Genomic DNA, 125,556 nt, shown 5'->3' on the forward strand with positions numbered 1-125,556 from the left:
AGCATAGTAAACTGTGTTTGCAGAACAGATATTTGTTTCTGCCTATTCATTATACCTTGTAAACTACGCACACTGCAGCGTACATTGACACATGCAAAAATGCAGGCTGCAGTTCTCCACAGAGATCTCTCTGCTTTAGGCTTTATGCACACGGCTGCAAGAGGGCACACAGCATGGATGGAGTGTAAATAGCTGGAGTAAGAAAGCCAAAGGTGCAGCATCCAGCCTCACATAGCAATGAATGTCTATAAACTGCTAAAGAAGGGTTTATGCCAGCACATGCGTAAACTCATACTTGCGCATGGGCACACAATCCTGGATGCAGAAAGTCATACAAAATACACAACACTAGACGCTGCTTTGACCTAGAAGTGTTGTTAGTGTGAACCGGAAGTTTTGCACCAGGTGACGGCGTTCCGCCGCCATCTTTTCTTGTCACCGCCCCACACCGTATCCACAGTGTGGATGTTTTTATTCACTGCTTGGAAATTCTTTTCTTTTGATTAAATAAATTTTTAAAAAAACGAACTACACCATTGGGAACCCCCTTGTTCTTTTGTCTTGCTTGGTTGACCTGGAGCCCAGGATCCAGAATCGCCCCTAACAAGAAGCGGCCAAAGTATCCATTCACCAGGAACCAACAACCAGTGGACACCACCAAATTACTTCTAGACCATCACCCTACATCCATACTAAGGCTTTATCTTAAGCCCTTTAAGGTAAGGGCAATGGGAGACCTGATATAGAGGGAAGGAGTTTATTTGACCATTATGTATTTTTTGGAAGTCTATCACGCAGCTGATTGAATACTTCATTGTCTAACTGGAAGCTAGAGGCCATCACCTATTACTTTATCACCATTGGACACTTTTTATTGTTTCTAATGATTGTACACAATTCACGTGACATATTAGTTAACACTTATTAATTATTATTCATTTATGTGTTTGCGCGAAATCCTACCTACAATATTTATTTTATGGTGATACAGTGAGCACTATTGATTTTACAGCATCACTTTCATGATTTTGCACACATTTGATTTTTTAGCACGTTTATATAGTAGCGCAGAGGTCCTATCACCTATTATTTCCATACAAAAGTTCACACCGATGCTTGTGTAAACTCGTGCATGAAAATGGGCATACATCTCTGGACATAAAAAGTTAAAAATTTTGCAACCTGGGTTTTATGCCAATGCACAAGCATGAGTTTATACAAGTGTCCACATTATGGCAACTTACAAGCATTCATTCCAATAGGAGTAGGAGATTGAATGTTGCACCTGTGCCCCTCATACACCAACTTTTTATACTCCAATCGAGCCCTCTTGCAACTGCATGCATTAAAGTATGCCCCCCCCGAATATTGAGCACCAGCCGCCACTGCCTCCCACTGACACCAACAATGGGGCATAATTCCTTCCATTGATGGAACATTGTTCCTCCCACTGACGCCAATGATGGGGCACTATTCCTCCCACTAACAGCAATGATGGGGCACTATTCCTCCCAATAACAGCAATGATGGGGCACTATTCCTCCCAATAACAGCACAAGGATGGGGCACTATTCCACCCAATAACAGCAATGATGGGGCACTATTCCTCCCACTAACAGCAATGATGGGGCACCCTTTCTTTTCAATGATACCAACAATGGGCATAATTCCTTCAACTGACAACAATAGGGCACTATTTCTTCTACTCACACCAAGGATGGGGCACTGCGCCTTCCACCGAAACCAACAATGGGGCACTATTTTTTCCACTGACACCAACGATGCAGCATTATTATTTTTTTCAAAGCAGCTGTATGGCCATAGTAAGGTTTAAAATAACACCCTGGACTGATTGGATGGTGATAATGAAGGCAGATTCGTAATGCTGTCAACATTTATATCAGTGCCCACATGGATGATGTGCAAAATACCACAACCAATCAGCCTTCAGGTAATTGCAGACAGATTGGTGAACAGGGATTTTTGGATTGGTTGCTGTAGATTATTGTATTTGGCACATTGATCTTGGCCTTATTAAACAAAGCCCTGTGTTGGTTAATCCAGGTGCCTTGGAATATAATTATTTGGAACATAAACTTTAACATCTCAATCTGTTTAATCTAATTTCCAAGACAGAACGTTGCAATAATTCGCTCTCTGTTTAATTGAAAATGTCATATCAGCAGAATTAAAATCCACCATTTTATAATTTGTGCGTGTCAGCCTGGAAGCAAAAGAAGTCTGCGTAAATTTTTTTCCATCAGACCTTTTCATCAATCCTTTGTGGCACTTATATTATTTGGTGTAAATAAAAACCAGGGGTTGTCATAAAAAAGCTAATAAAATTATATGGCTATTAATGCCAGCATCATAAAATATTCAGCATCGTGCATTTTATAACATGTGGGATGCTCAACAACTGTTTGTAAAAATAAATGCAGCCTACCTAAAAACAATATCCAGGAGAAAGACGGGAAGCCTTGAAGGTTTATTTAACAAGTTTTAGAAAGGCATGCATCATTTGAGAACCCGTAGACCCATCCATCAAACAGCTTCCATATTTCTGATGTTCTAAGCTGACTTGTTGGGATGGGCTGTTGTGTGCCATCATTGCTGTTGCCAATGCTTTATTAAACTCATTCACAGCAAAATGATGGAGCCCCTTTGAACCCCTCTTCCCACACCCACCCACCTATACTCCCTCTGCTGCTCTGCAGTCCTAACCCTGTGTAAACGCGCATGGGACAGTGTTGGGACTGGATTTGAAAGCTCAGGCATGAGCAATGCGTCATGGAAGCAGGTCATGTGCCCCCCATATCTCAAAGCACAGGTTATTTTATGGGGACTCCAAGTGTTTTTTTTTTACAGAGAATACTGTGCCAACACTGTGCGCCTGTTATGGATCTCATGCAGCAAGTGCTCATTCCCGTTCATGTAGTGCTCCTTCCCATTCAGCAAGTGCTCCTTCCCGTTCAGCAGGTGCTCCTTCCCGTTCAGCAGGTGCTCCTTCCCGTTCAGCAGGTGCTCCTTCCCGTTTAGCAGGTGCTCATTCCTGTTTAGAAGGTGCTCATTATCGTTCAGCAAGTGCTCATTCCCCTTCAGCAGATGCTCATTTTCGTTCAGCAGGTGCTCATTCCCATGCAGCAAGTGCTCATTCCGTGCAGCAAGTGCTCATACTTATGTGCATGTGTAGAGTAATGAGCATAGAAGCCCAAGACGAGCAAGACCTAGAATGCACGCGTACGGGCGAGCACGTGCGTGTACACGTAGGTGTGCGCATGCATCCACAGATTCTGGCACCCAGCAGCCTATTTAAACGAGAGTCTGCCTGGCTTCAGTGCTGGATTGTCTTCAGCTTTGGTTCCTGTGTACCTGATTCTAATCCATGTCTGCTAACCTTGTTCCTGGCCCAGCTACGTCTGACACCTCTCTTCGATCACCCTTGCCTGCTATATCTTCTTCTTGCTTATGTTACCGACCCCGGCTTGGATTTATGACCGTCTCCGCTTCCTAAATTTGGTAACCCACCGCCAGCTCGTTACCGACTTTACCTTTTCCTGACCTTGAAACTGATCTTGATTCTGCCGGGCTCCCGCTGAAAAAGGCTTGTGACCAGACTTCACACTAGAAGGACTCCTGTGTCTCTCCAAGCTACAGCTCACTCCTACAGCTTCCAGGCACCTGCGCCCTTCCACTGCCCTAGCAGTCCCTGTCTCCACTACCAGGGTTGCTTGGACGGGAATTGTGCAAGAGGCTACCCTCATCTTGGGCTCCACAGTCAGGTATGTGACAGAGCCTAGCGTTTGTATTCACATGAATGGGTTGTATGTTGGTGGTGGTACTGACTACCAGAAGTGACTGAGGTGATTATTTGTTTCTGGGCCATAATGCAAAGCATTAAAGAGGGGGAGTGGGGCCTATTATTGCTGCCCCCACCTGCAAGGTAATTGGCTTGGGGGTCTGGGCTTTAAAGACACTAAAAAGTCCCCATGTCTCCTGAAGACGTCTGGATGATGAAGCGCGTAGGGCATTCTGATCACGTACCCGTCACTTCTGCCTAGTGGAATGCACCCTGGCTCCAGAGGATCGCAGTGCAGCGGCAGTGTATTGCTATTGTTGGCAGATCATTCCTAGTGCCAGGTTACAGCATTTTTACATGTGAGTGGACATCTGTATCTTATATTTATATTATTTTAATAAGTGGTATCGCGGTATGTCGAATCCTGTCATTCCATTTTCCTTATGAACCGCATACACAGAGGGGGATTGTCAGTTTCAGTATGAGCCATCAGTACACCCAGGCCTAGTAGAGCCACCTTGGTATAAGCTCAGACCTCCATACCTGTGGGTGAGTGCGTACCCTGGTGGGGGATCATTCACGGTGTGGTCTTGTGAAGTGGAGGGTTGTATGCACACGGAGCAATTTATTTGAAGTACATATTTGTTGAGAGCATCTATATGCATCCAGAAACTGAGATTTATGTTTAGAGCACAATTGCACCTTATTATTGTATTTACAATTTAACTGGGAGCATATTTGTGTTATGAATTGTTTAGTTACAAATTTATAAGGTCTTATATATCCTCTTCAGAGTATTCATCATCGAGCAATTGAAGGCACTATTGCATTTTAATATTGTATTTACATATGACATTTGCATAGGGTGGAGCAGTATTGTTTTCATAAAAATTCACTAAAAAGTCTCCGTACATTTTTTTCTAAACTATTCCTATAAAAGATTAGTACATTGACAACACATTTTTAAATAACAAGCAATCACTACACTCCTCCATATTGAGGTTTTAACATGATGCAAAGACGTTTTAGACAATTGTGATCTTTCAACCTTGTGGCAACAGTTGGGGAACTGCCCATGTATACAATTGTGAACCAAATCTTTTTGCCCCACAGTTACCATCCTTCAGATTTTAGCGGGCCAGACTGTGCCCAGTGGGAGTAAACAATGCCCCATCTATGGTATTAGGGGCGGAGTAGTGGTCCATCATTAGTGTCGGTGGGAGGAATACCCCATTGTTGGTGTCAGTGGAAGGAATAGTGACCCATCAGTGGTTTTAGTGGGAGGAATAGTGCTCCATCGTTGGTCTCAGTGGGACGATTAATGCCTCAAAGGCTGGCAAAGGGCTTCATTCGGCCCCTGGGCCACAGTTTATAGACCCCTGGTCTAGATCACCAACTCCAGTGGAAAGGTTGAGAATCAAACATACAAGAGAAGTTGAGGAATTTGTATACCAATAAATCAGACAAATTTTATTTATTGACCCAAAAAGCAATATAGTTTCCTTTTTTTTTTAAATGGTGCCAAAACCAGGGATTTTTGCACAGCTGATTACTCAACAAGTAAAGCTTAAACTCCAAGTGGACCTTCACCCAAGAACTTTTTTCTTCTTAGCCCCCCCCCTCACAATTGGAAAATATTTCCTAATTTTTTAAAAGGTTTACAGCATGCATTAGTGCGACGCTCCCTTCTTTTAAATCACTTTCTTCTTTTGTGACACGGGCGAGAATAACGTAGGGTCACCCTGCTTCCTCCAGGGTTGTCCATGTCCCACATTCCAGGATGCAGTTTTACTGATGGGCACATACAATGGGGAAAATAATTATTTGGTCCCCTGCAGATTTTGTAAGTTTGCCCATTTACAAAGAAATGAAGGGCCTATAATATTTATCATATGGGTATTTTAAATGATAGAGACAGAATATCAACCTAAAAATCCAGAAAGAGCACATGATACAAATGTTATAAATTGAATTGCAGTTCAGTAAGTAAAATAAGTATTTTATCCCCAAGCAAAACATGACTAATGTCGCGTACACGCGATCAGAATTTTTGTCCGAAAAACCTTGGATGGTTTTTCCAACGGAATTCCGCTGAAGCTTGGCCCTTCAAACACACGGTCACACAAAAGTTCTCTGAACTTTCGACCGTCAAGAACGCGGTGACGTATAACACGTACAATGGCACTAGAAAAGGGAAGTTTCATACGAAGCGTGCCACCCTTTGGGCTTCTTCTGCTAATCTCGTGTTTATCTCGTGTTAGTAGAAATTTGGTGAGAGACGATTCGCGCTTTTTAGCCTTGTGCTTTTCCGATTGTTACTGCTCTTAAGGTTGTGCTTGTGGGTTCGTCTCTGTTCTTCAGTACGTGTAGTCAGTTTGCATCTGGGTTTCAGTGCGTATTATTAAAGTACGTATTTGTTTTACAGTGCGTTCTTGTCCGCTCGTTTCTGATTTTCAGCTCGCTCTTCTCAGGACTTTCTGTTTTTCAGTGCTTTCTGTTAGTTCGTTCTGACCAGCTGACCATTTTGAAGCCATGTTGCGGTTACGTACTCGTCGTACAGTTCATGCTATGCGGGGGCTTGGTGTTGGGGTTCTTGCTTTAACCCAAGCCCAGTCCATGAACAGGGTGGGGAGGAGTTCATGGACAAAGAATTGGTTACTCCAGCGTGACCAATTCTGTCACATGCCTTTGTTGCTGGAGATTCAGGAGAATAATCCTGATGATTTCAGGAATTTTCTCTGGATTATGGACCCCATTTTTTACCGTCTGTTGGCTTTGCTGTCCCCTTATATTACGAAGCAGCACACCTGCATGCGGCAAGCCATCACTCCTGAACACAGGCTAGTCACCATGTTGTGGTACTTGGTGACAGCGAGAAGTCTGCAGGACCTCAAGTTTTCCACAGGCATCTCCCCCCAGGCTCTGGGGATCATTATTCTAGAGACCTGTTCTGCCATCATTCAGGTCCTGCAGAAGGACTATATTAAGGTAAGTTTTCTCCTTTAACATCACATTCTATGTATTTAATGTTTGCTAATGTATTGTATTTCTTTCATTATTCCCTAATTACCATGAATGTAATATGCTGTGAATGTCCCCTTTGTCCTCATGCATGCTGTAAGCTTTTAATGCTCCTTTTTTGTCCTTCATGCATATTTGCCTTCACTAACCTCCCCAGCATGCTATCCTGGGCCCATACACACCTAGCCTAGTCACTTAACAATGTATCCATAGTAGTGCTTTACCCTAAATTCAGGCAGAGTGCCAGAGGCTTTTTTGGGGGGTCCCAAAGTCATCTAGAACCTACGTGCGTGTACACGTAGGTGTGCGCATGCATCCACAGATTCTGGCACCCAGCAGCCTATTTAAACGAGAGTCTGCCTGGCTTCAGTGCTGGATTGTCTTCAGCTTTGGTTCCTGTGTACCTGATTCTAATCCATGTCTGCTAACCTTGTTCCTGGCCCAGCTACGTCTGACACCTCTCTTCGATCACCCTTGCCTGCTATATCTTCTTCTTGCTTATGTTACCGACCCCGGCTTGGATTTTTGACCGTCTCCGCTTCCTAAATTTGGTAACCCACTGCCAGCTCGTTACTGACTTCTACCTTTTCCTGACCTTGAAACTGATCCTGATTCTGCCGGGCTCCCGCTGAAAAAGGCTTGTGACCTGACTTCACACTAGAAGGACTCCTGTGTCTCTCCAAGCTACAGCTCACTCCTACAGCTTCCAGGCACCTGCGCCCTTCCACTGCCCTAGCAGTCCCTGTCTCCACTACCAGGGTTGCTTGGACGGGAATTGTGCAAGAGGCCACCCTCATCATGTTGGGCTCCACAGTCGGGTATGTGACAGAGCCTAGCGTTTGTATTCACATGAATGGGTTGTGTGTTGGTGGTGGTACTGACTACCAGAAGTGACTGAGGTGATTATTTGTTTCTGGGCCATAATGCAAAGCATCATGGCCATGGCATGTGTACACCCCCATCTGGTTCCCTTTGCAGCTTAAAGAGGGGGAGTGGGGCCTATTATTGCTGCCCCCACCTGCAAGGTAATTGGCTTGGGGGTCTAGGGCATGGGCTTTAAAGACACTAAAAAGTTCCCATGTCTCCTGAAGACGTCTGGATGATAAAGCGCATAGGGCATTCTGATCACGTACCCGTCACTTCTGCCTAGTGGCATGCACCCTGGCTCCAGAGGATCGCAGTGCAGCGGCAGTGTATTGCTATTGTTGGCAGATCATTCCTAGTGCCAGGTTACAGCATTTTTACATGTGAGTGGACATCTGTATCTTTTTTTTAAATCAAAAAGGTTTTATTGAACTTTCACATATAGTCCAGCAATAATCACTCTTCATGTTGCATTTACAGTTACATCAGTAATATCAAGTAGGTTCACAGTCATGTATACAGTAATTATACCACCTGATTTGTCAATCTGTTGCAAATTTCCAAACATCCACAACACAGCTTTCCCTGTTTTGGCTATCACCACCCATGTTATTTTATGCTATGCATTCCATTTTGCTCCCCTTCATCTGGTTTAAAGAGATTGCAGGAGTCTAGACATCACCAACTCTCTTGGACTCAGTCCCGGTGTGTCCAGCCATTTTGACCAAATACGTTCAAACCTATTTGGGCATCCCCTGTGTTGGTATATTAGCTTTTCCCTGGTAAGGGTCTGTCCCATGTGTTCCACCCAGGAGCCCCTGGTGGGTGGCATTGTGGATTTCCACCCCATTAGGATAAGTTTCCTGGCCTGAAATAGAGCCCTGGAGAAAGCGACCCTATCCATCTCCTCCGGGATCTCCTCCTCCAGGACTCCCAGCAAGCAACCCTTAGGGTCAGTGGGAACCTTTGTCTGAAATACTCCGTTGAGCGTGTCTAGCACCCCATTCCAGTAACGGTGGAGCTTCGGGCAGCGCCATAGTAGGTGAATGAGGTCTCCGTCGTGCTGCTGACAGCGGGAGCATAGAGGGCTTGTCGCCCTGCCCATCTTGTGTAACTTCTTAGGGGTGTAATGTACTCTCAAAACTATGAACAATTGGGAGACCTTTTGTGCTATGTTAAGGGAGCAATTGGGTATAGCTTGAAGAGCCTCCTCCCACTGCTCATCTGTGATTTGGCCAAGGTCCCTCTCCCAGGCAGGAGCCGCCTTGCATGGGTAAGCCCGTAAGTGTCTTACCAGCAGCATCTGGTAGCATTGGGATATGATTCCTTTGGTTTCCTTACTAGACTGTAACACATGGAATATCGGAGTGGGTGACAATATCCACTCAACGGCAGTCCCCTGCGCGGCCACCGCGTGTCGCAGCTGAAGGTATGGGTAAAGCATATTATTCGGTAAGTTGGAATTGGCTTGTAGTTCTGTGAAAGGGAGCAGTTTACCGTTCCCGAATATTTGAGAGAGTAGTTTTACCCCGTACTTGCACCATCTAGACTTTTGGTTTAGTTTTCCCAGTTCACTATAGGAACGGTTGTCCCATATTGGACTGAAATCCGTGAACCCCTGCACCCCCTGGATTTGTCTAACTTTATTCCATATTTTCTGTACCAGTGACAGGGTTGGGGCCTTTTTGTTGGATTTCGCAAATAGCTGGGCCTCAAGACCCACAGGGATAGTTTCTGCTCCAGAGGCAATCAGCATCAACTGTGCTGCTGAGCCGCGTGGTTCTGGAGCCATGGAGCCAACCAACTGCTGCAACTGGGACGCTATGTAGTACAACCAGGGGTTGGGAACCGCCAACCCCCCGTTGTCCTTAGACTGCTGCAACTGTTCTAGTCTAATTCTGGGATGTTTATTGTTCCATAGCAGTTTACGAAAAAGGGTATTTACTATTCTAAAGATTTTTAGGGGGATTACCACCGGTGTATTGTGCAAGAAATATAATAATTGGGGCATAAGAATCATCTTAATTAAATTGGCTCTGCCTGCCAGGGACATTTTTAAGTTATTCCATGTGTTTATTTTATCACGAAAGCGTGAAAGCAGGGGGTATATGTTTATGGAACAGTAGTCTCCAATCCTGGGCGCTATTTGTATGCCCAGATATTTGAAACTAGTGACCAGAGGAATGGGGCAATGATCAGGAGGCGCAACCCCATGGTCCCCATCCAGCATCATCAGGGCTGACTTAGACCAGTTGATGGTTAGCCCTGAGTAGTGACCAAACAGTTTTATTATTGACATGGCCTCTGACAGTGAATTGCTCGGGTTTCCCAGAAAAAGTAACATGTCGTCTGCGTACAACATTATCTTTTCATGCAGTGTCCCGTACTGGAACCCTTGAATCCGGTCGCTGTCTCTTATAAGGGCTGCTAAGGGCTCTATCGCGATCGCAAAGAGCAGTGGGGACAGAGGACAACCTTGCCTCGTCCCCCTGCCCAGAGCAAAGGCATGCGAGACTCTATCTGACATTTGAATATTGGCCTGAGGGGACGCATACAGCAGCTTAACCCATGTTATGAACCGTTTCCCAAACCCAAATTTGTCTAATACTGCCCAGAGATATGTCCAGCTAACGCTGTCAAAAGCCTTGTTGGCGTCCAGGGATAGCAGCGCTCTCTGACCCATATTGTCTGCCTGCATTTGCATATTAAGGAAAAGTCTTCTCAAATTGGTGGCTGTGGACTTTTGGGGCATAAAGCCTGCCTGGTCCTGGTGTATAATGGAGGAGATGACCCCGTTGACCCGGAGCGCCAGGACCTTTGCAAGGATCTTCACATCACTCTGGAGCAATGAAATAGGTCTATAGAAGCTGGGGTCAACCGGATCCTTCCCCTGTTTAAGAAGTAAAATCACATTTGCCCTTGCCATAGAATCAGGAAGTCTGCCTGTGTCCAGGCAAGCGTTGATCACTTTTAATAGTTCGGGGAGTATCTGTTCTCCATACTGAGTGAATACCTCCATAGGGAGGCCATCCCCACCCGGTGCTTTACACGTGGGAAAAGAGCAGGCCGCCACCCGAAGCTACTCCAAGGTTATCGGGGCATCTAATTGTTTCTGTGCTGCTGCCGTCAACGAGGGCAGATCAATCGTAGACATATATTCTGCTAGTTCTGCATCCGAGTAAGCATCCCTCGGCCTATATAGGTCTTCATAGAAGGATGCCAGCTCGGATATGACGAGTTCCGGGGAATTGACTACTTTCCCATTGGCAGCCCGAATGGCCCCAATGGCTGGTGATTGCTGTTGTGATCGTGCAATTTTTGCCAGTAGGCGGCCCGTCTTCTCCCCCTCTTCATAAAATGCTAGCTTCGTGAAGAACCTTTTACGCTCTGCAGTGGAGGATCTCAGCCGGTCCAGGGAATCCTGGGCCGACATCCATGCCTCCCTGGTGGGGTCAGTGGGATCAGTTATATAGGCAATTTCTAGTTGCTTTACCAAGTCCCCAGCCTGTTCTAGCAGGACCGAGGAGTTGTGTTTAACCTGTTGTATTTCTTGGATGAAAATCCCTCTCAGATGTGCCTTAAAAGTTTCCCATTTCAAGTGAGCATCATGTAAATATCTGTGTGTTTTAAAGAAACCCTCAATCTGCGCTGCTATTCCCTCCTGCGAAACAAAGAGCTTTAACCAAAAGGCATTTAGCTTCCACGGGGCTTTGGGTAGGTTGCTGGGGGGTCTAGTAGTTAACCACAGAGATAGTGGGGAGTGGTCTGACACTCCTCGTGGAAAATATTCCACTTTGGTTATATTGCTTACCAGATTTGGGGTACCTATACATAAGTCAATACGTGACAGTGACCCGTGTGTCTTGGAAAAACAGGAAAATTGTTTGCATTCGGGGTTACGATTGCGCCATATATCTATCCATCCTACTTCTGCAAGTAAGCGACTGAGAGCGGTGCCCCGTCCACCCCCCGGAGGCTGTACAGGTGGATGCCTGTCCAGTTTAGGGTCTAGGTAACAATTGAAGTCACCCATTATTAATACCGGAATATCCGGTTTATTAGCTAAATAAGAAATTAACAATTGCAATACCTCTCTGGAGAATGGAGGGGGCACATATACAAAAGCTAGTATCAAGGTAATCGTATACAATTTACAGTGCAAGAATACAAATCTACCAGATATATCTACTAAGGAGTCTAGCTCCTGGTATACTAGGGCTTTGTGTATCAGTACACTTACTCCCCGCGAAAAAGCGGAGTAAGTGGAGTGATAGGCCTTGCCGACCCATGCATATTGCAAGAAACCAACTGTATCATCCCGCAGGTGGGTTTCCTGCAGGCCAATCACAGCCGGATGGAATTTCCGCAGTCCGGCTGAAATCATGGACCTTTTCAATGGATCGTTTACTCCCCGAACATTCCAGGTCACTATGGGTGTATCAGACATTGCAGAAGTTCAGTCCAGTTCTCATCTGTGTGGTGAGGTCTCATATTGTCCTGCAGCAGTTCCGGGAATCGCCAGTCAGCAGTGCTTGCATAAACTAAATTGACCAGCCGGCCATCTAGAGCACAGGGTTCGCTGGTGATGCAGTTTAGATATTGGAGATGCAACAAAATGGTACAGAGAAGCTGTATATTCAATTGGAAAGTAAGGTGAACCAGGTGGTGGGTCCAGTAAAAAAGAAAAAGAAAAAGGACTTGTGAGATACTCCCCGCTGGTTGTGCCACGCGGAGGGGTAGCAGATTGTGCGAGGCTCGATAGGCCCCAACCGTGCCAACAGGGCACAACATCTCAGGCCATAACAACAGTGGCAACACGTAAAGTTCAGTTGCGGAGTATATCCGCCAGCCACCCAAGTGGTTATTCGGCACTTGCAGTGAGCTCATAACATTGAAATTTCCTCGCTGGTGCTAAGTGAAAAAAGGAAAAAAAAGTCCTCTGTGTAAGGAGTAACAGTGACTGTGTAGTGTGGGCGCCCTTTATCTCTGAGACGAACTGACCAAGTAAAGTCATCCATCTTCATTGTCGCGTCTGCGTCGACGCAGGTCTTGCTCGTTTCGGTCCAGCCATTCAGCAGCATCTTGTGCGTTTTCAAAAAAGTGGTTTTGATCCCCAGCTGTAATTCGCAACTTGGCAGGGAACAACATTGCATATTTGAGCTGTAGGCGTTGCAGCCGTTTCTTGACATCCGCAAATTTAGATCTCCTGCGTTGCACTTCGGCTGAGAAGTCGGGGTAAAAGGAGATTCTGGTTCCGTTGAACTGCACGGCCCCTTTTTCTCTGGCTAGTCGTAGCACTACTTCACGGTCACGATAATTGAGGAGCCTGGCCAGCATCGCTCTAGGGGGATTTCCAGGAGGTAGAGGTCGTGGCGGCACTCGATGTGCCCGTTCCACCGCATATAGGGGAGAGAAGGCCTCTTTACCGAATATTTCCTGCAGCCACTCTTCAATGAACACTGTGGGGTCCCTGCCCTCCACCTTCTCCGGGAGCCCCACTATGCGAACGTTATTGCGTCTCAGGCGGTTCTCGATGTCGTCAGTCTTTTCAAAGGCCTGGTGTGCATGTTGTGCAGCCCCCCGCACATCTCTGGTTAAATGAGGCATCTGATCTTCCATGTCACTTACTCTCCCCTCCACTGCTGTGGTTCTCTCCCTAATTTTTTGAATGTCCTGGCGGAGGAGAGAGACGGTCTCCTTCAGTCCCCCAAATTTTTCCTTAAGGTCGTCCACTGAGGCAGTGCATCTGTGGACTGCATGCAGGATTTCACTGAGTGTAGGTTGGGGACTGTCTTCCACTTGTAAATCAAACAGGCCTGGCATAGGATCCGGAACAGAGTCCATAATGTTTGTGTCTTCTGGCCTTTCTGTGTCCTCCCTGCTTGTCTGCTCCACTGACACTGCTGGGGTCTGTGTGCTAGTCTGTGTGGAGTCTGCAGAGCCTGCCAGTTTCTGTGTGTAGTATAGCATGTCCCTGGGCTGGTCTTTGGCCTTAGGGGGTTTCTGTGACTTACCCCCTTGGTCTGCTTTCTTGTCCTGGCCTCGTGGCGTTCTCTGCGGCTGGGATGTCCAGGCGCCATCTTGGATGTCCTGAGCGGCCGAGGCCGCGGCTTCTCCGCGGTTTCCACGGGTCATCATACCCCCACACTGCAGCTGTATCTATGTCCTGGGGTGTCAGGGATGCTGTAGCTACCGAATGATGCGGTTTTTAGGCGCCGGGAACAGCGAGGAAAGGATCGTTAGGAGGATCAACAGCGGGAGCTCCGGTGAACAGGTCTGTTCACATGCCGCGCTAGGCCACGCCCCCGGACATCTGTATCTTATATTTATATTATTTTAATAAGTGGTATCGCGGTATGTCGAATCCTGTCATTCCATTTTCCTTATGAACCGCAAACACAGAGGGGGATTGTCAGTTTCAGTATGAGCCATCAGTACACCCAGGCCTAGTAGAGCCACCTTGGTATAAGCTCAGGCCTCCATACCTGTGGGTGAGTGCGTACCCTGGTGGGGGATCATTCACGGTGTGGTCTTGTGAAGTGGAGGGTTTTATGCACACGGAGCAATTTATTTGAAGTACATATTTGTTGAGAGAATCCAGAAACTGAGATTTATGTTTAGAGCACAATTGCACCTTATTATTGTATTTACAATTTAACTGGGAGCATATTTGTGTTATGAATTGTTTAGTTACAAATTTATAAGGTCTTATATATCCTCTTCAGAGTATTCATCATCGAGCAATTGAAGGCACTATTGCACTTTAATATTGTATTTACATATGACATTTTCATAGGGTAGCGCAGCATTGTTTTCATAAAAATTCACTAAAAAGTCTCCGTACATTTTTTTCTAAACTATTCCTATAAAAGATTAGTACATTGACAACACATTTTTAAATAACATGCAATCACTACACTCCTCCATATTGAGGTTTTAACATGATGCAAAGACGTTTTAGACAATTGTGATCTTTCAACCTTGTGGCAACAGTTGGGGAACTGCCCATGTATACAGTTGTGAACCAAATCTTTTTGCCCCACAGTTACCGTCCTTCAGATTTTAGCGGGCCAAACTGTGCCCAGTGGGAGTAAACAATGCCCCATCTATGGTATTAGGGGCGGAATAGTGGTCCATCATTAGTGTCGGTGGGAGGAATACCCCATTGTTGGTGTCAGTGGAAGGAATATTGACCCATCAGTGGTTTCAGTGGGAGGAATAGTGCTCCATCGTTGGTCTCAGTGGGACGATTAGTGCCTCAAAGGCTGGCAAAGGGCTTCATTCGGCCCCTGGGCCACAGTTTATAGACCCCTGGTCTAGATCACCAACTCCAGTGAAAAGGTTGAGCATCAAACATACAAGAGAAGTTGAGGAATTTGTATACCAATAAATCAGACAAATTTTATTTATTGACCCAAAAAGCAATATAGTTTCCTTTTTTTTTTAAATGGTGCCAAAACCAGGGATTTTTGCACAGCTGATTACTCAACAAGTAAAGCTTAAACTCCAAGTGGACCTTCACCCAAGAACTTTTTTCTTCTTAGCCCCCCCCCTCACAATTGGAAAATATTTCCTAATTTTTTAAAAGGTTTACAGCATGCATTAGTGCGACGCTCCCTTCTTTTAAATCACTTTCTTCTTTTGTGACTCGGGCGAGAATAACGTAGGGTCACCCTGCTTCCTCCAGGGTTGTCCATGTCCCACATTCCAGGATGCAGTTTTACTGATGGGCACATACAATGGGGAAAATAATTATTTGGTCTCCTGCAGATTTTGTAAGTTTGCCCATTTACAAAGAAATGAAGGGCCTATAATATTTATCATATGTGTATTTTAAATGATAGAGACAGAATATCAACCAAAAAATCCAGAAAGAGCACATGATACAAATGTTATAAATTGAATTGCAGTTCAGTAAGTAAAATAAGTATTTTATCCCCAAGCAAAACATGACTAATGTCGCGTACACGCGATCAGAATTTTTGTCCGAAAAACCTTGGATGGTTTTTCCGACGGAATTCCGCTAAAGCTTGGCCCTTCAAACACACGGTCACACAAAAGTTCTCTGAACTTTCGACCGTCAAGAACGCGGTGACGTATAACATGTATGACGGCACTAGAAAAGGGAAGTTTCATACGAAGCGTGCCACCCTTTGGGCTTCTTCTGCTAATCTCGTGTTTATCTCGTGTTAGTAGAATTTTGGTGAGAGAGGATTCGCGCTTTTTAGCCTTGTGCTTTTCCGATTGTTACTGCTCTTAAGGTTGTGCTTGTGGGTTCGTCTCTGTTCTTCAGTACGTGTAGTCAGTTTGCATCTGGGTTTCAGTGCGTATTATTAAAGTACGTATTTGTTTTACAGTGCGTTCTTGTCCGCTCGTTTCTGATTTTCAGCTCGCTCTTCTCAGTACTTTCTGTTTTTCAGTGCTTTCTGTTAGTTCGTTCTGACCAGCTGACCATTTTGAAGCCATGTTGCGGTTACGTACTCGTCGTACAGTTCATGCTATGCGGGGGCTTGGTGTTGGGGTTCTTGCTTTAACCTAAGCCCAGTCCATGAACAGGGTGGGGAGGAGTTCATGGACAAAGAATTGGTTACTCCAGCGTGACCAATTCTGTCACATGCCTTTGTTGCTGGAGGAGAATAATCCTGATGATTTCAGGAATTTTCTCTGGATTACGGACCCCGTTTTTCACCGTCTGTTGGCTTTGCTGTCCCCTTATATTACGAAGCAGCACACCTGCATGCGGCAAGCCATCACTCCTGAACACAGGCTAGTCACCATGTTGTGGTACTTGGTGACAGCGAGAAGTCTGCAGGACCTCAAGTTTTCCACAGGCATCTCCCCCCAAGCTCTGGGGATCATTATTCTAGAGACCTGTTCTGCCATCATTCAGGTCCTGCAGAAGGACTATATTAAGGTAAGTTTTCTCCTTTAACATCACATTCTATGTATTTAATGTTTGCTAATGTATTGTATTTCTTTCATTATTCCCTAATTACCATGAATGTAATATGCTGTGAATGTCCCCTTTGTCCTCATGCATGCTGTAAGCTTTTAATGCTCCTTTTTTGTCCTTCATGCATATTTGCCTTCACTAACCTCCCCAGCATGCTATCCTGGGCCCATACACACCTAGCCTAGTCACTTAACAATGTATCCATAGTAGTGCTTTACCCTAAATACCCCCTAAATTCAGGCAGAGTGCCAGAGGCTTTTTTGGGGGGGTCCCAAAGTCATCTAGAACCTACGTGCGTGTACACGTAGGTGTGCGCATGCATCCACAGATTCTGGCACCCAGCAGCCTATTTAAACGAGAGTCTGCCTGGCTTCAGTGCTGGATTGTCTTCAGCTTTGGTTCCTGTGTACCTGATTCTAATCCATGTCTGCTAACCTTGTTCCTGGCCCAGCTACGTCTGACACCTCTCTTCGATCACCCTTGCCTGCTATATCTACTTCTTGCTTATGTTACCGACCCCGGCTTGGATTTATGACCGTCTCCGCTTCCTAAATTTGGTAACCCACCGCCAGCTCGTTACCGACTTCTACCTTTTCCTGACCTTGAAACTGATCCTGATTCTGCCGGGCTCCCGCTGAAAAAGGCTTGTGACCTGACTTCACACTAGAAGGACTCCTGTGTCTCTCCAAGCTACAGCTCACTCCTACAGCTTCCAGGCACCTGCGCCCTTCCACTGCCCTAGCAGTCCCTGTCTCCACTACCAGGGTTGCTTGGACGGGAATTGTGCAAGAGGCCACCCTCATCATCTTGGGCTCCACAGTCGGGTATGTGACAGAGCCTAGCGTTTGTATTCACATGAATGGGTTGTGTGTTGGTGGTGGTACTGACTACCAGAAGTGACTGAGGTGATTATTTGTTTCTGGGCCATAATGCAAAGCATCATGGCCATGGCATGTGTACACCCCCATCTGGTTCCCTTTGCAGCTTAAAGAGGGGGAGTGGGGCCTATTATTGCTGCCCCCACCTGCAAGGTAATTGGCTTGGGGGTCTAGGGCATGGGCTTTAAAGACACTAAAAAGTTCCCATGTCTCCTGAAGACGTCTGGATGATAAAGCGCATAGGGCATTCTGATCACGTACCCGTCACTTCTGCCTAGTGGCATGCACCCTGGCTCCAGAGGATCGCAGTGCAGCGGCAGTGTATTGCTATTGTTGGCAGATCATTCCTAGTGCCAGGTTACAGCATTTTTACATGTGAGTGGACATCTGTATCTTATATTTATATTATTTTAATAAGTGGTATCGCGGTATGTCGAATCCTGTCATTCCATTTTCCTTATGAACCGCATACACAGAGGGGGATTGTCAGTTTCAGTATGAGCCATCAGTACACCCAGGCCTAGTAGAGCCACCTTGGTATAAGCTCAGGCCTCCATACCTGTGGGTGAGTGCGTACCCTGGTGGGGGATCATTCACGGTGTGGTCTTGTGAAGTGGAGGGTTTTATGCACACGGAGCAATTTATTTGAAGTACATATTTGTTGAGAGAATCCAGAAACTGAGATTTATGTTTAGAGCACAATTGCACCTTATTATTGTATTTACAATTTAACTGGGAGCATATTTGTGTTATGAATTGTTTAGTTACAAATTTATAAGGTCTTATATATCCTCTTCAGAGTATTCATCATGGAGCAATTGAAGGCACTATTGCACTTTAATATTGTATTTACATATGACATTTTCATAGGGTAGCGCAGCATTGTTTTCATAAAAATTCACTAAAAAGTCTCCGTACATTTTTTTCTAAACTATTCCTATAAAAGATTAGTACATTGACAACACATTTTTAAATAACATGCAATCACTACACTCCTCCATATTGAGGTTTTAACATGATGCAAAGACGTTTTAGACAATTGTGATCTTTCAACCTTGTGGCAACAGTTGGGGAACTGCCCATGTATACAGTTGTGAACCAAATCTTTTTGCCCCACAGTTACCGTCCTTCAGATTTTAGCGGGCCAAACTGTGCCCAGTGGGAGTAAACAATGCCCCATCTATGGTATTAGGGGCGGAATAGTGGTCCATCATTAGTGTCGGTGGGAGGAATACCCCATTGTTGGTGTCAGTGGAAGGAATATTGACCCATCAGTGGTTTCAGTGGGAGGAATAGTGCTCCATCGTTGGTCTCAGTGGGACGATTAGTGCCTCAAAGGCTGGCAAAGGGCTTCATTCGGCCCCTGGGCCACAGTTTATAGACCCCTGGTCTAGATCACCAACTCCAGTGAAAAGGTTGAGAATCAAACATACAAGAGAAGTTGAGGAATTTGTATACCAATAAATCAGACAAATTTTATTTATTGACCCAAAAAGCAATATAGTTTCCTTTTTTTTTTAAATGGTGCCAAAACCAGGGATTTTTGCACAGCTGATTACTCAACAAGTAAAGCTTAAACTCCAAGTGGACCTTCACCCAAGAACTTTTTTCTTCTTAGCCCCCCCCCTCACAATTGGAAAATATTTCCTAATTTTTTAAAAGGTTTACAGCATGCATTAGTGCGACGCTCCCTTCTTTTAAATCACTTTCTTCTTTTGTGACTCGGGCGAGAATAACGTAGGGTCACCCTGCTTCCTCCAGGGTTGTCCATGTCCCACATTCCAGGATGCAGTTTTACTGATGGGCACATACAATGGGGAAAATAATTATTTGGTCTCCTGCAGATTTTGTAAGTTTGCCCATTTACAAAGAAATGAAGGGCCTATAATATTTATCATATGTGTATTTTAAATGATAGAGACAGAATATCAACCAAAAAATCCAGAAAGAGCACATGATACAAATGTTATAAATTGAATTGCAGTTCAGTAAGTAAAATAAGTATTTTATCCCCAAGCAAAACATGACTAATGTCGCGTACACGCGATCAGAATTTTTGTCCGAAAAACCTAGGATGGTTTTTCCGACGGAATTCCGCTAAAGCTTGGCCCTTCAAACACATGGTCACACAAAAGTTCTCTGAACTTTCGACCGTCAAGAACGCGGTGACGTATAACATGTATGACGGCACTAGAAAAGGGAAGTTTCATACGAAGCGTGCCACCCTTTGGGCTTCTTCTGCTAATCTCGTGTTTATCTCGTGTTAGTAGAATTTTGGTGAGAGACGATTCGCGCTTTTTAGCCTTGTGCTTTTCCGATTGTTACTGCTCTTAAGGTTGTGCTTGTGGGTTCGTCTCTGTTCTTCAGTACGTGTAGTCAGTTTGCATCTGGTTTCAGTGCGTATTATTAAAGTACGTATTTGTTTTACAGTGCGTTCTTGTCCGCTCGTTTCTGATTTTCAGCTCGCTCTTCTCAGTACTTTCTGTTTTTCAGTGCTTTCTGTTAGTTCGTTCTGACCAGCTGACCATTTTGAAGCCATGTTGCGGTTACGTACTCGTCGTACAGTTCATGCTATGCGGGGGCTTGGTGTTGGGGTTCTTGCTTTAACCTAAGCCCAGTCCATGAACAGGGTGGGGAGGAGTTCATGGACAAAGAATTGGTTACTCCAGCGTGACCAATTCTGTCACATGCCTTTGTTGCTGGAGGAGAATAATCCTGATGATTTCAGGAATTTTCTCTGGATTACGGACCCCGTTTTTCACCGTCTGTTGGCTTTGCTGTCCCCTTATATTACGAAGCAGCACACCTGCATGCGGCAAGCCATCACTCCTGAACACAGGCTAGTCACCATGTTGTGGTACTTGGTGACAGCGAGAAGTCTGCAGGACCTCAAGTTTTCCACAGGCATCTCCCTCCAAGCTCTGGGGATCATTATTCTAGAGACCTGTTCTGCCATCATTCAGGTCCTGCAGAAGGACTATATTAAGGTAAGTTTTCTCCTTTAACATCACATTCTATGTATTTAATGTTTGCTAATGTATTGTATTTCTTTCATTATTCCCTAATTACCATGAATGTAATATGCTGTGAATGTCCCCTTTGTCCTCATGCATGCTGTAAGCTTTTAATGCTCCTTTTTTGTCCTTCATGCATATTTGCCTTCACTAACCTCCCCAGCATGCTATCCTGGGCCCATACACACCTAGCCTAGTCACTTAACAATGTATCCATAGTAGTGCTTTACCCTAAATACCCCCTAAATTCAGGCAGAGTGCCAGAGGCTTTTTTGGGGGGGTCCCAAAGTCATCTAGAACCTACGTGCGTGTACACGTAGGTGTGCGCATGCATCCACAGATTCTGGCACCCAGCAGCCTATTTAAACGAGAGTCTGCCTGGCTTCAGTGCTGGATTGTCTTCAGCTTTGGTTCCTGTGTACCTGATTCTAATCAATGTCTGCTAACCTTGTTCCTGGCCCAGCTACGTCTGACACCTCTCTTCGATCACCCTTGCCTGCTATATCTTCTTCTTGCTTATGTTACCGACCCCGGCTTGGATTTATGACCGTCTCCGCTTCCTAAATTTGGTAACCCACCGCCAGCTCGTTACCGACTTCTACCTTTTCCTGACCTTGAAACTGATCCTGATTCTGCCGGGCTCCCGCTGAAAAAGGCTTGTGACCAGACTTCACACTAGAAGGACTCCTGTGTCTCTCCAAGCTACAGCTCACTCCTACAGCTTCCAGGCACCTGCGCCCTTCCACTGCCCTAGCAGTCCCTGTCTCCACTACCAGGGTTGCTTGGACAGGAATTGTGCAAGAGGCTACCCTCATCATCTTGGGCTCCACAGTCGGGTATGTGACAGAGCCTAGCGTTTGTATTCACATGAATGGGTTGTGTGTTGGTGGTGGTACTGACTACCAGAAGTGACTGAGGTGATTATTTGTTTCTGGGCCATAATGCAAAGCATCATGGCCATGGCATGTGTACACCCCCATCTGGTTCCCTTTGCAGCTTAAAGAGGGGGAGTGGGGCCTATTATTGCTGCCCCCACCTGCAAGGTAATTGGCTTGGGGGTCTGGGGCATGGGCTTTAAAGACACTAAAAAGTTCCCATGTCTCCTGAAGACGTCTGGATGATAAAGCGCGTAGGGCATTCTGATCACGTACCCGTCACTTCTGCCTAGTGGCATGCACCTGGCTCCAGAGGATCGCAGTGCAGCGGCAGTGTATTGCTATTGTTGGCAGATCATTCCTAGTGCCAGGTTACAGCATTTTTACATGTGAGTGGACATCTGTATCTTATATTTATATTATTTTAATAAGTGGTATCGCGGTATGTCGAATCCTGTCATTCCATTTTCCTTATGAACCGCATACACAGAGGGGGATTGTCAGTTTCAGTATGAGCCATCAGTACACCCAGGCCTAGTAGAGCCACCTTGGTATAAGCTCAGACCTCCATACCTGTGGGTGAGTGCGTACCCTGGTGGGGGATCATTCACGGTGTGGTCTTGTGAAGTGGAGGGTTTTATGCACACGGAGCAATTTATTTGAAGTACATATTTGTTGAGAGCATCCAGAAACTGAGATTTATGTTTAGAGCACAATTGCACCTTATTATTGTATTTACAATTTAACTGGGAGCATATTTGTGTTATGAATTGTTTAGTTACAAATTTATAAGGTCTTATATATCCTCTTCAGAGTATTCATCATCGAGCAATTGAAGGCACTATTGCACTTTAATATTGTATTTACATATGACATTTTCATAGGGTAGCGCAGCATTGTTTTCATAAAAATTCACTAAAAAGTCTCCGTACATTTTTTTCTAAACTATTCCTATAAAAGATTAGTACATTGACAACACATTTTTAAATAACATGCAATCACTACACTCCTCCATATTGAGGTTTTAACATGATGCAAAGACGTTTTAGACAATTGTGATCTTTCAACCTTGTGGCAACAGTTGGGGAAGCTGCCCATGTATACAGTTGTGAACCAAATCTTTTTGCCCCACAGTTACCGTCCTTCAGATTTTAGCGGGCCAGACTGTGCCCAGTGGGAGTAAACAATGCCCCATCTATGGTATTAGGGGCGGAATAGTGGTCCAGCATTAGTGTCGGTGGGAGGAATACCCCATTGTTGGTGTCAGTGGAAGGAATAGTGACCCATCAGTGGTTTCAGTGGGAGGAATAGTGCTCCATCGTTGGTCTCAGTGGGACGATTAGTGCCTCAAAGGCTGGCAAAGGGCTTCATTCGGCCCCTGGGCCACAGTTTATAGACCCCTGGTCTAGATCACCAACTCCAGTGGAAAGGTTGAGAATCAAACATACAAGAGAAGTTGAGGAATTTGTATACCAATAAATCAGACAAATTTTATTTATTGACCCAAAAAGCAATATAGTTTCCTTTTTTTTTTAAATGGTGCCAAAACCAGGGATTTTTGCACAGCTGATTACTCAACAAGTAAAGCTTAAACTCCAAGTGGACCTTCACCCAAGAACTTTTTTCTTCTTAGCCCCCCCCCCTCACAATTGGAAAATATTTCCTAATTTTTTAAAAGGTTTACAGCATGCATTAGTGCGACGCTCCCTTCTTTTAAATCACTTTCTTCTTTTGTGACTCGGGCGAGAATAACGTAGGGTCACCCTGCTTCCTCCAGGGTTGTCCATGTCCCACATTCCAGGATGCAGTTTTACTGATGGGCACATACAACGGGGAAAATAATTATTTGGTCCCCTGCAGATTTTGTAAGTTTGCCCATTTACAAAGAAATGAAGGGCCTATAATATTTATCATATGGGTATTTTAAATGATAGAGACAGAATATCAACCAAAAAATCCAGAAAGAGCACATGATACAAATGTTATAAATTGAATTGCAGTTCAGTAAGTAAAATAAGTATTTTATCCCCAAGCAAAACATGACTAATGTCGCGTACACGCGATCAGAATTTTTGTCCGAAAAACCTTGGATGGTTTTTCCGACGGAATTCTGCTAAAGCTTGGCCCTTCAAACACACGGTCACACAAAAGTTCTCTGAACTTTCGACCGTCAAGAACGCGGTGACGTATAACACGTATGACGGCACTAGAAAAGGGAAGTTTCATACGAAGCGTGCCACCCTTTGGGCTTCTTCTGCTAATCTCATGTTTATCTCGTGTTAGTAGAATTTTGGTGAGAGACGATTCGCGCTTTTTAGCCTTGTGCTTTTCTGATTGTTACTGCTCTTAAGGTTGTGCTTGTGGGTTCGTCTCTGTTCTTCAGTATGTGTAGTCAGTTTGCATCTGGGTTTCAGTGCGTATTATTAAAGTACGTATTTGTTTTACAGTGCGTTCTTGTCCGCTCGTTTCTGATTTTCAGCTCGCTCTTCTCAGGACTTTCTGTTTTTCAGTGCTTTCTGTTAGTTCGTTCTGACCAGCTGACCATTTTGAAGCCATGTTGCGGTTACGTACTCGTCGTACAGTTCATGCTATTCGGGGGCTTGGTGTTGGGGTTCTTGCTTTAACCCAAGCCCAGTCCATGAACAGGGTGGGGAGGAGTTCATGGACAAAGAATTGGTTACTCCAGCGTGACCAATTCTGTCACATGCCTTTGTTGCTGGAGGAGAATAATCCTGATGATTTCAGGAATTTTCTCTGGATTACGGACCCCGTTTTTCACCATCTGTTGGCTTTGCTGTCCCCTTATATTACGAAGCAGCACACCTGCATGCGGCAAGCCATCACTCCTGAACACAGGCTAGTCACCATGTTGTGGTACTTGGTGACAGCGAGAAGTCTGCAGGACCTCAAGTTTTCCACAGGCATCTCCCCCCAGGCTCTGGGGATCATTATTCTAGAGACCTGTTCTGCCATCATTCAGGTCCTGCAGAAGGACTATATTAAGGTAAGTTTTCTCCTTTAACATCACATTCTATGTATTTAATGTTTGCTAATGTATTGTATTTCTTTCATTATTCCCTAATTACCATAAATGTAATATGCTGTGAATGTCCCCTTTGTCCTCATGCATGCTGTAAGCTTTTAATGCTCCTTTTTTGTCCTTCATGCATATTTGCCTTCACTAACCTCCCCAGCATGCTATCCTGGGCCCATACACACCTAGCCTAGTCACTTAACAATGTATCCATAGTAGTGCTTTACCCTAAATACCCCCTAAATTCAGGCAGAGTGCCAGAGGCTTTTTTGGGGGGGTCCCAAAGTCATCTAGAACCCCTCCCACTAAAATTTTTACAATGGGCCATCAGAGGAGGTGAGGAATCTAATAAATGTACCTTATCTTTTTGTCTTTAAATACTCCTTCAGATAAATGTTATACTGATATTGGCCAAAAATGTTTGTGTCTAATCTGCTTGCGATGTTTTGTGCAAAAGTGGTAATTTTATTTTTTCTGGTTTGACTCCAGTTTCCTAAAACGCCACAGGAATGGCAGACTGTGGCCTTCTAGTTTGCCGACTTTTAAGACTTTCCCAACTGCGGAGGGGCAATCGATGGGAAACCTGTCCACATCATCCCACCACCTCACTCAGGGTCATACTATTTTAACTATAAGGGGTTTCATAGTATCGCGTTGATGGCAGTGGTGTTGGCGACATATGAGTTTTTATATGTGGACGTGGGGAAGAATGGCCTGGATGTCAGATGGTGGAGTCTTTGCCCAGACTGAGTTCTACCGACGTCTCCAGAGTGGTGGCTTGGGATTGCCACCTCCGGAAGAGAACGTGGAAGGACTCCCATTTGTGTTTGTCGCAGATAAAGTATTTGGTCTGGGTGAACATCTGATGAAGCCATTCCCCCAGAGGACCCTCACCCTGGAGAAGAGGGTTTTTATTTACCGGCTGGCCAGAGCCAGAAGAGTGGTGGAGAATGCGATTGGTATAATGGCCAGCCGGTTTCGTCTATTTCTTACGGCAATCAACATGGCAGAGTATAAACTGAATCACATAGTGCTAGCGTGCTGTATTCTCCATAATTATTTAAGGAGAAATGCTCCAAATTATGTGGTCTCAGTTGGGCCTGAGGCCGCAATTCAGGACATAAGTACAATAACAGCCCTGGAAGCTGGCTGTCCTGGCTTGCCCCCCCCCCCCAAAGCGCAAAAATATCTGGACTATTTTACGGGTAGGGGAGCCATTGCTATGCCAGCAAATTTTTGATTCTTTTATGAAATAAAAAATTATTTTAATCTGAAATCATCCTGAATTTGATTTACTGCTTGTGCTTCTTTTAGCTGTCTCCTAGGTTCTCCTAGTCCACTTGTAGTGCCAAGTGGATTTTGCTTTATTAAATAACCACCATTGTCACTGTAAACACCAACTTAATACAAAAACTGGTATTGAGCATTGAAAGAAGAAGCCACACATTGTTGAGTAGAAAAACTTTTACTCCGTGCACATTCACATGTGCGTTGTAAAACATTTTTCCACCAAAAATACATCTTTGTTTAACTAAGTTTGACATTTTTAGTTTTATATTTTGCAATAACAGCCATGTTTCAAACCATAACATACACAACTCTGGAACTTACAAAGTTCAACGTACAAAAAGTGAAGGCAATATCAGACATTAGTATGTCAAAACTGTGTTGATATTGCCTTCATCAGATGATGTGATGTCACCCCTGTAAAAGCCAAATTTTTAAGATGCGCAAAAATTGGAATTCAAAATGGGGATTTCCCGCCTGATCCCATGCCAAATGTCAACATGTGCTAGCTCCCATCATGGGGGATCAAAGGATGTGTTTTGGGGGTGCAAACCTTTCCTCTCACCTACTTGAGTTGCAAGGAAGAGGTTGCACCTACAAAACGCGTACATTGATATCCCATGATGGCAGATAGCACATGTTGACCTACTGTGTGCATCTTCAAAATTTGGCTTTTAAAATGTATTAAAACTTTTTTTAAATGTTTTTTGCTTTATGATGTTTAAATCCCGACTACACACCATTATATCCTGGATTAGCATTTGTGCACTTTCACTTGTGAAATGCGTATCTTCTTCCACAACATGCACATCACCTAAAATCAAAAAACACACCATGTATTATAAATATGCAGGCATACATCTATTACCTGAAGCTGTGGTCTCAGACACTCACCTGTTGTGGTCACTATTTCAACCACCTCTCCTTCCTCCACATCCTCTGGTTGTGTGCTGAGTTCCCCTTCTTTAGTAGATGAGGGGTTCCTGGTGTCCTCAGAACTCCCAAGACTTTTCTCCCCTATGAGAATTAAAAAAAAGGTATACTTAGCACACAGATATTTGAGGCCAGAAATAGGAATATGAAACATTGCTTGGAAATGTGGTACAATTGTCTGTTTGAGTTCCAAGCTGAAGACATTTTTTTCCCTTTCTAAAGCTGCAATACTTACCTTTTTTGGACAATATTCACACATGGAGACCACTAGTATCCACTGGAGCACCTGTGTGGGACACCCCAAAAAGTTTGTTCTTGTGTCCCACACTAGTGTTCCTGCGTCCAGATATGTAAACAGCTGCTAAGTGTCCTCTCCTTACACTGAATCAAGTTTGCATTTCATTCTAGTTACAAACACATCTAGACAACAATGTACTAAACTTATTTTAATACAAATAGGCATGACCAAATGTAGTTAACCTGCATCTGCAAAAAAACATTGTATTATTAGTGGGCGAACTAACAGTGTTTACTACGACCGATTACTGTGCCCACGAGCCTGAAAGTTGCCATTTTAAACCGTACAACAGTAAAGAAAAGCACATGGAGCAGCATGCAAGTAATAATAATAATAGGAACACACGACAAAATACTTACTTTTTTTACTGATCCTGCTCCCTCAATTTCAGGTCTGACCATCGTTTCCTCAGTTGCTCCTTGGATTGCCGTACCCCAAAATTCCTGTGCAGACTTCTCACAACTTTAGACATGATCTTGGCCTTTCTCACATTTGGGTTTAGGTAAGGTCCATACTTCCCATCATAGTCAGTCCTCTTCAAGATGTCCACCATCTCTATAAAGGCCATATTTGAGGCCTTAAATCTCCTCTGGGATCGGGACGTTTCGGGCTCTGGGCTTTCCTCATCATTACTGCAATTACGCACCTGCTGTGTCTCTGTCATGTTCTCTTCCACTGCGCTGAAAGAGAAGGGGCAGGGAGTATTCTAGAAAGAGTTGGTAGCACTCTGCCCGAGTATTCTAGAAAGAACGTCAGGGGCAGGCGACGCGTGCGGAGAAATGTAACGGAACATCCCACACTCCACTTGAGTGCTTCCGTCAGTATACCACTTCCTTGTAGTCTGGATACAGATATCAGATATTCCAACCGCTCCCAAGCATAAAACAAGACGAGACTTGCTTAGATGCTAACACGGACTATTTTATTTAGAATCAAAATTACAAGACTTTATATGCCGTTGGAACCTCCTCTAACAATACAACTGTAACCTAATTAACATGAGCTAGTTTACTAAATCATTTACCCAGACTAGGTGACTATTCAATACACATTACCATAAACATCAACACAGGGTTAATTAGAACAAACAACAATGTGTGGAATACCCTTAGAATCTGTGGTGAGCCAGACTAGACTCATTTACATTAAACACATTATAGCAGACAAGACAGGTAGTTGGAATTGATGACACCAGCATCTCCTCACAGTATGTGTTCCAACATTATGAATCAGTCTTATCAGCAGGGGGGCTGCTGGAGGAATCCCCCCTCCTCAGCCTAGTCATCAACAACTATAGTAGGAGTAGACTGTTCGTCTCCTAGCCAGTCCTGGAGGCTAATGTGATCAGCTCACTCAATTAACATGTTGAGTTCAGAATCAAACAAACCAATAAAAGTCTCTACATACATCCTGGGAGATATTGTGGACAAATATTACTACCCTCTGATGAAGAAGGGTAACCTTTGAAACGCGTTAGACAGCAGTAGTCTGTACGCCTCCTTCCTGGGACCTGGAAAGCTGCTACCACTGGACTATTTGCCTCTGTGCCATATACAATGCGATTTTTTCTTCAACCTTTGTGAGTAGTTTTTATCTTGTTTTTAATTAATAAATCTGTCAAGGATAATGCACTAGGCTGGTGCGCTCTTTTTCTTTCTTTTCATTTAACACTAGGACAATCCCATCCTTAAGAGCAGCAAGGCCGAAATCCACAGTCCTTCTTGAACCCTTGGGACCTTTTAGCCAATACACCTGTGCGCAAGAGTATTTTTGCATCTTGACTTAGACATAAGAGGTGTATGGGGAGCTGAAACAAGGGCATCCCCTACTTTCCAAGGGATTCTGAGTTCCACGGGCCCTCCCGTCACATCTCTCCCCTTTCGGCAGAAGACTAACACAGGAGGAGACCCCAGACGGGTTGACTCCGAATTTAGTCAGTAATTCCAGTCCTCTAATGCCTGTACCCACACAGTACCCCAAACAAATTGTTCCAAACAAAGCATTACTCACCCAGCGAACCTCTGCCTCTCTCAGAGAACATATCTGCCGCTGGGGAGAGGCCTGGACTGGCCCTTCTCCCTGGAGTCCTTTCTGCCGCTGGAGAGAAGACAGGGTGACTGGGCTCACTCCGTCATGCTGTTGGGGATCTGGGCTGACTGCCCAGCATCCCTGGGGTATACAGGTGGAGACTGAAGTCCCATTCACCTTCACAGGAAATCCATCCTCTGTTAGTTGAGGGCAGAGTCCAGCAGTACTCGGCCCTGTTGCCAGCCCTTCTGCTGGAAACCCCACACCATCTGCTCCGGATAACTGTTGGGGAGGGAGGCCGACTGCCCTGCCTCCTTGGAACTCTGTAGTTGTTTCCGGTACTGGGCAGAGATTGGTAGCACTCTGCTCGGTTGCCAGTGCTTCAACTGGGGAAGTTCCTTGTAACTCCACAGATACTGCTGTTGGTGCTGGGCAGAGCACAGTGAAGCTTGGCCCCAATATCAGCTCTTCTGCTGGAGGCTCATCAGGTTGTTCTTCCTCAGCAGAAAAGTCTATTAAATCCCCTACCTCTATAACTGGTGTCTGGGGATAGAGGTTCACGATCTCCTGTCCGTGGAACTCAGAAGATGCTATCGGTGCTGAGCAGAGCACAGTGAAGTTTGGCCCTAATACCAGCTCTTCTGCTGGGGGCTCACCCGATTGTTCCTCCTCAGCAGAAAAGTCTATCAAATCCCCTGTCTCTGCAACTGGTGTCTGGGGATAGAGGTTCACCATCTCCTGCCCATGGAACCCAGAAGATGCTATCAGTGCTGGGCAGAGGTTAGCAGAGCTCTGCCCTGTTGTCAGCACTTCAGCTATGGGGATGGCAAACTCCAGATTTTCCACTACTGATTCTCTGGCATGCTGCTGGACAGGCACATTCCTCTATCCAAGATCATCCCATGCAGAAACAGGATCATCAAGGTCAGTCAGCACTTGCTGCATCCGCCATAAGACCTCCGCCTCCATAGCTGTGGGGGCAGGTTGGAAAAGCACACTATTACTCTGCCACCTTGCCGACTCTTGAGCCAGGATTTCAGGGTTGGCAACTGGTATTTCCTGATAGTCCCAGGCAAAGGGAGGCCAGCCCTGGCACTGAGCAACATCTAGCAGCCGTTTGTAGGCGATCTCCAGCTCCCATTCCTGAACGGCCAGAAACTCCAAATCTTCCTGTGCCCAGTGCACTTCCGAAATGTTCAGTAGCCCTTCTCTCAAATCCATGATTTCGTCCACCCGTCACTCCAAATCACTCCCAAAGTTAGGGTCCCCTGTCAGCTTCACATACAACAGCCCCAAGCCGCTGTAGCTTAAGCCTTCTGTTGGGATGTCATCCGCTATCCAGGGACATGCTTGGGATACATGCCACCGGAGGGCTCTGTAGCTCTCATCCAGCTTCATCTTTGCCCAGACCAGCCTTCTTAATTCAGCTGTCTGCTCCTTGTACAGTTTTTCTCCCAAAAACCGCACCCGCAATCCGTACTGTGACCAGTACCTTTCCTGGATGGAGGGGAGAACTCTTCCCTGGTGTCGCTGCTCACGGGCTAGCGCTTCTTTCCAGAGTTTGCAGCGAATAGAATCACACCATCCCAGCAGGACCTGCTCTGATACTGGTCCTCTGTGCTGTATCTGCATCTCTCGCAACCTCCTTCTGAATTCCTCCTCCATGGCGGCTGGTATCTGTACCTCTCCTCTCCTCTCCTGCTATCTGGACCTTGGATCCAGGTGGAAGTTTGGATGTCCCAGACTGCAGGAAGAGTCCTGCTGCTTGCCACCAATGTAACGGAACTGTAAGACCAGACTGAAGTGAGGGCATCACTTTCCACACTTTATTCCACACCAGCTGAGGCTTCCGAGGACCAACCTTGGTCTTCTAGCCAGGAAGAAGTGGAGGAGCCCAGCTTGAGGCAGGTATAGTATTTTTCTACATATTTCTTGTCCTAAAATTATGATTTGATTATGATTAATGATGTTAACTAGATGTTATTATTGCTAAGAAATGAATGATTGAACAAAAAGTGTTTTACATATCAATAGACAGTAGTGGCCAAAAATGATTGGGACAAGAATGAAAAATGCTGGGGTCAGAATGATAGTCTATTCTATTTATTAAAATTCAATTTGCAACAGTCATGAGCTGAAAATTGTGTGTGATTGATAAAGCAAAAACTAAAACGATGTCCCTTTTTATACACAGGAAAGGCTCGGCCAGGATGAGGGTCTGGAATGTGGCAGCCAGGAGGTGGCAGGGGGAAGTGGCAGCCAGGAGGTGGCAGGGGGAAGTGGCAGCCAGGAGGTGGTTGGGCCCAGTGGACTCACCCGATCCCAGGTCCCTCCCCTCCGCCTTCCACCCAAAAGGCCAAGGAAGGGGAGGAACGTGGAGGAGGCAGCACTTGCCCTCATTCGGGATGCTTATGCGACCCTGAGAGACCCCCCCCAGCATTCAAGAGGGCTATGGCTGCATAGTAGCAGCGAAAATGCAGGAAATGGAGAAGGGACAATGCCTCTTATGTGAGAACATAATTTTACAGACCCTAAATAAGGGGTTAAGTGGACAAATGACAGAAAATACACACCTTTCTGGGTTCGTCCATCCTCCTCTTCCTCCTCCTCCTACACCTCCTGCCACAACTCGACAAACAAAGCTACAGCATGCAGGGAAGCATGGAAGGAAGACAAGAGAGTAATGGCCTGGGTTCACTCTGGTCTGTAGTACCACAGCCTGGAGACATATATGTCATCTGCTGCTGTTCCTGATCTCTCGGAGTCCAGGATCAATTTGTGCTCCTTATTGTATGGACTCCTCAGGCTACCAATTTTTATTTTCAAAGAGTTGATGTCTGCCCTGGGGTACAAAGCCTTCGCAAATTTCTGCAGTTTCTCCAGCGTTGCCTTCCCTCTTTCTTTTATTATGACCCAGAATAAATGGTAATTTTGTTTTCAACAAATACTTGGCTATGTGTTTTTATTAAAAAAGGACAGTTTGTTTGTGAGTAGGCAGGTACATTTCAAAAATACATGTCAAGTTAACAAGGGACACCAACCTCCTTGAGGTTAAAAAATACAAGATAATAATGTTGTTGTGGTAACTTCATACACAAAAAAAATAAAAAATGATGGAGATCACTAGAAAATAATTTTAAAATAATAATAAAAAAGGAGATCTTGATTTAAATAAAAAAGGGAAAAAAATCACTAAAAAAATAATTCTAAACATTTTTAACAATAATAACAATATTACGGAGATCTGGCTTTAAAAACTAAAAATATTATTAAGGAGATCACAAGAAATAACAAAGAAATAAGTTTGTCAGAACTCTGTGTGAATATCAGCAGCAAAACAACTTCGTTCTTCTAGCATTATAGAGAACAAAAGAATGCCCTGCATTAAAAGATACAAAAATTTACAGCATGACGAATGTGCTATCTCCATTACGAACACTAGTTTTACCAGACCAAGCGCTTCTGTCTCGTACTTGATTCAGAGCATGCATGTTTTTTTGCGTGGCAAGCACAGAGGTAATATATTTTTTGTGGTTAGTGACAAGGTTTGCACACGTCTCAGGAGGGATTTTGGTCCACTCTTCTTCGTTTTTTGGCTGTCGCTTGGCAACTCAAAGTTTCAGCTCCCTCCATACATTTTCTATAGAATTACAGTCTGGAGACTGGCAAGGCCACTTCATGGCCTTAATGTGCTTCTTCTTGAGACACTTATTTGTTGACTTGGTGGTATGTTTTGGGTCATTTTCATGACTAGGGATGAGCTTCTAGTTCGAGTCGAACTCATGTTCAACTCGAACATTGGCTGTTCGTCCGTTCGCCGAACAGCGAACAATTTGGGGTGTTCGTGGCAAATTCGAAAGCCGTGGAACACCCTTTAAAAGTCTATGGGAGAAATCAAAAGTGCTAATTTTAAAGGCTTTTATGCAAGTTATTGTCATAAAAAGTGTTTGGGGACCTGGGTCCTGCCCCAGGGGACAAGAATCAATGCTAAAAAAGGTTTTAAAAATGGCCTTTTTTTCGGGAGAAGTGATTTTAATAATGCTTAAAGTGAAACAACAAAAGTGTAATATTCCTTTAAATTTCATACCTGGGGGGTGTCTATAGTATGCCTGTAAAGGGGCGCATGTTTCCCGTGTTTAGAACAGTCTGACAGCAAAATGACATTTCAAAGGAAAAAAAGTCATTTAAAACTACTCGCAGCTATTAATGAATTGCTGGTCCGACAATACACATAAAAGTTCATTGATAAAAACGGCATGGAAATTCCCCACAGGGGAACCCCGAACCAAAATTTAAAAAAAAAAATGACGTGGGGGGTCCCCCTAAATCCCATACCAGGCCCTTCAGGTCATGTTCGTGTCCCATAGACTTTAACGGTTTTTGCGTGTCCAAACTAATTTTTTGCCTGTTCGCAAGTGCTGGTGCAAACCGAACAGGGGGGTGTTCGGCTCATCCCTAGTCATGACCCATCTTCAATATTCTGGCTGAGGGAAGAAGATTCTCATCCAAGATTTTACAATACATGGCCCCATCCATTGGCCCCTCAATGCGGCAAAGTCGCCCTCCTCAGGAAGGCACATGTACAGTCATGCCAATGAACATCTAAATGATTCAAAGAAGGATTGGGAGAAAGTGCTGCGGTCAGATGAGACCAAAATCCCCGGACAGGTAAAGCGGCTATACGATGGGTCAGAACGGGTGATCGTGGCACTCCAGGTCAGCAGGACCGGGTGCGATGGGAAGGGGGTCCAGTGTAAGTTCACCTTACAGATTTTCTGTAAAGGTGAATTAACACTTTAACCACTTCCCGCAAACCACCATAGTTGTACATCGGTACTTTGGCGTAGAATATCAGGGTTATGGCAGCAGATAGCTGCCATAACCCTGGTATTTTGTGAAACAGTGGTCGGTCCGCTTTTAGACAAAAGTGGTCTCCGCAGCTTACCAGAGCCGCTGGTAGCGGTCGAGACAATCCAATGTTCTCCCCTGGGCTGTGAGTCGAGTGAGGGAATGATGACCCCCCACTCGACTCAATGACGTTGGATGACTGAAGCGACATCAACGTCAGTTCTGACCAATGGCCCTAAAGGGAAAACAAATTTTTATTGAATTTTATTGCATTTAAGTGTAAATGTGAGATCTGAGGTCTTTTTGACCCCAGATCTCACATTGACCACTTCAATACAGGACACTTATACACCTTCCTGCCCAGACCAATTTTCAGCTTTCAGTGCTGTTGCAGTTTGAATGACAATTGCGCAGTCATCCAACACTGTACCCAAACTAAATTTTTATCATTTTGTTCCCACAAATAGAGCTTTTTTTTGGTGGTATTTGATCACCTCTGCTAAACAAATAAAAAAAAAGACCGAAAATTTTGAAAAAAATAAAAGTTTTGCTTTTGTTTCTGTTAAAAAATGTTGTAGATAAGTAAGTTCTCTTTCACTGATGGGCACTGATAAGGCGGCACTGACAGGCACTGATAAGGCACCACCGATGAGGTGGCACCAATGAGCGGGCACTGATGATGGGCACTGGTAGGCGGCACTGATATGCAGCACTGATGGGCATTGATAGGCGGCACTGATGGGTGGCACTGATAGGCGACACTGATGGGCACTGAAAGGCTGCAAAGATGGGTTCTTATTGGTGGCAGTGATGGGTACTGATAGGCGGCACTGCTGGGCACTGATACGTGGCACTGATGGGCACTGATAGGCATCCCTGGTGGCACAGGCAGTGGTAGGCATTGTGAGTGGGCACTGATTGGCAGCTGCCTGGGCATTGATTGGCAGCTGCCTGGGCACAGATTAGTATTTCCCTGGGGGTCTAGGGGGCATACCTGGTGGTCCAGTGTGGATGGCTTCCTTGGTGGTCCTGGGCAGCTTCCCTGGTGGTCCTGGGTGGAATCTAAGGGGGGCTGTGCTGATAAACAATCAGAACAGACCCCCCCTGTCAGGAGAGCAGCCGATCGGCTCTCCTCTACTAGCGTCTGTCAGACCTCTCTTCCTGTTTACATCGTACTCAGCCGTGATTGGACACTCTCTGACGGAGACTCTTTACCTAGATCGGTGTTGCGGGGCGCGCAGCGGTTCAATATCCTGCGGATGTCATATGACGCCACTTTGCCGCCGTCATTCTGCTATATGGCGGGCAAAGTGGTTAAAGAGGTCCTGTCATGCTTTTTTCTATCATAAGGGATGTTTACATTCCTTGTAATAGGAATAAAAGTGATCCCAATTTTTTTTCTTAAAGAGACAGTGTAAAAATAAAAAATAAAAAGTTAAATAAATAAGAAAAAAGAAATAAATTCAAAGCGCCCCGTCCCACCGTGCTCGTGCGCAGAAGTGATTGCATACGCAAGTCGCGCCCGCATATGTAAACGGTGTTCAAACCACACAGGTGAGGTATCGCCGCGATTGTTGGAGCGGGAGCAATACTTCTAGCAAAAGACCTCCTCTGTAACTAATTTACTCAGTGTAAAATTATCTTTCACAATATAAAAAAAATTGGGCTAACTTTACTGTTTTCTTATTTTTAATGTAAAATTTGTATTTTTTCCAAAAAAATTGCATTTGTAAATACGAAATTTACAAACGCTGCGCAAATACAGTGTGGCATAAAGTATATCAACATCCACCATTTTATTCTTTAGGGCAGTGGTTCTCAACTCCTGTTCTCAAGACCCACTAACAGGCCAGGTTTGCAAGATTACTGAAATATATAACAGGTGATATCATTTGCTGCTCAGTGATTGCAGTATTCTAGTCTGCATGTCCCCAAGTTAATACTTAAAATCTGGCTTGTTAGTGGGCCCTGAGGACAGGAGTTGAGAACCACTGCTCTAGGGTGTCTGAAAAAAAAAAATATAATGTTTGGGGGTTCTAAGTTATTTTCTAGCAAAAAAACCCCCAAATTTTAACTTGTAAACAACAAGTTTGAAAAATAGGCCCGGTCCTTAAGTGGTTAAGAATTTAGAGAAGATCTGTAAAGAAGAGTGGCCAAAATCCCTCCTGAGATGTGTGCAAACCTGGTCACCAACTACAAGATACATTTACCTCAAGGGTAACAAGGGTTTCTCCACCAAGTACTAAGTCATGTTTTTATATAACAAATAAACTTGCATGCCACTGCTAGATAGGTGTAAAAATATCAAAACTGTGCAAAAAAAATTAAAAAGCTGCTAACGCTATTCACAATCCCAAATGTGTAACAAAGATAATAATTAAACAAGCTGTGCAGCACTAAAGTATCCAAATTAACATTATTTTAAATATAATGTGTAATAATTGCTATAAACAAAGGAATAAAATATGATACACACATAAAGAGCAAACAGCATCAAACACAATCTTCTCCACACAAATAAGATTTCACACAGTGATGTTCTTTATTCCATCCAATCCTGTTGGGCTCATAAATGTTGAAGACAAATAGGTCACAGCAAAGTGCCCCCCCCCCCTCCAGGAGTAATCTCACCTGATATAATGCGACCACTACAGTTAAGTAGGGTCAGAAACAGCTTTTTAGCCTCTCCAGGGCTATAACATGGTGCATTCCAAGCCTTCTCTCCACTATCTCCTTTAAGATGACCCGTGACATCCACAGTATATATAACGAAACACTGATAGTGCTTATATCATTTAAAAAGGGATTTATTGCATGAAGTAAAACACAGGGTACTCACATTATACTGGTGCTTCCAGCGCACCAGTCTACCACAAACTTAAAACTCTGCAGTAGGAAATATCTCTTTCATTTCACACAAGCCTCGCAAACACCCTTGTCGGTAGCCAGCTCCACGCCAGTTCCTGGTGTCGTCACCGTCCGTGCCCCTCCCCTACATGTGTCGACACAGGGTCACGTGTCTTCCTCAGGGGGATTTATATTGAACGTGCAGGCTGTCAATCTATTTATAAAGATCCCCTGAGGAAGATACGAATTTCCCTTGTATCGTCACATGTAGGGGAGGGGACAGGACGGTGCAGGAAGCAGCTGGTCTGCTTCACAGAGAACAGACATACGACCTCAACCAAAACCCAGTGTTTTAAGGCACATTACAGAGTGGTGCACTTAATGCACCTAACCCATGTGAGTACCCTGTACTGGGGCTTTTTTGTTTGTACAATAAAATTGTGTTAAACGGTATCACGCTATGGAGTCTCTTTCTAATGTTTGTATATGAGGATACAGCATCAACGAGCAGTCTGGATCCATATAGCTAACTTAGAATCCCTGAGGTGATTCATATGTGCGTTTGACCGAACTTAATTGCGAGGTCACATGCTCTAAGGTGAGCGGCCATTGCCTGAGGGTGGGGAGCACCTGAGTGTGGACACCGCAACACATTATTTTCACATTTTTATGAAGTCACCATATTACCTTTAATAAGCACTATATACCGATTATGTTGGACTGATCTGCATTTGATTAGAACGTCACTGTTATATGCACTATAGCACTTTATGATTCATGTTTGTGGCACCATATATTTAACTTTTATTAGTTTGCTTATTATTTTTATTTTGTCTGTGGAATGTGACATTTAACACAGAATTTATCATCACAGCAATCAAAAAGCTCTTTATACAGTTTCGGAATATATTATAATTTTTGTTAGTTTATCACTTTTTTTATTATTATTATTATTTTTCTCATAATTGTAAAGTAAAAGTATTTGTTGGAACTAATGTTAGGAGATAGCGCAGCATAGTAATTTTCTGTTTACATTGTTTTCACACGACTTTATGGGACGTGATCAGTGCTAGCAGCTGTCGATCATTAGTACTCATCTAGTATATTTTGTTTTTTATATATTTTGTCACTTTTAATATAGGTAGCTTGCAAGATCTTCTTAGTTTATTTATAAAGACGGGAACCATTTTCTTAAAGTCTTTGGGCGCTGCTGTTTTGTTGTGGTCCGGAGAGCACTTTTGCGGTGAACTATTTGTCTTCACCATTTATGAGCACAACAGGATTGGATTGAATAAAGGACATCACTGTGTGAAATCTTATTTATGTGGAGAAGGCTGTTTTTTCTCTATTTCTGCATGGACACATTTTTTTATATTTTATCATTTTTTTTGGTGACACGTATTTGACGCTGTTTGCTCTTTATGTTTTATTTCTTTGTTTATAGCAATTATTACACATTATATTTAAAATAATGTTAATTTGGATACATTAGCGCTGCACAGCTTGTTTAATTAATAACTACATGCTTTGCTTGGGAATCAAATACTTGTTCTACTCACTGAACTGCAATTCAATTTATAGCATTTGTTTTATGTGTTTTTTTTTTCTGGATTTTTGGTTGATATTCTGTCTCTATCCTTTAAAATAGACCAATGATAAACATTTTAGACCCTTCATTTCTTTGTAATTGGGCAAACGTACAAAATTTGCAGGGGATCAAATAATTATTTTCCCCACTGTACATTCCGAGTGTGCACAGATGACCAGCAGGTCTATGGGAACCGACAAAGACCTTTGACACATCTGCATTAATCACCCCCCGACTCAGATGTGCTGCAGGTCTTTGCTGGGTCCCAAAGACAGGGCTGAGACCTTTGGCACGTTGGTGCACATGCAAGATTTGGTGGCATACAAGAGGCGGCCTGGAAACCAAAATTTTGGGGGACTGAAGTTCCATTTTAAATAAAATATAAAATAAAAGTGATTTTTGCTCTGTTTCCATCTGATTTTTGATGCTGATGTTCCTTGATGTAGGATATACACCGCTTGGGTAAAAAAAAAGGTCTACTTTGTGTAATTTTCCTTATTCTGACAATACATTACACAACTTGTAGCGCATCGCGTCTGTTCTGCACTGCACAAATAGCTCTAAATGATAATTATTTCACCTCCCACATAATCAGAAGAATACAGCACTTATTTGTGTTTCGGATGACTGTAATTATTTAAATGGAGCAATTACAGCAGGCTATGCAGAGGAGAAAGATAAGGGGAATAATTATATTATAGAGGTAAAAGAGACGGTTGTTAAGGCAAGTGTGACTTTCACAGGAAAGCTTTCAGCCGCAAAGGAATTAGGAATATGTCGTATGTGTTAATGTAACCGAGGCAAGTATTTTAGAACAAGATGGAATACCTGCTGCAAGAGCAAAAGTCAGATAATCATAATTTCTCAAAGACTAAAGAGTATAATTTGCATAAATATTGTTTATAAAGAGCAATTAGCAGTAAATTGACATGCAAAACAAGTAGTAATTGAACTCTGTCAATGACAGTTCCAGAGCTCATCGGCATATTGTCATACAATGCATCTGGGCATCTGCATGGAAATTCTGTTTTTGTACGTGCCATTACCATGTTATTATTTGAGTCATAGGGGACTGCAATCAACTGATTTCTCTTCGTCTAAGTATTCAGGTGGTTAGACAACAGGCAGAGTTTCATCCAAAAATCACATCATCCTGAAACAGAATTTAGACAAGGACCCCCTGGGTGAAATGGTTTAATAAAATGAATGGTGTGTAACAGTACCAATTTTGTTGTTAGTAAAATATTTCCAAAACGCTCATTGAGCTCGTTAGGCAAAATTTGCTCGAAAAAGTGTTCTTTGGGCCATTTACACCATTGCATTGCAGTAATGAATGTTACGTGTGTAGCGCCCTCATGGATGCTAGGCTACTTGGTAAATGTAGTTCTTTTTGGCTTTCCTGTAATCAGTGCAGCAGTTGCTGATTGTTTTGGACTGATCAGGAACTCACAGGCTCCAGGCTTGTTTGCTTCTTCCTGTCTTCTGGAAGGCTTCAGAACATAGAAGTGGAGCAGGTCAAATGAGTAGCCTGAATATTTATGGGGTCTCAGCCAATCCCTGGAGAGGTGTGCCAATTCCTGGGGAGGTGTGTCCATCCCTGGGGAGGTGTGCCAATCCCCGAGGAGGTGTGTCCATCCCTGGGGAGGTGTGCCAATCCTTGGGGAAGTGTGCTGCAGAGCACATAAATAAACTGGAATCTGGATCAGTATGGTTCTTGTCCAGGAAGAGAGGTTCCCAGCCTGGAGGGCTGCTTCCTTTCCATGAAGTTCAGCTGAAATTTACCTGAACTCATCGAGGTCCCAGCTATGCTAAAGCTGGGGGTCCTGCTTAAATCCATGAAGCCAAGCAGGAGGATTTCCCCCAGGATCTGGTCTGGAGGGTTCATTAAGGAAGTGTCTGTCTGATACTGGAAGGAGGCATACACGTATCCAGGGACATTGTGAGCACAGACCTGAGTGCAAAATCTGGGTGACTGTTACTGCTCTTAGCACCTGGTGCATTAATACTAAGGCTTGTCTGGCCTGGGACATTGCTCATGGTGTCCCAGTGCTGTCCATTTCTTGGGCTATTATTAAAGGGACAGTTCTAAGAAGTAGCTGCAGAGTCAAGAGTGCCCTCTAATTACTGCTAAGCATTTTCTGAAGTACCCCATGGCTCCCAGTGTCCTGTACAAGTTTATTCAACAAATATCAAAAAGGCAACCCCTAGACTGTTTATTGAGCCAGAAGAGTGAATGTTGCTGGGTGCCTGGCTTCCGCTGCACTAGTGGAGAAAGGAACCTGTGGATAATTAGCGGTCCATTTGGGGGTGCTACATGTCCATTGATGTACGACGTTGTCATTCATTTTGAATGGCACCTTGGCGTCCCTTCATGATGCACCACAATGCACACTAAAACACTATTGTGATACAAAAAAAAAAAAATGCAACCTGCACCATTTTAGATCCATCATGGTACATTGGGCAGCACATTCAATGAATCGATTGCCTTAACACAACGCATGTTATTGTGTGACATAGTGTGTGTTAACGCATCATGACTGATCAGGCTGGGGTCAATAGGCCTTTAGTGTTTATGTTTTTTCTTATGTATTTGATTATTTGTGTATTGTGAGGGTTCAAGGGCTGGTTGCTATATTGAGGCACTGATGGGCTGGAAGAGATCATCATCACAGGGCTATTTACTCCCTTTTTTCCCTTCATAAGAGATCCTTTAGATGTTGAGGGGCATTTCGACTGGAATCAGCATAGCATTGAGACAGCACTCTTAAGTGAAAGTAAAATATCCCCGCGCCACTAAATAGATAAAAACTGCACTGCTGCAAGCACTGAAAAGTTGAACGGAAAACCCCAAAGTAAAAAGCAAAAATAGATAGTGCTGCGCTGTGTAATCTAAACATAAATATCTATAATGAGGTGAACTAAATTAATACACAGTAAAGTGACAATGTGCTATATATTAAACAACCATAACTGTGCTGGCAACAAATAAAGTGGTAATGTGCATATGTGCAAGTGATAAATAAACTAGAGCATCACATCAGAGCAATGCTCTCATAAGAAAAGAACCTAAAAATGTCCTTATCTTCTTAGTGATAAATAAATAACATGGAATAACATCAAATATCTATAAAATGTTCTTTTCTTTTTTTGTGGTGAATAATAAGAAAATATGCAAAATTTGTGAAATTCCTTCTTCTGTGCCAAGAGTCTATATAAAGTGCAGAGAGTGACTTCTTATCTTCATTGCAATACGTAGTGTATAGGTGTCCCCTTACCTTACGGCTGTAAGGTAACAGCATGTAAGTGTATCTTTTAGGGTAACGGATATGTTCCCTATGTATCCAGGTGTCCACCGACCTCCGGATCTGGTGTTTTAAATATGGTGGTGTGTGTCCGTCTTTGGAAGCCAACAACACTCTGCCAGACGTGGCCAGTTCAGCGTCACCTCAGTGAGAGGGTGTTGAGGGTATAAAGGGAAGAAGAGGAGGGGATGCTCGATGGTGTAGTATGTTTAAAAAGTAAATTTATTAAAGTTAAAACAACTAGAGTACTCACATTGCTTTACACATACAATTCAAAAACAAACACGAGCAGCAAGCTCGCCGACGTCACTTCCGGTGCCTGTAGGTCCCGACGTGTGTTCGTCACGGTCACGTGACTTCATCAGGGGATGGTCACTGGCAACGGAAGTCTCCTAATATATGCTTACAATTGAACTAATTGGGTGGCCATTTTCCCATAGCACAACAGTAAATGGAGCGGTGGCCATTTTCCCATAGATATTTGTCTATGGCCAGCATCCCAGCCATTACACTGGAGTCAAATGGCCTAGTTTCACATATCGGCCATTTTCTTAGTGACCAGTGAGTACAGCAAATGGAAAATAAATCACAAAATAACGTTTATAAACAAGGAAAAAATTTATATAGCTAAAACTGATGCAACTTGAAATTGTTGAACGAATCCTAGAAAAGATATGGACGAATGTTTAAAAAAGCGGGTGGATCCTGCTCAAACAGTATACACTGCCTAATTGAGACAGCACTCTTGCAGCAACCCATTTTCCTGTAATCCTATGGGAGACGCAAGCTTTATATTTCAAAATGTAAAAAAAGGAAAAAATGCTGGTAGATTCAAGCCTTGTCTGGAAGATTTATGAAGTGACTGAACAAAAGGTTGACAAAGCATAAGATAATAATTCATTTTCAATTTAAGAAAGGAATAACAGCAGTGGTAGCAGGCCTGTTAGTTTCAGGTGACCAACTTGTCTTTTGCAGCCATTAGGCCAATAACGACATAGGCATGGTGCTTTTGTAGGATTAAAATGCCTGTATGATAACGTTTGGTTTATTACATCAGGCATTTGTGTGTGTAGGAGGTGGCAAGTGAACGTATAGTCGGGAATTGTTTTTTATAGTTTTGGATAGAGTAAGAAAGGGTTAAAACTCAATCCAAATGATTTTTTTTTGCTGTCTGTGGCCATTGCAGAAAGTTCCTTTCAATACCCATCGCAGAGAACACAACAGAATGTGGAGAATTCCCCTGTTAGACAGTTGGCCTAAGCATAGGTATCCCCCATTGGAAGATTTCCCCCTTACCTCTTGTTTTGGGGACAACTAATTCCCCATACCAGCCTTTCTCAACAAGGGTGCCTTCAGGTTTCTTCAGGGGTGCCCTGGCAAAATGCCTAAAAATTGCCCAAAATTGTATACAAGTCAGCGAGTGAACCGAGCCTGCCTTTTAGTTACACAAAACCACAGGTTTTCATCGGAGAGCATTACAACCTTCTAGCCACCAGCTTCTTAACAACCCACAATGTCATTGGTTGATAAGGACACTGGACACTTGCAAAGCATCCTTGTTTGGCCCTCCCCTGCCCCTCTCCATCAGCGCTGGGGTCATATTGGCTGAACGAGGGAGAGAAACTGAGGAGGAAGAGAAATATTGGCATACTAGTCAGTACCAGTGTGCAAAGGTGTATTTACTTTGGAAGAATAAATCAACTCCAATGTTGGGTGTCCAATGTTGGGTGTCCTATGTGGATGTTGCTGCAATATCCAAAACTATTACTTTAGTTTTTTTATATTTTAGATTACGGTGCCTTGAGATTAAGTATAATTTTAAAGGGTACCTTGACTGAAAAAAAAGGTTGTGAAACAGCGCCCCACACGATCATTCTCAGAGACAATGGTCACCTGTACAAAAAGAGGTGAATCTCCCCATGTAGCGTGACCTCCATACAGGACATGTGACCTCCATACAGGACATGTAGTGTGACCTCCATACAGGACATGTATCGTGACCTCCATACAGGACATGTGACCTCCATACAGGACATGTAGTGTGACCTCCATACAGGACATGTAGAGTGACCTCCATACAGGACATGTAGCGTGATCTCCATACAGAATATGTGAACTCCATACAGGACATGTGACCTCCATACAGTACATGTAGTGTGACCCCCCCTATACAGGACATGTAGTGTGACCTCCATACAGGACATGTAGTGTGACCCCCCCTATACAGGACATGTAGTGTGACCCCCCCCTATACAGGACATGTAGTGTGACCCCCCCTATACAGGACATGTAGTGTGACCCCCCCTATACAGGACATGTAGTGTGACCCCCATACAGGACATGTAGTGTGACCCCCCTATACAGGACATGTAGTGTGACCCCCCCCCCCCTATACAGGACATGTAGTGTGACCTCCATACAGGACATGTAGTGTGACCCCCCCTATACAGGACATGTAGTGTGACCCCCCCATACAGGACATGTAGTGTGACCCCCCCCATACAGGACATGTAGTGTGACCCCCCCCCCATACAGGACATGTAGTGTGACCCCCCCTATACAGGACATGTAGTGTGACCCCCCCATACAGGACATGTAGTGTGACCTCCATACAGGACATGTATTGTGACCCTCTCCCCCATACAGGACATGTAGTGTGACCTCCATACAGGACATGTATTGTGACCCTCTCCCCCATACAGGACATGTAGTGTGACTCCCCCCATACAGACCATGTAGTGTGACCCCCCATACAGACCATGTAGTGTGACCCCCCCATACAGGACATGTAGTGTGAACCCCCCATACAGGACATGTAGTGTGACCCCCCCCATACAGGACATGTAGTGTGACCCCCCCATACAGGACATGTAGTGTGACCCCCCCCATACAGACCATGTAGTGTGACCCCCCCATACAGGACATGTAGTGTGGCCCCCCCATACAGGACATGTAGTGTGACCTCCATACAGGACATGTAGTGTGACCCTCTCCCCCATACAGGACATGTAGTGTGACCCCCCCATAAAGGACATGTAGTGTGACCCTCTCCCCCATACCTGACATGTAGTGTGACTCCCCCCATACAGACCATGTAGTGTGACCCCCCCATACAGGACATGTAGTGTGACCCCCCCCATACAGGACATGTAGTGTGACCCCCCCCATACAGGACATGTAGTGTGTCCCCCCCCATACAGGACATGTAGTATGACCCCCCCATACAGGACATGTAGTGTGACCTCCATACAGGACATGTAGGGGACCTCCATACAGGACATGTGACCTCCATACAGTACATGTAGTGTGACCCCCCCTATACAGGACATGTAGTGTGACCTCCATACAGGACATGTAGTGTGACCCCCCCCTATACAGGACATGTAGTGTGACCCCCCCCTATACAGGACATGTAGTCTGACCCCCATACAGGACATGTAGTGTGACCCCCCCCTATACAGGACATGTAGTGTGGCCTCCATACAGGACATGTAGTGTGACTCCCCCCATACAGGACATGTAGTGTGACCCCCCCATACAGGACATGTAGTGTGACCCCCCCATATAGGACATGTAGTGTGACCCCCCCATACAGGACATGTAGTGTGACCCCCCCATACAGGACATGTAGTGTGAGCCCCCATACAGACCATGTAGTGTGACCCCCCCATACAGGACATGTAGTGTGGCCCCCCCATACAGGACATGTAGTGTGTCCCCCCCCATACAGGACATGTAGTATGACCCCCCCATACAGGACATGTAGTGTGACCTCCATACAGGACATGTAGGGGACCTCCATACAGGACATGTGACCTCCATACAGTACATGTAGTGTGACCCCCCCTATACAGGACATGTAGTGTGACCCCCCCCTATACAGGACATGTAGTGTGACCTCCATACAGGACATGTAGTGTGACCCCCCCTATACAGGACATGTAGTGTGACCTCCATACAGGACATGTAGTGTGACCCCCCCCTATACAGGACATGTAGTGTGACCTCCATACAGGACATGTAGTGTGACCCCCCCCTATACAGGACATGTAGTGTGACCTCCATACAGGACATGTAGTGTGACCCCCCCTATACAGGACATGTAGTGTGACCTCCATACAGGACATGTAGTGTGACCCCCCCTATACAGGACATGTAGTGTGACCTCCATACAGTACATGTAGTGTGACCCCCCCTATACAGGACATGTAGTGTGACCTCCATACAGGACATGTAGTGTGACCTCCATACAGTACATGTAGTGTGACCCCCCCTATACAGGACATGTAGTGTGACCTCCATACAGGACATGTAGTGTGACCCCCCCTATACAGGACATGTAGTGTGACCCCCCCCTATACAGGACATGTAGTGTGACCCCCATACAGGACATGTAGTGTGACCCCCCCTATACAGGACATGTAGTGTGACCTCCATACAGTACATGTAGTGTGACCCCCCCTATACAGGACATGTAGTGTGACCTCCATACAGGACATGTAGTGTGACCCCCCCCTATACAGGATATGTAGTGTGACCCCCCCCTATACAGGACATGTAGTGTGACCTCCATACAGGACATGTAGTATGACCCCCCCATACAGGACATGTAGTGTGACCCCCCCATACAGGACATGTAGTGTGACCCCCCCTATACAGGACATGTAGTGTGACCTCCATACAGGACATGTAGTGTGACCCCCCCCTATACAGGATATGTAGTGTGACCCCCCCCTATACAGGACATGTAGTGTGACCTCCATACAGGACATGTAGTATGACCCCCCCATACAGGACATGTAGTGTGACCCCCCCATACAGGACATGTAGTGTGACCCCCCCTATACAGGACATGTAGTGTGACCTCCATACAGGACATGTAGTGTGACCCCCCCCTATACAGGATATGTAGTGTGACCCCCCCCTATACAGGACATGTAGTGTGACCTCCATACAGGACATGTAGTATGACCCCCCCATACAGGACATGTAGTGTGACCCCCCCATACAGGACATGTAGTGTGACCCCCCCTATACAGGACATGTAGTGTGACCTCCATACAGGACATGTAGTGTGACCCCCCCCTATACAGGATATGTAGTGTGACCCCCCCCTATACAGGACATGTAGTGTGACCTCCATACAGGACATGTAGTATGACCCCCCCATACAGGACATGTAGTGTGACCCCCCCATACAGGACATGTAGTGTGACCTCCATACAGACCATGTAGTGTTCCTCCTGTAGTGATGATGGATGATGACCCTGGTGGTCTTAGGTGGCTTACATCTCAGTTCAGTAGATGGATGATGGCTCTCTCTCTCCTTTCTCTCGCCCTCCTCCTCTCTTGCTCTCTCTCTCTCCTCTCTTTCTCCCTCTCACCCCCCTCTCCTTTCTCCCTCACTCCTCTCCCCTTCTCCTCTACCTCTCCCACCTCCTCTCTCTCCTCATCCCCCTCCTCCTCTCCTCTCTCATTTTCCCTCTCCCTTGCTCTTTCCTCTCTCCTCCTCTCTCTTCCTCTCTCTCCTCTCCCCTCCTCTCTTTCGTTCTCTCCTCCTCTCTCCTCTCCCGTTCCTCTCACTGCGCATGCTCGGTGTGGCTCCGGGCGGTGAAGATGGCGATGAACAATTTCCTCTTCGCTCAGTGTATTCTCTATTTCTTGGCCTTCCTCTTCAGCTTCATCGCCGTCATCCCGCTCTCCGAGAACAGCGCCGACTTCCACGGGAAATGTCTTCTCTTCACCGAGGGAGTGTGGCTGAGCGGGAACGTCTCCCTGGAGACTCGGGAACACTTCACTGTGGAGGAGTGGGGACCGGAGTCCGCCTGCAGGTTCAGCGTCTTCTCCGGACTCCTCTCCCTGCTGGCCGCCGCTCTGCAGGCCTGGAGGTCCCTCTTCCTCCTCTGCAAGGGGCATGACGAGTGAGTACCGGGGGAGGACCGGGGAGGACCGGAGGAGGACCGGAGGGGGGCGGGGACTGTGCGGGGTATGGATGGAGGGGAGGATAGACCGTCTGAGATTTCAGCACCATGGACAGCGATCATCTCCTCCCTCCATATACAAAACAATATATCTCCTCTCCATTCTCCTCTCCCTCCTCTCTCCATTCACATTCAATTCACATCTCCCTCATTTCTCTTTCTATTTTCTTCACTCCCTCTCTCCTCCACCCCCACTCTTCTCCATCCCCCCTCTCCTCCATCCCCCCTCTCCTCCATCCTCCCTCTCCTCCATCCTCCTCTCTTCTCCATCCCCCCTCTCCTCCATCCTCCTCTCTCCTCCACCCCCACTCTTCTCCATCCCCCTCTCCTCCATCCTCCTCTCTCTTCCACCCCCTCTCCCCTCTTTCCCCCTCCCCTCCACCCGCTCTCCCCTCCACCCCTTCTCCTCTCCTCTCCCCTCCACCCCATCTCTCCTCCACCCCATCTCTCCTCCACCCCCTCTCCCCTCCACCCCCTCTCCCTTCCACCCCCACTCCCCTCTTTCCCCCTCTCCCCTACACCCCCTCTCCCCTCCTCTCCCCTCCACCCCCTCTTTCCTCCACCCCCTCTCCCTTCCACCCCCTCTATCCTCCACCACCCCTCCCCTCTTTCCCCTTCTTTCCACCCTCTCTCCCCTCCACCCCTCTCCCCCCCCCTCTCTCCTCCACCCCCTCTCCTCTCCTCTCTCCTCCACCCCTCTCCCCTCTTTCCCCCTCTCTCCTCCACCCCCTCTGCCCTCCTCTCTCCTCCACCCCCTCTGTCCTCCACCCCCTCTCCCCTCCAACCCCTCTCCCCTCCACCCCCACTCTCCTCCACCACCCCTCCCCTCTTTCCCCTTCTTTCCACCCCTCTCTCCCCTCCACCCCTCTCCCCCCCTCTCTCCTCCACCCCCTCTCCCCCTCCTCTCTCCTCCACCCCTCTCCCCTCTTTCCCCCTCTCTCCTCCACCCCCTCTGCCCTCCTCTCTCCTCCACCCCCTCTGTCCTCCACCCCCTCTCCCCTCCAACCCCTCTCCCCTCCACCCCCACTCTCCTACACCCCCTCTTTCCCCCTCTCTCCTCCACCCCCCTCTCTCCTCCACCCCCCTCTCTCCTCCACCCCCCTCTCTCCTCCACCCCCCTCTCTCCTCCATCCCCTCTCTCCTCCACCCCCTCTCCCCTCCACCCCCTCTCCCCTCCACCCCCTCTCTACTCCACCCCCTCCCCTCTTTCCTCCACCCTCTCTTACCTCCACCCCCTCTCCCCTCTTTCCCCCTCTCTCCTCCACCCAATCTCCCCTCCCCTCTCCTCCATCCCCTCTCTCCTCCACCCCTCTCCCCTTCACCCCCTTTCTCCTCCACTCCCTCTCCCCCCTATCCCCCTCTCTCCTCCACCTTCTCTCCTTCATCCCCCTCTCTCCTCCATCCCCCTCTCTCCTCCATCCCCCTCTCCCCTCCATCCCCCTCTCCCCTCCATCCCCCTCTCCTCCACCCCTCTCTCCTCCACCCCCTTTCTCCTCTATCTCCCTCTCTCCTACAACTCCCCTCTCTCTCCTCTCCACCCTCTCTCTCCTCCATCCCCCCTTTCTCTTCCACTACCTCCCCTCCTCCATCCCTCTCTCTCTCCCCTCCACCTCCCTCTCTCTCCTCTATCCTTCCCTCTACACCACCCCCTCTCCCCCTCCACCCCCTCCCTCCTATACAGGACATGTAGTGTGACCTCCATACAGGACATGTAGTGTGACCCCCCCTATACAGGACATGTAGTGTGACCCCCCCATACAGGACATGTAGTGTGACCCCCCCCATACAGGACATGTAGTGTGACCCCCCCCCCATACAGGACATGTAGTGTGACCCCCCCTATACAGGACATGTAGTGTGACCCCCCCATACAGGACATGTAGTGTGACCTCCATACAGGACATGTATTGTGACCCTCTCCCCCATACAGGACATGTAGTGTGACTCCCCCCATACAGACCATGTAGTGTGACCCCCCATACAGACCATGTAGTGTGACCCCCCCATACAGGACATGTAGTGTGAACCCCCCATACAGGACATGTAGTGTGACCCCCCCCATACAGGACATGTAGTGTGACCCCCCCATACAGGACATGTAGTGTGACCCCCCCCATACAGACCATTGTGACCCCCCCATACAGGACATGTAGTGTGGCCCCCCCATACAGGACATGTAGTGTGACCTCCATACAGGACATGTAGTGTGACCCTCTCCCCCATACAGGACATGTAGTGTGACCCCCCCATAAAGGACATGTAGTGTGACCCTCTCCCCCATACCTGACATGTAGTGTGACTCCCCCCATACAGACCATGTAGTGTGACCCCCCCATACAGGACATGTAGTGTGACCCCCCCCATACAGGACATGTAGTGTGACCCCCCCCCATACAGGACATGTAGTGTGTCCCCCCCCATACAGGACATGTAGTATGACCCCCCCATACAGGACATGTAGTGTGACCTCCATACAGGACATGTAGGGGACCTCCATACAGGACATGTGACCTCCATACAGTACATGTAGTGTGACCCCCCCTATACAGGACATGTAGTGTGACCTCCATACAGGACATGTAGTGTGACCCCCCCCTATACAGGACATGTAGTGTGACCCCCCCCTATACAGGACATGTAGTCTGACCCCCATACAGGACATGTAGTGTGACCCCCCCCTATACAGGACATGTAGTGTGGCCTCCATACAGGACATGTAGTGTGACTCCCCCCATACAGGACATGTAGTGTGACCCCCCCATACAGGACATGTAGTGTGACCCCCCCATATAGGACATGTAGTGTGACCCCCCCATACAGGACATGTAGTGTGACCCCCCCATACAGGACATGTAGTGTGGCCCCCCCATACAGGACATGTAGTGTGACCTCCATACAGGACATGTAGTGTGACCCTCTCCCCCATACAGGACATGTAGTGTGACCCCCCCATAAAGGACATGTAGTGTGACCCTCTCCCCCATACCTGACATGTAGTGTGACTCCCCCCATACAGACCATGTAGTGTGACCCCCCCATACAGGACATGTAGTGTGACCCCCCCCATACAGGACATGTAGTGTGACCCCCCCCATACAGGACATGTAGTGTGACCCCCCCATACAGGACATGTAGTGTGACCCCCCCATACAGACCATGTAGTGTGACCCCCCCATACAGGACATGTAGTGTGAGCCCCCATACAGACCATGTAGTGTGACCCCCCCATACAGGACATGTAGTGTGGCCCCCCCATACAGGACATGTAGTGTGTCCCCCCCCATACAGGACATGTAGTATGACCCCCCCATACAGGACATGTAGTGTGACCTCCATACAGGACATGTAGGGGACCTCCATACAGGACATGTGACCTCCATACAGTACATGTAGTGTGACCCCCCCTATACAGGACATGTAGTGTGACCCCCCCCTATACAGGACATGTAGTGTGACCTCCATACAGGACATGTAGTGTGACCCCCCCCTATACAGGACATGTAGTGTGACCTCCATACAGGACATGTAGTGTGACCCCCCCCTATACAGGACATGTAGTGTGACCTCCATACAGGACATGTAGTGTGACCCCCCCCTATACAGGACATGTAGTGTGACCTCCATACAGGACATGTAGTGTGACCCCCCCTATACAGGACATGTAGTGTGACCTCCATACAGGACATGTAGTGTGACCCCCCCTATACAGGACATGTAGTGTGACCTCCATACAGTACATGTAGTGTGACCCCCCCTATACAGGACATGTAGTGTGACCTCCATACAGGACATGTAGTGTGACCCCCCCTATACAGGACATGTAGTGTGACCCCCCCCTATACAGGACATGTAGTGTGACCCCCATACAGGACATGTAGTGTGACCCCCCCTATACAGGACATGTAGTGTGACCTCCATACAGTACATGTAGTGTGAACCTACTCTCTCCCCTCCACCTCCCTCTCTCTCCTCTATCCTTCCCTCTACACCACCCCCTCTCCCCTCCACCCCCTCTCTCCTCCACCCCCTCTCTCCTCCATCCCCTCTCCCCTCTTTCACCCACTCTCCTCCACCCCCTCTCCACTCCACCACCCCCTCTCCCCTCTTTCCCCCTCTCTCCCCACCCCCTCCCCTCTTTCCCCCTCTCCCCTACACCCCCTCTCCCCTCCTCTCACCTCCACCCCTTCTCCTCTCTCCTCCACCCCCTTCTCCTCCCCTCCACCCCCTCTTCCTCCACCCCCTCTCCCTTCCACCCCCTCTCTCCTCCACCACCCCTCCCCTCTTCCCCTTCTTTCCCACCCTCACCCCTCCACCCCTCCCCCCCTCTTCCCCCTCTCTCCTCCACCCCCTCTCCCCTCCTCTCTCCTCCACCCCCTCTCCCCTCCACCCCCTCTCCCCTCCACCCCACTCCCCACTTTCCCCCTCTCTCCTCCACCCCCTCACCCCTCCACCTCCTCCACCCCTCTCCCCTCTTCCCCCTCTCTCCTCCACCCCCTCTGCCCTCCTCTCTCCTCCACCCCCTCTGTCCTCCTCACCCTCTCCCCTCCACCCCTCTCCCCTCCACCCCCACTCTCCTCCACCACCCCTCCCCTCTTTCCCCTTCTTCCACCCTCTCTCCCCTCCACCCCTCTCCCCCCCTCTCTCCTCCACCCCCTCACCCCTCCTCTCTCCTCCACCCCTCTCCCCACTTTCCCCCTCTCTCCTCCACCCCCTCTGCCCCCTCCCTCCTCCACCCCCTCTTCCACCCCCCCTCTCCCCACCAACCCCTCTCCCCTCCACCCCCACTCTCCTACACCCCCTCTTCCCCCTCACTCCACCACCCCCCTCTCTCCTCCACCCCCTTCTCACCTCCACCCCCTTCACTCCTCCACCCCCCTCTCTCCTCCACCCCCCTCTCTCCTCCACCCCCCTCTCTCCACACCCCCTCTCCTCCTCCCACCCCTCTCCCCTCCACCCCCTCTCTACTCCACCCCCCTCCCCTCTTTCCTCCACCCCCTCTTACAACCACCCCCCCTCTCCCCACTTCCCCCTCTCTCCTCCACCCAATCACCCCTCCCCTCTCCTCCATCCCCTCTCTCCTCCACCCCTCTCCCCTTCACCCCCCTTTCTCCTCCACTCCCTCTCCCCCCTATCCCCCTCTCTCCTCCACCTTCTCTCCCCATCCCCCTCTCCCCTCCATCCCCCTCTCCCCTCCATCCCCCTCTCCCCTCCATCCCCCTCTCCCCTCCATCCCCCTCTCCTCCACCCCTCTCTCCTCCACCCCCTTTCTCCTCTATCTCCCTCTCTCCTACAACTCCCCTCTCTCTCCTCTCCACCCTCTCTCACCTCCATCCCCCCTTTCTCTTCCACTACCTCCCCTCCTCCATCCCTCTCTCTCTCCCCTCCACCTCCCTCTCTCTCCTCTATCCTTCCCTCTACACCACCCCCTCTCCCCTCCACCCCCTCTCCCCTCCACCCCCTCCCTCCTCCACCCCCTCTCTCCTCCATCCCCTCTCCCCCTCTTTCACCCTCTCTCCTCCACCCCCTCTCCACTCCACCACCCCCTCTCCCCTCTTTCCCCCTCTCTCCTCCACCCCCTCTCCCCTCCACCCCCTCTCTCCTCCACCCCCTCCCCTCTTTCCCCCTCTCCCCTACACCCCCTCTCCCCTCCTCTCTCCTCCACCCCTTCTCCTCTCCCCCTCCACCCCCTCTTTCCTCCACCCCTCTCCCTTCCACCCCCTCTCTCCTCCACCACCCCTCCCCTCTTTCCCCTTCTTTCCACCCTCTCTCCCCTCCACCCCTCTCCCCTCTTTCCCCCTCTCTCCTCCACCCCCTCTCCCCTCCACCCCCCTCTCCCCTCCACCCCTCTCCCCTCTTTCCCCCTCTCTCCTCCACCCCCTCTGCCCTCCTCTCTCCTCCACCCCCTCTGTCCTCCACCCCCTCTCCCCTCCAACCACTCTCCTACACCCCCATCTTTCCCCCTCTCTCCTCCACCCCCTCTCCCCTCCTCTCTCCTCCACCCTCCTCTCTCCTCCAACCCCTCTCTCCTCCATCCCCTCTCTCCTCCATCCCCTCTCTCCTCCACCCCCTCTCCCCTCCACCCCCTCTCTACTCCACCCCCTCCCCTCTTTCCTCCACCCTCTCTTACCTCCACCCCCTCTCCCCTCTTTCCCCCTCTCTCCTCCACCCAATCTCCCCTCCTCTCTCCTCCATCCCCTCTCTCCTCCACCCCTCTCCCCTTCACCCCCTTTCTCCTCCACTCCCTCTCCCCCCTATCCCCCTCTCTCCTCCACCTTCTCTCCTCCATCCCCCTCTCCCCTCCATCCCCCTCTCCTCCACCCCTCTCTCCTCTACCCCCTCTCTCTCTCCTCCACCCCCTTTCTCCTCTATCTCCCTCTCTCCTACAACTCCCCTCTCTCTCCTCTCCACCCTCTCTCTCCTCCATCCCCCCTTTCTCTTCCACTACCTCCCCTCCTCCATCCCTCTCTCTCTCCCCTCCACCTCCCTCTCTCTCCTCTATCCTTCCCTCTCCACCACCCCCTCTCCCCTCCACCCTCTCTCCCCTCCACCCCCTCCCTCCTCCACCCCCTCTCTCCTCCATCCGCTCTCCCCTCTTTCACCCTCTCTCCTCCACCCCCTTTTCACTCCACCACCCCCCTCTCCCCTCTTTCCCCCTCTCTCCTCCACCCCCACTCCCCTCCACCCCCTCTCTCCTCCACCCCCTCCCCTCTTTCCCCCTCTCTCCTCCACCCCCTCTCTCCTCCACCCCCTCTCTCCTCCACCCCCTCTCTCCTTCCACCCCCTCTCTCCTCCACCCCCTCTCCCCTTTCCTCTTCTCTCCTCCACCCTCTCTCTCCTCCACCCTCTCTCTCCTCCACCCTCTCTCTCCTCCACCCTCTCTCTCCTCCACCCTCTCTCTCCTCCACCCCCTCTCCCCTCCACCCCTCTCTCCTCTTTCCCCTTCTCTCTTCCACCCCCTCTCCCCTCCTCTGTCCTCCACCCCCTCTCTCCTCCAAAACCCTCTCTCCTCCCACCCCTCTCCCCTCCACCCCTCTCCCCTCTTTCCCCTCTCTCCTCCACCCTCTGTCTCCTCCACCCCCTCTCCCCTCCTCTCTCCTACACCCTCTCTCTCCTCTCCCTTCTCTCCCCCTCTCCCCTCCTCTCTCCTCCTCTCTCCTCCATCCCCTCTCTCCTCCACCCCTCTCCCCTCCTCTCTCCTCCACCCTCTCTCTCCTCCACCCTCTCTCTCCTCCACCCTCTCTCTCCTCCACCCCCTCCCTCCTCCACCCCCTCTCTCCTCCACCCCCTCTCTCCTCCACCCCCTCTCTCCTCCACCCCCTCTCTCCTCCACCCCCTCTCTCCTCCAGCCCCTCTCTCCTCCAGCCCCTCTCCCTTCCACCCCCTCGCTCCTCCACCCCCTCTCCCCTCCACCCCCTCTCCCCTCTTTCCCCTTCTCTCCTCCACCCTCTCTCTCCTCCACCCCCTCTCCCCTCTTTCCCCTTCTCTCTTCCACCCCCTCTCCCCTCCTCTCTCCTCCACCCCCTCTGTCCTCCACCCCTCTCTCCTCCAACCCCTTTTCAAAAATGCAAATATTTTTGAGAATTGAGAATAAAGTAAAGATCATTGAAGTACATGTTAACCCTTACCTTTGTAAAAAAAAACATTCAGTTTAAGACAAAAAGTGAATACATGTATATATAACTTTACACATTTTGTCATGTTACAACCAAAATTTAAATGTATTTTATTGGGATTTTATGTTATAGAACAACACAAAATGGTTTTCAAGATTTTTTACAAATAAATATGTGAAAAGTGTGACGTGCATTTGTATTCAGCCCCCTTTACTCTGATACCCCTAACTAAAATCCAGCAAAACCAATTGCCTTCAGAAGTCACCGAATTAGTAAATAGAGTCCACCTGTGTGTAATTTAATCTCAGTATAAATACAGCTGTTCTGTGAAGCCCTCAGAGGTTTGTTAGCGAACCTTAGTCAACAGCATCATGAAGGCCAAGGAACACACCAGACAGGTCAGGGATAAAGTTGTGGAGAAGTTTAAAGCATGGTTATCTTATAAAAAAATATCCCAAGCTTTGAACATCTCATGGAGCACTGTTCAATCCATCATCTGAAAATGGAAAGAGTATGACACAACTGCAAACCTACCAAGACATGGCCATCCACCTAAACTGACAGGCCGGGCAAGGAGAGTATTCCACAGAGAAGCAGCCAAAAGGCCCATGGTAACTCTGGAGGATCTGCAGAGATCCACAGCTCAGGGGGGAGAGAATTAGCCCTGCACTCCACAAATCTGACCTTTATGGAAGAGTGGCGAGAAGAAAGCCAATGTTGAGAGAAAGCCATAAGAAGTCCCATTTTCAGTTTGCGAGAAACCATGTGGGGGACACAGCAAACATGTGGAAGAAGGTGCTCTAGTCAGATGAGACCAAAATTTTACTTTTTGGCCTAAAAGCAAAAGGCTTGTGTGGCGTAAAGCAAACACTGCAAATCACCCTGAACACACCATCCCCACTGTGAAACATGGTGGTGGCAGCATCATGTTGTGGGGATGATTTTCTTCATCAGGGACAAGGAAGCTGGTCAGACTTGATGGGAAGATGGAGCCAAATACAGGGCAATCTTAGAAGAAAACCTGTTATGCCCTGTACACACGACCGGTTTTGCTGTCGGAATAAACTCTGAAGGTTTTTCCGACGGAATTCCGCTCAAGCTGTCTTGCATACACATGGTCACACCAAATTCCGACTGTCAAGAACGCGGTGACGTACAACACGTACGACGGGACAACACGTATGACGTCTCGCACTTGCTTCAGAGCTTGCGTCATTTTTGGTACCTCAGAACAGCATACAGATGAGCGGTTTTCCCAATAGGAATTTGTTCCGTCAGAAAAATATAAAACATGTTCTCTAAGTCTATCTGAATTTTCGACGTAAAAAGTCAGATGGGGCATACACAGGATCGGAATATACGATGAAAAGTTCCCATCAGACTTTTTCCTTTGGAAATTTTGACCGTGTGTACGCGGCATAAGAGTCTGCAAAAGACTTGAGACTGGGCCGGAGGTTCACCTTCCAGCAGAACAATGACCCTAAACATACAGCCAGAGCTACAATGGGATAGTTTAGATCAAAACCCAGTCAAAGTCCAGACCTAAATCCAATTGAGAATCTGTGGCAAGACTTGAAAATTGCTTTTCACAGACGCTCTCCATCCAATCTGACAGAGCTTGAGCTATTTTGCAAAGAAGAATGGGCAAAAATGTCCCTCTCTAGATGTGCAAAGAAGACATCCCCAGAAAGACTTGCAGCTGTAATTGCAGTTACAAAAAGGTGGTTCTACAAAGTATTGACTCGGGGGTTGAATGCAAATGCACGCCACACTTTTCACATATTTATTTGTAAAAAAATTGGGAAAGCCATTTATCATTTTTCTTCCACTTCACAATTATGCACCACTTTGTGTTGGTCTATCACATAAAATCCCAATAAAATACATTTACATTTTTGGTTTTAACGTGACAAAATGTAGAACATTTCTAGGGGTGTGAATAATTTTTCAAGGCACTGTGTGTATATATATATATATATATATATATATATATTAGGGTTGCACCGATACCACTTTTTTAAGACCGAGTACAAGTACCGATACTTTTTGTTCAAGTACTCGCCGATACCGATTACCAATACTTTTTTTAATGTGAAGTGACAGTTTTCAAAGCACAATACAGACTAACGATATCTTCTTTATAATTATGGGTACTGATTTGCAGCACTAATGGCTGGCGCTGATATGCAGGACTGATAGGTGGTACTGACTGATGGCCACTGATTTGCGGCACTGATGGCTGGCACTTATGGGCACTGATAGGTGGCACAGATATGTGGCACTGACTGATGGGCACTGATCTGCAGCACTGATAGGTGGCACGTACTGATGGGCACAGATTTGCAGCACTAATTGCTGGCAATGATATGCAGGACTGATAGGTGACACTGACTGATGGCCACTGATTTGCGGCACTGATGGCTGGCACTTCTGGGCACTGATAGGTGGCACCTATATGTGGCACTGACTGATGGCCACTGATTTGCAGCACTAATAGGTGGCACTGACTGATGGACACTGATATGCGGCACTGATGGCTGACACTGATGGGCACTGATGGCTGGCACTTATGGGTGGCACTTATGGGCACTGATAGGTGGCACTGATTTGCAGCACTGATAGGTGGCACTTATGGGCACTAATAGGTGGCACTTATAGGTGGCATTTATGGGCAATGATAGGTGGAACTGTTTGGTAGGCATGATAAAATAAAATCGACGATATGTGATGACTGACAGTGAGTATACAAGAGCCCATCTTGATACACCCTGCATTCGGCCTCAGTAAGCCTAGTCAGAATGCAGCAGCAGACATCTTGTTACACCCAGCCCATATAGTTAGTGAACTATATGAGCTGGGTGTAACAAGATGTCCGCTGCCGCCTTGTGACTGCAGGCTACTGAGGCTGAGTTCAGGGTGTACCAAGATGGGCGTCGCCGTGTACAGCCTTTGAAGGAGACTTGGGCCGTCACTTCTGTTAACAATTCTGATGGCCCGGTCGGCGTCGCCGTGTACAGCCTTTGAAGGAGACTTGGGCCGTCACTTCTGTTAACAATTCTGATGGCCCGGTCACCGATGCTGGTGATGGATGCACACGGCTGCGATCCACACCCCTGCCCACAGGCTTACCTTCCTCCGCTGCACTGCAAAGACTCACTGTGTCAGGAACTGCGCCCCGCCTTCTCCCACCCACTCCGCCCGCCCACTGACTTCCGGGAATGCAAGGTATCGGGGAACGCATAGGGAGCATTTGCCCGAGTACAAGTACTCGGGCAAATACTCAGTATTGGCACCGATACCGATACTAGTATTGGTGCAACCCTAATATATATATATGTGTTGTATACAGTATATACTGTATGTTACAGGCAACGTGTGAAATCAGGCATTCTATAGAATGTCTAGGCAATGTATAAAATGGTGAATTTAAAACACTGTCTGATAGAGCAATACACTGATCTTCCCAAAAAATGGCCGTGCAGGGGGGCGTGTCAGCACAAATCTTGGCCATTGGAGGACAAGTAGGTTGTTTTCCCAGCACAACTAAAAAAACTGACCACAGTGGGATGGATGTGCTCTCATGCCCAGTGTGGTCAGTTTGGAATTGGAAAGCAGGGTCTCTCACAGGAACACCAAGTATTTCACACAAAAGAAGAAATACAAAGAAAACAGGATACTTTTTAACACAAGTACGTGGTTACCAGATACATATCATAAAAAATGTTGGGGTTACAAACACTTTAGCGCGTATCTATGCCACAAATTATTTTGTTTATCATAGCCTATTCTTTCTTAGATGTTGTGGTCTCCTGGCTTAGTTTTCCTTTTCCTGGCTTTTTCCCCTGTGCTTCACCTGGTAATCCTGTGATTACCACCCTTCCTGTTCCTGGGTGGCTAAACATTCCTCCACTGTATCTACAGTGAGGGAAAAAGTATTTGATCCCCTGCTGATTTTGTACGTTTGCCCACTGACAAAGAAATGATCAGTCTATAATTTTAATGGTAGGGTTATTTTAACAGTGAGAGACAGAATAACCACAAAAATATCCAGAAAAACGCAATTTCAAAAAAATTATAAATTGATTTGCATTTTAATGAGTGAAATAGGTATTTGATCCCCTATCAATCAGCAAGATTTCTGGCTCCCAGGTGTCTTCTATACAGGTACCAAGCTGAGATTAGGAGCACTCTCTTAAAGGGAGTGCTCCTAATCACAGCTTGTTACCTGTATAAAAGACATCTGTCCACAGAAGCAATCAATAAGATTCAAATCTCTCCACCATGGCCAAGACCAAAGAGACGTCCAAGGATATCAAGGACAAGATTATAGACTAATGCCCCGTACACAACGGAAAATGTGTGATAGGACCTTGTTGTCGGAAATTCCGACCGTGTGTGGGCTCCATCACACATTTTCCATCGGATTTTCCGACACACAAAGTTTGAGAGCTTGCTATAAAATTTTCCGACAACAAAATCCGTTGTCGGAAATTCCGATCGCGTGTACACAAATCCGACGGACAAAGTGCCACGCATGCTCAGAATAAATAAAGAGATGAAAGCTATTGGCCACTGCCCCGTTTATAGTCCCGACGTACGTGTTTTACGTCACCGCATTTAGAACGATCGGATTTTCCGACAATTTTGTGTGACCATGTGTATGCAAGACAAGTTTGAGCCAACAGTGAAGGAAAAGATGATTAATGCGCTACCCAAAAAAAACAAAAACAAAAAAACAGCTGCTACAAACCATGTGACAAAAAGGGAAAACAAGTGTGAAATAAATTGTAGCGCGAAAAACACATATATTGGTAGTTTATGTAAAGTTCAAAGTGCATATATGCGTAGTGTCCCAAGAAATAAAAACAGATATGTAATCAAAGGGAACTAGAGTCCACAGTGGGAAAAAAAAAAAAAAATCCGTGTGAATAATCTTGTCTGCTTCCCAACCGTCAGCTTGTATATCATCAACTTAAGCGAATAGATGAAATACGCTTACCAGAGAAGTTGGATTCTACTGCCGTAAGCATAGAATCAATGGAGCTTAGTGCCACCCAGGGCGAAGTAGTGGAGTGTTGGAGGCAAGGGTAGAGCCTCTGCAGGACTGGGACATCCCCTCTTTATCCGCCGAAGCAGAGCCAAAGATGAATTCCAAAAAAACGAAGTGGTTCCTCAGTTCCCCAGTATATGTGGAAAAAAGAAGGGATGCTCCCACATAGTGTAATTCTGGGTATTTTTATTCATAAAAAAAACACAATACATAAAAAAGTGATCACAGAATAAAATAAAAAGCAGTGTATAGGGTCTATAAAAAGCCGCCCTACGCGTTTCGGTCCAATGACCTTCAACAGGGGCATATGAGCCAACATCCGTCGGAAAAAATTCTAGGATTTTGTTGTCGGAATGTCCGAACAAAGTCCGACCATGTGTACAGGGCATTACACAAGCCTTGAATGGGCTACAAGACCATCGCTAAGCAGCTTGGTGAGAGGGTGACAACAGTCGGTGCAATTATTCGCAAATGGAAGAAACACAAAATAACTGTCAATCTCCCTCGATCTGGAGCTCCACACAAGATCTCACCTCGTGTAGTTTCAATGATCATGAGAATGGTAAGAAATAAGCCCAGAACGACATGGGAGAATCTTGTCAATCTCAAGGCAGCTGGGACCATAGTCACCAAGAAAACAATTGGTAACATACTACGCTGTGAAGGACTAAAATCTTGCAGCTTCCACCAGGTCCCCCTGCTTAAGAAAGCACATGTACAGGCCTGACTGAAGTTTGCTAATGAACATCTGAATGATTCAGAGGAGAACAGGTGAAAGTGTTGTGGTCAGATGAGGCCAAAATCAAGCTCTTTGGCATCAACCTAACTTGTTGTGTTTGGAGGAGGAGGAATGCTGCCTATGACCCCAAGATCACCATCCCCACCGTCAGACATGGAGGTGGAAACATTGTACTTTGGAGGTGTTTTTATGCTAAGGGAACAGGACATCTTCACCACATCAAAAGAGATGATACACAGGGCCATGTACCATCAAATCTTGGGTGAGAACCACCTGTCAGGGCATTGAAAATGGGTCATGGATTCATGGAAACACACAGCCAAGGCAACAAAGGAGTTGCTCAAGAAGAAGCACATTAAGGCCCTGGAGAGGCCTAGCCAGTCTCCAGACCTTAATCCCATAGAAAATATGTGGAGGGAGCTGAAGGTTCGAGTTACCAAACATCAGCCTCAAAACCTTAATGCTTCGGAGAGGATCTGCAAAGAGGAGTGGGACAAAATCCCTCCTGAGATGTGTGCAAACCTGGTGGCCAACTACAAGAAACGTCTGACCTCTGTGATTGACAACAGGAGTTTTACCACCAAGTACCAAGTCATGTTTTGCAAAGGGGTCAAATACTTATTTCACTCATTAAAATTCAAATCAATTTATAACTTTTTTGAAATGTGTTTTTCTGGATTCTTTTGCTGTTTTTCTGTCTCTTACTGTTAAAATAAACCTATGATTAAAATGATAGACTGATCATTTCTGTCAGTGGGCAAACATACAAAATCAGCGGGGGATCAAATACTTTTTCCCCTCACTGTATGGAGGGGGGCCACAGTTGTCAACCAGGCTGGACTTAAAATGTGTCTACTTTTGTTCATCTCCAGCACATGGAGGGTTGGAGGATTATAAGTTAACAGAACAAAGATAAGATTGGTTTGATTTCTGTTAAGCCTGCAGGAAGTGATAGGACATTGTATTTATGGCACGATCAATGGGTAATTTCTGTACTTGCTGAAAATGATCTTCGCCCAAAAAATAAAAACAAATGCACCCATCGTATCTAAGGAATGGAAAACTAAAATATTTAAACATTTTTCTTCATGGTTTTAGTTCTGCTTTAAGTCTTTTTTATAGTCCTCTATAACAACACTAAAGACAAACATGTAGGACAGATGTGTACTTTAATCACGGTAGGTGTCGAATCCTGTCTTCTACGTGTTTGTGGTTGAGCAATAGGTTACATGGTTAGAAGATGGTTTAGGATTTATGATGTAGAATCTCATTAGATAAAAAAAATTAGAGTATTTAAGTGACAAGGATAATGAGGCTCGGGCAGAGTAATCTCAAGTCTTCCCGTCTCTCCTCGGTGTTCTTAATTAAAACAGATGTCTTAAGAGAGCACTTATTCCAGCTCTGTGCTGGCTGGATGCTGTTTGGAGCGTCTGCTTATGGCGTTCTTTAAGTTTCCCATGAGTTATATTGCCTTTCTTTTTTTATTACAGCTCTTTCTTTTACACCTTCCTAAATATGCTGATCAGCTCCTTTGTGGTTTTCGTTACCTTTATTGCCAGCACCATCGTCAGCGTTGGGTTTAACATGTGGTGCGACGCAATTACGGAGAAAGGAAGTATGCCCAACAGGTTGGTAGAAAAGATTTATGGCTGTCCTTTAATGTAGAGTTGAAAATGGAAAATTCATTTTTTATAGCAAGTCTACCGTTTTTTTCACGTTTTTGTGGACATATGTGTGATTGGAATCAACTTGAAGTAAACCCATCCCCAGATAGCAATAATATTGTAAGTCTGTTAACTTGCTGCACATTTTCACACTGGCAAGTTGTTCACATGCAGAGCACTTGAAGCACAAGTTGTAATTGACACTTTTCCAGTTTGTAGCAACTTTGCGTGGTAAGTCTCTAGCAAGAGCAAAGTTGCAGTGGAGAGTCTACAGCAAGAGCTCTGCAAGTCACAGTGACCCCTGTGGTGGGATGACTACTGAAAACATAACTGAACCAGAACTTACAGCAGAGTTGCAGAATGTTTGCAAAGGAAATTGATCTGGAACCATGCAATGCAGACTTGCAGCAATTGTGCAAAAAACTTGTGAAGCTTGGGAAGTCTAACAATAGCTTAACAAGTCATTTTCAAACTTGCAGCTCAATTGCTTGCTATCTGGGATAGTGGGGGAAATACAGGCATTGCCAGTACTGACCTTCTTCTGAAAATGCTGGTACATTGACCAACTAATGCCTTTAATATTTTATATCATCAACCTGTAATATTATGTATATCAGGAAGCTTGGAGAAAAGTCAAAAGTCTTGATCTACATGTTTTCCTAGGCCAGTGCCAGGAGATCAGCAAAGGAAGCCTCCATGCTGTCCCTTCAAAATAACTCAACACACATCCATTAAGTTCTAAGCCGCTGGCAACAAAAGTGAGTACACCCCCAAGTGAAAATGTCCAAATTGGGCCCAAAGTGTCAAATATTTTGTGTGGCCACCATTATTTTCCAGCACTGCCTTAACCCCCTTGGGCATGGAGTTCACCAGTCCTCTTCCACTCCTCCATGATAACATCACGGAGCTGTAGCTCCCCAGTGCCAGCAGCACTCATGCAGCCTTAGACTATGACACTCCCACCACCATGCTTGAATGTAGGCACTCCCTAAAGCTCCCCTTCCCATTGAAATCAATGGGCAGCGCCGGCAAAGTGCAGCTGCAGCGGCGCTTTTAACCCTTTTTCAGCCGTTAGCGGTGGTTAAAGGTGCCCCGCTAACGGCCGAAGAGCGCCACAAAAACGACTGTAAAGCACCACTAAAAATAGCGGTGCTCTAGCACCTATGCCCGCCTGCCTCCATGTGAAAGTGCCCTTAGAGTCACTGACTCAGAAAGAAGTAAGCAGACAAGAACCTCCTGACTTCTCTCCAACCTTCCTGATAGGCATACTTCTTCTGGCTTGGTCACTAAAACGATTGAAGCCCGTGGTTCTACATTATAACCAGGTAACTAGTATTTACAGAAGAAGGTTAGCAGTGACAGGTCCTTTAATTCTATTAGGAAAGGTTTGCTTTAAATCACCCTGGCGTTGTGCTGTACTGTCAGCACTGCAGTCCTTATGGTTAGCATTAGGTCTTACTAATCCCAAAAGCGTATCAACGGTCACTCTCTGGCTCTTTACAATTAATTTGATTCCAATCCTTTTAAGTGAAGATTTACCGGACTATATGACTTAAGCCTGGAGTCTAATATCGCACTGACAGTCTGAAATCTATAAACTGGCTCTATAAATCACATTTGTTGGATCCTCCTCCATGGCTGGATAAAAATCATATTTAAGAAGAGCAAAGACTAATTATATCCTGTTCTTTATAGCAACCCTCCAAAATTTGAGCACTTGTCAGTTTATTGTGAACCTTCACTTTCATCAGTCTGGTCAAAATAAGAGATTCTTAAAGTGATACTAAACACACACTGTTTAATTTACATTGTCCCTTCTATTTCTGTATGTGGATGATGGCACTGTAATTATTTTAATACAAAAAAAAAATCTAAGTACCTTTTTCCTAATCAATATATAGCGGTCACATGACCTAGCTCTTTCCCACCCTGTCTGCAGGGAAACAGTGCCAGGAGTTTCTAGTCCTTTGCTGCTGGTCACATGTTCAAAAAAAAAAACAGCCTGTGGAATACAGAGTAAAAATAAATAATTGACATCAATAAACTGTTTTAAATGGTCATACAAATATATATTTGAAATCAAATCTTTTTATTTTTGGCAATAACATGGTGTGAGCAGATTTTAGCCCATGTCTTAGAATAAGTGGAAGGCGAAGCCTCCATCAATCAAGATGTAATATCCCACCCCCATTGTGCTTAGCTGGTTAGTGGTTATGGAGGAGGGAGGGAGGGAGTGGGCTGTCATTTACCACTGTGTATACGCCCACATGTGTCACTCTGTCGTCACATGGGCTGCTCAGATGTGATAGGGAGGAAATGCTCAGCATAGAAACTCACTGAAAACTGAGCGTGTGCAGAGCTGCCAACACTGCTTTGCAAACTCCCCAACCGCAGTGAGGACATGGACAGGAGGGGGAGACAGAAAATAGCAGGATCAACCAGGTTTTTTTTGCAGACTACAGAAGACGAGTCTCATAGTGACTGAGCGAGTACAAGCAGCATGTATTTATTGATCGTTTTTAATGATGTGGGTTTAATGACACTTTAATTGATGTCCCTATTTTTATGCTTTCATGGCTGCCTATTTTTACAATTTTGTTCTGCTTCCCCTGTAGGAGCCAAATAAAACAAAAAACCTGTGCACGCTCGCTTCAAGTCTATCAGGCTGAATACGCACTACCTGCCCCCAAGTAACAGCCCTGGGCCCTACCAGCAGCACTGGATCATGGGAAGAGGGGTAGAAAGTTACATACTCTGCTCTATCCAAAACTACAAACAAATAAATAATGCCCTTAGTTATACTTTAAAGCTGAACTCCAGGTATGAATTTTGTGCATAGTTACATTGGTCCAGCTTGGGCCAATATATGTATACCTATTCCATACCTGACCGATCCCGGTGGAAGCAGAGAATATCTGTAGCCACTATTATTAAAATAATCCTCCTCCAATCACAGCCGCTTTGCATTCATTGAGAGCAATGCATGGCTTTCTCTGAATGGTGCTTGAGCAAGTAACCCCATGTGGTTACTTTGTTGCATGGCAGTGGCTCAGCACAGTGAGGATTAATGTAGTAGTGGTAGCTACTACAGTGATTGTCTTCTTCCACAGGGATTGGCCAGATGTGGCATATACATACTTCTATTGGTCCACGCAGGAAAACCATTCCTGGAATTCAGCTTTAAGTTTATTTTCTCCTGTCTGTGTCCTGATGGGGAGATTTTCTTTTATTTCCTGTCCTGGAGGTGCAACAGATAGTATAAAGAAATCTCTCCAAACTGAGAAGAAATCCCTTTTTAGACAATTGGAAGATTCCATTGGAAGCTTTCTATTTCCCTCTTGTTCTTGTGATGGTTGTAAAATTTTGGATTTAGGCTTCATTTACACACTGGAGTAGAAAAAAATCAATTATTCCCTATGGAGTTGGTTCACTCCAAGTGGCCTGAATCCAAACGCTGCTTTTGTAGCTCAATTTGGCCAGATTGTTTTTTGGTTTTTTTTTTTTCCCCCATAGAAATGCATTGAAATGTTGCAATTTGATTATTTTTGAGCATTTTTCTGCTCAAATACAGTACCCAAAATGAAATGTATAATAATCATAAATAATAGTAATATCAAAATAATAAATAATTTAACCCCTAACCCTAATTCTAGCCCCTAACCCTAATCTTAACCCCCTAACCCTAATTCTAGCCCCTAACCCTAATCTTAACCCCTAACCCTAACTGACTAACTAAATAAATAAATAAAATTAAAAAAACCCTAAACCTAATCCTATCAATAAAATAAATAAATGTTAATAATAAGTAAATAAATAAATAACATAAATCACAAATAATTAATAATAATACATAAATAAAATAAATAAATTAACCCCTAACCCTAATGTCTAACCCTATCATATAAAAAAAAAAGAATAAATACATACTAAATAAATAATGAATACAAGTGGATGCAAAAGCTACAAAGCATAGCAACAAATGATTAAACTGATGATATTTTTTGTTATTGGCTAAAAAAAAAACCGACTAAGCAAAAATGCACATAAAAACGTGCAACAAAATGCAACGCTCAGCTGTGAATACAGCCTTACTGTCACTTTGTGTCCTGGTGACAATGATGACAGGGGTCACCAGGACAAATAGAGGGTGAATCTCCCCAGCAGGGATACAGGAAGAAATAAAGATCCAAGAGGGATTCTACCTAATTACACACTGTATTCAGAACAAAAAAAAAAAAAAAAAGATGTTTTGACAATAGGCACACATGAAGTGAACTACTTACAAACATAACAAGTAAAGATGGACACTGATTGCTTGGAAAGGTTCACTGCTCTTCTAATTTTGTTGCCCTTTTTAGGCCCCATTCACACCATGGTGTTCCGCTTCACAGACGTAATCGCTGCAATTCTGCCCACGATTCAGAAACGCTGCAAATCCCTGGGTAGCACCTAAATTGTGGCAAAATTGCACCGCGATTTGGGTACCATTCAAAGTAACGGGGATCGCAAGGGCGTCCCGCGTTTTGCAGCGTTTCTGAATCGCGGGCAGTATCGCAGTGCGCACAAAACGGAATGCCATGGTGTGAATGGAGCCTGAGTGGCTTAAATCAGGAAATGAAACATCATCATTCTTCTATCATTTATTTTCTGGCTTATCTGTTGATATGTTTTTTGTCATTTCCCAAAGCTGTGAAGAACTCCAGGACAGAGATCTTGAACTTAACCTAGAAAATTCCTCTTTCTATGATCAGTTTGCAATTGCCCAGGTAAGTAGCTAATAAAAAACAAATATAATGTTTGAAAAAGCCTGTGAACTTCTGTTCTTTGTCTCTCCAAATACGCATATATGGCATGAATTGGTAAATAGTAGAACAGAAGTTAATTGGATTAAGGTATTAGCCCCCGTTCACATCTGGGCGATTTAACATGTCAAATCGCAAGCTATTGCTGCACACAGCACCGTCCGAATCGGTGCGACGCCGACTTTGCAGCGCCGAACCGATTCCCAAAGTAGTTCCTGCACTGCTATTGGTGACTTTAGGGGCGATTTCAATAGACATCTGTGTATGAACACGCACAGATGTCTTTCAAATCTCCCCCGAACTCGCACTGAAATGCTGGTTTGCAACCTCCTGTATTAAAGTGCCCCCACTCTGAATGAAGGAGCACAGGGAGCACCTTTGGACAGCAGCATTGTCAGTCTGGCAGGGAGGGGAGTGTTAGATGAACTAGCAGATTTAGATACACTGACAAATTGAAGCCAAAATCCAGCTCACACTGCAGTTACACAAACAGTTGCAGCAACAGTTCTGTTCTTTTGGGATAAAGAATTTACATGAATAAATGAAAGCTGATCATTGTATAAACCCCTGTCAGTGTTCAATGAAGAAAAGGGGAGATCGGTGACTGTGTTCTCAGATATAATGCCACATCCAAAAATATATAAACAAAGATAGTACCCTTGAGCGGACTTTAAAGGCATTAATATCTATACAAAAAGTATTGGAGAGTGATTGAGGTGTAACAAAAGTATTTATTTAACAAGATATATTAAAAACATGATGATTTAAGACAAGAGGTTGTTGGAATGTATACAAAACTGTATATGGAGACACCAATACTAAAGCACACCATCAAATGTGATCCTTCACCCGACGCGTTTCAATTGATTTCTTTCTTCAGGGGTGTTCTTTAGGAAACACACATGTGCATCTATAGCAGGGATGTGCAATTAGCGGACCTCCAGCTGTTGCAAAACTACAAGTCCCATCATGCCTCTGCCTCTGGGGTGTCATGCTTGAGGCTGTCAGAGTCTTGCTATGCCTCATGGGACTTGAAGTTCTGCAACAGCTGGAGGTCCAGCTGTTGCATATGCTAATTGCATATCCCTGATCTATAACGTTATGAAAGACATGCAATGTCAATAAACAGTATTTCAAAAATGACATATATTGTTATAAGAGATATCATTTTCTGTTTTAAATGCACTTACATGTGCTATGATGGGGTCACAGATAAAACATTCCATAATTCTATTTAAAAGAAAAGAAAAGGAGAGCTGGGTCTCATAGAAGAAGCTTAATCACCCCGCAGAGGTTAATCTCATCTGTGTTGAAGACTAGATCAAGAAGCCAGAAATGACGGGCCCCACCGCTCCTACCAAAAATCTCCAGGAGAGGGCAGACAAGAGCACCAAGGCCACAAAAATTGGAAGGACAGCCTAAAAGTAAAAATAGAAAATGATAGTGAATATTCATTGGGACTAAAATATAGGTGATACCAGAAAGCTGCTACCTGAGTAATAAGTTGGTCCACCATAGGGACAAAAGTGTTCCTACAGGTCATATAAACTTCCAATGGATCTATATAATAGACAATGATTGAATTAGGTAATCGTCTAAACTCATGTAGCAACTAGTTATAATATAAAGTACTCCCATAATGATCAATGCAAGTAGACAGACTTCCTATAATTCCTATAACACTGGTTAAGAAGTTTAGATTAAATCATTACCTTGAGAGGGATTGTAAGAGAGAGGATGTCAGGACACTGTGTGCTCTTAAATCCCTCTCAAGGTAATGATTTAATCTAAACTTCTTAACCAGTGTTTTAGGAATTATAGGAAGTCTGTCTACTTACATTGATCATTATGGGAGTACTTTATATTATAACTAGTTGCTACATGAGTTTAGACGATTACCTAATTCAATCATTGTCTATTATATAGATCCATTGGAAGTTTATATGACCTGTAGGAACACTTTTGTCCTTATTGTGGACCAACTTATTACTCAGGTAGCAGCTTTCTGGTATCACCTATATTTTAGTCCCAACGAATATTCACTATCATTTTCTATTTTTACTTTTAGGCTGTCCTTCCAATTTTTGTGGCCTCGGTGCTCTTGTCCGCCCTCTCCTGGAGATTTTTGGTAGGGGGGGCGGGGCCCGTCATTTCTGGCTTCTTGATCTAGTCTTCGACACAGATGAGATTAACCTCTGCGGGGTGATTAAGCTTCTTCTATGAGACCCAGCTCTCCTTTTCTTTGCTTTTAAATAGAATTTTGGAGTGTTTTATCTGTGACACCATCATAGCACATGTAAGTGCATTTAAAGCAGGAAATGATATCTCTTATAACAATATATGTACTTTTTGAAATATTGTTTATTGACATTGCATGTCTTTCATAACGTTATAGATGCACATGTGTGTTTCCTAAAGAACACTCCTAAAGAAAGAATTCAATTGAAACGCGTCGGGTGAAGGATCACATTTGATCGTGTGCTTTAGTATTGGTGTCTCCATATACAGTTTTGTATACATTCCAACAACCTCTTGTCTTAAATTATCATGTTTTTAATATAGCTTGTCAAATAAATACTTTTGGTACACAGCAAACACTCTCCAATACTTTTTGTATATATATATTAATGCCTTTAAAGTAGGCTCAGGGGTACTATCTTTGTCAGTGTTCAATGGCTTTTCTCAGCCTTCTAACTGCTACAGTTACAGGAGAGCTTGTTCTGTTGAAAAACAACAGACTTACTGGCCAGATCACCAGATGAAAATAAAGCCTAAAAAAGAAAACTAATGCAGCCATCACATCTAAGAATTGGTAAGCTGCAATATAATAAATGTTTGCTTTGGGGTTTAATAACCGCTTTAAGAATGGGACAAAGCAAATCATGCTTATAATTAAAAGCAATCAAAAGGGAATGAGGGGGTGGAGACGCGATGGCAGTTGCCGCTACTGTCTCTTCTAGTCTACGCCCCCCACAAGAGGAGAATGGGACTATTGCGGTACTGGGTAAAAATGTACAGTTATAAACATAAGAACCAATTAAAACTTATATAAATTTCAATTTTAATAGTAGAAAATGCACAATTACAAACAAAGTATCTACATACAATCATAAAAACAAAAGAGATATACCACACTGACTACAGCAAGTGGAACCCGTACAATGTTAAACAGGGGGTTGTATATAAAGCTTTGATCTCAACCTTTTCCTCCTTTCTATCTTATATGTATTGGGTTTTGTTTTACCTTTGAAATTATTTTTGCTGCAATTGTTCAATGTACATACATATATATGTTAAAGCTACCTCATATTATGTTATAGATGTGTTTCTCCTGAAGAAGCGGTGTCAACCGCGAAACCGGTCGAGATCAAAGCTTTATATACATCCCCCGTTTAACATTGTACGGGTTCCACTTGCTGTAGTCAGTGTGGTATATCTCTTTTGTTTTTATGATTGTATGTAGATACTTTGTTTGTAATTGTGCATTTTCTACTATTAAAATTGAAATTTATATAAGTTTTAATTGGTTCTTATGTTTATAACTGTACATTTTTACCCAGTACTGCAATAGTCCCATTCTCCTCTTGTGGGGGGCGTAGACTAGAAGAGACAGTAGCAGCAACTGCCATCACGTCTCCACCCCCTCATTCCCTTTTGATTGTGTTATTTCGGGATGATGGTACTTATACCAGCTGTGTACTACCTTATAATTGAGGCCTCACTAGTTTTGGCTTATATTTAAAAGACCAGCCCGTGCAAAACCAAATATTCATGTTTTTTGCTGGAAATTTTAATTACCACTTTCCTATATGTCCCAGGGAATTCAGAGATGAGATTTTCATAGCTGACTTGCTAAATCTGTACAACTGCAGATATAAGGGGGTCTGGCCTGACTTTTGGGTTTTGATTTTGTATACTATGGAAAGCACAGCAGTAGTGGAAAAAAACAAAAGTTGGGCAACAGCACCCAAAGCACCATGGTGGGTAGGAACATTGGACAGCTCAATGCTGGGGTCCCCAAGACTTAAAGTTTTACTAAATCCACAACAGTAAAATCAGTCTGTATATGCAGTAAAGCATGCTTGTTATACTCCACTTGGAAACTAAGGGGTTAATCCTCTGCATTGTATATAAAGACTGTTTGATCCTGTCTTCTCTGATCCTCCCCTTCTTCCACTGTCCCCAATCCATCTCCTGATAGAACAGAGACTTGTGGGAACTCTGCACATCCTCAGTTTGGTGTGAATTGCTAGAGAGTTTTTTTTTTCTTGGGAGAGTGCATGTGATCAGCACAGGGCCAATCAGCACTGTCCAGACAGAGGGTGAGGGGTCCTGCAGCCTCATAGGACAATCAGGGGAGAATGAAAACTCCTCCTACAAGCTCCTACAGGGCTCTGCTGGACACTGATAGAAGTCACAAGACTGCTCAAATTGCTGATTAGAAAAAGTATTTAGCAGTTTCTATTTACTAAAATAATTGCATTTCCGTGTTCTGTGTACCGTGGGAGACCAGATATAGTGAATGCAGGGTCCAGGGTTTAGTAACACTTTAAGCTATAACTAAAGGCAAAACATTTTGAGGGATTAGAAACACCTATTTGTTTTTCGTATGTTTTATTGCTGTCTGTGCCCCCCCCCCGTTAGGAGAGAATGATCCTCTCCATTTGTCCTGTTTACCTTTATCATTGAAAGTGAAAGTGAAAGAAAATCCCAAATTTTGGGTTAGCCCCAGAAACGTAATAGAGGGGAAATCTTCCAATAGGGACACTAGTTCTGAAAGCCTGGGGGTCCCCGAAGGATTACCTTAATTTGCAGGGATTTCCTCTCACTTCCTGTTTTGAGACAGGAAGTGAGGGTAAATCTCCCCAATGGGACACGGCAAATAAAAAGAAAAAAGAAAATCTGACTGGGGTTATAGCACTTCCTTTCTCCAGTTTGAAAAAAAAAAAAAGTTTTTCCCTTATAGTTCTACTTTTAAAAGCCTTCATCAGATAACTTAGGCCACCAAACTTCATTTGTTACTGAATTGGCACTTCTGAATGAACGAATCCCTAAAGTACAGCAGAAGTAAAACTGTTCTAAACTGGCTTAAAGCTACTATAGCTGCTGACTTTTAATATTAGGACACTTACCTGTCCTGGAATCCAGCAATGTCCGCACCCCAGCCGGTTTTTCCATTGGCTCTTGGGTGCTGCCGCCGCCATTCGTAGTAAGGGTACCTGGCTCTGAAGCCTTTTGGCTTCACAGCCGGGTTCCCTACTGTGCATGCCCGAAGTGCACTGCGCTTTCTGAATGGCCTGGCGGCAGGGGAAGGTGGAGGGGAGCCGAACTCCTACGTGATTTTGCCACGGCGAGATCTCTTGCAATTAGGGATGGATACCTGTCAAAAACAGGTACCCATTGCCCCTTCCCCCCTCCCGAAAGGTACCAAATCTGGCACCGGATAGGGGGAGGAGGCTGACAAGTGGAGCTTCCACTTTTGGGTGGAACTCTGCTTTAACATCTTCTCACACTCTCCAGGAGAGCTAATATAATCTAATATATTCCTACCAGCGTTAAAAGCAAGCCTGCTGCTTTCCCAATTCTTTGCACTCTGGCTTATTAATAGTGGAAACCAATATCCACTCTCTGCTGGACACCGCAGTGTACATTCCACACTTCACCTGCATTTTAGGAGCCATTCATAAAAGGAACACCGTGGGCGTCCCATGGCGTTCCCTATGCATGATTGGAGGAGAGGCCAGACACATGGTTTTGACAGGTCATGTGACTGAGCTCTACTTCTTCTTCTGCTGTGCTTTATACATTTTTTTTAAAGCAACAGTATGGCTGTGGTAAGGCTATACCATACTTTATAAACAATGCTTAATAGGGTTGACTTACTCAAACTGGAGAGTGCAAAATTTGGTGCAGCTCTGCATAGAAACCAATCAGCTTCCAGGTTTTTTGTCAAAGCTTAATTGAAGAAGCTGAGGTTAGAAGCTGATTGGCTACCATGCACAGCTGCACCAGATTTTGCACTCTCCAGTTTTAGTAAATCTCCCCCTATGTGTCATAATTGATGTAGTATAGATTCCCTGGGAGGTACCTACATTTTACTTCTGTAACCAGTTTAGTATGTTTATGTTGCTGACAGGTTATATATAACACTTCACCAGGATACTTATCTTCAGCATATATTTTTTCACTTCATGTTACAAATGTATGTAATTCCACTATGACACCTATAGGTTAGTAAAATATTGTTACAAGATTGAGTGACAAAGATTCTGACCTTGTAAAAGCATCATGTTCTTGAAAACCCCATCTCATTTACCCAATTTAAATGCAAATAGCTGGTATAAAAGACGCGCCATTGATTTTCTAAGGGCTCCATTCATAGATTTGCAAAGTTGCCTTTTGAGAGTATTACCTTGCAGTGGTATCTTCTGATATGACTTTCAAGATGACTTTTAAATTTCATTTAATATATAGACAAAGGCTGACAGACCTATTATTGCAAGGCTGCTTTTAATGTCCAGTCTTTCCTTACCCAACGCCGTTGTGTTTATTAATTTAACAATGGGTGAGAATCAGAAATTAAATTTAGAAACATGTGTAGTAATACATGTCACTAATACATTGAGTTGGAATTTTTCCCGACCAGACTATGGCCCTAGACAACTTGCTGTCCCAATCTGGGTTAAAACTCATTCCTATGGCAGTGAGGCCAGACTGTAGATGATGTGGAGTGTAGAGTGATCAGATGATCTCAGACCCTACACAAAGATACAGGGAGGGGGGGTTATCTACTAAAGGCAAATCCACTTTGCACTACAAGTGCACTTAGAAGTGCAGTCGCTGTAGATCTGAGGGGGACATGCAAGGAAAATAAAAAACAGTTTTTGCTTGTACATGATTGGATGATAACATCAGCAGAGCTTCCCCTATTTTTAGATCTCCCCTCAGATCTAAAGTGACTGCACTTCCAAGTGCGCTTGTAGTGCAAAGTGGATTTGCCTTTAGTAAATAAACCCCATTGTTACATATTGAAGCATTTGTATCTTTCTGTTTGATCAGCTGCAGATCAAAGGGATGCACTTTGCTCTTCAGATGAAGTCAGGTAAAGCAGCTGACAAAAAAAAAAAGTATTTTTTAAAAAAATTAAATGTTTCTTTGTTTAACCCCTTATTAACTCTTAGTTTTCGCTAAACAGCCCTAATTAACTCCTTATTCTCCTTATCCATTCCATTATTATTTTCATGCTGATTCTTTTTTTGTTTGTTTCTATTTTATTTACTATTAATATTTAAACTTTTTTAGTTTGTTTGCTTTGGTAATATTTTTTACACATTTAACATATATTTACATGTTTCACATTTAAAAAAGCACAAAATAGAAAACAAAAAAAACCACTTTATTTTCATTTGTAAACAATTTTGATGTCATTTTAAACAGGATAAATTACGGAATAAAATGCACACTTTTTATCTGCAGTAACACTTTTTTTTTTTTTTTTTAAATTGTTGCAAACACAATTTATGGAAGGCCTTGTTGGTCCTTAAAAAATATATATGTATGACCTTGTTATCTTAACCACTTGAGCCCCGGACCATTATGCTGCCTAAGGACCAGAGGTCTTTTTCCAATTTGGCACTGCGTCGCTTTAACTGCTAATTGCGCGGTCATGCAATGCTGTACCCAAACGAAATTTGCGTCCTTTTCTTCCCACAAATAGAGCTTTCTTTTGATGGTATTTGATCACCTCTGCGGTTTTTATTTTTTGCGCTATAAACGGAAAAAGACCGAAAATTTTGAAAAAAAATGATATTTTCTACTTTTTGTTATAAAAAAAATCCAATAAACTCAATTTTAGTCATACATTTAGGCCAAAATGTATTCGGCCACATGTCTTTGGTAAAAAAAATGTCAATAAGCGTATATTTATTGGTTTGCGCAAAAGTTATAGCGTCTACAAACTAGGGTACATTTTCTGGAATTTACACAGCTTTTAGTTTATGACTGCCTATGTCATTTCTTGAGGTGCTAAAATGGCAGGGCAGTACAAAACCCCCCCAAATGACCCCATTTTGGAAAGTAGACACCCCAAGGAAATTGCTGAGAGGCATGTTGAACCCATTGAATATTTATTTTTTTTGTCCCAAGTGATTGAAAAATGACAAAAAAAAAAAAAAAAAAAAATATTTACAAAAAGTCGTCACTAAATGATATATTGCTCACACAGGCCATGGGCCTATGTGGAATTGCACCCCAAAATACATTTAGCTGCTTCTCCTGAGTATGGGGATACCACATGTGTGGGACTTTTTGGGAGCCTAGCCGCGTACGGGGCCCCGAAAACCAATCACCGCCTTCAGGATTTCTAAGGGTGTAAATTTTTGCTTTCACTCTTCACTGCCTATCACAGTTTCGGAGGCCATGGAATGCCCAGGTGGCACAAAACCCCCCAAAATGACCCCATTTTGGAAAGTAGACACCCCAAGCTATTTGCTGAGAGGCATATTGAGTCCATGGAATATTTTATATTTTGACACAAGTTGCGGGAAAGTGACACTTTTTTTTTTTTTTTTTTTTTTTTTTTTTTCATAAAGTTGTCACTAAATGATATATTGCTCACACAGGCCATGGGCATATGTGGAATTGCACCCCAAAATACATTTAGCTGCTTCTCCTGAGTATGGGGATACCACATGTGTGGGACTTTTTGGGAGCCTAGCCGCGTACTGGACCCCGAAAACCAATCACTGCCTTCAGGATTTCTAAGGGTGAAAATTTTTGATTTCACTCTTTACTGCCTATCACAGTTTCGGAGGCCATGGAATGCCCAGGTGGCACAAAACCCCCCCAAATGACCCCATTTTGGAAAGTAGACACCCCAAGCTATTTGCTGAAAGGCATGGTGAGTATTTTGCAGCTCTCATTTGTTTTTGAAAATGAAGAAAGACAAGAAAAAACATTTTTTTTTTTCTTTTTTCAATTTTCAAAACTTTGTGACAAAAAGTGAGGTCTGCAAAATACTCACTATACCTCTCAGCAAATAGCTTGGGGTGTCTACTTTCCAAAATGGGGTCATTTGGGGGGGTTTTGTGCCACCTGGGCATTCCATGGCCTCCGAAACTGTGATAGGCAGTGAAGAGTGAAATCAAAAATTCACGCCCTTAGAAAGCCTGAAGGCGGTGCTTGGTTTTCGGGGTCCCGTACGCGGCTAGGCTCCCAAAAAGTCTCACACATGTGGTATCCCCATACTCAGGAGAAGCAGCAGAATGTATTTTGGGGTGTAATTTCACATATTTCCATGGCATGTTTGAGCAATATATCATTTAGTGACAACTTTGTGCAAAAAAAAAAAAAAAAAAAAAAAAAAAATTTGTCTCTTTCCCGCAACTTGTGTCGCAATATAAAATATTCCATGGACTCGACATGCCTCTCAGCAAATAGCTTGGGGTGTCTACTTTCCAAAATGGGGTCATTTGGGGGGGTTTTGAACTGTCCTGGCATTTTATGCACAACATTTAGAAGCTTATGTCACACATCACCCACTCTTCTAACCACTTGAAGACAAAGCCCTTTCTGACACTTATTGTTTACATGAAAAAGTTTTTTTTTTTTGCAAAAAAATTACTTTGAACCCCCAAACATTATATATTTTTTTAAAGCAAATGCCCTACAGATTAAAATGGTGGGTGATTCATTTTTTTTTTTCACACAGTAATTGCGCAGCGATTTTTCAAACGCATTTTTTGGGGAAAAAACACACTTTTTTTAATTTTAATGCACTAAAACACGCTATATTGCCCAAATGTTTGATGAAATAAAAAAGATGATCTTAGGCCGAGTACATGGATACCAAACATGACATGCTTTAAAATTGCGCACAAACGTGCAGTGGCAACAAAATAAATACATGTTTAAAAGCCTTCAAAAGCCTTTACAGGTTACCACTTTAGATTTACAGAGGAGGTCTACTGGAAAAATTACTGCACTCGATCTGGCCTTCGCGGTGATACCTCACATGCATGGTGCAATTGCTGTTTATGTTTGACGACAGACCGCCGCTTGCGTTCGCCTTAGCGCGAGAGCAGGGGGCGACAGGGGTGTTTTTTTTTTTCTTTATTATTTTTTTGCTTTTTTAATCTTACTTTTAAACTGTTCCTTTCATATTTTTTTTTTTAATCATTTTTATTGTTATCTCAGGGAATGTAAATATCCCCTATGATAGCAATAGGTAGTGACAGGTACTCTTTTTTGAAAAAATTGTGGTCTATTAGACCCTAGATCTCTCCTCTGCCCTCAAAGCATCTGACCACACCAAGATCGGTGTGATAAAATGCTTCCCCAATTTCCCAATGGCGCTATTTACATCCGGCGAAATTTAAGTCATGAAATACTCGTAGCTTCCGGTTTCTTAGGCCATAGAGATGTTTGGAGCCACTCTGGTCTCTGATCAGCTCTATGGTCAGCTGGCTGAATCACCGGCTGCATTCTCAGGTTCCCTGTTGAGACAGGAGAGCCAGAGAAAAACACGGAAGACGGTGGGGGGGGGGGGGGGGGCATTCCCTCCCACGGCTTGTAAAAGCAGTCTAGAGGCTAATTAGCCACTAGGATTGCTTTTACATGAAAGCCAACCGCTGGCTGAAAAGAATGATACCAAGATGATACCTAAACCTGCAGGCATCATTCTGGTATAACCACTCAAAGTCGTGAATGGCGTACCTGAAGACAAAAAAATGGTTAACAATGGTTAACAATAAAGCACAGTAAAGTGTAAATAATTACACACCTGAAAAACAAACATGATAAAACATAATAACAATAACAATAACAATAACAATAACAATAAAACATTGCAGAATAGAATACAGTAAAAAAGAGCAGAACAATAGAGAGAGAGAATAGAGAGAGAGAGAACAATAAAACAACAACTATTTTTTTTTATTTCATATTTTTTTTTTTTTTTACACTTTTTTTTGTAACTAACTTTTATAACTGTAACCGGTTCCAGGTTCGGGTCTCTCAAAATGCGATGGCATCTTGGGAGACCCTGTGAAAGTGTGCCTAGTCTGTGGAATGCTGTACCCTACGCTAATACTCAACTAGTGTATGGTAGCGTTCAAGACATTCACCAATGCAAAGACCAGGATTATCAGGACAGGAGGGACAATAATAGCGGGTGTCACGCCTATATCCGCGCTTGCTGCAGACACAACATCTTTTTTGGGGGGGTTCGTTGGGTAGGGGTACTCGGGAGGACATAAAAATGCCTCTCATGCAGCCGACTGCATTTGGTTGGGGATGTGAATGGGGGAAGTACGGGCGCTGCAGAAGCGGTGGGTTCCCAATTAGGATTGGCGAATGCAGCAGGAAGGGCACTATGGGCACGATGGGCCTGTGTTTGTCTTTTTGGTGGCAGCGGGACACTACTTGTGCTTGCCACCTCACCAGCTTCAACTGCACTTATGGGACTCGCCACGTCACCAAGTGTTACTGCAGTGCTGGTTTGACTACGACCGGGGTGTACTAGGCCGCTGGCGCTTGCCAGTTCACCAAAACGCTACCAAAAAACGTTAGCGATCGCAGGGATCAGGCCTGACTCTGCGAACGCTGCAGTTATGCGTTTAGTGTTTTGTAAGTGTCAGTGATCGATCGATACTGCACTTGGGTGGGCTGGGCCGGGCCGGGCGGAGGGGCAAAACGCAGGTGCTAGCAGGTATCTGGGCTGATCCCGCTAACACTGCGTTTTTGGGAACCCTAAACTGCTGGTGACGCTAGTATAGATCTGATCGGATCAGATATTGATGCGATCAGATACTATACCACTAAGGGAGGTGTACGGTGCGTGCGTGGGTGTTAGCGGTACTGGCGCTAATCTGACGCTGCCTGGGGCTGGTGCTTGCCAGTTCACCAAAACGCTACAAAAAAAACTGTTAGCGATCGCAGGGATCAGGCCTGACTCTGCGAACGCTGCAGTTATGCGTTTAGTGTTTTGTAAGTGTCAGTGATCGATCGATACTGCACTTGGGTGGGCTGGGCTGGGCCGGGCGGAGGGGCAAAACGCAGGTGCTAGCAGGTATCTGGGCTGATTCCGCTAACACTGCGTTTTTGGGAACCCTAAACTGCTGGGGACGCTAGTATAGATCTGATCGGATCAGATATTGATCCGTTCAGATACTATACCACTAAGGGAGGCGTATGCTGCGTGCGTGGGTGTTAGCGGTACTGGCGCTAACCTGACGCCTGGGGCTGGTGCTTGCCAGTTCACCAAAATGCTACCAAAAAAACTGTTAGCGATCGCAGGGATCAGGCCTGACTCTGCGAACGCTGCAGTTATGCGTTTAGTGTTTTGTAAGTGACAGTGATCGATCGATACTGCACTTGGGTGGGCTGGGCGGAGGCACAAAACGCAGGTGCTAGCAGGTATCTGGGCTGATCCCGCTAACACTGCGTTTTTGGGAACCCTAAACTGCTGGGGACGCTAGTATAGATCTGATCGGATCAGATATTGATCCGATCAGATACTATACCACTAAGGGAGGCGTATGCTGCATGCGTGGGTGTTAGCGGTACTGGCGCTAATCTGACGCTGCCTGGGGCGACGCATATCACCGCCGGGCGATCAGGGGGCTAAACCTTTATTCGGTAATAAACGGCGGGTGCCCTGACACTATAAAAAATAAACGAACTAACCAGCGTCATCCGTAACGGTTATACGGTGATCAGTGGTGAAAGGGTTAACTAGGGGGCAATCAAGGGGTTAAAACATTTATTAGGTAGTATATGGGGGTCCCTGACGCTATAAAACGCTGACGGCGAACCTAAATATTTACCTCACTAACTAGCGTCACCAGCGACACTAATACAGCGATCAGAAAAATGATCGCTTAGTGACACTGGTGACAGGGGGTGATCAAGGGGTTAAAACTTTATTAGGGGGGGTTAGGGGGGTACCCTAGACCTAAAGGGGGGTAATACTCACTGTCCCAACACTGTAACTGTCACAAACTGACACTATGCAGTAATCAGAAAAAAAAAAAAAAAAAAAACTGCTGGTGTCAGTTTGTGACAGGGAGGGGGGGGGTGATTGGGGGGGGGATCGGGGGGCGATCGGGGGGGGGATCGGGGTGTTTTGTGTGCCTGGCATGTTCTACTGTGTGTGTGTGTGTTGTGCACTCACATAGATGTCTTCTCTCCTCGGGCCGGAACGGAAAATACCGACCCGAGGGGAGATGACATCACTTCCTTTGCTGCTGTTTAGCATACAGCAGCAAAGGAGTGTTCTCATTGGCCGGCGGCGATCGCGAGGGGGGGGCCACGAACGGACCCCCCACCCGCGGAAGGCAAATCACGTATATGTACGTGATTTTGCCTGTCCGTGCCACTTTGCCGACGTACATCGGCGTGAGGCGGTCGTCAAGTGGTTAAAGTGATTGTAAAGGCTTGTTTTAAAAAAACAAAACAAAAAAAACAAACATGTTATATTTGCCACCTCTGTGCAGTTGGTTTTGGACAGAGAAGCCCAGATCCTCCTTTTCTCGGATCCCTCTTTGCTGCTTCTGGCCCCTCCCTCCTATCGCGAGACCCCACAGTCAGCAGCTTCCTATTGGGGCACTGGAGCCGAGTCACACCTCTGTGTGTCCATTCTGACACAAAGCCCCGCCCCCTCTCTTCCCTGATTGTCTGACTGACTTTGATTGACAGCCGTGGGAGCCAATGGCGCTGCTGCTGTGTCTCAGCCAATCAGAAGGAGTGTCTTGGACGGCTTAGACATTCGTGGACATCGCTGGAGAGAGATGGGGCTCAGGTAAGTAACTAGGGGGGTGCTGGAGTAGCTGTTACACACAAAAGGTTTTTTATCTGAATGCATAGAATGCATTCAGATAAAAAACCTTCTGCCTTTACAACTCCTATAAGTTATGACAAAGCTATCACTGAATAAACAAGTCCATAGCAGATATGTAAAAATTGCTCTGGTCCATAAGGGTGATCAGGCGTGGGAGACAACGTGGTTAAAAAGCTTTGAAGGAAAGCTAACATTATTTGATATACGAGGTGTGTCTAAAAAGTTTAGTGAATGGTCCTGTACCTCAACGGCAACATGGGCCAGGTGCATACTCATGCACATGGCTATCCAGAGACATGTCAAGAAGCGCCACCTAGCGTGGAGTACATGTGACCATCAGGTTAAACCCACTGCGGGCAGAGGAACATAGTCGGTGTGAAAGGTAGGGTCACAGTGCAATGGAGCATTGAGTGAACATCAAGTTCTGCTACAAATTGGGGAAAACAGTGACAGAGACGCATGAAATGTATGGGACAGAAGCCGTGAGCAGAAAATGTGTTTACGAAAGAAAGGACTGAGGATGAGCCACGTTCTGGTCAGCTGTCGACAAGCAGAACCCCCCAGACATGATCGAGCAATCGGCGACTGACTCTATGATTGATGGCGGAGGAATTGGGCTTTAGCAAGGACACGAGTTTATAGATAGGGGCAAGTGGCGCTACCTGTATTGGATAACTAGTTGGATATATAATCTCTCCTGAGTGCGCAAATGTGCACTCCACTCAAAATAAAAATAAAAATAAATTATAAAGTGAATGTGTGCCAATTGGGATTGATGTCCCGTGCCAGTGTGTACAAACAAATGGATCCTTATTGTATAAAAAGGTTTAGGTACACCCACATCATTGACAGTTGATCAAAATGTATAAGTAATCTAGTCCCCCTAAGTGCATTGAGGGGATTAAATGAATAAATAAATAGAAATCCTCCTTCCAACTAATGTAATCATTGACCATCAATCAGTTTGCAATTATTAATATAACATCTGATATACGTGTTACCACATTATCTCCCCAGCAGACAGTTGGGCAGCTGAATACAGCCTTAACACAGTTCATCAGCGTTAAAAAACACCATAGTAATAAGAAAAAGTGTAAAAACTTGTGAAAAATAATTATTTAGAACCACATTAAATGTAAAAAATATAATATGAAAAATGAAAAATGAAAAAATTAATTGTGAAAGTCCCAGCTTAAAAAGTTCCATATAGTTCCACCAAATTGAAAATTTCTGTGTAAAGTGACTTTTGTGACAGCGACAATTGATATCCAGTGACTCCGGTGCTCCCCCTCAAGGGTCCCCACTCACCAGCTCCATACACCCCTACAGGGGTAATCGGCATATACTATCCAGCACTCGGTGACGTCTAGGGTTCCAGTGAAGTTGTCCCTGGGGGCTTCCACTCCAAATACGGTGTATCCTTCAAAGCTCCGGGTTACAATTTCTGCGAAGGCGCATTAATCAGTCAGGAACGTCTCTCTGTACCCGTACCTTTTTTCAGGACACAGACCGGAATGGGTATATACCCACTTCTAGCTGCCACCATCCAAGGTGGAAGGGGAATATCCCAAAGGGTCAATTAATGCGCCTTCGCAGAAATTGTGATCTAACAGAAGACTTTGAAAAACAAGCAGATATGTTGATCCAGAGGTTCCAAGAAAAGGGATATGCAAGTGATACCCTGGCTAAACTGAAGCTGGAGATAATGAAAGTGGATAGGAAGACCCTACTGAAAACCAACAAGAGGAGAAAGAATAAACAAGAAGAGATCCTGTTTATTACGGGTTACAACAATCAATATAAAGATGTTGAACGTATTATTAACAGATACTGGCCAATCTTACAGGAGGATAGGGTACTATCAAAGATTCTCCCCAGAAGACCTAAATTCGTGTACAGAAGAGCACCTAGTTTGCGAAATTACTTGGTACATAATGCTATAGATCCTCCTAAACAAGTAAAAATCAGCACTAGTTTGAAGGGATTCTTTAAATGTCGTAGGTGTCTGCCATGTAGGGTCAGTAAGCTACAATCTAGAAAAAAAGAAACATTCAGATCTACAGTTGACCACAAACAATACAAAATAAAAAAATTAATTACATGTCAGACTACGCATGTGACGTACATTATAGAATGTCCATGTCATCTCCAGTACGTGGGAAGAACCACCCGACCTCTAGCAGTCAGAATAAGGGAACACATCAATAACATTAAGAAAGGGTCCCCTAAACATTATTAATGAGGTACACCAGAGGGACCCCACAGGGCTTGTTTTTTACGGTATAGACCATATTGAAGACCGTTGGCGAGGTAACAACAAACTCACACTTATCTCTCAAAACGAAACTGAGTGGATCTATCGTTTACAATCCCTGGCCCCTAAGGGGTTAAATCTGGATATCGATTTAAATTGTTTTATAGCTAACCCTTAGATATATATCTGTATATCACTCACTGGCCTAGCATTTTGATGCTAATAGTGGGGATCCCATGGAGACTCTAGTGTGGAGCCCACACACATATATACATATATATAGTTTTTCATTTCCCTTTATATATATAATCTTTACTCCTTTCCCTTTTCACGATAATGTAGGCGTAGATTATCTTCAGTCAAGGGAACACCTAAAGAGAGGCCGTGAGGTTAAAATTAGATGTACAACACCTCATCCCCCACATGTGGGTCTCCCTTTTGGGATTCGGTTGGGGCCCTTTCATACATTGCCCCGTTGATTCTTTCATATAGTGCCCCCTTTGATTTTTTTAATTTTCCTTATAGTGGGAGGTGTACTTAATACCCCCACATGTTATGGTTTAGGTGGGATACATGAGATGATATATGTATACATGTAATGATTTTTTCATTGTATCAGTGTATGCCCCCCCCTTATGGTAATTGCATATATGTACATAAGAGATTGTGTCCTTCATGTTTGGTGATGCCAATTTCCCAACGCAACACATGATTAGGTAATCTGTGGCCCAGGATTCTGGAAACCAGGGGTGGAAGGGAAGGTCTCTAATCTACATTGGTTCACACAGATATCTAATAGCACATGCTTAATTGGCAAAGGATGGGACCAAACATATGTACAAAGTTTGTAGTAGTAATACCAAGCACCACCAATAGGGGGTCTTGTTTATACTACTTCCCTCAATACGTTCCCCCCCTAGTGTCCGTAACCCTTATATGTGGACTGGTGAAATGGTATCACCCATGATGAATTCAGAAGGTTAACAGAGCGTTATTTGTATAAACTTTAGAATTGCCTGTATGAGTAGGATCGTTTAAAGCCCAATGTCTGTCTTTAACGATGGCAAGCGGGGATATCAGGGCCTCCCATTGAGGTAATACATTATAATTAGCCCCGTATATTAGATCAGTCCAAACAGACAGGGACGCCTTGCAATACACAGAATTATGACCCGCCCTTGGGAGGAGATATGTCCGCTTGCCTTCAAATAGCTCCATACGAGGTACGTCAGCCACGCCTTTGACAACGTCGATGACGAAACGCGTAAGGTGGAGCTACGTACCTACGTCACACGCGGAAGTCGGAGAGAGTGTGGAGCGCAGCTGAGGCGCACGCCGCTCGGCTGTCAGTTTGTATCCATGAGCTTCTCTCCAGGCTTGACCTCTCATTACGCAGTGTGATAGTCTGACTCCTATTTAGGAGTACGAATCTTTTTAACACTTTATAGTACTTATTTTTATACTTATTTTATTTAATTTTGATTGCTGTTATTCAGCATTTTTTTAATAAAATTCAATTACGTTATCACACTATGGGAGCCCTGTTTCTTTCATATGAGGGTAACCCGGAGCTTTGAAGGATACACCGTATTTGGAGTGGAAGCCCCCAGGGAAAACTTCACTGGAACCCTAGACGCCACAGAATGCTGGATAGTATATGCCGATTACCCCTGTAGGGGTGTATGGAGCTGGTGAGTGGGGACCCTTGAGGGGGAGCACCGGAGTCACTGGATATCAATTGTCGCTGTCACAAAAGTCACTTTACACAGAAATTTTGAATTTGGTGGAACTATATGGAACTTTTTAAGCTGGGACTTTTACAATTAATTTTTTCATTTTTCATTTTTCATATTATATTTTTTACATTTAATGTGGTTCTAAATAATTATTTTTCACAAGTTTTTACACTTTTTCTTATTACTATGGTGTTTTTTAACGCTGATGAACTGTGTTAAGGCTGTATTCAGCTGCCCAACTGTCTGCTGGGGAGATAATGTGGTAACACGTATATCAGATGTTATATTAATAATTGCAAACTGATTGATGGTCAATGATTACATTAGTTGGAAGGAGGATTTCTATTTATTTATTCATTTAATCCCCTCAATGCACTTAGGGGGACTAGATTACTTATACATTTTGATCAACTGTCACTGATGTGGGTGTACCTAAACCTTTTTATACAATAAGGTTCCATTTGTTTATACACACTGGCACGGGACATCAATCCCAATTGGCACACATTCACTTTATAATTTATTTTTATTTTTATTTTGAGTGGAGTGCACATTTGCGCACTCAGGAGAGATTATATATCCAACTAGTTATCCAATACAGGTAGCGCCACTTGCCCCTATCTATAAACTCACTTTAACATATCTCACCCCTTTGAGGGTGCGTAAAAAAGGGGGGCTGCAAGCCTCGGTCCGTGAGCGCGGAAACCTTTCCTATACTACTATTTAGCAAGGACACGCTGCGCACCGCAATCCGCAAATATTTGGGTAAGCGGAAGATCTGTTCCTGGTTTGTGACAAACTGAAAGCAAAATGGATGGAAACCCCTGGAGATTTCGTTACCATGTGTGATCAGGATCCATCCTTTCTGTGACCATTGTCAAAAGGGATGAGACTTGGTACTACCAGTTTGATCCGGAATCCAATCGGCAATCGATGGAAAGACATTCATTGTCTTCCCCAAGACCCAAAATTAGTTGCCTGCAAAAGTCCAAGGTCAAGACAATGTTTTGCGGACGTGGCGGCAATCCAAGAATGTGTGGCAGGGGTTCTGTGATCGATTCCTAAAGAGGCCTTTGCTGACAGTTTCCAGAAGCTTTATGAATGTTGCCAAAAGTGTGTTGGGAAGGATGGCGATTATTTTGAAAGCCAATAAAGGTCATTTGTTTGTAGCTTTCTGTTTTGTTTGTTTTCTGATACCATTTACAAAACTTTTTAGACACACCTCGTATTATTTCAGCTCACTGGAATTGACAAGGGCGCTGTTTCTGGCTGATATTTTTTCTATTGCTGAAAATTCCTATTTTCAAATCTGAAATAAGAAAATGAATGCAGGCACCAAATACTGTATAAGGACCAGTAAGCTGCAGTATATTTCATTTTTGTTTCTGGTTTTAGATATGCTTTTACTGTGTTGTTACCAACAAGGATAATGTGTTTTCTTTTTCTAGTTTGGTCTTTGGGCTGCCTGGCTTGCGTGGCTGGGAATTTCCGTCCTTGCCTTTTTGAAGGTCTACCATAATTATAGACAGGAGGACCTGTTGGACAGTCTTATTCAAGAGAAGGAACATTTGATTGGAAAGTCGTCATCTAGACATTCTATGCATGAAGAGAAAAGTGGAGTGATTTAACCCAACAAGAAAAGCCATAACACATTGCAAGATTTTGAAAATGAAAGCCTACAGTGTATCCTTTCATTTGCTTTACTTCCTCATAATCAATTCTTACCTAGAGACACAGTGTTTTTTTCTTCCTCTCTGCAAATAAGCTGCCATTATTTGCCAATGTGCAGTTGGCACTGTTAAGAGATCATGTCAGCCATCTTGCAACAAGTCATATCAAGTGTTTGCTGAGATAGCTACATGCTTTCAAGTTGAAAGGTAAAAGGTTGGTCTACCTAATGGTGACATTTTACTAATAGGTGGAAATTAGTGGGCTGGGTCAGCCCTGGCTTCTTATGTCTTAGATACTCCAACACTGAGATCTTCCTGCCATGATGTCCCTGACTCTGCTTCTACCCACTCAGGCGTTCCCACTAACCTTTGTGTGTTCCAGCTCCTTCAGGAGCATTCTGTGTAACGTAAAATAAATATTACAATCCAACAGGGAAAGTGAGAATCCCTTCTGTTGCCCACAGCAGAGCCAGGAACTCGCCACTGAGAACACACCAATCGAGTCCCAGAGAGATAGAAAAGATTATCAGGTGGTTTACCTCTCCAGCATCTAACCAACAACAGGAATATCAGTGTTGGGTGATTTAAGCCTTTAAGTAATTCAGTTGTATACAAGCTTGATTTAAAGCGGTTGTAAACCGCTGGACTTTTTTTTTACACCCTGCAAGGTAAAGGCATAATGTGCTAGTATGCATTGCATACTAGCACATCATTTTAAACTTACCTTAAAACAAAGCCCTCCTGCGCCGAGATCTCAGAGCTGCAGGCGCTCCCATCTTCACCTGTCTTGCTTCCGGGATTGTGGACTCCTGCTCTGTGACTGGCCGGAGCCGCAGTGACATCACTCCCACGCATGTGCATTGGAGCCGCCCATTATGGCACAGGGCTTGGAAGGAACAGTACGGCTGACCGTTCCTTCAGAGCGCATGCGCCAGTGATGTCATTGGCTGCGTGTAATGTAAATATCTCCTAAACGGTGCCCATTTATGAGATATTTACACCACCTATAGGTAAGCCTTATTTTAAGCTTACCTATAGGTAAAAGTAATGTGTGGAACTTTACTTCCACTTTAAGCCAAAGCTACAGTATGTGTTTTTTTTTTTTTCAGTTTTCTGTAGGATCCATAAATTGCTCTTGTGAATGGGCGAATAGTGTGGGGAAAACAAGAAAAGTGTTCAATGAACATACTAAAATCAAGGGTGTTCTGTAGTTCAATGCAACCAGTCAGAAGTGTAGTTACCGTGGAACTTTTAAAAAAACTTTTTGGATAGAGTGAGCGAGAATTTGCTTGTTTTTCAAGTTTTTCTTACTGCTGCACCCCATTATTGGAATGCACCATAGGTGTGCGCACGGGGAATGCCCAGGCACACCCTAATCACCCCTGTGCTCTCTGTGTGCTTTCACTGCTGACTGCTGCAAGATGTAACTCAGGTCGGCTGTGCTATAAGTAGGAGGTGATTTGTGCAATGACAAGGGACCACAGCCGCAGAGTAATCCAGCTGCATTTTCTGATGCGGCTTCTATAGTTCCGGCTGCAGGTCCTGCCGGAAGAGTGATATACAGCTGCACTCCGCCTGCCCTCCAGCATCTCTCTTCCGCTTTGGAAGAAGCAGCGGAGCACAGGGCAGGCAAATGGAACAAAATGTAAATGAAAGAAAACATTTTTTTTTTTTTAGCCTTAACGACTATGTAACTATGCGCCTATGTAACAAATCAATATGAACCCTGGCTTGGCTCAAAAAAAAGCAGTGCTTGTTATCAAAAAAGTGTGTAAATAATTAAAATATATCTATCTATCTATCTATCTATCTATCTATCTATCTATCTATCTATCTATCTATATAGATATATATATATCACACATCTAATGTTTTGCAAGGTGTTGAAGGTTCTTTAGCAGGCTTATCTCTTAAAGCCTGTTAGGATTATGAGATTTAGAGGTGGGACAGGTAAGTAGTACTTGCTGCAATTTACCTGCAGGCGTCTGTTTCAAAGTATAACTAGAGGCAAACTTTATTTTTTGTTTTGTTTTGGATAGAGTGGAGATGAATTTGATTACCTGTCAGCTTTTATTGCTGTCTGTGTCCCAGTTGAGGAGATTCATCCCAAATTTTGGGTTGTCCCCAGAAAAATAAGAGAGGGGAAATCTTCCAGTGGGGACACTAGTTCTTGTGACCTGGGGATCCCCAAAGGGATTCCCTTAATTTGCAGGGATTTCCTCTCACTTCCTGTTTTGGCCATGGGACAGGAAGTAAGGGTAAATCTCCCCAATGGTAAACAGATAGCAAAAAAGAAAACTGACAGCGGTTATAACCATCCCCTACTCTATCCAGAAAAAAGTTTTGCTTATAGTTGTACTTCAAGTTTTTAACTATGGATAGAATTGCTTCAAACTATATGTAAAGCATAACATAGAACATGTTAGGTCTCTTTTGGTATGCTAAGAATACCATTGAAAGACATCTGTTATATCTGATTGATAAGTTGAAAAAATTTCCTTTGATCTTTGCCAAAAATCTTGTGACCTGCTAAAGCCAGCCATAGATGGTTTCAATCTCAGCCAGTCCATCAATCAACTTGGGTACAATCAGCCAGCATGTCATATTTTTCTCATGCGATTATTGCCAGCGGCTATAGCTGCTAGCAGTAATGACTGTATTCTCCTGGCAGGGATGTTGCCCCATGTCCCCCTGCAGGGAGAACGCAAGAGGGACTGGTTGAGATTCAGATTATCTATGGGCAGGCTGGATGTTCCCAAGTCGCTCCATCGATTGGCTTGGGTACTACCAGCACGTTGGATTTTCAGCTATGATAATGTCAGCGGCTCTCACTGCCCCCTGCCAGGAGAACACTATAGCTCAATGGGAGGGATTCACCCATCAACACTATGTTGATGGGGAGGGGTGCGATTTTATTTCCTGCAACCACAGGTATGGCGCATCGTCTATGGCCAGTTTAAGTTCATGTGCTGACTGTTATCAATTACATTGTTCTCTGAGGACTGCACAACCACACCCCTCGATGTTAGGGACAATAGGAGGAGGGCACGCTTCAGTCATCCTGTCTTGCTTCTATTGGCCTGATACAGAAAGGCAGCGAGTGTTGTCACCCTGGGATTGGAAGCGTGCTATTGGCGTAATCACCAGGTGAAAATAAAGAAAATAAAAGCTGGGCTCTAAAAGCACCAATAAACATTCTGGTTGTTTCCCAGTCCTTGTGATTGGTTTGTATTGTTTATGGATACCATTAGAAGATACAATTGGTTGCATTGGATTACTGAACACCTTATATTTTGTACATATGGATAAATACAGGCCGTAGAGTAATAATGTGGCTTCCAACAAAGCACTCCTGTATAATCTGCCATGGACAAATAGTGCTGAGGAGAAACACTTAGAGATTTATGTAATTCTTAATATATCCAGCAACTTGAATGTGCTAGTATTATAATAATGTAAGATGTTTATGATGCGTTTCATTCGAAATAAGCAGCAATTTTGTGAGCTAGATCAAATCTTATGACATAATAGTACAATGCTAAATTCTCATGAATGTTGGCTCACAAGACAGAATAGCTGCTTATTGATGACCTTTAAAGTAGACGAGTTTGTGTTTAAATGTGCAATTGCAACCTTTCAATCATCCTCAGCTACAAGCACTTTAAGATGTATAGATAAATTTACTATAACAACTTGAAAATATGTATTAGCTTAAAATATTCTGTTACTTTACAAAAAAAAAACAAACAAAAAAAAAATGCCAACAGGTCAAGCCAACAAACAAGAGCAGGTTCCCGCAGCAGCTTTTAGTGCCAATGATCTGCTAATATCCCATGGTTCACATCAGCTCAAGCTTTGGCACTTTCCGGTAGTGTGGGAGCTTACAAGCTTTCTCCTGTCCAACATGCTGAAGGTGGGGAGGGTAAAGGCAGAACTTCGAGAAGCTTTTCTTTAAAGTGATCCAGTCACCAATCTCAAATAAAAAATCTTCTGTCAAGAAAAATGTAAATACATAATTCTTCTGCTGCCCATACTATCAAACACTGCTCCATTAAAGAGGAATCTTTGGGTGGAGTTTCTTCTTAAACAGACACTTCTGGATATGTCTCTATGACCCACAAAAGATTAAAGTGCCACTCAGGCTCAATCAGCATAAGGAGTAACACGAGTAGCTCCGCATCCCTTATAGGAGTGCAGGCAAGGGATGGAGCTTGTCCCAGCTCCTGTGATCACTGAGGGGAAAGGAGGAAGAAATCCTTAATACCGTACATCCACGGAGTCCTGTAGTAATGGTGGTGAGAATGGCAAACTCAGCCTGGGCTCCTGCCGGGCCACACTCCCAACACATTTCGCTACACCCCCCACCCCACCCCCCCCGGGAGCTTGGTACTTCTGTATATGTTGCTCTTCTGTGTTTCCTGCTGTGTCTTATGGTTTCTCCTGCTGGACACTACATGACACAATAGTGACATAGAGGTCAACATTCTTTATAGGGGAAGGGCTAGAACAATCTTCTTTCCAGCTGGTTCTGGTTGTGATGGCTGGTCCACCAAAGCCACTCTAAATGTTAGTTTTCAGAGCAGTTTTGTTGCTGCCTCTCTTGCCAATGTCATCACATGTGCACTGTACTCAAAGCAGGACCAGATGCCATGTCTTTGGGATAATATGTGATAGATAGAAGGCGTGCACTTGCATCTTCCAGCTTGGGAGAGTGGAGGATTGGACCACTGGCTATCATAGGACCATGAAGTAACGTGTTATTTCCAGCTATGGGAGCAAGTATAAAAAATGCTGTTGTCTGCTAGTAGGGAAACCTTTAAAATTGTTCCACTGCCCAACCTACAGGGTAATTTTAATAAGCTGTTATACATATAGTAAAACAAATTGTTGGCGCTATTTAAATCTTGTCAGTCCCAGGCCACCGTAGCCAAAGCCTTCCGTTGGGCTGTCATCCGCCATCTAAGGGCGTGCTTGGGATACATGCCACTGGAGGGCTCTGTAGCTCTTATCCAGCCAGATCTCTGCCCAGACCAGCCTGCTTAACTCAGCTGTCTACTCCTTGTGCGTTTTTTCTCCCAAAAACAGCACCTGTAATCCATACTGTGACCAGTACCCTTCGTGGATGGAGGGGAGAACTTTTCCTTGGTGGCGCTGCTCACGGGCTAGCGTTTTCTTCCAGAGTTCGCAGCGGGTAGAATCCTACCATCCCAGCAGGACCTGCTCTGATACTGGTCCTCTGTGCTGTATCTGCATCTCTCGCAACCTCCTTCCGAATTCCTCTTCCATGGCGGCTGGTATCTGTATTACTCCTCTCCTGCTATCCGGACCTTGGATCCCGGTGGAGGTTTGGATGTCCCAGACTGCAGGAAGCATCCCACTGCTTGCCACCAATGTAACGAAACGTCCCACACGCCGCTTGAGTGCTTTTGTCATATACCGCTTCCTCCCAGTCTGAATATAGATATTAGATATTCCAACCACTGACAACAACAAACAAGGCAATACTCGTTTGGTTGCTGAACATGAACTGTTTTATTTGAAACACAGGTAACACAGGTAATACTCGGGACAATCCCCCACCTTTGCAATCCAGGTGGGGGAGACTGTCCAATCAGCAGGGAGAGCTGTTGGAGAAATCCCCCAACCTCCTCACAGCAAACACACTTACACATCCCATAATATCCAAGGCAAACAGTAGGATAATGGAATACAGCCACACCCCAAACGATCCAGCAAAGAGTACACAACAAAATGAGAATATATATATATATATATATATATATATATATAATATATATATATATATATATACACACAACATTCCAGTGTGGTTGGTTGTACAGTGAGTCCGATTAGTACAGATCACACTGGATTTCTTGGTCACCTTGTGCCCCTATTAGAGACACAGGGTGACTTTTGCATAGGAGGTGCATGGGGAGCTGAAACGAGGGTTTCCCAACCTCTCCAAAGGATTCTGGGTTCCACAGGCCGCCAAAGTGACTCCCATCACAGAGCTATTGTGCTCAACCCCTGAAGAAACTGACATGCTCCACTGATTGTTTAAATTTTCTGCTACTTCAGTCAACACCTTTTTATCATGTTATTTACTTCCTGGCAATTACTATATACTTTTGCTAAAGAACAGATGGCCAGCAAAGGGCGTGAAATGACTAAATAGGAGGACCTCTGTGGGACTGTATGGGATTTATCTTCATATAGAGGGCGTAAGGCAACCTTAGATGCCAGTTGTCTTATCCTGCTAGGTAATTTTGATGAACATCCACTTTATAATCAGTCGAACCAGTAGCAGTATATATTTACATATGCAGTTTCGATGGCCATAGTAAATGATCTTGATAGTATCAACATGCCAGCTTTAAAATTGTATGTAACATCAAAGTAGGGGATCAGTGCTGGGTTAGATTAGGTTAGTGTGAGGCTTTGGGGTTCAATGTTTCAGTTGTTAAAGCAGAACCACAGCAGCTTGAATTGCACAGACTTCTGGGACATGTAGTCCATGAGTCGCCACTGCTTTCTGCCCTCCTCCAGAGGAGAGGAATAGGACTGGAGTGGTCACCTGATCATTACATGACATTCCTAAAAGAAAGGTATTTACCTAAAATTTTGGAATTAATAAAGAGTGTACAGTATTGTCCAGGGGTAGGGTAGGGGAAAATTTTGTTATTAAATTAAACAATGGGCAGCTACATTTTTAATGCTAGTTTCTTGGTTCCAATAGCCTTGTACCAAAAAACAGCCAGCACCAGGCCCCCATTACTGAGAAAAAATGTAATGCAGCCAAATGCCTTGCCATTTGCAAAACCAGTGATATGGCATTGATGTACATAACCCTATTAACAGTGCATGCAAAAATACCGTTTAGGTGGCTTGGTGCAACAGCTCTGCAATTATGCTTGTGTGGCACCCCCCCCCCCCCCAAACCTGTCTATAAAATGTAACTATTTTTTATGTATTGTTATTTGCTGCCAATAATGATTTGTATGGCTTACAAGGAGAAATATATATATTGCATATCTTATAACTATATAAAACTCAGTGATTCCGGTCTTCAGAAACACGTGTGCAAAAATGATTCTGGTAGTTACCAACCTTTAATGTGAAGGTTATGAAAACATGTACTGCTGGTGGTCCATGAAGACAGCTGGAGCAGAATATGAAAATCAGCTTCACTTGTGCTCCAGTCAGGTGGCACATTTTTGAATGTAAAAGTGTGTAATTGGTCGGCTTGGGCTATGACTTCCATTTTTCTTTGCTCCATTTTTCATCAATCAGCCTATTATTTATATCTATCTATTTATCTTTACTTTAGACTTTTATTGTTGTGTTGTACTTGAATTGTTTTTCATAGTGTTATACAAAATTATATACTTTGAATGACATTTGCAGTTTAATACCTATGGCTTCTAAATTTGGATCTAAGGCTGACCAGTTTGGTAAATGTATGTATAGCCAAAAGTTTCTGGTTTTGAATAGAGTAGGGAAAACCCCTATCAAATTTTTTTGGTTGTCTGCATCCTTCTGGGGAGATTTCACTTTGATTCCTGTCCTAGAGACACTCACGACAAGAGCTGTGTCAGAATCGGGATCTGAACCCACAGCCTCTGCTCTTCTTGCTGAGCGATCTGAGATGCTGGACAGCTCCCTTTCTGATCCTTTGAACTTTCTTGCCTTGTCTCTTGTTTCTGGTGAACATTGAAATCTGTACTCCTCTTATGAAGTTCCTATTTAAGCCATGTCTCTGCACTTCATGTTTGCCAGATTGTCTTGCTCTCTCCAGCCGATATCTTGCCCCTTTGCGTACTTGCAGCTGTCCTTATCTCCACTACCACTTGTTACTGACCTTTGGCTTGTTTCCTGACTTCGCTTCTGCTTGATTTCTACCTGCTATATCTGCTACTGGACCCTGGCTTGCTTACTGCCTGGTGGGTTGACCTCCTGAAAACCCCAAACTGGTACTAATAGGCAGCAAAGCCCATCTCCACTATCAGGAGCACTAGTGAACACTGATTAGTGCTTAGACCTAGCACCTTGGGTGAGCTTGCATCATCTACCAGGGTGACCTGCTTGTTTTCCTAACCTGATGGTCGGTGGGAGCCTCTCAACTGCTATAGTCCCCGAGCCAGACCCCTGACTGTGACATAGTCAGAGGAAATCTTCTCTTGCTGCATACTGGGTGTTTAGTAGTGGGCAGAGGGGCACAGGTGTACTGTCCAGATCCGCTGTCAGCAGCCTGTAAAACCTGTATGAGAGGCTAACAACTGCTGCGGCTACACAGGGCTGGGTGGTGCACCGAGCTGTATTTTGGTTTAGTGCAGTATGTACCCTGCGTGCATACCGCCCTATATGGAAGTACCACTGAGTACACTGTCCAGCCCTATTTAGCCACAACAGCTGTCAGGCTCTCATAGAGTTTTTACAGGCTGCTGACAGTGGGGCTGGATGGCACATCTGTATGGGGCCTAAGTCATCACCAAACTATTTGTCCTCATTAATGCCGGCCATAGATGTATCGAATTTCAGCCAGTTTAGCAGGGTCCAGCTCAGTGGCGTACCAAGTGGGGGGCGAACCGCAGGTTTAGGCAGCAGCGTGGTGACAGGGCAGGTTATAGCAGGGAGAGGCGAGCTGCAGTGGTGTTGCAAGGGGAGGCGGGGGTGGGGGTGACACCTGTCGGCAGGGCCCAGGGCAACACCACTGCACAGAATGGGGGGGGGTCTGCACTGAAGGGGGGAGGGGTCTGCACTGAAGGGGGGCCTGCACTGAATGGGGGGAGGTCTGCACTGAAGGGGGGTCTGCACTGAATGGGGGAGTCTGCACTAAATGTAATGAAGGGGGGGTCTATGTGACATGCAGGGGGTCCAGAACTGTTAGGGGGGTCTGTGTAACATGCAGGGGGTCCAGAGCTGTGGGGGGCTGTATAATGTAAAGGGGTCCAGAGCTGTGGGGGCTGTATAATGTAAAGGGGTCCAGAGGTGCAGGGTGCTGTGTAATGTAAAGGGGTGCAGGGTGCTTTGTAATATAAAGGGGTGCAGGGCGCTGTGTAATGTAAAGGGGTCCAGAGATGCAGGGTGCTGTGTAATGTAAAGGGGTCCAGAGATGCAGGGTGCTGTGTAATGAAAAGGGGTCCAGAGATACAGGGGGTTTTGTAATGTAAAGGGGTCTAGAGATGCAGGGTGCTGAGTAATGTAAATGGGTCAAGAGGGGCAGGGTGCTGTTTAATGTAAAGGGGTCCAGAGATGCAGAGTGCTGTGTAATGTAAAGGAGTCCAGAAGTGCAGGGTGCTGTGTAATGTAAAGGGATCCAGTGATGCAGGGTGCTGTGTAATGTAAAGGGGTCCAGAGGTGCAGGGTGCTGTGTAATGTAAAAGGGTCCACAGGTGGAGGGCGCTCTGTAATGTAAAGGGGTGCAGGGTGCTGTGTGATGTAAAGGGGTCCAGAGATGCAGAGTGCTGTGTAATGTAAAGGGCTCCAGAGCTGCAGGGTGATGTGTAATGTAAAGGGTCCAGTGATGCAGGGTGCTGTGTAATGTAAAGAGGTCAAGAGGTGCAGGGGGCTGTGTAATGTAAAGGGGTCCAGAGATGCAGGAGGCTGTGTAATGTAAAGGGGTCCAGAGATGCAGGGTGCTGTGTAATGAAAAGGGGTCCAGAGATGCAGGGGGTTTTGTAATGTAAAGGGGTCTAGAGATGCAGGGTGCTGAGTAATGTAAATGGGTCAAGAGGGGCAGGGTGCTGTTTAATGTAAAGGGGTCCAGAGATGCAGGGTGCTGTGTAATGTAAAGGGATCCAGTGATGCAGGGTGCTGTGTAATGTAAAGGGGTCCAGAGGTGCAGGGTGCTGTGTAATGTAAAGGGGTCCACAGGTGGAGGGCGCTCTGTAATGTAAAGGGGTGCAGGGTGCTGTGTAATGTAAAGGGTCCAGTGATGCAGGGTGCTGTGTAATGTAAAGGGGTCCAGAGGTGCAGGGGGCTGTGTAATGTAAAGGGGTCCAGAGTTGCAGGGTACTGTGTAATGTTAAGGGGTCCAGAGGTACAGGGTGCTCTGTAATGTAAAGGGGTGCAGGGGACTGTGTAATGTAAAGGGTCCAGAGATGCAGGGGACTGTGTAATGTAAAGGGGCCCAGAGGTGCAGGGTGCTGTGTAATGTAAAGGGGTTCCAGAGATGCAGGGTGCTGTGTAATGTAAAGGGGTCCAGAGGTGCACGGTGCTCTGTAATGTAAAGGGGTGCAGAGGGCTGTGTAATGTAAAGGGGTCCAGAGCTGCAGGGGACTGTGTAATGTAAAGGAGTCCAGAGGTGCAGGGTGCTGTGTAATGTAAAGGGGTCCAGAGGTGCAGGGTGCTGTGTAATGTAAAGGGGTCCACAGGTGGAGGGCGCTCTGTAATGTTAAGGGGTGAAGGGTGCTGTGTGATGTAAAGGGGTCCAGAGATGCAGAGTGCTGTGTAATGTAAAGGGCTCCAGAGGTGCAGGGTGCTGTGTAATGTAAAGGGTCCAGTGATGCAGGGTGCTGTGTAATGTAAAGGGGTCCAGAGGTGCAGGGGGATGTGTAATGTAAAGGGGTCCAGAGTTGCAGGGTACTGTGTAATGTAAAGGGGTCCAGTGGTACAGGGTGCTCTGTAATGTAAAGGGGTGCAGGGGACTGTGTAATGTAAAGGGTCCAGAGATGCAGGAGACTGTGTAATGTAAAGGGGTCCAGAAGTGCAGGGTTTTGTGTAATGTAAAGGGGCCCAGAGGTGCAGGGTGCTGTGTAATGTAAAGGGGCCCAGAGGTGCAGGGTTTTGTGTAATGTAAGGGGTCCAGAGATGCAGGGTGCTGTGTAATGTAAAGGGGTCCAGAGGTGCACGGTGCTCTGTAATGTAAAGGGGTGCAGAGGGCTGTGTAATGTAAAGGGGTCCAGAGCGGCAGGGGACTGTGTAATGTAAAGGGTTCCAGAGGTGCAGGGTGCTGTGTAATGTAAAGGGGTCCAGAGGTGCAGGGTGCTGTATAATGTAAAGGGGTCCAGAGGTGCAGGGTGCTGTGTAATGTAAAGGGGTCCAGAGGTGCAGGGTTCTGTGTAATGTAAAGGGGTCCAGAGGTGCAGGGTGCTGTATAATGTAAAGGGGTCCAGAGGTGCAATTGTGGAGAGGGGGTACACAGTAGTGACAAAGAGATATTGAAGGATGCAGAGGTATGCAGGGGGCACAGTGGGGTGTTTTTACATTTTAATGTGGGGTGGGGTGCCAGATATAGGATCTGCCCCGGGTGACGAATGCTCTAGGTGCGCCCCTGGTCCGGCTGAGATTCCATCCATCTACAGTATGGGCAGGCTGGTTGTACTGAAGTCAATCATTCAGTCGACTCTAGTGCAACCAGCCTGTACGTTTTTTTGCATGCGATCACTTCTGGTGGCTATAGTTGCTAGCAGCAATCATTGTATTCTGCTGGCAGGGAAAGCTCCCCGACGCGGAACACAACAGCGCAGCGGGAGAGTTTTCCCCATCAACACTGACTGTGTTGATTTGCGACTCAAGCTATTTTTCTTTCTTCCACCCGTGTTGGAAGGAAAGAAAATAATATAAATGATTAAATGATTTCCACACCCTCCTACTCTCACGGCACGTCTAGATTTCTCTTACTTTCCTGTCTCGGTGACTGGTCACTAGGATGAATAGAGGGGTGACATCCCCAGCGGGGACACAGACAACAAAAACTTTTCAGAGGGTCTAACCCCTTAACACTCTACCCAAAATTAAGAAAAATAGGTTGTCCCTTTACATACATTTGAAGATTCCTATATAAAGGGGATCAGGTAAAAGATGGGTTGACAACGTATAGCAGCAATGGTGACCAATGTACAGGCGCTTTTGCTGCGCTCTACTAATGCAGCCCTATAAAAAAAAAAATCTTATTGTGTGTGTAACATAATAAATTTACAACATGTTTCTTTTTTAAAGAACTTTCAAGCATGTTTTGTTAAATAACAGATGATTGTACCGCTGCTATATTCTGCTACAGGCTTATTCCTGCTCTCAAAATGATGCTTTACTTCAAGACAAACGTTTCTTATGATGATATTTTGAACTTGTATTGACCAATAGTATTTATTTTTGCCTGTACAAAAGCTGGATGTAAAGTATTCGACATGATGATTTATATTTAGGAATAAATAATGACTAGTAATAATGGCTGTTTTGTGTTGATTTTTATTGATCAGTATTGTTAATCATTGCTTAATTTGGTGGAATTGTATATTTCAAAGGGTTTTTGCACATTAAAAACAAAAAGAAGCTTCAATGGGAATTCCACCTTTTTGCAAACAAACAAACAAACAAACAAACAAAAAAACCCAATAAATGCACCTATATCGCAAAACACAAAAATGGGCATTTGGTATTTTTTTGCATTAGGGGACTGCAAAGCATTGAAGTGCAACCAGTGGATTATGATGCAATGCTGTGGCTCATTCAGAGTCTTCCTCTAGCTTAGGTCTCTATCAAGGTAAGCACTTTCAGTTACGGAGTGGAGGAAGTATAAACAATTGTATTTATTTCTCCGCACTTGTGCATCATGGAAAACTGCCGTAGTGGCGGAAGGGACTCTAAAGCCTCGTACACACGATCGGACTTTCCGACGGGGATTGTGTGATGACAGGCTGTTGGCGGTAAATCCGACCGTGTGTTGGCTCCATTGGACAATTGTTGTCGGATTTTCCGCGGACAAATGTTGGATAGCAGGTTTTAAAATTTTCCGCGGACAAATATGTGTTTGTCGGATTGTCCGATCGTGTGTACACAAGTCCGTCGGACAAAAGTCCAAAGTACAAACACACATGCTCGGAAGCAGAAGCGGTCGGTCTTGTAAACTAGCGTTCGTAATGGAGAATTAACATTTGTGACGTGGTAACTTATGAAATCTCGAAATGCAGCGCACAATTCTCTTCTTCTTTAGAGTGATAATAATGAAGTTGCTTTGCTGGTGATACTGATGGAGTTATTGCAAACAAATTTTCAAAGGCTTTTTTTTTCTAGTGATATCAAGAATAATTTTATGTTTTTTTGTTTTTTTTTTATTTGGACAAGTTGCCACAACACCATTATCCCGTAGTTTTTAAGATCAAAGATACAACTATGTTGGTGTCCCTTGTTAATTTTACATTGTATTTTTTAAAATCTAACTGCCTACTCCCAAACTGTCATTTGAAGTAAAACACACAGCCAATTATTATTCTACACAATTTTTTTATTGTGCATTAAAAAAGAAAACAAATAAAATTCTAATAGATATGTTATCTGCCAATAGAACTTAACCAAAAAGTGCATTTTATGCATCCAAAAATATAGAAAATATACCAAATCAAATTATTATTCAACCAAAAAAATTATGTCAAAGCAATAACTCCAAGGCCAATATTAAATAACACGTTATGTCCTCCCATTCCGCAACATGTCTGGTTGACAAACGGCCGTTCAGGAACAAACTGCAAAAAGTGCGAAATGAAAAGTGCAAATCAACACTCACCAAACTTCTACTAACACGAAGTTGGCAGAAGGAGCCCAAAGGGTGGCGCTAAAGAGCTGAAAAACAATGTAGTACGTCACTACGTTCATAATTGTTGGCCAGCATTTGTGTGACCGTGTATATGCAAGACAAGTTGGAGCCAACACCCTTCGGACAAAATTCCACGGATTTGTTGGCCAACAGTCCGATCGTGTGTACGAGGCTTTCGTTTTTTCATTCAAAGATCTCTGTGAATGAATGACACAAAACAAATTCAAATAATGACAGGAGACTGTGGAGCAACAAAGCCTGTGTTTTTGTAAGTGTTGGGAAAAGGGGGCAGTTTGAGGTTGACCTAAATATGGGTGTAACAGGAAACAGAATGAGAAAGATGGATTTAACTTTTGGGAATGTATAGTATTTTTGATATTCTTTAATGCTACACTCACCGGACACTTTATTAGGTACATATGTTTAATTGCTTGGTAACACAAATTGCTAATCATCCAATCACATGGAATCAACTCAATGCATTTAGGCATCTAGACGTGGTAAAGACGACATGCTAAGGTTCAAACAAAGCATCAGAATAGGGAAGAAAAGGGATTTAAGTGACTTTGAACGTGGCATGATTGTTGGTGCCGGACAGGCTGGTTTGAGTACTCCAAACACTGCTAAACTACTGGGATTGTCACACACAAACATCTCTAGGATTTACAGAGAATGGTCAAAAAAGAGAAAATATCCAGTAAGTGGCAGTTGTGTGGCGGAAAATACCTTATTGATGTCAGAGGAAAATGAGCAGGCTGGTTTGAGATGATAGAAAGGCAACAGTGACTCAAATAACCACTTGTTACAACCAAGGTATGCAGAATACCATCTCTGAATGCACAACACATCCAACCTTGAAGCAGATGGGCTACACCGGGTGCTACTCCTGATAGCTAAGAACAGGAAACCAAGGGTAGGATTCGCACAGGATCACCAAAAGTGGACAATAGAAGATTGGAAAAACGTTGCCTGGTCTTGATTTCAGCTGCAACATTCAGATGGTAGGGTCAGAATTAGGCGTAAACAACATGAAAGCATGGATCCATCCTGTCTTGTATCAACAGTTCAGGCTGGTGGTGGTGTAATGGTGGGGGGGGTATTTTCTTGGCACACTTTGGGCCCCTTAGTACCAATCGAACATCATTTAAATGTCACGGCCTACCTGAGTATTGTTGCTGACCATGTCCATCCCTTTATGACTACAATGTACCCATCTTCTGATAGCTCCTTCCAGCAGGATAATGCACCATGTCACAAAGACCAAATCATCTCAAACTGGTTTCTTGAACATGACAATGAGGTCACTGTACTCCAATGGCCTCCACAGTCACCAGATCTCAATCCAATAGAACACCTTTGGGATGTGGTGGAACAGGGGATTCGCATCATGGATGTGCAGCTAAAAAAACTGCAGCAACTGTGTGATGTTATCATGTCAATATGGACCAAACTTTCTGAGAAATCTTTCCAACACCTTGTTTATGACACAAAGAATTAAGGCACTTCTGAAGGCAAAAGGGGGTTCAACCTGGTACTGGCAAAGTGTCCCTAATAAAGTGCCGTGGGGTGTATATGTATATAAGAGAACTTAAATTGGTTGTAAACTCTTACCTATATCCAGTGGCGTGACTGGCCTCTGGTGATACACAGAGATTAAACAAATCCTCCTACATAAGTTGTACCTGTTTATCTGCAGCTATCTCTCCTGTACAGCCTCCGAAAGCACACAGTTTACACAGAATTCCTGAGCTTCCAGAGGTAGGAGGTGTGGATCTGATGTTACACACTGTACAGCATAGAGCTAGGAGCTTAGTGTAATCTGAAATCCGAGTGGAGAGAAAGCCCCCCCCCCACCACACACACACACAGTCTCATAGGGAAACGTTCACAGCTAAGGCTGTCAATCACCTTCTGTGTGCAGAGGGGGGACAGGGCCATCCCCCGAGATTGTCGGGATTGACATAACCTGTCCGAAGTGACTCATGCAGATAGCAGAGGGAAGAGAGAGAGAGAGAGAGAGAGCACAGAACAAACTAGGCATTTTGGAATGAGACAAGTACACACTATAAAGGGATAGGCTTTGTTAATTTTTCATGGTTTACAACTAGTGTAAAGCTAAAGTTTAGCTAAAAAAAAAAAATCCAACAGCTTTAGTCACATTGCTTACTGGTAATGAAATATGTCTTACGTTGTCTTCAGTGCCTGTCCTCTTCCTGGCTCCGAGACTCCAGTGATGCAATGGTTAATAACTTCATACATATTTAGTAACTCTCCCCAACCCCTCCCCCCCCCCCCCATTTGGTATGCCCACCTCCTGAACCTTACTATTGGCCCATTGATTATTTATTTGAATGGACTAACCATTTGCGAACCGAGAAGGGGGGGGGGGGGGTCTTTTACACAGATCTGAAAAGACCATTGTCAGCGCTATAGTCCCTGCACATTACCTGAACTGAAGTGGTCAGCACAATAGAACTCCATGGGATTGAATACATCGATACAAGTGAAGCACATGGACAGAAGACAATTATATAATGGTACCAGTGCTGACAGAGGTGAATAAAATGCTCCGCATCTCACAAAGGATGTCACAGAGGTCAGTATGATTAACACATTACACTTACCCCCACAGTCCTTCCATTTATACTTCTTGGAGTTCCTCTTTAATATACAACAGAAGCTTATGGACCAACCCAAGACTGCCTAGGAAGCAACAGACTGAGGCATCATGTTGATTCTAAATAGCTACTGAATAAAAAAAGTGCCAGATAAACATTTTCAGGACTGTCGAAGTAAATGAAATAATTACATCATAAATTGTGGAGTGGAAACTTGCCGGGTTTATGTTCCGATTAAACTTTATGGATTTTCAAAGAAGCAGCTTTCTAATTTATTTATGTGCAGGATTGTCTCGGCTACTTTGCGTTGTGCATTCAAATGTAATATGATGTAATGTGATTCAGGAATGGATTCTTTGGTTTGGTGGCTGAAGTTGGATAAATAAGGCAGCTGGAAAAAAAAACTTACCTTCCATTAGTGCCCATCGGTATAGTATGGCAGGATGTCCACCTCCCAGAACCTTATAGAGAATAACAACAGAAATGAACCTCCCAAGAGGTCAAAACAGGCAGCTTTACTGGATAAAACAAAGTATTTAACAATTATATACTGTAGTATGAAAGTTTAGTTTAGTTTCAATCTTAATTTTATTGGAAAATGATTATACAAATAGACAAATATGCATACATTAATGTCATAATCATACCATCAGTCAATTTACAAATACATTATACAAGCTTACATAACAAAAAAAAACAAAACACAAAAAAAAAGTGTAGTTAGGTGAATTTCTTTGTCCTATGAATAATTAGGAATGGCAACATAAAAAGAATAACAAATGCTCCTGCGCTTGAGAGGTTGCTGACTGAAAACGCGTGTCTCCACTGGTACAGCCACCACAAAGGCTGTGCTGCCACTCACCACAGGTCAGGGAAACCCAGAGAAATTCTAAAAAAAAAGCCAGCTCTAAGGCTCCATTCACACCTGAGCGTTTTGTAGCTTGAAGCCAGAAGCTATAAACCGCTTGAGGGGAAAAAATACATTATTCTCTATGGAGATGGTTCACATCTCCACTCCAAGTCGCCTGAAGCCCTACGCCTGAAGCTCAAACAAATTGTGGACCCTTTTTTGTCACTCGAATCCGGCAGATTTGGGCGTTTTTGGAGCAGGAAGCAGATGACAAAATCTAAAAACATAGCAACAAATGATGAAACAGATGATCATTTTTTCCTATTGGCTAATAAAAAAAATGCCAAGGCTCAAAAACGCTGCATGGAAATGCGTAAATATGCCCGACAAAACGCCAGAAAAAAACGCTACTCTCAGGTGTGAATGGGGCCTAAAGAAGAGGGGAAACTCGTCAGCTCTGTTTGAGCTTTCATCCCATCACCCATACCGTCAGGGGACCTTGCTGAGTGGAGCGTCTGGTGGATTTTTTTATATATTTTGCTTTACATATGCTTTCCAATTGTGAGTATGATGTACACATTTTAAATATTAAATTGTCGCAAAGGTAATGCGCTAGGTTGGTGCACCCTTTTCCTTCATAAATAGAAATGTGGTTTGGGTTTGCTACTACCATAAGTTTGTGGTGGACCCATGATAACCATATTGCCATTGTAAGTTAAAGGGGTTGTAAAGGTAAGTGTTTTTTCACCTTAATGCATCCTATGCATTAAGGTGAAAAAACACCTGTCACTGACCGGCCCCCAGCCCCCCCGTTTTACTTACCTGAATCTTCTAACTTGTCCCACGGGGACGCGCCTTCGCTCTGCTAGGGGGTTCTCGGCTGTTGATTGGATAGATTGATAGCAGCGCAGCCATTGGCTCCCGCTGCTGTCAATCAAATCCAATGACGCGGCTGTGTGCTCCCGCGTCCTGCATTCGGCTATGAGTAAGCACTGACGCCAGTGCCAAACGTCAGCTCGATTTTGTCTGCTGTGATCTTTTGAGTTTTGATGTGTATTCTTCAATAAACAAGGCCATTATTTGAGTGCGGCTGTCCAGAATCCATTCATGTCTATGCCGAATGCCCGACTCGGGAGTGTGCCCGTAAGGTAACCCCCTGGGAGAGCGCTTCTCCCAGGGGGTTATTTGATGCGGGGAGGAGCCGAGACAGCCGCAGAGGGACCCCAGAAGACCAGAATCGGGGCCACTGTGTGCAAAACAAGCTGCACAGTGGAGATAAGTATGACATGTTTGTTATTTAAAGTGGAGGTCCACCCTGAAAAAAAAATTGCACAAAAAAATACTTTAAAAAATGGAGGAAAAAAAAAAAAAATGTTCTTACTTACGTGAAATGGCTGTTGCTAGGTAGTCTTCCTAATCTGCCTCTTCCTACACCGCGGTGATCTTCAGTCTTCTGTTCCCCGCGTTGCCTTCTGGGGAATGGGGCGCGGTGGGTTATGGGAACTGTGTGTGTCCCACAACACATCGCGTCCCATTCACAAAACGCCGCGCCGCTCGCGCATGCGCAGTAGGAAACTGGCAGTGAAGCCCCAAGGCTCCATTGCCTGTTTCCCTTACTTAGGATGGCGATGGCGGTGCCGGGACCCGAGAGCCGAGGGACGGGTTGGCCTCGGGCGGCCGACATCGCGGGCACCCAGGACAGGTAAGTACTTATTCAAAGTCAGCAGCTGCATTGTTTATAGCTACTGACTTTTAATTTATTTTTTTCAGAGACGGAATCCCGCTTTAAAAAAAATACAAAAATTACCTTTAGTGGCACTTTAATTCTATGTAGGAAGAAGTACTGTTTTTTTATTTTTTTTTATTTCATAATTCAAAAAAATTATTGGCTTTGATACATGTCCATCATGGCAGTGCCTGGCTTCCTGTGCTTTCTGTTTAACAATAGCTTGCTTGTTAGCCATACAACAGGCCTGAAAGAAATAATGCTAGCATACTGTTTATTCAGATATGGCGCAACAAACATTCTCATATGTTACACTATGATTATAAGTTCTACCACTAGGTGGTGTTAATAAAATGATGGCAATGCTTTAACAGAAGATGCAGTCTGCCCACCTCCATTGCTCACCCCCCTCTTACGTGTCATGCAGCATTGTGCTCAATTCACAAAGGTATCTGTCCAGTGGATCCAGCATTGTCCTACTGTGATCCGCTACATTGCTGCCAGAGCCCAGGTATCATGCCGTTGTCTTTGGTTCATAATGTCAATGGGTGCTGGGTGCCTCTTCCAGGTTCAGGCAGCCTGGTCTTCTGATGGCACACCGCTAGGTCTGCCCACCTCCAGCTGCATGAATGACACCTAAAGCAACCTAAGATACATGATGTGCAAAAAGGCTTCAGAGCACATAAGATGCAATTCTTGCCAGCATGAGAATGGTGGCCTGGGGAGGGGGTAGCGGACAAAATTTTGTTTTAAATTAGCATAAAACTTTTTTTTTTTTTTTTTTTTTTTTTACTTTTGCCACTGGAGTGATATGATGCTTAGTGCCTTTGATGGTTGAAAGTTCAGGTCAAAAAATGTATTATAACTACGTGGTTATGATGTCATTTCCTGTCCCTGTTCCTGTTGTTTTCCAATAAGGATGAGCTCAGGCTTGTTCGCAACCCACACGCGCAGAGCCCGCCAGGAAGTCGGCACTGCACAGCGCTAATCGCAGGCAGTGAGACATTTTCCCGGTCTGCGGCAGCAGAGATCGAGAAATGTCTCACTGCCTGTGGTTAGCGCTGTGCAGTGCCGACTTCCTGGCGGGCTCTGCACGTGCGGGTTGCGAACACGCCTGAGCTCATCCTTATTTTCCAATAAAAACAAAAGGTCTCAGCCATGTGTCCAGCAACATATTGACTGGCAAGAGTCTTATCTCTGCAGCAGCTTTCCAACAAATAACAAAATTAAGGCCTCATACACACGGACGTTTTTACAGCAGCGTTTTTGAGCTTTTTTTGCAGTCTAAAAAACGCCACTCCATGTTATTCAATGGCCTCATACACACCATGGCGTTTTTGAGCTGTAACATGCATTGGTGTTTTTAAGCTCCAAAAAAAAAAACCAGGACCAGCGCGTTCTGAGGCTCCAGCGCTAGAGCTGTAAAAACGCCAGACATCGGTAAAAGGTGTTAAACGCGGTTTAACGAGGCTTAACACTGTATACACAACGGTAAGCCTCGTCGGGCATTTCTCTGCCTCTATTCAAAATCAGTGGTTCCCTATGGGAGCCCATTGATTTGAATAGAAGTCGCACCACAAGTCGGATCATCTTGATCAAGATGATCCGACTTGTGGTGCGACTTGTGTGCTGAGAATCTTGATTGGGAAACCCGCCAAAATTTTAAAAAAAAATTTGCGTGAGGTTCCCCCCAAGACGTTACCAGACCCTTCGCTCTGGTATGGATCTTAAGGGGAAACCCCCAGCCCAAAAAATGGCATGGAGGTCCCCCCCCCACCAAGATCTATACCAGACCCTTATCTGAGCACGCAGCCTGGCAGGTCAGGAAGGGGGGGCGAGCACATGGGGGGTTGGTGGGGGTTACGAGCCCTGCGCCCCCCCCACCCCAAAGCACTTGTCCCCATCCTTATTCACCAATGATCGGGTGTAGTCCATTCTGCTGCAGAAATGATCCCTATCACTATTAGAGTGATTATGTCCTCTGTTACATTTTTTGGGGATTTGTTTCAGTTTTGTAAAGAATTCCGAGAATGATGTGTTTTTTGTTGTTGATACAACCGCTCAGTTTTTCCGGCTTACAAGATGTGGAAATACTATTGTTGCTTCCTAAGCAGATTCCAACAGATTGCAGCATTGTGTTTTAAGCGGAGAATGTAGATTAGGAATCTCGATTTGAACGCGCTGAATCCCAGCTGCACGTGGTGACAATACAGAAGAGCGGCCATGATCAGCAAAACACAAACACCGATTATCAGGAGCGACAATACACCGCCGGAACAATGGTGGCTGGCTGCAAAGAAAAGCAGAAAGCAATCCTTAGAAACAAGGCGATATTACAATGTAATCAGGAAAACAAATGTAAAAATATTTGATAGAAATGCAATTCTCAGAGTACAAGTCTTGATTTTGTGTAGGGAGATTTAAAATGTAACTCCACCCTTGAGCAAGATTTCTTTAACTGCTTTCTGATTGTGTCACTTAACTGATTTCCCCATGTGTCCCTTGTGTTGTAAGTACATATTTACTAAATATTCTATACACAGAAACCAGGTTTTTTCAAGGTCTCTTTAACCACTTACCTCCCGGCCTATAGCAAAATGAGGGGCAGGCGGTGGTTTAGTTATCCTAACTGGACTTCAATTGATGCACCGATCGTGCGCCCGCGGGGCTGAGCAGCGGCACGATCTGTCACCCACCCTGTCCATGGGACACAGCCGATGGCCAATCCGAGTACCGGGTATCTAGCTTACTGCCAGTATCATGTGACCACCAATCTATAAAGTTTTCTTTTGGTGCTATTTAATCAGCACTGGGTTTTTAATATGTTGCTAAATAAACGAAAAAAGACTGAAAAATCTAAAAAAAAAAAAAAAAAGTGTTTTCTTCTTTTCTGTTATAAAATTTTGCAAATAAATAATTGTTTTTCATAAATTTAGCCCAAAATGTATTCTACTACATTTCTTTGGTGAAAATAACCCAAATCAGTGTATATTACTTAGTCTGTAGAAAAGAGAGTCACAAACTATGATATCACCACTACACTAACGAGGACCACATGGTGGACTGGCCACTGTTGCCGTCTTGAGCATATGGCTGTGGCTAGTCTCTTCTTTATGGAGAGATCTAGGGTGTATTAAAATCCCTTGGTATAGAGTAGACAGTTAGCATGTCTGATATGGCCCTGTTTTTTAGAGGCCTTTGCAAACACCTCTGGTGGTGGTGTGTTAAGTGCAATTCTCAACTGAATTGCCTCTAGTTTATATTGCTTTGCCAAATTTAGCTCTCAAAGAAGTAAGACACAGAATCAGGAGTATCTGTATGTCAGTTCCGAGCATTAAAGGTCCTGTAGTGAACTGAACTGCTGCCCTCCTTTATTTAAGCATTTATGGGGCTGGTTACAGAAACATATATTTCAGCAAATTTCCATATAAGGTAACAAGCAGTATATTTCAACATACATCACGCTGGACTTTCATCTGGAAAACCTCAAGCTAGTCTTGCAACATATGCTGACACGTACACATAATGCAGAGAAATGAAAAACAACTTAAGTAGAACTCTAGTCCATTATTTCCAACCTTATCAATTTCCCCCTTTGACATCATCCCCTCCACGATTCTGGGTCCTTGCAAACAAGTGAACAGCCGATACTTCAAAGAGTACTATCCCTGACCGCGGGTTGTCAGAGGAGGATAAGTCTTCTCTATTTACCCTCATCCCTCAAATCCATACCTGCATCTTATAAGCAAAGAAAATAGAAAAGGGGTGATGTCAAGTTACCCTTTTTGTCATTAGAGTTCCTAATACCGTTCTCTTTCTATTCTGTCTGCTCGTGCCTTAATCTTCCTATATAAGCAACAGTTTATCACGGTAAGCAGTACAAAAGCTAAAATTAGAATAAGTATCGGATTGAGCATCCAGTTAAGAATTGCCGTAGCAGTGGGTGACCATCCAGCAAATACATCATACCAATGATGTGTTGTTTCATCTCTTATTTGTGAGGATAAATGTATTAATTTCCCTTTATCTATAACCGCAGATATTAGATTATTTTGAAGGGTATGTTCTTGTGTCTCTATGTGTTTTCTAAGTATTTCGGACTCATTTAAGATTTGCCGTAAGAGCTCTAATGATATTATAAAAGGTGTAGTATCAGTAAGATTATCTACCGTCCATTCTAGATTAAATATTCTATGTGCATCTGGTTCAAAAAGGAAAGTGTCATTTTGCCATTTAAGCATTTTAACATTCTTTAAGCATCCTGAAAAAGGGGCCGTTTTATTTAAACTTTCCATAGTTTCCTGATCATTTGTGACTAAACAAATATGTTATACCTACATTCTGGTAGCTGGGGAAAAGTTACATTAAATTTGATTTTTGTTTTCTGTTGTGATACCGAAACATTTATGCAAGATCTAGGAATAGGAGTTAATACAGAGGATTCGAAGATGGTGGGTAGAGCGTCCTCTATCTTTATATTGAAACCATAATGTTGCCATTGTATATATCCTCCTGTTGTGTTTTCCCATTTCCTTACTGGTACAAAATACCATGCTGTACAAATATAAGTTGCAGATTGATTGGTACTAAGAGGACCTATTAGATTGAATTGCCCACTTCCCCTTGCTGGTCTAGGACCTTTTCCCTTCTGTGCTGTCTCGTATTCTTTTGAATTCGGAGTTCTAAGTAACTGTAGTAAGTTGTCTTTTACTTCTCTCCATGTTTCAGATGGACCTAACTTATGACATTTATGCGGTGTGTTATTAAAGGGCCATGTTAAATTGTCCCTCCAATGGAAAGTTATGTTTACTTGTGCTTGTGATTTGGCTTTTATCCACACTACTGGTGATTCCATATTCTGCATCATGTAAAAAGGACCCTCCTGTCCTGACACCGTGAAATTTCCTACCGTATACCATTCGTAGTAAGGATATTGCATTATACTCTTATCCTGATTTACCCATCTAAGATCAGTACTATTTTCATGAACTGTTACATTGATACCGGGAGTCCATGCATAAACAAACATTTGAAAACATTCAAGCACTATTATCATAGTTAGAAGGATCTTCATTCTGTTTCTCTCGGTTCAAGACTCTTTTTGCAGTGTGATGCGTGGATCCAGGCTGCTTTTCCTTCCAATTTCACTGAGGTGGCTGTGGTCAAAAGCACTTGATAAGGACCTTCAAATCTAGGTTCCAATGTCTTTCTGGTGTGTTTCTTAACATATACATAATCTCCTGGTAGCAGTGTATGTGTACCTGCTATTGAGTTAGGGTCTGGAAGAGAAGAATACACACTTTTGTGGATCTTAGTTAGACGTTGTTGTAATTGTATCACATATGCAGTCAAACTATCACATTGCAATTGCATACTCTGTGGAAAGTATAGACCTAATCTAGGTGCATTCCCAAAAAGTATTTCATATGGGGACAATCCTGTTTTCCCTGTTGGAGTGTATCTTATGGAGAACAAAGCCAAAGGCAGGCATTCTGGCCATAGCTTGTTTAACTCTTGCATGGCTTTTTGTATTTTCAACTTTATTGTCCCATTTACTCTTTCCACTGATCCTGAACTCTGTGGGTGGTAAGGGGTGTGGAAACTTTGTTAAACCCCTAACATGGTCATCACATTCTGCATGATTTCTCCTGTAAAGTGTGTCCCCCTATCTGATTCTATGGTTTCAGGAAGACCAAACCTAGGTATTAACTCAGTGATCAGTTTCTTGGCTGTGGCTTTTGCTGTAGCTGATTTTACTGGATAGCTTTTGGGCCAACCTGAAAATAAATCGATACACACGAGGACAAATTCAAAGGGGCCGCTCTTAGGCATTTGTATGTAGTCAATTTGCAGTCTCTGGAAGGGGTATTGGGCCCGGACCTGGTGTTTTCGTGGGGTTTTTACTCTCTGTCCTGGGTTATTCAGGAGACAGATTTGGCAGGCTGCACAGTAGTTTCTTGCAGTACTACTGAATCCAGGGGCGAGCCATCCTTGGTTCACAATCCTATACATGGAATTGGAACTGACATGTGTGGGTAGGTGAACTGCCGCTGCCATTGCTGGGTACAGAGAGGCAGGTAGGCATACTTTGCCTCCTTCCCTCCATACATTGTCAAGGTCTGGTGCTGCTCCCATCCTGACCCACTTATCTTTCTCGCTCTCCCCTGCTTGCTCCTGTAATTTACTCAGCTGCTGCCATGTTGGTTCTGGGATACTCACCTCTACCGCTGCTAAGGTCTCAGGGCTTCCTTCCCCTAGAGCTGCCTGTTTTGCAGTCACATCTGCAAATGCATTTCCTTTTGCCTCAATTGTCTTTGCGCTCGTGTGTGCCGCTATCTTCATAATGGCCACTCGTTTAACCTTTTGAAGATTGTTCAGGACTCTCTTAATCCCTTCTCCATGTTTTACAGGTGTACCTGCTGCTGTCAGATAACCTCTAGCCCTCCATATGTGGCCATAATCGTGCGCTACACCATAAGCGTAGGCAGAGTCAGTGTAAATATTCCCTTCTCGTCCTTTTAAGTATTCTAGGGCTTGTTCTAAAGCTTTTAATTCTGCTTCTTGTGCTGACATGTGGGCTGGTAAGGGCTGTGCTTCAATCACCTGTGTATCAGTCACTACAGCATACCCTGTGTGATATTTACCCTTGTCATCAGCAAACCTACTGCCATCTATGTACAAAGTGTGCTCAGCGTTTAAGATTGGTGTATCTGTAACATGTGGGAATCCCATTGTCTCCTGTTCCATGAGCTGAAAACAATCGTGCTCATCTATCTCTTTAAACAGAAGAGTGTCAGTCTCCTCATCTCCTTCCTTATTAGCACTATTATTCCCCCTTGCCAAATCTGGTGACTGAAGAGGCAAAAAAGGTGGCCAAATTTAAGGTTGTACAGTGCTGAAAAGTGACATTTGGAGGTAAAAGTAAAGTACACTGTAACCTTAATTGCCTAGCCATTGAAATGTGTTTGGGCTGAACTTGAGACAAGATTGCATGTATGTCATGTGTGGTGTGCACTACAACTGGATTGTCTAGAACAATTTCTGATGACTTATCTAGGATTATCGACACTGCTGCTACCGCCCGTACACAGGACGGTGAACCTCTGGACACTGGATCTAATGCTGCTGAAAAGTAAGCATATACGGTACAATTTTCAAACAATCGGATAATGGCTGCATCAAAGCGCTAGCGTGTGGTATCCATTGTCTACAATATGACACAATACCTAAAAACATACGCAATTGTTTGAAATTCCGTGGGGGTAACATTCCCTTTATCACTTGAACCCTCTCCTCAGTGAGATGTCTTGTACCCTGTGATATACAATGTCCCAAAAAGATAACTTTTTTCTGACACACTTGCAACTTTTTCTTATTAACCTTGCAACCTTTTTCTGCCAAAAATCGCAACAAATTAAAGGTGGTGGCCAAACAAGTTTCCTTGTCTGGGCAGCATAACAATAAATCATCCACATATTGTAACAACACACAGGAATCTGGTGGTACCCATTCTCTCCTCAAGTACAGGATATATCTTGTGTGGTTAAGTTCTATGTCAGTATATGGGGGTGGGATTGCTGTGCTGGGGTCAATCAGAGCCTCAACATTTTTGTTCTTCTATCTTTCATATCCCAACCATCACAATCTGGATTATATTTCCACCCCTCTTCTTTCGCTCTATTTGAGACCTTAATTAAGCATTGAACCTGACGCATCCATTGCTTCTCTAACACCTCTCCTTGTCTGTCCCTTTTTATTTCACTCCATACATCTGGGTCTAAATCCGCTGCTCCTTTCACCTTAAATTTACGAAGGACATCCTTTAAGTCCCTCGCTTCATCTTTCCCATAGATGTTTTTAATTATCTGTGGCACAGTATAATGCGCCACAATTCCCTGACGGGGTTTCGTGTTCTGCTGGCCCATTCTGACAGTCCGTGCCTAGGTAGCGTGTGGGACACTTAGTGTACAATACAAAGCACTGAAAAAGCTACACTAGTTCCTCGTTGCCTTCCTCCTAGGGTGCCAGAATACTAAAAACCTCTCCGGATGAGATTTCTGAAATCAAATTACTTTATATGCTAGCCAACTGACAAATATTATGACCAGACTGACGACTACAACATATACAAGCATTCCTTTAAGTGACCAGGTATCCGACTAGATCTCCGGGCTTATGGAGACCTTATTCCCCCCCGTATCTGGGATCCCTATCATGCACTCTTATCCCTGCTTTATGGAGCAGACAGGGCTTATACTCTCAACCCGCCTATGGTTTATGAATTAGATGTGAGGTTAAGCATAAGCGTCAGACCCCCGGAAGGGCGCATTCCGTTGCTTAGTTCGGCAATCCCCTTCTAACTGATACCATCCTTGACAAGGCTCATTCACTTTCTCAACAAGACAGACAGACAGATAACAAATAATTCCAGCAATATAAACCAAAATGTGCAGTAATTCTAGACTCACCACTACAGAGGCTGGTGTTTTAAAACCAGGAGAACCGTAACTGACAGAACGGATAGGCACAAATCAGGGGAGCACAGAATATAAGAAAAATAAAGCTTTTTCTTACCTGGCCAGGTTTTCAATCTGTGGTTCCCGGAATGCCTGTCCTTTTGTTCTGTCAGTCTCATTCATCCACCTCTTGTAGTATCATCGGTAAGTCCCTGTTTTCGGGGGCCAGAAATGTTAAGTGCAATTCTCAACTGAATTGCCTCTAGTTTATATTGCTTTGCCAAATTTAGCTCTCAAAGAAGTAAGACACAGAATCAGGAGTATCTGTATGTCAGTTCCGAGCATTAAAGGTCCCGTAGTGAACTGAACTGCTGCCCTCCTTTATTTAAGCATTTATGGGGCTGGTTACAGAAACATATATTTCAGCAAATTTCCATATACAAACTAGTGATTTCTCTGCTTACGAGCACGGTGCTCTAGCCCTTGCGCCACCGTCCAAGGTGCTTGTGATGCTTTTGAAAATGCTGGGGCCTTATCATGTGTTTTTGAGCCAGCCTATCTAACCTTAACCACCTGCTGTATTTGAAGTTGGGGAAAGATATCGAATTGCTTGGGCTTAGTAATATGGGGGGATTGGGAGAGGATCACCTATCTAGCCCAGTGTGGGCAGATGAAAAAAGCAAAAATTAACATTTGCATAAAAATTACTTAGAACCGCCAAACACCATTTTTTTTTTTTTATCAAAGGCCCTGGAGAAAAAAATAATGTTTTTAAATTATCCATAGGTAAAACTTTAGAGGCTACCAGTTTAAAGTTACACAGGAGGTCCAGGTCCATCACCTTTACCCTCAGCTTCTTTAGCAAGGCAGTGGTCATCTTGGAGGCATGTTTAGGGTCGTTATCATGTTGGAATTCTGCCCTGCGGCCCAGTCTCCGAAGGGAGGGTATCATGCTCTGCTTCAGTATGTCACAGTACATGTTGGCATTCATGGTTCCCTCAATGAACTGTAGCTCCCCAGTGCCAGCAGCACTCATGCAGCCCCAGACCATGACACTCCCACCACCATGCTTGACTGTAGGCAAGACACACTTGTCTTTGTACTGCTCACCTGGTTGCCGCCACACACTCTTGACACCAGCGGTTTAGACATTAATGGCTGTGTGTTGAGTTATTTTGAGGCGACAGCAAATTTACACTGTTATACAAGCTGTACACTTACTACTTTACCTTGTAGCAAAGTGTCATTTCTTCAGTGTTGTCACATGAAAAGATAATAAAATATTTACAAAAATGTGAAGGGTGTACTCACTTTTGTGAGATACTGTATAAACTGTATATGACTGTAGAGCATGAGAAAAGTTCAGAGCGCAACCTTGCTGCATAACTAATGTAATAATATACAGAATAAATACAGAATACCGGGATCATTATTATTTAGGATTTAGCAGAATGATGAACTTGAATTGAGAGGAAGCATCATCAGAACAAGCACTACTAAACAGACAGCACAGCCTGCATACATAATGAACCAATATGGCGCCCCCCCCCCCCCCCCCCAGGGCACCGAGATCTCAGGGTAGTGAGATATCACATTAGGATTGGTATCTCTTGGTGTTAGGGATGTCATAGGGGCTGAGAATAAACTCCTGGGGGGGGGGGGTAGTTTGGACAACGACAATATTGTCCATGGGTATATAGATGCTATAAATGCACAATAAGAAAATATATTTAAATGTCCACAGATTTGTATATTATAAAACAGAAAGAACTAATATATATTTTTTCCTCTTTCTAGGAGAAGATGATCCACCATCTCCCAGTGTCACCACTTCCACCCTGGAAGGGGAGAACAACCAACTGGTTCCATCCACCAGTGACAGAGAACCAACAACACCGGATATGACCGTGGAGGACCAACAAAGTGCAGTCAACCCATCCACCAATGAGGGGGAGCAAACTGCACTGGTTCCATCCACCAGTGACAGAGAGCCAACAACACCAGCTATGACTGTGGAGGACCAACAAAGTGCAGTCACCCAATCCACCAATGAGGGGGAGCAAACTGCACTGGTTCCATCCACCAGTGACAGAGAGCCAACAACACCGGATTTGACTGTGGAGGACCAACAAAGTGCAGTCACCCCATCCACCAATGAGGGGGAGCAAACTGCACTGGTTCCATTCACCAGTGACAGAGAGCCAACAACAGCAGCTATGACTGTGGAGGACCAACAAAGTGCAGTCACCCCATCCACCAATGAAGGGGAGCAAGCTGCACTTGTTCCATTTAACAGTGACAGAGAACCAACAACACCAGATATGACTGTGGAGGATCAACAAAGTGCAGTCACCCCATCTACCTTGGAGGGTGATAAAACTGCACTGGTTTCATCCACCAGTGAGGATGAGGATGAGGCAATCATAGTATCTCTGACTGTGAAAGACCATCAATGTCCAGTCATTCCATCCACGAAGGACAGTGAGAAAACTCTATCGGCAACTACCACCAGTGAGAGTATAATATTTAAACTGGACACAGAAATGGAGGACCAGCAAAGTCTGGTCACTTCAGACACCATGGAAGGTGAGAAAACACTGGCTCCACCCAGCAATGATATCCCATCCAGCAGTGTCAAGAAACTATATGTGGAAAGCTTCACCTTCCACAAGGTACTTGGAGAGGGGAGCTTCGGGAAAGTGATGTTGGCCACCCATCTCACCACTAACCAAAAGCTGGCGGTGAAGTTCGTCGATAAGAGACAGCTACTGAAATGTGGACCCAGCATTGCCCTCGCTGAAAAATGCATTCTGGAAGAAGGCAGAGAGTGCCCATATATCACCCATATATATGGGTCATTCCAGACAAAGGTAAGTCTTTTCATCTCCCAATTTATTCTTCTCTTCCCTGTACTGCGCTCCACTATTGCTCCAGACCACTACAATAGTTATGCAAATGGTAACTTTTTTGGGAGTCAAAACTTACACAAGGCTAAGGATCCCCCTGCCCCATGAGATGACAGTGTTCAGACCTGTCATCTAGTCCTTCAAGCACTAAGTGCCAAATTGGGGGAAGCAAAAGAGAGCTTCACTTGTGTCCCACATCAGGTTCTTCTGAGGGCTATGGCTGTAAATCAGCAGAATGCAGTAAAAGTGAGAGAAGAACTGTAGAGTGCTTCCTACAAGGCTGGAGCTCGGTGACATAAACTGTACAGAATAGAGGCTTTCCTTCAAGAAACCACATACTGAGAGGCCGCCATTACTGACTTTAGACATTGCTAGCTGCCTGGCTGTCTCTGGCCTCAAATCTTTGAGTCAATGAACCAGAACAAGTCTAAACTAGCAAGACGGGAGAAGTCAGAACTCCTGATCTACATGCATCTTCCAGGATGGCGAACCAAAATATGGAAGTCATTGGGCCACCCTAACAACCAGACTAGTATTGTGATAAAGATAGTCCAGTGATGGAGGCCTATGCTTCTTCTCTGTCCGGTTTTCCAGAATTGCCCCAGAAAGCACTTAGTAAAGATGCCACACCGCAGTGTCTGCCAGTGTGCATGTCTTCTTATATTCCTCCACAATATGAAATCATCAATGTCCTAACGTAACCTGTTTTTTTTTTTTTTTCACAGAATCATCTGGCTTTTGTTATGGAGTATCTGATCGGGGGAGACCTCAATGGCCTGATAAGATCTTCAGCTCCACTTCCTGTGAAAACCTTAAGGTAAGTTTTATTTCGGGGTCACTTTGGAGTCGGGGGAGGCTAACCACTGAGGACTGGCAGTGATCTAGTCAGGCCCCTCCAGCTGATCCCGTCCATCCATATTCCTATGTACTATAGGGAGAAGTCACTTCATCTTTACCATTAACTGGTCTGTTATGATTTTTGATGCTAATCCATGAATTTCTTTCTCCACCAGAAACTTAACAGCGGAAATTATTTGCGGCCTGCAATTCCTGCACTCCAAAAAGATTGTTCACAGAGATCTGAAGCCAGGAAACATCCTTTTAGACAACGCTGGCCATGCCAGAATTGCGGATTTTGGATTGTCAGCGAAGGGAGTCACCAAGTCTAAGTATGCGCCTGATATCAGACTTAATTATAACATTTATCAAGATATACCAATTATTATGATTGGATATAGAGAAGAGATAAAGGGGTGCTCCACTTACACTAAATGGAGAATGTCTCCACTGGTGCCCCGGTTGCTTTCAGTGGATTTCCAGGCCAGAACATTACCCCCAACAAAAGGTGGGAAATTCTGAAACCTGTAGCAGTGTTGGGGATTCTTTGTAGGGAACATTGAGGCCGAGTGTAGATTGATTCATCTATCCGGCCTCATTCACACATACAAATGGGGTAAAATCTCCAGTAACTGCTGACCTGCTTTTTCCCTTCTTCTCTTTAACATGGGGAGCGTTTGTGAACGTTAAGCTTTTGGGAGCCCTAGAGTGTTTAACCTCTTTCTATTCCATGCAAAATGTAAAAAAAAGGGTTTTGACTATACATCCCCTTTGAGCCCCACCTCCAATATTCACAAGCTCCGCCTCAGTTTTATACCTTTTCACTGCAATTTTAGTCCTCCACGAGCTTCATACATCACATATGTCACTATGTTGTAATCTCTGTCCTCTGCCTGGTCTGACAGAGTGCTAATCCCTCTTTCTCTTATGTTTTTACAGATCTTGCAAAAAATGTATTATTTTACCATGGTCGACTATTTCTCCCTTGGAATAATAATATACAAGATGGCGCTTGGCAGACATCCAATTATCGCAGTAAAGGACAATGAAGAACAAATACGGAAGAAAATTATTGAAATGAATCCTCATTATCCGAGGGGCATGAACCCTAACCTCCGTGACCTCTTAGTAAGGGTAAGTTTATATAAAGCCTCAGCTTCACTATTGCTCAGATATTGTTATTGCTTTTTCAGTGTCTCATTATATTTCATTATTCTTTACAGCTTCTGTGGAAAGACCAAGATGGACAAAAACAACAAGTCTGTGACATCAGGAGCCGCCCGTTCTTCAAGACCATCGATTGGGCGGAGGTAGAGGGAAGAATGTGTCGCACACCCTCTGAATCTGGACCAGTAAGTATACATTTATTGAAGTCCAATCATAGGGGAGGGGAGATTTTCAGTGGCAGGCTCTTCACCATCTAAGACATATTTTTTAACAGATTTCCAGAGCGGTCTATGAATTTGTGATCACTACACAATCATACGACCTGGTCTGAATTATTTCAGTTTATTATTGGAGATGATTATTGTGTATGTCTTCTGACCACTAGAGGGAGCTAGGGTGGAAGGAGCCTGCTTGGTGAAATCTGCTGCACCTCGGGGGTGGGATTCACCATACTTTGTTACCATTTTCTGTATCATTTAGAAACTGTGATTAATACCTTTTTTCTCTTTCTAGATTTGTCTGCAACCATCAAATAACAACATGCATTTGAATGAATTTATCAACTGCATGGACCCGGAGGCTCCAATATCACCAGAGCACCAGGAGTATTTCACTGGCTTTTCATACATGAGTGACAGTTTGATGATGTCACCAATGGACTTTTTTCGCCATCATCACCAAAGAACCAGGAGCAGCTAAATCCGATGCCAATGCCCTACAAAGAGGCTCACGAAAAGCCAATAGGGCGGAAGAAGAATCGGAATTGGATTAACTGCAACAACGAGAATAAGAGCCAGAAGCAGCTATCATTGAAGTCCTCTTCATGGCCAATATTGGGAAACAATTGACAACTACAGGCACAGATGCAGATGTATAATTAGGAGGCTCATAAACGACTGGAAGAGCAAGAGAAGAAGCTTAATTTCATTGACTGTAGTGACGAGAGTGAGAGTCAGAAGGTGGAACCAATTGACTAGTTTCCACCATTACCACCGAACAACCATGGACCAGTACCGACTGCAATGGAGAACCATTATAAGGAGGCTCTTTAACAATTGGCAGAGCAAATGGTTGGATGCTGCAGCCACAGGACTTTTTCCCATCAGCGGACAACCAGGAGAATCTCTTCACACCCTGGCCAATGTACCATGAAGAGGCTCATAGCAATGTCATAGAGCCAGAGGCGCAGCAATACTTGGGCAACATATTTCTACCATCAGAGAGTCAAGACCCTGGCCCATGTATTATGAGGAGGGTCATAACAACATCATAGAGCCAAATGTTCAATTTTTTCCAACATGGGCCATTTTTTTTCAGTGTGCTTTTCTTATATTAGTGTGGTTTTTATTATATTCGTGTGCTTTTATTATATTAGTGTGCTTTTATTATATTCGTGTGCTTTTAGTATATTAGTGTGCTTTTTGTATACGGGCAGCACAGAGGTGTAGTGGTTAGCACTTTCACCTAGCAGCAAAAAGGGTCGCTGTTTCAAATTCCGACCACGACATCATCTGCCTGGAGTTTGCATGTTCTTCCTGTGCCTGCGTGGGTTTCCTCCGGGTACTCCGGTTTCCTCCCACACTCCAAAGACATGCTTCGCTTCGCTTCGCTTCGCTTCTTTTCTTTTCTTTTCTTTTCTTTTCTTTTCTTTTCTTTTCTTTTCTTTTCTTTTCTTTTCTTTTCTTTTCTTTTCTTTTCTTTTCTTTTCTTTTCTTTTCTTTTCTTTTCTTTTCTTTTCTTTTCTTTTCTTTTCTTTTCTTTTCTTTTCTTTTCTTTTCTTTTCTTCCCTTCCCTTCCCTTCCCTTCCCTTCCCTTCCCTTCCCTTCCCTTCCCTTCCCTTCCCTTCCCTTCCCTTCCCTTCCCTTCCCTTCCCTTCCCTTCCCTTCCCTTCCCTTCCCTTCCCTTCCCTTCCCTTCCCTTCCCTTCCCTTCCCTTCCCTTCCCTTCCCTTCCCTTCCCCCCAAAGGTGCTTTAGAAGCTGAAATAGCTCAGTTGGGAGAGCGTTAGACTGAAGGTCTAAAAGTCCCTGGTTCAATCCCAGGTTTCAGCGACTGTACCTGCACCTTTGTAGTATTATATTGGATCCACCATGGAGGAGGTTTTAGTTGTGTGAATTTGCAACAAGAAATTAAATAAAGATGTCAAAAGAATGCTATTTGGTCTCTTTGATTTATTGAAGCAATGAAGGGGTGAAGTGAGAAATCACATGAAGAGAGGGAATGCTGGTAAGGAGAGTATATGGTGGTCGGGGAGAGGTTTGTCAAGGAAAATTTAACAGAATCCACTTTTGTTGAGCCCAAAGCTCAGATTTCATCTGATTCAGAAGAAATTGGCCAAAATGTGTTTTGCATGGCCAGCTTTAGACCACCAAAGAAGCAGGCAGAGAGACAAGGGGCACATACAGTATACACTATATTACCAAAAGTATTGGGACACCTTTACACGCACAAGAACTTTAATGGCATCCAAGTCTTATGCCCCGTACACATGGTCGGATTTTCAGACGGAAAATGTTCAATGGGAACTTTTTGTTTGAAATTCCGACCGTGTGTAGGCTCCATCGGACATTTTCCATCGGAATTTCAGTCGCACAAAATTTGAAATCTGCTTCTCAAATTTTCCGACAACAAAATTCGTTGTCGTAAATTTCGATTGTGTGTACGCAATTCCGACACACAAAGTGCCACGCATGCTCTGAATCAAGCAGAAGAGCCGCACTGGCTATTGAACTTCATTTTTCTCGGCTCGTCGTACGTGTTGCATGTCACTGCGTTCTTGACGTTTGGAATTTCCAACCAACTTTGACCATGTGTATGCAAGACAAGTTTGAGCCAACATCCGTTAGAAAAAAAACATGGATTTTGACATAAGTCCGTAGGGTTCAGTATTGAGTTGGCCCACCCTTTGCATCTATACCAGCTTAGACTTTTCTGGGAAGGCTGTCCACATGTCTTTATGGACCTTGCTTTGGCCAAGGAAGAAGCTAACGGTGCATGATCTGCTCTGTATTAGCTTCAATGGGGGGCAGGTGAGATATCATGGGTCTTTAAGACCTCTGATTTGACATTAAAGAGAACCTGTCACCAAGACATTATATCACATTGGGAACTTTTTGTCCCATGTTTATAAGTTTTATATATATTTATTTATATATTTTATATATATATATATATATATATATATATATATATATATATATATATTATATAAATATAATATATATAAATAAATATATATATATACACACACACACAAAGCTTTGAAAATTTTGTCATGTTACAGCCAAAAACGTAAATGTATTTTATTGGGATTTTATGTAATAGACCAACACAAAGTGGCACATAATTGTGAAGTGGAAGGAAAATGATAAATGGTTTTCAACATTTTTTACAAATAAATATGTGAAAAGTGTGGGGTACATTTGTATGGCGCCCCCCTGAGTCAATACTTTGTAGAACCTCCTTTCACTGCAATTACAGCTGCAAGTCTTTTTGGGGATGTCTCTACCAGCTTTGCACATCTAGAGAGGGACATTTTTGCCCATTCTTCTTTGCAAAATAGCTCAAGCTCTGTCAGATTGGATGGAGAACGTCTGTGAACAGCAATTTTCGTCTTGCCACAGATTCTCAATGGGATTTAGGTCAGGACTTTGTTTGGAACATTCTAACACATGAATATGCACATTTAGGGTCGTTGTCCTGCTGGAAGGTGAACCTCTGCCCCAGTCTCAAGTCTTTTCCAGACTCTGATGCCGCGTACACACGGTCGGACTTTTCGTCTACAAAAGTCCGACAGCCTGTCCGACAGACTTCCGACGTACCTTCAGCGGACTTGCGGCAGACTTTCTTACGAACGGACTTACACACACACGACCACACAAAAGTACGACAGCCTAGTACGCGGTGACGTACACCAAGTCCGACGAGACTATAAAACGGAAGTTCAATAGCCCGTACGACACCCTTTGGGCTCCTTCTGCTAATCTCGTGTTTATCTCGTGTTAGTAGAAGTTTGGTGAGAGACGATTCGCGCTTGTGAGACTTGTATTTTTCAGTTCGTTTTAACTGTTGTTCAGTCTGTGCTTGTGAGGTTTGTATCTGCTTTTCAGTGCGTTTGGTCAGTTGGCATTGAGAAATCTTTGTTTTATTGCCCGCTCGTTCCTGATTTTCAGGTCGTTCTTCACAGGCCTTGCTGTTCTTCAGTGCGTTCTGTTTAGTGCGTTCTGACCAGCCGACCGTTTTGAAGCCATGTTACCTGTACGTACTCGTCGTAGAGCTCGTGCATTGTATGTGCTTGGTGCTGTAGTTTATTCTGCAGCCCAAGTCCAGTCCATGAACAGGGCGAGGAGGAGTTCATGGACCAAGAATTGGTTGCTTCAGCGTGACCAGTTCTGTCACATGCCTTTGCTCCGTGAGATCCGTGAGAATAATCCTGAGGATTTCAGGAACTTTCTCCGGATGACGGACCCCGTTTTTGACCGTTTGTTGGCTTTGCTGACCCCCTATATCAGCAGGCAGGATACCTGCATGAGGCAAGCCATCACTCCGGAGCAGAGGCTGGTCGCTACCTTGCGGTATTTGGCCACAGGGAGAAGCCTGCAGGACCTTAAGTTCTCGACAGGCATCTCCCCCCAGGCTCTGGGGATCATTATCCCAGAGACCTGTTCTGCCATCATACAGGTCCTGCAGAAGGACTATATTAAGGTAAGATATTTTTCTTTTATTAGCATCACATGTTCTTTTATGTAATCTTTGATAATGTGATGTATTTCTTGCTTCAAACACTACTTACCATCATTGCAATATAGTGTGAATGTCCCCTTTTTATCCTCACACATGCTGGAATTTTTTCCTGTTATTTTTTGTCATGCATGTATATTTTCCTTCAATAACCTTCCCAGCATGAAGTGATGGGAACATATCCACCTAGTCTACTCATTTGGAATGTATTTTGTTTGAGTGTATTTAGTGTGCTGCTAATGAGCAATTATCTAGATTTCACAACCCCCCCCCCCACCTAAACTCACTCCAAATAGTGTGCTGCTAATGAGCAATTATCTAGATTTCCCAACCCCCCCCCCCCCCCCACCTAAACTCACTCCAAATAGTGTGCTGCTAATGAGCAATTATCTAGATTTCACAACCCCCCCACCCCCCCCCCCCACCTAAACTCACTCCAAATAGTGTGCTGCTAATGAGCAATTATCTAGATTTCACAACCCCCCCACCCCCACCCTCGTTAAAATTTGCTGGAATGTTCTGTGGTGTTGATTTGTCTAAAGCAAATATATGTTGCACTTTGCAAAATGCATGTGCACTCTACAAGTGCATTTGTTCCAGTGCTTTAGTAAATGAGCAGAAGCTCTGCTGATTTCCATCATCAAATCATATGCAAGCCTCAAAGTGTTTTCATTAATTGCCCTTGCCTGTGATTGTGTACTCCTTGCAACATGAATGCCTTTTTACATTACCTCATTTACTGTAAGCTGGTTAGCAACTGCACCTGCAGAGTGCGACAACTGCAGTCTTGTAGCCTTTTTAGTCCCTAAATTCCTGCGTGTCCTAAAAGTAATCTTTTTTAGGGATTTCACAACCCCCTAAAATGTAATCAATGTTCCATCAGAGGGGGTGAGCAATCTGATAAGTGTGCCTTTCCATATTAGTTATTCCAGAACAATTAAATTATTGAATGTTATACTGATGCTGGGGAATAATGTTTTTAATTGTCTAATTTTCTTGCAATGTTAGCTTCCAAATTAATTGATTTTGGTTTTCTTGTTTGATTTCCCAGTTTCCTTCAACGCCACAGGAATGGCAGACTGTGGCATCCCATTTTGCCAGCCGTTGGGACTTTCCCAATTGTGGAGGGGCTATAGATGGGAAACATGTCCACATTGTGCCACCACCCCATTCGGGGTCATATTATTTTAATTATAAGGGGTTCCACAGTATTGTTTTAATGGCGGTGGTGTCGGCACACTATGATTTTTTATATGTGGACGTGGGGAAGAATGGCCGGATGTCGGATGGAGGAGTATTTGCCCAGACGGAGTTCTGCCAGCGTCTCCAGAGTGGTGGCCTGGGATTGCCACCTGATGAGGATAACGTGGAAGGACTCCCCTTTGTCTTCATTGCCGATGAAGCCTTTGCTCTCAGCAAGCACCTCATGAGGCCATTCCCCCAAAGAACCCTCACCCCGGAGAGGAGGGTTTTTAATTACCGGCTGGCCAGAGCTAGAAGAGTGGTTGAGAATGCGTTTGGAATTCTGGCCAGCCGGTTCCGCCTGTTTCAAACAGCCATTAATTTGGCGGAATACAAACTTAATTTTATCATTTTATCGTGCTGCATTCTGCACAACTTTTTAAATAAGCATTCTCCAAATTATATAGGCACAGTTGGGCCTGAGGCCGGACAAATAGAAGCCAACCTTACAGGCCTGGATACTGTCCGTACTGGCTTGGCCCCCCAAAGTGCCCGTCAAGTTAGACAGCAATATGTTAATTATTTTATGGGTAGGGGGGCCATTGCAATGGGCCAGGATAT

The 125,556-nt window shown here is 44.5% G+C and overlaps 1 protein-coding gene and 1 non-coding gene across 2 annotated transcripts; both read left to right on the top strand.

Annotated features, from left to right (window-relative positions):
* The first annotated feature begins 47,116 nt into the window (after nt 1-47,116).
* On the top strand, nt 47,117-95,406 carry TMEM179 (transmembrane protein 179). The gene is made up of 4 exons (XM_073609488.1): nt 47,117-47,493; nt 62,446-62,583; nt 67,307-67,385; nt 86,697-95,406. The coding sequence occupies exons 1-4, from the start codon at nt 47,189-47,191 to the stop codon at nt 86,874-86,876; spliced, it is 702 nt and encodes a 233-aa protein (XP_073465589.1). The 5' UTR covers nt 47,117-47,188; the 3' UTR covers nt 86,877-95,406.
* A 25,585-nt stretch (nt 95,407-120,991) lies between these two features.
* On the top strand, nt 120,992-121,064 carry TRNAF-GAA (transfer RNA phenylalanine (anticodon GAA)). The gene has a single exon. It is a non-coding gene; the product is annotated as a tRNA-Phe (tRNA).
* The last annotated feature ends 4,492 nt before the right edge of the window (nt 121,065-125,556 follow it).

The sequence above is a fragment of the Aquarana catesbeiana genome, linkage group LG13, assembly GCF_042186555.1.
Source record: "Aquarana catesbeiana isolate 2022-GZ linkage group LG13, ASM4218655v1, whole genome shotgun sequence".
In the NCBI taxonomy this organism is placed as follows: Eukaryota; Metazoa; Chordata; class Amphibia; order Anura; family Ranidae; genus Aquarana; species Aquarana catesbeiana.

Coding starts and splice junctions, on each gene's coding strand:
- TMEM179 (XM_073609488.1), top strand. CDS start 47,189: ATGGCGATGAACAATTTCCTCTTCGCTCAGTGTATTCTCTATTTCTTG. Junction 47,494..62,445: donor CTCTGCAAGGGGCATGACGA/GTGAGTACCGGG, acceptor TTTTTATTACAG/CTCTTTCTTTTACACCTTCC. Junction 62,584..67,306: donor AAAGGAAGTATGCCCAACAG/GTTGGTAGAAAA, acceptor CATTTCCCAAAG/CTGTGAAGAACTCCAGGACA.